This window comes from Odontesthes bonariensis, chromosome 8, assembly GCF_027942865.1.
Source record: "Odontesthes bonariensis isolate fOdoBon6 chromosome 8, fOdoBon6.hap1, whole genome shotgun sequence".
NCBI lineage: Eukaryota > Metazoa > Chordata > Actinopteri > Atheriniformes > Atherinopsidae > Odontesthes > Odontesthes bonariensis.
In genome coordinates, this window is record NC_134513.1 from 18,770,671 (window position 1) to 18,873,400 (window position 102,730).

The window sequence follows — 102,730 nt, forward strand, 5'->3', positions numbered from 1 at the left end:
TAGAGAGAGGGGGAACAACACGCAGCACAGGGCCATCCGATGCAGAACTCGAAGTAGTATTTATTTTATTATTGTAAAAGTCTGTTGCTCACAGGCTTTTATTTTGTAAAAGTCTGTTGCTGTCTGCTGCGGAACCGGAAAAGAAAGTAATCAGCTGATCCACCAAACATGGAGAAGGGTATGGAACTTTTACTCGGCCCTTTTCATTTTAAAGTTCTTCCAGACGGCGGAGTCGACAGAACCAAAGTCATCTGTAAACTCTGCCAAGTTGAATTGTCTTCTCACCGTAGTAGCTCCAGTCTAAAATATCACTTAAAGGCAAAACACACAACTGATAGCAGCAAGTCATTCAAGAAACAGATAGTGGAGCGAGGCTTCTACATAAAAACTACAGAAAGATGCTGATGTTAAAAGTGTGTTTGCACAACAAATGTTATGGCACTTTCATTCATATGGCAGCACATTTAAAATAAAGCTAAATGCTAAAAGCTATACACTACTTTTGAATTCATTTTTTTTGGATTTTGTGTACAAATGCGATTAATCGTGATTAATCAGGGAAATCATGTGATTAATTAGATTAAAAATTTGAATCATTGCCCAGCCCTAATACATACATATATATATATATATACATATATATATATATATATATATATATGTGTGTGTGTGTGTGTGTGTGTGTGTGTGTGTGTAAATATATATATTTACACATATTTACACATACACACATTTTTGTGTGACACTGTTGTGTCCGTCCGGCAGCTGAGTGTTCCCACATCCTTCTCAGATTCTTAAATTCTTTCCTCAAGTGTTTATGCTCATCCGTGCTCTTTTTCAAGGCCAACTTATGAGTTCTGTTCAGTTTCTAAGAACACTTTATCACAAAACTTCTTCTATCTTGAAGTCAGTTCCTTTTACTGTCATCGAAGATTAGCCTAAAAGCAACCTGCTTCACTCAGCAGAAAGTCAAATTAAAAGTGAAAGCATCAACCCCCGCTTGTTCCCCAACACTTCCATGTGTCTATTAAATCAGTAGCTCTGCCAGCAGGCTCATCGACTGGGAACCTCTGAGGCACCTTTAGCCTCCCGTAATGTCTAATTTAGCTCTCCCCATGATGCGGGGCTCTCGAGAGGTAATCCAATCCCAGGCCTCTCCGTTCTATTTCTCCTTGGACAGGACTGTGAATGTCTTGATCAGGACTTGAAAGGACTTTTCCTCACAGAACAACGACAGATGGTGCAAGATGAGGCTTCATCCACCAACCCCCGTGCCTCTCCATGTAATCCTCTCCGTTCTCACATCCTACTCTCAACAGCCATCACTGGCCTTCTCCCTTCGCTTTTCTCTTTCTTCTCATCTTCTGTCTCAAAACATTTTTCAGCGTGACGTCCGCTTTTGCCGTTTGATGCAGTAAATTTCCATCTCGAGGAGTTATCCCTCGTGACAAACCGAGAGATAGATGAGCTGCTACCAGACCAGGAAGTCACATATTGTGCCCTGTCACGACGTAAAAAAAAGCAATCTTGCATATGCCAACGGTTTGGATTATCAACATGAGCTGCATGATGAACAATTAGAGGCTGGTACAGTACTGACCTACTTAAAGCAGAGGATGACCTCAAAGTGCCCAGACATAAAGGGTTGTCAGATCTTAAATGCAAAGTCTATGTCCTGGATTATCATTCCTATTTCCCCCTTACACATGCATTCGTTTCATCACCCGTCTTGTTCACTTTCTTCCCCTACATATGCATGACAGTCACATTTACATTTAGAGTGAGGAACAACATTCATGGTTCAGTGTAAGAAACCTGGGTCTATATATATTATGTTTCAAATCAATTTAAACGTATTCAAATGGTAAGGTGCAAGTAGAGCAGGTACGGCTTTATAAAGAAGTGTAAATGTGTGTTAAGGATGTTAGAAGTGTTAGTTGTTCTTGGAAGAGATAAGTCCTCGTAAGACTCTTGAAGGTAGAGAGGAGTGAGCTTACTTGGATAGCTTTTTTGCTAGCTCATTCCACCACGAACGAGGACAGTCTGGACTGAGGCTGTGTTCGAAACCGCACACTACATACTTGCATACCGCATACTTCCATTCTGCATACGGCATACTGATCTATCAGACAGTATGCAGAGCGTTTACCCACAATGCATTTCGCTCCTACCCGAGCCAAAATCAGCCGGAAGTGAACCTACCCTCGTTGCAGCTAGCTTGAAACTGCCGTTTTGACAGGAAATGACGATCGGCGATGTCACGTTACGTTGCATCTTAGGTAGTTTGAGTATGAGTAGCAACCTCATGATGCATACCCAACATTTCGGTGAATCTAGTATGCATTCGGGGAAAAAGTCAGTAGGAGTAGTAGGAGAAGTATGCAGTTTCGAACACTGGCTTATATGACAAAATTTAGACTGCTGCTGAGTGCCAACATTGTGCGCAGTCAGCGCAAACTGAATGTGCAGCCAGTGTGGACAGCATTCGTGATTTGAATATGGTTTTGGCAGCCATGTGTAGCCAGTGCAGGTCAATGAGTAATATTTCCACATTGTAAAAAAGCAATCCTTAACAGAGGGTTTAGAATTCATAGTCTACATCTTGTCATACATCATACATCATACTGTGTTTGATCACCACTAGCCACAACAATCCATCAAACTCTGCAACCTCCCCATCTCCAGTGCTGCAAAGGAATTTCCAAATATTGTTCTTCTTAATAGTGGCCTGATGCACAAAGGCGTCTTCTTTAGTGTCGCCTCAGGCACGCTCAGGACGGGAGATTGGACCGAAAACAAAGTTTTAGTGCAATCTGTTGGTTTCCTTAGCTAGGAAATTGTTTTTGAATTGGCTCTATATGAAAAAATTGGATTATTTTATGAATAATTATGATTACAATTAATTGAATTCCAATTGGCTTGAATTGGACTTTATTATCCAAGTGCCTTGAAATGACATTTGTTGTATTTGGCACTATATAAATAAAAAAAATTGAATTGAATTAAATTGAATTCCTGTTCAAGAAATCATAGCCGTTTTTCATGATTATGATGATAAAGTATTAATGAACTATTTAGCTGTTTATATGTTTGATTCTATAGTATCATATTGTCCAGGAGGGCTTATTATAAAATTATCTTAAAGGTCTGTGCTGAATCCTAAGCAGCAAATCTGTCTCTGAATGATAATGAAAATATTACAGGTCCACAGTGTGTAAAACTTGATAACTAGTGCTGGAAATTTCATCCGGAAATTTCCGGGTAAACACATTTTTATGTTCTATTCATTTAGAATTGATTCACAAAAGCCCTAACCCATATATATTGCAACACTATTAATTAATGAAGTAAATTAGTTGTTTGTTCTGCAAAACTGATGTTGTGCATCTCTTTGAGCACTTGTACTAATAACGTTTCAATGTTGCTGGTGAAACACTGGGATACGAGTAAGCTGCTGCTGAACTTGGCCAGAGACTGTTCAGAAACTGTTTACTTTTAGTCTTTGTGATTCCAAAGTCTAAAAGTAAACAGTTTAATTTATGAAGTGGCGGGAAATGCAACCAGTACTTTCTTCAGCCGAGGAAGGCAATTGGCCACACTTTGGATTCTACAATGTTCCAATAATAAGGAGCTGAGAGTAACTCGGTTAATATGTAAGGCTGCAAACTGACAAATGCCTCAGCTCACATCAACTGCCAACACCCAGAGTCAAACAAAGTTAAAAACAAAGCTTCTGGAAACAGAAAGCTGTACAAAGTGCAAAGGAAACCTTGGCTTAAATATTTAACTTTCAGTGCTAACAAAGAACAGCTGGACATTCATGCACAGAAAAAAAGTGACTTTTTGGTGAAGTAAACTCCATTAGAGTAACTGTCATCATTTCTACCTTTTAAGATTCAGTAAGAACTAGAGCTTCTTAAGTAAAAATAAACATTTTATTAACGTAATACATGAATTATGGGGGAAGAGTAAGTTTTACTTAGGTTTACTCATACAATTTAAATGTTTAATAGTTGTATGTACATAAACCTAGAAATACTTCATAAACTTTACTCTGAAAGTGTATCGTTAAAATCTACTAAGTTACTTCATAACAGCAAATACTACAGATATACTACAGATATTTCCTGCCTATGAAAAACAAGTAGACTTTACTTCATTTGTTTAAATAAATATGACTTAAAACTTAGATGTAATTAAGTAAGTGTTACTTAATATCTTCAAAACTGTTATGTTTTATGGTAAGTAAAATTTACTGGATACTGGCAAGTGAGTGTTACCCGATATTGCAGCATTAAATATAACTTAAATCATTTGAGTGCAAATACTTACAAAGGGTTTTTTAAGTAAATCTTATGGGTTTTTTTCAGTGTGGAAGAGTTATAGTCGCAATTCCATATTTTACATATATTTCTAAGAAGTACAGTTTATGTGTATGCTTAGCTTACAATTACTTTTTCTTGTATAAAAGAAAAAACAGTTTCCCTCAGTATTTAGTCTTTATTCCAGAGTAAAGGAGTCTAATCAATAATCATGAATGTAACTTTTTCTTAAGAGAGAGGAGTGTAGCAGCTGGTATCTTAATAGATATTCAACACAGTAATTCTCATTTACTTTCACATGGGACTTTACAACATTTATTATTGAAGAACCAGTATTGCCAGGACTGGATGGGTTGAGTCTATTCATTCTAACTTAAATGTCAGCTCTTATATTGTAATTATCTACCCTTTTCAAATATTATAAGTCTAGAATTATATATATAATATCTACTTTTATGCTAAACTCTGCTTTTTGGACTTGAATAGACTCTAAAATTACTCTTTTGTACCAAAACAAGATTTACCTGAACCAATAGTCAAATTGGAATCTAATTGTGTGAACAATAAAGCCTTACCCATCGCCCGCCCCCAAACTATGGAAGTCATGAAAAACTCCAACTGCATAGCCTCAAAGGGTAAAAAAAGAAAATCATTCGTCATCCTCTGATAATCCATCCCAAAGCAATGCCTGCTTCTCTCCCACCGTCTCACCTGCTTCCATAAATCTGCATAATGATACAGCCTGTGATGATGGAGCATCTTGGAAAATTGGGGAGACAATTAAACGCTGCTGATCTGACCTAAAACTAACAACTCAAGTATAAACCAGACAGACGGATGAGCCCCTAAAGAATAGCCAAAGAATGACAAAAAGTTTTCAATAATCATGAGAATAGATCTATGTGAATTTTAGAAAAGCTCTCTGTGCAGCAGTTTTGAGTCATTTGAAGTTATCATTCACATCTATCGTTTGTGTATAGAACCCTTAAAGAGCATGTGGACAAAAGATTTTGCGGTTCTTTTGCTGTACGATCCCCCTAAACCCCTGAAACTCAAAATCTTTGTAAAGCACACACAGTCCACGGAACTCATTTGCTGACTGGTGCTCTGCACGGAAAGAGGCTATAAGTCTGTTTAATGGCAGTCTCACACTGCGCAGGATTTTTTTTTCTTTGTGAATAGCAAATAGCAGGGCTGCAGATAGGATTGAATTTTCTCAGTTCAAGATCGGTGTACATGCTCCACCTTAACAGAAAATTCTGACCAGATACATAATGAGGGTCTGTACTAATTAGTACTTCAGCAGTAGTAGCAGAAGAAGTCACAGCAAAGAGAAGAGTACTAGCAGCAGAAGGTAAGCAGACCCATCAGGAAGGTCCCATCTCAGGACATACCTAAAAACAGCTGATCCTCGAATCACAAAGATTGACATAAAAGACAAAAACTTAAACAAAAATCTGAAAATGGATAAATGGAAGCAATACAACAAGTGGCTAGAAGAACAAAAGAGCAGCAGCAGCAGTGTGGCTGTAGTCGTAGTGGTGGCAGTAGTAATAAAAAAAAATAAAAAAGCCTAATCAGCCTCGGGGGCAGTAAAAAGTAGTAGCTGTTGCAGCCGATGCAGCAATTTCCGTAGTATCAGGATTTGCAGATATGGTCGTAGATGCGGCAGCAACACGAGCGATAATGTCAATATTAGCCAGCAGGTGAATAGCAGTAAAAGTAGGTGAACCAGAAGAAGTAATTACAGCTTTCTGCCAAGGTGTAAAGAAAAACAAAGATCATGTAGCAGAACCAGCGGTGTCGGGTGGAGTGTTAAAGGCAAAGGCATTATCAGCTTTAGGAAGAACAGTCACGGTTGAAATAAAAGTATTATTAACAGTAATGGCAGTGTTAATGGCTGCAGTAGCGATGGTAGCAGCGTGAACATACCATTACCAAGACTCAGAATGAGCAGCACTATATAAGTAATAGGAACGGTAGCAGCATCAATAATATTAACTGCTGTAGTAGCAGAAAGTGCAAGCTGTAAAAGATGCCGGAGTCATTTCGGTTATGGTACTATGAGGTGGTTGTTGGTGGATGTTGCTGCGGGCTACGGGATATCACTGCATCACTGTGCACTAGCTGAAAATGAGCTGTAAGTGCTGTTGGAGAATGTCACTTATGTCCACCAAGAGCGTGCCGAGATCAAAGAAAAAAACGTCCATCTCCGCTGCTCGGTTTTTATTGATCCGTCAATGTTAAGTTACTGTCAGACGCTATATGATGAGAAAGCACGGTGTACTTTTCCGTGCTGATGAAGCTGAGAGATGGGGGGGGCACGTCGGAACCCTCTATGGAAGCATTCATCTGATCACTGAGCACACTGACTACAGGCTGCCCATTACTGCAGATGGTAAGCTATCAAGGCCATTGAGGCATCCTCAAAGGAAGGCACAGCTGCAGCTCGCTCAAAAACACACACACACACACACATATATACACACTCATACACGCATGCATGCACTTGATCTCTCTCGCTTCTTTTTTCTCTCTCTCTTCTTCTGGCTTGGACTGAGGCCAGCAACATCCATCAGAAACCTCATCCTCGCTGTCACACGGCCTTGCGTGTGTAGCACCGTCGACCACTTGAACAAAACCTGCCTGATCACAAACATCTGACACGTATGAGGGTCTAATTAATACTTCCTGTGAACATTTTCACGAGGCGGCGGTAGCAGAAGAAGAAGAAGTCTTGCCAGACAGAGGAATTCTAGCAGCAGAAGCTGACCTTACACTCAGAAATAGGGGTACAGTACGAGTCCTTTTTTGTCTCCCGAGGTACAATCTATACTAATATACCCCCTAGGGTTAATTATTGGACCTATATGTACCTTTTTGAGGGTCCAAAAGGTACATATATGTACCTTTTTTTTACATGCTGGGGTACAATAGACAGTCTGTGTTAGGCTACTTCAGTATAAGGGTACAAAATTGCCGCCAGAGGTACAAGATTGGTCTCTGTAAGGTACAAACCACAAGGGGACAAAACTATACCTTCTGAGGGTACTGCCCCAGTGACAAGCCATCGTACCCCTAAAGGTACAATTCTGTACTTTATTTTCTGAGCGTGTAGGAAGGCAGGATTGGAAGTGTAGAGCAAGTCAAGTCAAAGCGGCCATGAATCATGGTGGTTGTTTCAGTCAGTGTTGAAACTACCACCCCAGAATTGATGTATGACCCCGTTCAAAAATGGCTCAAACCTCTGTTTAACTCCTTCTCGAACCAACTAAAACTTTTATTATGTGCGAATTTTGTTTGATTAGGTGAATAACCAAAGGTTCCTAAACTGAAAAAGGGAGAACCAAAAAGATTTAAGGAATGCCAACAGTGAGATTCTTAGTTCTGCATGTTGAGAACGAGCCCAAACATCTAGCAAGAGTCACAATAAACCGTCTTCAGCCACCAGAGGAAAAACTGCGGCCGATGGAATGGCTTCTACGGCGCCATGATGTAGACTATAATTCTGGCATTATTTGAAAACACAAAATATACAGAGAGAAAAATGTGGGAAAGACACTGAACTTTCTACCTGCCCAGTGGACTGCTGTGGAAAAACTGTCTGCAAATCAAAGCGCTGGTGCTGTCTTAAAGGCAAACACTGACCCGATCTGATCCATGGAGTTAACTGATGAGTAAAAACTAGTCATGATTTTATTTTTCAAGTATACATGTCTGCTTTTAGTAGCTGATACAGTGCACATATGTTGCTTTGTCTTTGTTTCACATTTTTTTGTCCCTTCTGCTAAAAAAAAAAGCAAGATAGATTTAATAATACTGAACAAAACAAAACAAAAAAAAGAAGTCAGAGTGAGAAGGTGAGAAAAGGGAAGTGATAAACAGCTGGCATGACTAAAGGACGAGTGTCAGATGTAGTTTTAAGACCGTGATGCTGTGGTCACAGTGTGCACAAATCCAACTCAATCCCCATAGAACCATAGACGGCCTATCATTCCAACAAAGCCTTCTGCGCCCAACTCATACACACCCAATGAGGAGTGGTGGAGTTGGCATTTGGTGGCATCCTGGATGATTATGTCATTACTGTCAGAGGCAGGTTTGGGCCAACGTCACATCAAGTACAAGGGAGAGCTCGCGCACGCTGCTTTTCACCATTAACATATGCCCCCCCCCCCCCCCCCCCTTCTTCTGCAAAACAGCATGACAAGACGCAGTCTGCTGCCACGGCCAGGTCATCACACGCCGTCTGTGGTTGATGCTCATTCACAGTCAGACACAATGACGTACGGAGAAAAAAAAAAAAAGGCTCGATGCCCTTGCTCGCCCTTTGGTCAAGTGGCCAATCACCACAGAAAAATTCATTTTCGATGACACACATCCCAGATGCGCTGGCGTCTGAATCACTCATCTGTTCTCCCAGCAACTTTTTTTTTCCCGGCCTATATTTCATTCTTACCTTTCCGAATGAGGTCTTCAATTTCCTGATCGAAGCCCAGCCGATGGCATTTCCTCCACAGCCCCATGTTGGTTGAGTTATACTGCCTGCTGCATTCGTCGGCGGCGCTCATGGCGAACAACTGCCGTCGGTTCCGGGCCAGCTGCGGCTTCTCCTCCCACCGAGGCGCGCCGCTCCGGCTGGCCCGCAGCGGCAGGCTGTTGTTGGGGATGTAGATGAAGCCCGGGTCCTTGCGGCGGCTGGAGAAGCTTCGGCACCGCTCCTTGTACCTCCTGGCGTCAGTCTCGTACCAGTGGTCGGAGCACATCGCCACGGCCAGCATGCCCAAGGCGCAAAGAGACAAAGAGAGCCCGGCGTAGAGCAATAACTTCCCGGCGGCCATACTCTCTCCTGTCACAGCCGCATCAGCACCTCAACGGACGGACAGCTCCTCTGCAGCTTCCCCGCTCCTTCAGCTCACATCATCTCTGGAGAGCTGCGTTTGGACCATTATATTCGAGGAGTGATTTAATGCAAGGGCGAGCCTTTCCGGCACACTACCAACCTAGGTTCAAAAATAATAATTCAAATTCCTGTAGTCAGGTGTTTTCTGGCAGCGAAGTGCCCACGTCTCTCCTGCGTGTGCAGTGCTGCAGCAGCCCGGTGGAGACAGAGAGGACGCTATCTCATCTCATCCGCGGTCCACAGCATCCATCTGTCTGAGCAGGGCGACACCGACACGCACAAAACACATCAGCATTCCACCGAGGTCTGAAGTCAGTCACATACCACAGACAGAGAGACTATTTTACATGAGAACAAAACATTCGGATAGCACTAGATATCACACCCCTCCAAAAGAAATGAATAAAAGAGACGACAATCGAGATTCAGATGGAGTCTCTGTGTTTAGCCGAAGCCTAAATTACAGATGTAACATCTAATAAACCAAGGCCATTGTGAGACTCAACTAACATGTCTCACATTTAGGGACTGTAAATGCTGGTTACCTGACGTTTCCAACTCAGAGTCCATGCAAACCGCAGCCCATCTGTAGACCTCCCAGCAGGGTCAGCAGCCCCAGCACGTCTGATGAGATGACGGCAGCTGCTGTGGAGCAGGCCTGAACATGGACCAATCAGGGTGGAGTAGCGCCGTAGCTCACAAGTTTCAGGTTATCAAGAACAAATAGCCACAAACTGGACTTAAATTAGTCTGAAAATCAACATGGAAATGAAACAGCAACTCTAATAACCGATAATACGACAGAGTTATGCGAAGTCACTGGAAAGAAAACAATGAATTGGTGTTGAATTTTTCGTTTGGTCAGCAAATAGGGTTCATAAACTGGTTTAAAACCAGTCAGATGTTCCATCTCTTGTTGGACCTGATTTGGAGTCGGACCGATTGTAATATTGGATCCCACAAGTACTTTAAGTGAAGTGAAGTGAAATTTATTTATATAGCACTTTTCAGCAACAAGGCGATCCAAAGTGCTTTACAACACAGGGCACAACAATCAGGTAAATAAAAACATCAAAAAATCAAACACAGAAATACAGATACAGAACAATCAGGTCATTTTAGCTGACAGTAAGATTGGTATAACTATAACAGAGCAAAAGTAAATTGAGCTAATAGTAGGATTGGTATAACTATAACAGGTAATTTGATTAAACTAACAAAAGCTAACAAACATGGATAAACTTTCCTCTAAGAGGAGGAATTTAAAAATATAGCTTATAACAGAACGGTTGATATAATGAATGATAACAAATCTTTAAAAGACTTTCATCTGAGAGGAAGTATTAAGGTTTATACAGTGATAATAGGTCTTAATAGACCATTTTAATAGACCAATTTAAGTCTACAGGCCAACTACAAGTCCTTCAAATTCATTCAGCTCTTTAATATACCAGCTGTGGATAACTTAAATTTTAACTCAGGTTGAAGAAGAATACAAGGCAGCATACCAGTGCTGATATGTTATTGCTTGCACCCAGATCCTGTCCATTGGATTACCAATGGAAAGAAATGGGTAAAAATCTGAAGCATCATCCAAAACGCAAACAATTTCACTCCCACCACTAACAAAACTATCACAGCTGCAGATTCATTCATCAATATGGTATTCTTTGTGTCTGATCATTTCTGCTGTGTGATGCGCTGAGCACTGCAGCTAGAATAACCTTTAGTCTTAGACACATGTGGTCTCTTCTTGTTGATTCAGAAGACCAAGATTTGCATAATTATGCTGGGAAAAAAAAAATGAAAAATTGTTTTCCGTGAATGGGCTAATAGGTAGTCATCAAGAGTAGAACTGTCTCTTACTGGCGAGTTCGGTTGCGAAGTGTTTGCACAGAAATTAGGTGAAGTGTTAAATGACCCGGAGGGCTGTTCATGCAGCAGCTGCTCCGCTGTAACTCAATGGTTATATCGAACTGATACATTAAAGGGGACATGTTATGAAACTATAACTTTGGGTGTCTGAACTCACTACCAACTGTAAAACACAAATTAAAAACCCAAACAACAGAACTCTGACATTTTATTTTTGGCCCTATATATATATGAAAATGTAACATTCACTCGATTTTCAGGGGAAATATTCTTCATGTTACAAAGTTTTCCAGCCTCCTTCCTCTGTGTCTCCATGTAGCTTCAACTTCAGATCATGCTGCATTGGCTGTACATCAGAAGTAGGAGATTGAAACTCTTTTGTTCCTACTTTTTGCCTTGCTCTTAACATCAGATCTCTTCTCTAGTTCTATAGTCATTAACTGAAAAAATTAATGAGCTAAATAATGTTCTACCACTATTTTGTTTAGTGTTTTATATCCTAACAAGAAAACGTGGTATTATTTGATTTACTTACTACTGGATAGTCCGATAATGGGCATAACTTTCAATCACTAATGTGGTCATGATGTGTGTTCCAGACCAAAAATTGACAAGAGGTTTTTCACTTTTGATGTATTTTCAGTTAATAACATGTCAACACTTCACTGAATCACATTTCTAACTTTATGGTTCTGGTTTAGGCAAGATACATCACGATACAGAAATATATTTAAAAGAATTAGGGCTGGGCAACGATTAAAACTTTTAATCTAATCAATCACTTGATTTCCCTGATTAATCGCGATTAATCGCATTTGTGCGCAAAATCCAAAGATGAATTCAAAAGTAGTGTATAGCTTTTAGCATTTAGTTTTATTTTAAATGTACTGCCATATGGAAGTGCCATAACATTTGTTGTCCAAACACACTTTTAACATCAGCATCTTTATGTAGTTTTTATGTAGAAGCCTCGCTCCACTGTCTGTTTCCTTGAATGACTTGCTGCTATCAGTTGTGCGTTTTGCCTTTAAAGGGATATGCCACCCCCAGGCCAAATTAAGTGTATCCCCGCATTCCCAAGACATAAATAAGTGAGTGGGAGCGTTTTCCTAGCGACCCAGGCATTGTCCGAATCTCACAGCACTGACCACTGCTTGGTTGTGCGTAATACATACATGCTAGCGTCGCCAGCGTCGCTAGCGTCGCCAATCGAAATATTTCGCCCAACGTGAATTAATTTACTTGATTTACCTTCTAATTACTGTGTGAGTGGTGTACTTTCACATCGAGTGCAAATGACTGTGTAAACAACACGCAAGGCTTGGTTTGCTCATGTCGGTTTGGGAACTAGTTTCCGGTGCGGAAAACACAGCCGAAGCACACTCCCCGCTATGTCATTGTGACCCCCCCCCCCTGGCTGCTTCACGCTGGTTTGTTTGAGGAAGTCGGGAGGGGGGGATTCCCAATGACGTAGCGGGAAGTGTGAGTCGGCTGTGTTTTCCGCACCGGAAACTAGTTCACAAACCGACGTGAGCAAACCAAGCCTTGCGTGTTGTTTACACAGTCATTTGCACTCGATGTGAAAGTACACCACTCACACAGTAATTAGAAGGTAAATCAAGTAAATTAATTCACGTTGGGCGAAATATTTCGATTGGCGACGCTGGTGACGCTAGCATGTATGTATTACGCGCAACCAAGCAGTGGTCAGTGCTGTGAGATTCGGACAATGCCTGGGTCGCCAGGAAAACGCTCCCACACACTTATTTATGTCTCGGGAATGCGGGGATACACTTAATTTGGCCTGGGGGTGGCATATCCCTTTAAGTGATATTTTAGACTGGAATTACTACGGTGAGAAGACAATTCAACTTGGCAGTGTTTACAGATGACTTTGGTTCTGTCGACTCCGCCGTCTGGAAGAACTTTAAAATGAAAGCGGCCGAGTAAAAGTTCCGTACCCTTCTCCATGTTTGGTGGATCCGCCAATTACTTTCTTTTCCGGTTCCGCAGCAGACAGCAACAAACTTTTACAAAATAAAAGCCTGTGAGCAACATACTTGTACAATAATAAAATAAATAATAAAACAGGGGTGGTTTGTCGCATAGTGGGTACAGCAGGCGCTCCACTGTACAAGAGGCTATAGTCCTCGCTGCAGCTGGCCCCGGTTCGAGTCCCACATCGGACGGCCTTGTGCTGCATGTCGTTCCCTCTCTCTGCCCCCTGCTTCCTGTCTCTCTGAACTTTCCTATCCATGAAAGGCACAATAATTATATACATGCAACTATATATTACATTGTCAATAGAACATGGGGGTTAAGGTTAAAATACTTTTTACGAGACGTCCTGTCACCCTCATGAATACTATTTTGCTGGTTTCCCTGGATACATGTTAACACAACCTATTACAATGGAACTTTAATACTTTTGTGTTGGGTTAACTTCCCTTATTATGTGTTAGAAAAATGATCCGGTTGTTGTTGGTGGGGCTAATTTTTTTTCTTGCAATGTGACTGTTACCTTCATGGATGAAGCGTGTCTGCCTCCCAAATCCTGATTGGCAGCCGATTCCACAAGAGAGGGGCTTAATAGCTGAAGGCTCCGCCTCCCATTTTACTTCAAGAGACACAAGGAACAATGAGTGAAAGTGGAGTGCTCCTTTGGAAAAATATCCAACTATGAGATCTTTAAGATACGCTGGAGCTTAGTCATAAAGAGTAGATGTGATGTGAGTAGAATTTTAAATCGTACTCTGGATTTCACAAACAGCCAATGAGGAGAAGCAAAAATGTGATAAAAATGCTCCCTCCTAATAATTTTTGTAAACACTGGAGGCTTTTCATAGCTCTTAGGCCATCCCAACTATGGACATGTGGGAATCTTAATAATAAATAGTAATAAATACGTGGATTAGTTTTTCTACATCCCACTGTTCTTAAGGATTTGGCAATATCACGAAGGTGAAAGAAGGCAGTGTGTAAAGGACGCATGCTGGTTAAAAAAAAATAAAAAATTAACCAGAAGGTTCCTCTCTGTAGAACTGAAAGCTGCAAAATGCCATTTAGAGTAGCTACAGTGATAGTGAGTTTCTGCTGTCTTCAGGGGCTAAAACGAATCTAATCTTGTTTGAATTTAAAAGAAAAAAATCCAAATTAATCTCGTACTTTAGGTCTTTAAGACTGTCACAAATTTGCTATGTTTTCTTTGTTGCTGCTGTTCCTGTTCTCCAGCTGGGTTAAAGAGGTGAAAAAAGCAGGCCTGAGTGCTGGGAATAGGAAATGGACCAAACCACAGCTTGTGGCATCTTGGGTGGGAAATGGGGCTTAGTGGTGTTAGATTTAGTTAGTTTTTCTGTGTTTTTCCCCTTTTTGTGTCTACACTGATCAGCCCATGTGCTAATTTGGAAGGTCAGTTGTTTCAGTTAGTGTTTTCAATTTACTTTGATTAGAGTTGTTACTTTGACCTCTTTTAAGTGGCCATTCTGTTTGTGACTTAAGTATGAGTTTGTGCTTTATGTGATAATTTTGGTGTGAATAAACACCCTTTCCCATTTGTAAAAAATCAAATGGGTCATGGATGTTTGTTTTGCACATTCCCAGGCCTGAAACTGCCCATCCTGGATCATCCAAGGGTTGAGAAACTACAGTTTACAACTGATTTTTACCTTGGCACTACGCTGTTTTGTTTGATGTTACCCAATACGCCAACATCTAGATAACAACACACATTCACCATAATGCATTTAAAAGATTTTTTAGCCATTAAAAAATAAAATGGCGTGAGTAAAAAGAGATACATGTACAAGCAAGACACAGGACAAGAATAAATATCCGATGGGACTGCTGAAGTGCAAAACAGGATAACCGACGGATGCAGAGTTGGCTTATTGCGACTGGACTGTTGAGTAATGAATTATCAGTTTTCTTGTTCTGTGTTGTGTCGCATCTGCTCTGCTTGGCTCTGACAATAAAGTTGCCAACGTGCAGGTTTATAACCATAGTTTCTGGTCTTTTCTGCAAAGGCTGTGAATAAGTGGGGTTTGTATCTGTGGTTGATAAGTATAATAAAAAAGAATTAAGTCTGTTTATCTATGCCTGGCATTTACTTTAGTGCTCTGTATCATTGATAAAGGGAGTGTCTTTGTCCATCACATGTATCATGGTAAATACAGTAAGGCAAGGCAAGGCAAGGCAAGGCAAGGAAAGGAAAGGAAAGTTTATTTGTAGAGCACAATTTGTACACAAAGTGCTTTACAGCTATATAAAATCACAAGAAGGCAAATAAAATCATTCCATAAAAAATAATCATTAATTAATTAAATTAAAAGTGAAGAGTGCAGATAAAATACTTTCAGGTGTCATATGCACAGCTAAATAGAACTGTTTTCAGCCTGGATTTAAACATTGTCAGAGTTGAGGCCTGTCTCACATCTTCTGAAAGACTGTTCCAGATTTTAGGAGCATAAAACAGAAATGCAGCCTCACCTTGTTTAGTCCTGACTCTGGGCACCAGCAGGAGACCCCTCCCTGAGGTTCTCAGAGCCCGAGTTGGTTCATATGGCTCTAGCATGTCAGAGATGTACTTTGGCGCTTGACCATGAAGAGACTTGTACACAAGCAGAGCTGTTTTAAAGTCTATTCTCTGAGCGACAGGAAGCCAGTGCAGAGACCTGAGCACTGGACTAATATGGTCATATTTCCTGGTTCTAGTCAGGACTCGAGCAGCAGCGTTCTGGATGTACTGCAGCTGTCTTACAGCCCGTTTAGAGAGCCCAGTGAGCAGGCTGTTACAGTAGTCTAACCTGCTGGAGACAAACGCATGGATCAGTCTCTCTAAGTCTGGTTTAGACACTATTCCTTTGATTCTGGCAATGTTTTTTAGATGGTGAAAAGCTGCTGATGTTACAGATTTAATGTGGCTGTTAAAGTTCAGGTCTGAGTCCAATATTACTCCAAGATTTCTAACTTGATAGTTAGGTTTTAGAACGAGAGTCTCAAGGTGACTGATAACACTTTCTCTTTGTTTCTGTGGGCCACAGACAATGATTCCAGTTTTGTCTGAGTTTAGCTGGAGAAAATTGTTTCGCATCCACACACTGATCTGCTCCATGTAGTGACACAATGTATCTACAGGCCTGTGTTCTCCTGCCGTCAGTGACACGTAGATCTGAGTGTCATCTGCATAGTTGTGGTAGGACACATTATAGCTGCGTATTAGCTGGCCTAGTGGAAGCATGTACAGATTGAACAATAGGGGTCCCAGGATTGACCCCTGGGGAACCCCACAGGTCATAGCCATTTGGTCTGAGACAGTTACCAATTTCAACGAAATATTTCCTGTCCTCGAGATGTGACTTGAACCAGTTTAAAGCACCACCATAGATTCCCACCCAGTCTTCTAACCTAAGATTGCATGGTCAACTGTGTCAAAGGCAGTATGCAGTTAGTTTCCTGCACCTTTACACAATATTGTCACTTGACATTTTCCAGTGTCTTTGTCAGCTACTCAAAATGACAACAAATTAACGTTTGTGTATGTGAAGAGCAATGAGCTTTTACAACAGCAATATTGACAGATTTTTTAGTGATGCCTGAAGAGAAACTTAGAGTGAGGGATAGGTCAAACATTTTTTACTTTCTTAGACGGAAAATGTATAATTATGACCAGACATTCTCTTTCTTTTTTATTATTTACCCCAATAAGGCCCAGTGTTGGACTGGCGACCTGTCCAGGGTGTACCCTTCCTCTCGCCTAACTGCAGCTTAGATAGGCTCCAGCGTGCCTCCCCCGACCCTGAACTGAACTGAACTGGTATAGAAAATGGATGGATGGATACTCCAATTAAATCCCGATTGAATTGTGTTTCAGATTACAATGAATGCTACATTGCTAATGCTAATGCTAATGTGTGTTTCTCTATTGAGACATAGAAGAATAGAAAAAATAGAAAAATTGTTTATTCATCCCCCAATGGGAGAAATTCAAATTAGTCAAGTAGCTCAAAAAAATTATAAATGTTTACAATGATTGTATATCAACAACAATAATAATAATACTAATAAAAATACTACTAATAATAATGATGATGATAAATGACTAAATAAATACATTTGAGAAGAACATGTCAGCAGTCGCTGTTAAAAAGCCTCATGGCTGTGGGAACAAAGGACCTCCCGAACCTCTCAGAGTCATGTACACACAACTGAAATCACCATAACTTGTTCAATGTCTGACAAGATTTCAAACTTTGTTTGAAAAAACAGACTTCTCGTTGACACATCAACTGTAAAACAGAGGTCTTCTGTATTTGGAAAACAGCACAGTGAACAGAGCTGGGCTCAGACAGTCAGAGGGGCACAGAGTTTCAGACTAAATAGGAGGCCTTTTTTCACATTTAGAAGAAATATAGAAATAGAAATAAAAGCATGCTAGTTCTGTAGTAGATTGTGTGTTTGGTGATTCTCACAGCGCAGATCATCTAAAGTTTGTTAACTTCTTCAGTTCAGTCTGTAATAGAGGTGGAAGAGAAAAAACCTGAGACTTCAAATGACAGCACAGGCGACAAGGGCACGCTGAATGATTATTAACCACCACTAACAGCATTCTTGTCAACATCTGCTCTTGGAAAATGTTCCGGTTTTTGTCCCTTCAAAACTGAAATGAGGAAATCTGCCTTGTGCCTGATGACCTGATGTGTCTCTTCTAGCTTCGTGGATTAGTACAGATGAGTGTCAAATACATGGCAATTGACACTGATGCCGCGTTATCTATTAGCATAAGTACAAACAAAGTATTGTTCCAAGCATGGATCCCCTTGGAACTGCATGACCTACTGCTGTGTTAGGGAGATTCGCCGCTTGCACGAGCAAATTGGAATCTCTCTCAAAGATATGACTCTTACTTGTTGTCCCTTTAGTCCAAATACTACAGTCAGGTCTTTGTAATAAAAATGCTATACACTCTCAGAAAATAAAGTACAGAATTGTACCTTTAGAGGTACGATATCTTGTCACTAAGGCAGTACCCTCGGAAGGTATAGTTTTGTACCCTTGTGGTTTGTACCTTACAGAGACCAATCTTGTACCTCTGTTGGCAATTTTGTACCCTTATACTGAAGTAGCCTAACACAGACTGTCTATTGTACCCCAGCATGTAGAAATAAATGTACATATAGGTACCTTTAGGTCCAATAATTAACCCTAGGGGGTACATTAGTATAGATTGTACCTCAGGGGACAAAAAAGGACTCGTACTGTTCCCCTATTTCTGAGAGTGTAACAGACTGCATCAAATGCAGCACATGAGATCTAACCAGAGATGTAGAGACTGAAAGTCCTTAGTTTGAGGTTGAGAGAATATCTATCCATCCGTCCGTTTTCTATACCCACTCCATCCAACTCAATGACAGCTGGAGCCCATCCCAACATCCCAGCTGTCATTGGGCGCAGGGCCACATAGACATAAACGAGACAAACAACCACGCATACTCACGCTCTCTCCTAGGATCAATTTAGAGTCCTGAGTTGACATGCATGCTTTTTGGTGGACGGAAAAAGCCACGCATACACAGGGAAAACATGCGAGGCACAGAAAGGCTCTAGCCGGGATTCAGACAAGTAACCCTCTTGCTGTGAGGCGACCGTGCTAATCACCACACCGCCGTGCAGCCCTCCAGAGATTATATTGAATACTAATTACTGACTAAAACTCTTCAAATTAATTCTGTCCTGGTAGCTGATTTGTAGAAGCTTCTTCAGGGACTTTAAAAATATAGGGAGGGTTTGATATTGATCTATAATTGAGCAAAAGTCCTTAAAAACTGTTTGATTAGAGCAACTTTAAAAGTGATACTGTGTGTCCATCCATCCATTTTCTATACCTGCTGAATCAAATTCAGGGTCTGAGGAGGACCCCCGGATGAGTCGCCAGTCCATCACAGTTCCACACAAATGAGACAAATGAGACAAACAACTCGCGCACACTCACTCCTAGGGACAATTCAGTCTCAAATTAATCTAACATGCATGTTTTTGGACAGTAGGAGGAAATCAGAGTACCCAGAGAGAACCCAAACATGCATGAGGAAAATATGTCAACTCCACACAGAAAGGCCCCAGCTGGGATTCAAACCAGGAACCCTCTTGCTGTGAGGTGACGAAGCTAACCACCACACCACCGTGCAGGCCCTGATACTGTATGTAGCTGCTAAAGAAATGGATTAGATTGAATATGGAATTGTTAACTGAGGAAAAATACCTGGGTTTTTTTGTGCCGTTCTAGTTGAGTCAGACTCTAAAAGACACGTTGACTATTATTTCATATTGTAAATGTATGCGACTGGCCCATGTCTTTCCTGTATTTCCATTAAGGCAGTGGGATTGGGTTGTAGAGGATGAGCGTCGAAAACATCCAGAAGAATCTGTGGCTGCAGTTTTGTGTTTCTATATATCTGGCACCCTCTTGTGTAAATAAACTGTTACGACGCAGCACGACTGAGAAATACCCTGCTTTTGATAATACAAATACCTGTCATTAACGATTTGCAGTCTATTAAAAGATCCATAAGGCATCCACAGAACTGTTTTAATAAAGTTGTTGGAAGAGCAGTGTAGACTAAATGAAAAAAGTATCTTCAAAGGCTCTTGGGGAGAGCCAAGGACAATATCTTTGATTCACATTCAAACACAATGAGGGCTTCCTTTTGTTCATGTTTCACCTGACCATCAAGTTTCATGACATTTTGTTTAAGACAGATCTGTACAGATTCTGTACTAAACTGACAGAAACACTGTCAGTTTAGTAAAGGGATCTGAAACACTATAGCATGAAAACAAGTGGGAACCTCAGAGTAGATCAAAGTGAGTGAATTGTCGTATACATTTCATAGTCATAGTGAACTTTATTGTCAATCTTCTATGCAACAGTACATTACACAGTGACTGAAATTGCGTTTCTCCAGACTCCAAATGTGCAGAAAGCTAAAATTGACACATAACTGAGACGACTAAAATTAAAAAAACTAAAATAACTCAAATTTACACTAAAGATAAAAAAATAAAAAAATTTACACAACTAGTAAAAGACAAAGTGCGGATAAAATATCAGTAACACACACAACAATCAACACAGCAAGTAGACAACAGTGAGCATCATTTTCAGACTGTCCAGTGTAAAGAAAAAAGGTCAGTTGAGTATGTTACTAGAGTGCAAATAATATTGAGTTCAGCAGACGGCAAAACATGTGCAATTTGTATGGCAGAGTGCAGAGTAGCAGCATGAACATGAATATAATGTAAACTGTTATTGTGCAAGAATTTCAAGTAGTTTTGTTATTTTTAGTGCAAGTATGTGTGTGGGAAGGGGGGGAGGGTTATGTCCTCGTCTTCAGGAGTGAGTTTAGCAGTCTGATGGCCTGTGGAAAGAAGCTGTTGCTGAGTCTTGTGGTCCTGCAGCGCATACTGGAGTAGTATTTGAAGTGAAAAATTGAACCCCACAAGACATGACAAACCCCATCATTTATCATTCATCAATGATGTTTTGTTTCCCAAGTTCAATCAAATGCAGCAGAATGCTTTGTGCCAATGATTGGGCATTAACAGCGAAAAGAGGGTACAAAATAGTTTGCGCATTAATGGGAAAATACAAGAGACAACTGAAAAGCTGGGCATTTAGAGATTTCACAGAAAAATACAACTACAGTCGTTTTAAGCAGGGTAAAAATGTTGGACAGGTGACGGTTTTTACATTCTTTGGAATTTTCTTTGACTTAAAGCTAACCTGCGCTGAATATATAAAGAGAAAAGTTTGAAAATTACATACAATATGATAGATAGAAGTTGTCTAAATTGGGTAAACTGTCAGCCAGGCTACTGCCTGGCTGACGCGTCCACAATCTCGATGAGATGGTGGTCTGGGAACTAGGTGTGCATTTTCTCGTATTTGAGGCGTGGTTTACGAATGCCTAGAGCCGTTTATTGGGCGCTACGAATGTCTATCAAATGGCGTCTGGTTCTTCCCATGCTGCTTTGCGCGCGATTCATAGCCAATTGTATCACTTATACCAGATGACGACAGAAATTCGACGAGGAAGAAGAAGAAAAAAAAGTAAAATAAAAGTAAACTTGCGCTCTAAGCTACTTAAAGTGGTGTTCGGAGTAGATTCACCCTAGGGTCATTTGAACCGTGACATCCAGCCAAGTTTTTCCGATCTTCCGACAACAAAGTATATGCTATATTCTACATGAATTTTTATGTTGTAGAGTTGTGAATTTATTTTATCAATGGAGAAATTGAGCAGCCTTGCTTTGTTGTCTACAGTAGTAGATCAACCCTCATCTTACTTTGAAGCTCCCAGCTCCCAGAAGTGACGTCGACGCAGCTTTAGCAGCAGAGAAGCTATCAGGCTTGTGTTGATAATAATAAACTCCTGGACTATGTCCAAACTTCCAAATGCATCGTTTGGTGAGTACAGACCATATTTGTACTACTGTAAAAGTTTGGTGTCATGACGTGATTTTAGTGTGGTAATTTTGGAGATACTGCCAGGGTCCGTTAGCGCTTGTACTAAGCTATTCGGGATAACTCTGTAACTCAGCTGATGTTCAGCCAATATCGGAAAAACTGCGGGTGGGCTACTTGGCTGGATGTCACGGTTCAAATGACCCCAGGGTGAATCTACTCCGAAACACTTTCTAAGGCTGCATCGAACGGTAACGTTGTGTCCGCTGCCATGTTGGATTAACACTCTACAAGCTTCGGTGTAGCGCATAGACGTCGTCATCGTCTTGCTGCCCCCTCGTTCTGTGATTGGTTACCAAACTCAGGCAAAAGTAAGGGCGGTGGTTTCCAGGCTGACTCTGCAGTGAGAATGAAATTGAGCGCATAGCAGCATGGGAATTCCCAGGCTATAAATTGGGTGTAATCCAGGACAAATTCCTCTTTGTTGAAAACTCTTTATTTGTTCAAATCTATCTGCTCGATTTTAGCTATGGCATGAGTCGGCCTCAAAAATGCACATTGGAAAAAGTTGGTCAAATTCAAACTAAAAGTTCTGAGACAGTGTTTTGTAACAGCAAAGTCAACTCTTCATGTTCTGGATGGAGAGATAGCAATTATATTCGAAAGGAGACAGGAATCATTTATTCAATAATAATAATAATAATAAATTATTATTAATATTATTATTGTTGTTGTTGTTATTGTTGTTGTTCTAATATACAATCATTGTAAAAAAAAAAAATTAAATTGAGCTATTTGACTAATTTTACTTTCCCCTACTGCGGGATGAATACTATTTTTCTATTTAATTATATTCTATTCTATCCCACATAATAAGTGGTAACATATCATAAGTGTTAACAGTAATTTTGGACATACATGCTTCAGATGGACGAACAAAACAGGGGTCCGTTTCACGTAGCAGGTTCAACCAACTCTGAGTCTATTCCTGATCTCTGAGTTGATCTACTCTGAGATAGAAAACCCTGAGTTTTCGGTTCCAGAAACGCTGATTTGAGTGAGGTTAATCAACTCTGAGTAAGTTCACCTTGAGTTTAGCGCGTGCACCACAACTTTAAAAAGCCAGCATCAATGGAGCCCCGATTCGACGAGTCACCTTGGCAACGGGGAAGAGGAGGGGCTACGTTTTTCACCAACCTCGAATTGGAAATCTTAATGTGCTCATACGGCGAGTTTCAATACGTTTTTAGAAATAACTGCAACACCGCTGCAGCAGCAAAAGTGTAAGTTTAAATGTAGTCCTTTGCAATCACAATAATATTACAGGGGAAACTGCTTGAATGGTAGCCCATTCATTTATTTCATTTAGGTGCAATCCCGCAGGGGAGAAGCGCACTAGGCAGCAGTTTAAGATGAAATATAAAAACATTGTTCAAACAGGTGAGACCTCGGCATGGAGGTACCTCATTTTGATCATGTTTTACACTGTAAAATAAATATTAAGTGGCTATTTGACTGTGCAGTTATTTTATTCCCAACATAATGCTGTTTTCACACACATAAACTATGTCTTCTCATCTATACCATCCATCCATCCATTATCTATACACCGCTGAATCCGTCAGTCGGGTCGCGGGGGGGCTGGAGCCTATCCCAGCGGTCAATGGGCAAGAGGCGGGGTACACCCTGGACAGGCCGCCAGTCCATCACAGGGCCACATAGAGACAAACAAGACAAACAACCATACACTCACACTCACTCCTAAGGACAATTTAGAGTCATCATCTATATCATGTTCTGTTAAATAATTAAGCCTATTTAAACAAACACAGACTTCTACTGAGCCAACAGAAAGAAGGCAGATGCCCGTAAAACCGGTGCTGCCCAGCACCGCCACCTCTAACGGAAGGGAAGTGGCTGAGGGAATCCCCGGAGGGAATCCACCCCCAAGACACGAGTGCCTTTATAAAATATAATAGGCCTATATATGTCTTTTTTAAGCATATTCATACAAATATTTATTTGTCTTTTTTTCTTTTGTCCCAACACATTCTGATGGTGCCGCTCAAAAAGATAATTGTCTGTAAATGCAAAAATCTATGCGCGGTCTGATAACCATCTCCGACGAATATTTATTTCTCTGCGCAATAATGCTGCACCTTCATCCACGGGATCGTTGTCAAAAGGACATGTTCGTGAAAAAAGTTGCCTCCTACTGTGCCTAATGGACTTATAGAAGTAGAAGAACTCGCTCTGCTGACTGAATGAATGAGGAAATCAAATGGCGTGTGTGGCTGAAAGAGGGCAGAGACAGAAAGAAACTCGAGGTTTCTTGAATAAAACCTGGTCCCGACCAGGTTAGGTTCAGAGAGTCTGTTACTCCGGTAACTGACCGTGAGGTTAAGTTACCTCTCTTTGTGAAACAGGCTAGAGTTACCACTCTTTCTCTGGGTTGAGTTACCTCCCTTTGTGAAACGGAAAACTCAGGGTTTCCCTCATTTCAGGGTTAACCTACTAGAGTTTTCACTAAACCTGCTACGTGAAACGGACCTCAGATGTATACGGGACATAACATTTACATGAAGGTACAACGCTGTATGTCAATAGAAATGGATTCTACCATATAACATACTTTACAAAGACATAACATAAGCTGAAGCAAATCAGTGGAAGGAAGTGGGCTCAGCACCACCGTTTTCTTCGGGTTTATTAGACAGACTGTGTGTGAGCGCTGGTTTACGCTCCGGAGCAGAAGGTGGCGGTAATGCTCCTAATACGGTGATACTCGCAGGCCGTAGAAGAAGAAAGGGAACGTAGAAGAAGAATTGTGTCATGCGCGAAAGGGGCTTGTGAAAGGAGTTGTATATGTGAAGGTTAATGTCAGCTCAACTGAAGTGAATTGAAGCGTCAGTAGCATTTCGGCAGAGATTAGCCGGTTGTGCCAGCGGTCGCCGTTAAACAGCAGGCGGTCCCACATCACAGACTGCAGGCTCGGGTAAGTAACGCCGCCATAACTGTTCAGCTGTGAACACATGAAGAGGGGTCAGTTACGGAGGCCGTGAGCTGACATAGAGAGGAGAAGATATGACAACAGAGATGACAAACAGAGGACGAAATACAGTTTATCTGCGCGGGCTTTTTGACGTTTTTATTGCACGTTATAGTTGCACGTTTGCGCACGAGGGGTACGTATGTACACCGAGTCAATATCAGAGACTATGAAGTTCTGTTCAGCTCCAAACGAGGCTTCGTTTATCGCGCTGCAGGCCCACAACAACAGAACCTGATTGGTCAGGCTCTGACCAATCAGGCTGAGTAAGAAACCCCAGGGCAGTTTAGTTTTAAAGAGCTTCAGAAAACCTGGAGAACTATTGTTCAAGACCACTTTAAAAGTTGACAAGAATGTCTGGCAGCTTGGAAACAACAAATAAATCCCCCCACCCCCCAAAAAAACCATCATGGTTTGCTTGAAGTTTCAAAGAGTTTAGGGGACTCTGGCTCCTCTGGTGATATGTTATCCATCCCATCACACAGTCTGACTATGCAGCCATGTTTAACAGTCCTCTTACTCTGATAATTGTAGAATTGATTGTGTAGCCGCAGGATGCAGAGAGTCCTCTTTCCATGCTCATTGTCCCACTCCTGTGACGGAGAACTTGTACTCTACTCGTCTCCTCTGCTCCACAGTCATGGCAGGTTTGTCTAGCTATGCAGTGCGCATGGCTAGACTCAGCTCGCGCATCTTTGGAGACGTTGTGCGTCCGACAGATTCCAGATCGATGAAGGTGGTCCAGCTGTTCAAGGAGCCTCCCATGGCCAAGAGGAAGGAGGTGTATGACTGGTACCCACAGCACAAGATTTACTACGCCATGACCCAGAAGCTCAGGTTCATGGGTCTGTTCAGGTGCTGTAGATTCGACCCTGTAATGTTGACACTGGTTGACTTTTGGCTTAAGGTTGATCTGTGATGTTATTTTTCTAGTTAGAAATTAGTTAAAATGTGCCTAATTAATCTTCCACTCAACACTCCCAACAACCAAACTGAGTTGTATTGGTACCTTTATACATCATCCCAGGTCTGAAAGTTCATGGCTGTTCATTTCGAGAAGAAATGTCATTGTTCAGTTGTATTCTTGCTTTACAACAAACTCAAAATATATGATGTTGGATTTATTTATTTGTTTTTTCTGAATATATATTTTTATTCTCTAATATTACAGTGCAGTCCAGTTTTATTCAAATTTTATGGTCAAATTGAAGTTGTTGGATTGGCAAACATCGTGTTAGCTAAACATGCATCATGATGTCATGAGCAGAGGTGGGTAGAGTAGCCAAAAATTGTACTCAAGTAAAAGTACTGTTACTTCAGAATAATATGACTCAAGTAAAAGTAAAAAGTAGTAACAAATAATTACTTGAGTAAGAGTAAAAAAGTGCTTGGTGAAAAAACTACTCAAGTACTGAGTAAATGTTGAGTAACGTTGGATTCATTTGTTAACACAAGCATTCAATCAGACAGACAAAAATACAAAATAATCATCTTTAGGCAAATTAGAGTTCATCCAATTGATAAAATAAATTGAAATTAATTAATTAATTACAAAATAGCTTACATTAAAATAATCCAGGTAAATTCAAGAACTTCAGTAAAAAATAAAAGAGATTTAGGAAATGTTTAAAACATAAACACAAAAATAATGAGGCGTAGGATACTTTTTTTTTTTTTTTCAAAAACTTACTCGAGTAAATGTAACGGAGTAAATGTAACTCGTTACTACCCACCTCTGGTCATGAGTCAGTAAAAAGGCTTTAAAGCGGCACATTCATAATAATATATGATAACAATAGATTAACCAAAACGTAATGAGATAATGATTGACATATTACTTTAGATTGTGCAACATCTAAACAGTTTGTTAAGATCCAATCCTTTGTTTCCTTCTAGAGATGAGCATGAAGACTTCAAGGAAGAGATGCGGCGCCTGAGGAAACTGAGAGGAAAAGGGACACCCAAGAAAGGAGAGGGGAAGAGGGCTGGCAAGAAGAAATAAAGTGCAATATTCCCATACCTCCACTGTCACTCAGGACTTAAGTTTCGTCTGTCTGTGGAGGCGGACTGGGTTGGACTACAAACTGTCCCTGTGGCAGTTTGCTCTCGCTGAAAGTGCTCAGTTGGCCTGATCATGTCTGTCAGTTTATTCTGTCCCATTCAGCTGGAATAATGCCAAGCTGGCACATATTGTAGATGCTCATGTCTTGGTCTGTTGTATTGGACATTACTTTCAGGTCAAACAGCAAATGGGATGATGATGTGAAACTTTGAGTTTTATGTACTGCTGGAATATCGGAGAACAGATGCCACTGTTAGAAGAACTCACGCGCTCATGTGTTTTCAGGATTTATGCAGTAAGAGGAAAATGCTGGTCCTTTGCATCTACACTATGTTGCATGACGAAATGAAACATTCACTGCGTACAAAATGGCTGAGAACTATGTATAGAAGTTTTCTAAATAAAGCCAGTGAGGGATGTGTAATGTTGCAAAGCTGCTCCATATTGTTGTTCAAAAGTAAGACCACAACACTGCACAAATAATTAGAGATGTCATGTTCCACATAATAGCCCTCGACTTTTTGTTTGTTTAATTGCTATAAAATGTTTCACATACAGTGCGCCACTTCATTTACGCATTCTTGTAAAAATGATGGAATCACCACACTTGAAAGATACTCTTGGCTTTTTAAAAAAAAAAAATGTTTTAAATCTTGTAAAGCAACAAACAAAATGCAGATATGACACCTAACAGTTCTGTTTAATAGCCGAGCATTCTGACTTTGTAAAACATATCAAACAATTTTAATACAACTGCCATTTTCTCCAGGTAAAATAGTGTAAAAAAAAAAAATGATCAGAATCAGAAAAGATTTTATTGCCATGTAATTTTCACATCACAAGGAATTTGGCCTGGTCTGTTTGGTGCAATAAAACAAAAAATATAATAATAATAATATAAAATAATAAAAAAATATAAAGTATTAGTAAAATTATGAATAATTATTATGAAAATTCTCTTGTAATTTTCACAAATATGGTGATCCCGTCACTTTTGCCATGGGTTGCATAAAAGCCTTCATGCCTGATCATACTTTAAATCTGGATTTTTCTGCTAAAGTAAGATTGCAAAGACCTCAATCAACTTTCTGGCTGTGTACACACAGGTTCGTACCTGAAAACATCTTTTATTTTACTCAAACTTTTGTCATGAAAACTATCAGCATGGCTGAGAAGATGGTTTAGAATCCATTTTGCAGTCCATGTTCTGTGTGAGCACAGTCGTGAGAAAGTCAAAGTGTTTTTTAAGTTACACTTTTTGCCACTTTATCATGGTTTTCAATAAGCTTTTTCCCTTCACTCCGTCAATTTCTCAAACTGGCAAAATATTTCATACATAAACCATGGGATCAGGATAACAAAGGCAGATTCTAAGCGTTGTTTGACCATTCATCAAAACTTCAATAATAAGCTTAATGTGAGTTTATTTGGAGCACATTAAATGTGAAGTCATTTTCTGTGCAAATTCCATGCCAGGAAGAGACCTTTTGTTCATCCAAGGCTGTCGACCATCCAGCCCTCATCCAAAATTCAGACCTAAGGAACTGCTGTCACACATGGTTTTTCACATTGCAGTTACTTGGACTAAATACAGGAGATGCTGAATAGTTTTTTGACTTCTGCAGTTGCCCATAACATTGTACAAACACTATAATGTACAAATATATGACAATCACTTCTTGTACCACTTCATTTTTCTACCATCACCCTCTCTGATATAATCGGTGGGACAGTGGAGATCTGAATACAAATTGGCTGCATTTGATATTTTACTCAGGATTTCCATTTAGGCTCTCAAGACATTAACCAAAATTCGTTCCCAGTCAATTTTTTTTTTTTATCTATCTTTTTATTGAGGACAAGGTACAGAAAGACAGTTATATAAGAAGATAATTTTTAATAAAAATAATTTTTTTCATAGAACATACAAATACAAATTCCCGCCACCCACCCTACAACATCCAGTGTATCCCAATCCCAAATGAGATTAAGTAAATAAATAAATAAAAGTTATGATATTGACAGGTAAAGATATCATTCAACAGGTATGAATAATTAAACAAAGATAAAAAGAAAAAGAAAGTGGAAGGTAGCTCATTTGAAAGTAAAGCTTGAGAATAAATGAATAAATGAGGCCGTGATTACTGCAACATCCTGCATCATCCCTCAAGATCTAGTATGTGTGGATTCCTGAGTTATCAGGGAGGGTTTTAAGTTTGTTAATGAAAGACATTATTGGGTTCCAGGTGGAGTAAAAGAGGTCTTTCGACCCTCTAAGTGTGTATTTGATCTTTTCGAGACTCAAATGGAGCATAAGGTCACTCACCCATAAGGAGGGTGGTTTTGGGGGCTTTCCAGTGCAACAAAATCCTTCGTTTGTCACCTTGATCAGAGCTGTCTCAGTGCTGTGGTGGGGCCTAAAGCCTGATTGAAAAGTATCAAAAGCATTGTTAGACAGGAGAAGGTCAGTAAGCTGTTGGTATACAACTTTTTCTAGGATTTTGCCTAAGAATGGCAGGTTTGATATGGGCCGGTAGTTGTTCAGTACTGTGGCATCAAGATTGCTCTTCTTTAGAAGAGGCTTAATGACAGCGGTTTTTAAGGCCTTTGGAAATGTTCCAGTCTGGAGTGAGAAGTTGACCAAATGAGCGAGTTGGGATAACAAACTGCTCAGCACAGACTTTAGGAATCTAGTGGGCAACTCATCAAGGCAGCACGTTGATGAACTCAGACTGCAGATGATCTCTTCGACTGTTTGGTCAGTAACAGGTGTGAAATGTGTCAGCTCTAGGTGTCTAGCTGGCTGCAGAGTAGTTATTTGTGTTGTGGAAATTATTGCATTTTTAATGCCTTGAACTTTGTCATTAAAGAATATTGCAAACTCATTACACTTAGATGTAGAAATGAGTTCTAAAGGCAGTGAAACTGGAGGGTTTGTTAATCTGTTTACTGTAGCAAACAGGACACGAGAGTTGTTACTGCAGTTTTTGATGATTTCAGAAAAATAACTCTCCCTTGTTCTACGCAAAGTCTGGTTGAACACACATAGCTTTTCTTTTTAAGTCTCATAATGAACCTGGAGCTTTGACTTGCGCCATTTCCGTTCGGCTCTCCGGCACTCCCTTTTTCTGTGCCCTGACCGACTCTTCTTTCCTCCATGGCGCCCTTTGCCTACTTTTAACCATTCTAACCTTGACAGGAGCAATGGTATCCAAAACATTTAAGAGACTTGATGTGTAAGAGTTCAACAGATCATCAACATCAGAACACGGGGTGTTCTCAAACCTAATCATTTCCATAAAATGTGTCCCTGTTCTGTCATTTATGAGTCTTCCCTGAACAACTGCAGACCCAGCTGGTGTTGGGTGGGTTTAACAGACAGGTCCAAGAAAACACAAAAATGAAGAGATAAAGCAACATCAACGACATTCACGTTTGAAATAACAACACCCCTTGAAATGAGCACATCTAGAGTGTGCCCCCTGCTGTGGGTGGGCTCAGTCACATGCTGAGTTAGACCAAACATTTCAAGGACAGCAGTGAGCTCTTTAGCTTGCTTGTTATGGGCTACATCCACATGCACATTCAAGTCCCCTGTTATGACTAAACAGTCAAAAGCAGTGCACACAATTGAAAGTAGTTCAGTAAAATCATCAATAAAACAATTCTGTGGTGGTTTGTAAATGGTGATATAAAGTATGGAAGATTGTTTTATCTCCATTTTGAATGACACATACTCAAATGATGAATTGATGATGGGGGCTTTAGTCGGTGGCGTAGTCTCGGTCGGGGGTGGGGCTCGATGCTTCTTTGAGTATAGAATTCTTGATCTTGCCATGTTTGGCGTGAAAGGAACCGTTTTAATCCCTGATTGCACCAAGCTTTCAAGATGATCAGGAAATCTCATGGGTGACAGTGGAGAAGAGAACGATGGTGAAACATCTCTGGAGGGTGTCGATGCAGCAGGTGGGTCCCAGGCCTGTGGTGAGGGCCGTGGTGAAGGCGATGGTGGAGCTGCTGAATCCTGTGTTTGGGATGCTGGAGGTGCTGCTGTGGCTACAGTGATTGAATCCTTTGCTGGGTCCTTGGGTGGCGAGGCAGGAGCTCTTCTCTGGCTCCTCTTCTCTCTCAGCAGCAGCACAGGACCCGGTCCTGGCCCTGGCCTTCTTTGCCAGAAAAGATTAAAGTTCTCAATGAAATGCAGCCCTATGGACTCACAGACCTTGGACAGCCATGTGTTCAATGAGGAAGCCGGCTGAATTTGTTTATCCTCCTGTCAATGTTTGGGAGAGGTCCACTAATGAACATTGGTATCGCCACTTTATCAAGACTCTCAAATAGTTTCTCAAAGTCTTTTTTTCAGATTTCAGACTGATTCTCTCAAGAGACCAAACAACAAACAAGAAAAATAAAGAGTGGCAGCATATCTGGTCGAAGCTTACTTATTTCAATAAAGTACTGATATCATAAAAATGGTTGTTTTACCTCGACTGATAGAGATGTTTATGGCATTGTCAGTTAAGATATCAATGAATAAGGTGTGTGAATGGGACAAAAAGATCTCATGATTCATCTGGCAAACACAACTCGTTAGTAAGGAAGAAGGGGGCATGACACTCCCCCAATTTTAGATTATATTACCTCACTGCCCAATTGAAAGCTATTATTATTTGGTGTAACAGCGTATGTAGGGTAAATTCGAAAGACATTGCAAGATGATACAATGATGTCCTTGTTCAAGGAATGATCAGTGAAAACACACTAATGACAATAGCTCAGGATCATCTGAGCCCCCTTGCTTTAATTACATCACACACCTGATTCTATGACATACAACATTTGACTTGAGTTTATACCAACTGCAATGTACTCAAGATTTAAGTACTGAACCATTTAGGCAATTTAATGACAATACAATGGACTCTTACAAGTCAGACAGTATCTTCTAAAGAAAATTAAACAACTATGGAACATAATTAAATAACACAGTTAAATAGTGTGGCTCTACTCACACCCCTAAATAGGTGATTTCAAAAGTCATTAGGGTATTGCAAAAGATAAAAGAACAACCACTACATACATTAAAGAGAGATGGGAGAATTAATGAAATAACAGGAGCTCTACTTTCTTTTATCTAGTAGCTGAAGTTTTCTTGGAAGAACCTTATCTGTTCCTTTGTCACCTCTAATATGACAACATAGGCTACATCAACTCTCGGCACATGTTGGAAAAATTGTGGGGGAGAAGATTCTAATCACTACCACATTTTTTAGGAGCTGCCCAAAAAGTATTTTAGGAAAATATTTGAAGAGTCACACAGCGTGTGCTCAGTATGCAGAATCCAGTGACCTGGAAAAAAAAAAAACAATCACCCTCAAATAGTGCATAAATAGATAGTGATTATCAAGAAGATTTATTGAATGGAAACATTGGGCCTCATGCAAGAACATTTTCGTATTTTTTTATTTTAAATTTCTCTTACTTTTTTCGTACGAAGGTCTCGTACGAACACGCCACGTCAGATTCAACAAACGCTCTTAACTTCGGAAAAAGTGTGTAAACGACCTGCGTAAATGATGAATCCCACCTGTGCGTATCTAAGTTCACGTGCACGAGGATAGTAGATTTGCATACTCCACGCCCAAAATTTTACCATATAAGGCTGTGCTTCCTCGCTCCTGTGCCAGGAAGTGTTGAGTGTTGAGTCATGAGAATGCCATCAAGGTGCAAAAAGAACAACTTTAAGGGCTCTGAGACTGAAGTTCTGCTTTCAGAGATCCAGAAAGGAAAATCTGTCATTTTTAGAAGTGTCAGCAGTGTCTCCACACGCTCTCTTCCAAGAGCCTGACACACTAAGGTATCCAAAAGTAGCAAGACAGGTAGGGTATTTCTATGTGGAGTTTGCTGGTACTTTGGCTTCCCATTACAGTCCAAAACGATTAATTGAGTGTAGTGCTTGGTTGTCTCATTTGTGATGGCCTGGTGACCTGTCCAGGGTGTATCGTCTTGCCTGATGGTCATGGGACAGGTTCCAGCCCAGTCATGACCCTGAACAGGATAAAGCAGCTGTGGGAAAACTAATGAAAAACTGCTTCTTCTACAAGCTCTGGTCATTTAGAAGAAAATCCAACTATTCTTATATTTTGAACAACAAGTTACACCATTTTTGAAACAAACCACATAAGTCACACACATTAACTTGGTCGTAATTGGGGAAGTCCTTATGTCTTAAGAAAAACGTCTAAAGCCTAACACCTCATCCTGACTGAAAGCGAGCGAGCGAAACTAAAGGCTCTAGCATGGTTGCCGCGTCTGCTAGCGCAAGCGGTGTTGATGACGTCACGATTTCGTGCCGGCTGTATATAGTGGCGCAAGTCGATGCGCCAGTAGTTGCAATCTTCTCCGTCACAGAGGTGTCGCTGCTACGCGAAGGTTACCGCTACTCTACAACCACGAAAGTCGAGAAGAAAACAATGCCACTGTCAAGAGCAGGAATACTGTCATTAATGATACTGCTGCAGTATTCGGATCATTTTAATGATTAAAGGTACAAACGCACCTCCTGACTGAGCCTGGTCTCACATCGGTCCATCCGGTTCGTCGTTCTCGGCACAGCCAAGTTACAAAAATGGACTGGTGCACGACAACGCGCTGCGCCGTCTTTTCAAGGCAAGCGCCAGGCCTGAAACGTCATTTTGACGTCACGGACCGCCACCGCCGTGAGCGACGCGTCAACTGTAATTCCGGCTTAACATGATACGACGACGAAATTTCGCGAGGGTGTCCTGATATGCAGCGCGACGATTTTGTCGGGATTGATTCAATTGGTTCAGAAAGTACTCCCTTGAAACACTGAGTTCTCTGGCTCCCTTCGGTTCAGATCTTTGTGGTACGGGTGTTTGGGGTCATAAGCCATTGGGTGCTGTTCCACAGTAAAGATCAGCTTCTCCTCGTCCATTATTCCCTGAGTGATGCTGACCTGTTGCTAACTACTGCCGCGAAATGTCGTCCAAATAGAGACAGCGCGGGCGATTTTTTAAGGGTCGGCGTGATCGCTGGATGGAGCGACATCGCTCGTGGCATATCAGGACAGGCTGATTGAAAAGTACGCATTCTAATCACTTTTTATCAATCGCTCGCTCGCGTTCAGTCAGGTTGAGGTGTAATCATTAACCCAAATAAATGATCAATTTCATTAGATTTTGGTTACTTTTTTAGAGGAGATGAAGAGCTGGACATGTGAAGAGGAGGGCATCGTAACGACGCTGAAGTTGGCATCCGATTCGCGAATTAAAGGGGTGGGCATAAAGGAAAAGTTCACTGCATTTTTTGCATTTTGATCGACCAAAACAAGGTCCTGTATGGAAACTAAAATAGTTAGACTGCTCAAATCTGGATAGAATTATTCTAAAGAGGTTGTAGATTCATTAAAACTTTGTTTGGGATTTGTGAAACCTTTTTCTGATTTGTGAAAATGCAGAACAGGGCCATTTCACTGCATTTTTGGTATTCTGATCACTATAAACTGGGTCCTGTATGGAAACTACATTAGTTAGACTGCTCAAATCTGGATACAATTATTCTGAAGACACTATAAGCCGCTTTCGGACTGTAGGAACCATTGGCAGTTCTAATAACCTTTTAATCCGCAGGGCCGTTTTCTCCCGTGTTTGGACATACAGGAACTCGGGGCTATCTCCCTTAGTTCCTATAACTATTTAGCTCCTTCTCCGAGGTCGGGTCTTTTCATAGTTCTATAGAACGCATCTGACGGAGGTGTGTAGTGGTCGGTAGCTACGTCCCATGTCATGCTATCACGGCTGAAATGTTTCATCATACCACACAGACAGAACCGGCTGATGTTTAATAAGTTAAACTTACACGTTGTCTCCTTTGTCTGCAGCGCTCTGCTCTCCTTTCTTCCTTCATGAAAGTATCGCCTGCGCTCGATCCTTCGTCTCCTGACTCTCTCTGTGTGCTCTTCCAGCCTCGATGTTAGACGCCTGATGTGATCGTCCATGATTAATATCACCATCATGCAGACCATGAACACGGTGGCCTCCCCGCTCTCCATATTAGCTTCTTTGTGGTGTTTTTTCTTCTCTCCTTACTTTTACCGGGTTTTGTTTTGTTTTGTTTTGTTGTTGAATGTGGTGCTAAACGGCTAACGTAACACGTCACTGACGCAGACGGCTGCGCGCGGCGCATCAGTCCCGACCTGGTCCCGACTCATGTGCGAATGCAGACTGAAACAGTTCCGCTGGGGAAGGACAGTTATCAGAACGAAATTCGAGTAGGACCGTTCTCATAACTGCGTTCTTAGAACGGCTCTGTCCGAAAGCGGCTCATGACTCATTAAAACCTTGTTTGGGATTTGTGAAACCTTTTTCTGGTTTGTGAAAATGCAGAACAGGGCCATTTCACTGCATTTTTGGTATTCTGATCACCATAAACTGGGTCCTGTATGGAAACTACATTAGTTAGACTGCTCAAATCTGGATAGAATTATTCTAAAGACGCTATAGATTACGGTAATTAAAACCTTGTTATGGATTTTGGGACTAGTTCCACTAGTGAAAAAGTCTTGAAAACATCTTGTTTTGAGTCATATTTCACATGAAACAAGTTTTTTTTCTTCATTTGAAGAGGTTTTTAAAGGGGATAGAGAATCAAAATCATCTTTTTCATGTTTTTGGTGTTAGTTCTGAGTCTCCCCGCCGTGGGGAGTACACACGAAGTGCCAGCAAGTGTCAGAACCTCTGTTTCAAGTACTCCCCTTTTTTGAATATCCCCCAGAAAAAGTGCCAATCCGTTTTTGTGAAAAAGTCACTTTTTCAGCAATCGCCCCCCCCACACCCAAATCCACTGCCACCCCGTTTCAGACACGCCCCTTCGGCGAGAAACAGGACCTGGTGTGCCCTCCAAGGCTGTGAAAGCGGACTATGATCGTTACATATTCTTCCCCCAGAAAGCATTGTTCGCGATCAATGGCTTTTATTTATTTTTAACAGCATCCCCAGTACATACAACCGCCGACTTTTTCTTTGCTCTGCGCATTTCACAGAGTACAGTTTCACAAAGCTTGCACGATTCCGAGAAGGCTTCAGTCGGAATTTTGCTCAGTAGATGGTCAGTTCCGACAGGGACAGACAGACTGCAGCGAGGTGTGCGCTCCGCTGAGAAGGTGATCGGCTGTAGCCTCTCATCTATCCATGACCTGCACGTCTCCAGGACTATGGGGCGAGCAGGTCGGATCACAGCTGACCCTTCTCTATTTACACCACTCCCCTCGGGCAGGAGGCTTCGGTCCATTCGGACCAGAACCTCCCGTCACAAAAACAGTTTTTCCCCCTTGCAGTCGGACTTATGAACACTTCATAATCACCTCATAACCTGCCCCAGTCACTTTACCATCATTAAAATTGCACTAATGAAGCTGCACTGTTGTTGCTCTGTATATTGGATACTGTGTTTTGTTGTACACACCTTGTACATTTTATATTCATGTATTTTTATTCTTTATTTTTTATTATTGTATCCTATGTTACATGTTTACGCCGCAGCAAATACCTAGTTGGTGAACACTGTTCACTAACAATGGCAATAAAACAAATTCTGATTCTGATGAGCTTTCTTTCCAGTCAGTGTATTACTCTATAGCTCTGTTTTCAGTGAGAGCAAGGGCAGCCAATCAAGCAACGGCAACCGAATAGCGCCAACACCTACCTGCATTTCATAATGAGGTTGCCAGATAAGCTCTGAAACGACGCCAATAAGGGCAAACGACGCATTCTAAACCCAGCATAGTAACAGCTGTTTCAGAGAGCCTTTTAGGGAGGTTCTGAGCCATTACAGACCCAACCAATTTTTTTGGGGCTACATATCACATCACAGAACAAGGATTAATGCCCCATTCAACCATTCTCTATCACCTTTAAGCTAATTTCAAGCTCACTTTTAACTCAAAAGTCCTAAATATCACATTTTATTTCAAGAAGTCTTGACAAGCCGATTTTCACTAGTTCCATTGGCTGATTTTTTTTGCTTATTTCAAGCAAAAACGTCACGTATTTGTTGTTTTTTTTTTACTTATTTTTGGAGGGCCATTTTTTCCAGTGTGTTTAGTCATTATATATTACAAACTTATATAGTGGAACTTATTATCGACCCGGTGACCCGGTGTAGTTCCACTAGTGGAACTAGTCTTTGCCACAGTTCAAAAGAAACCATTGTGACAGAACAGAAGCAGAAATTTTGAGTCAAGAATTTGTCAAAAAAACCATCAGTTATGAAAGGATCCAAATACCTAAAAAAAAAACTACCACCACTACTACTAATATTAATAATCAGAATTTTGTCTCTGATGAACAGCAGTTTTGCGACACCGGGTCGACAAGTTTGGGAGCTCCACCGTGCTCATCCTGCGTCTCTGTCTCCCCCTCCTGTCCTCAGCACCAGCTTCCCCCACCCCCCCACCCCCCCTCTATTATTTTCCACTCAGTTTCTCGCAGTTTAAAATGGCGGCGTTGAGCAGCGCCGAGTCCCCACCGCCCGTCTTCAACGGAGACACCGCGGAGCGGGAGCCGGGCAGCGAGCGCGGCCTGGAGGAGCTGGGCGCGGGGCTGGACTCTTCCTGCTCGGCGGGCATTCCCGGAGGCCCGCAGGATGAGGAGGTAAGCGCCACGGCGGCTCGGTGTCGGGACTTTAGCTGGGGCAGAGGGGGTGGGGGGTGGGGGGAGACGCTGTGCTCCGAGCGGAGGTAATTGGATGTAAATGTTCAGGAAACACCGGCTGCAATATGGATCATGGTGTGGGGGGGCATACAGTGCAAGGGTGCAAAGACGATGCACTTAATGCGGACGAGTCACTCGGGGCCGCCGGCCACCCTCGACTCCCCCTTTTTTTTTTTTTTTGACCAGAAAAATGCGACAGACGAATGCGAACTGGGGGAGAAGCGCGTTTTACACGGCGGAGCCTGTGTTTATTTCGGGCCTGCTTTATTCCACTCGCTCCTGGCTTCGTTTTTCCAGGCTCACTGCAGCTGCAGCCTGGTGCGCCAGTAGCATACGCACATACCCGCTGTTGACACAACAAAGACACGCAACCGCTGCGCTTTTTAATGCACTATTAGTGGCTGTCAGCCATTTATCAGCCATTCAACTCGGGCTCTTCCACCTCAGAGGTGATGAGGATGGTGGTGATGGTGATGATGATGATGAGGGTGATGGAGATGGGGAGACTTGCTGAAAGTCGTGCTTGTGATGCTTGTGGGTTTGATCTAGCCTGCCTCGTGCTACTGGTGGAAGCATTGCAAGCTTTTACAACAAATCCTGACCCCTCCATCATAGCTGAAGCAAACACACTGAGATACAGCAGGAAGCATCAGCAGGCGGTGTCCTCATCAGTTAATGCAGTGACCGTGTAGCCTAGCTGTCTGTCTGCAGGTCAGAGGCCTCACTGCTGGACCATGACAGCAGCCTGCACAGCACAGCAGAATCTAAACAGGGGGGAAAAAAGTTTGTAATATATAAAGACTTAACACAGTGGGAAAAAAATGAAATTAGCTTAAAAACCTCTTCAAATGAAAAAAAAAAGCTTGTTTCATGTGAAATATGACTCAAAACAATTTGTTTTCAAGACTTTTTCACTTATCAAGATATTCAAGATTGTATTGTATTAAAACAAGTCCCTGTATCTGGCTGAAATGGTACTTGTTAGGCAGTTGTGTCTTATATCAAGTGTAATGAGATACTCAATGAGACAAATATACTTGGTAAGATTTAGATTTTTTTTCCAGTGCAGATGTTAAAACAGAGGACCACATTCTCTGTATTCCAGAAACTGTTCCTCTAAGACTTCCATTTTAATGGCCAAACCTTAAATCCTCCACCGTAAAGAGTCTCCTCATTATACCACTCTGACCGCAGCGTAGTTGTATTATGTATTTCCAGTTGTATGAGAGAACTCCAGAGAGCTGATGCACTTTAAACTGGTAAATCTCCTTTTCCTCTTTTCCTTTTTTTTTTTTTTGGTATGGTACTACCCTGGAGTCTGGGAGATCACATGAGACTAAATATGATTATTTATTTTTTATTTTTTGACATTTTCTTCATGATATTCAAACTCTAGATCCTCCCTTTATAACACCTGCTTATGTTAAAATGTGTGTAACATTCAACTTTCAGAACCCTCATGACATTACTGTATGTCAGTCATCATCAGGGTTATGTTGTCAGACTTGCCTCAGATGTGTTCACACAGTGCATAGGGGCACTGTGATACACTTTCTTTCTTTTCTTTTTCTTTTTTTTGTGTGTGTGGTGGTGGTGGTGGTGGGGGGGTTGGTTGATAAGCTGACAGATCAGTGTCAGTGCCGCTAATAACAGCTCACATGCTTCCTTATTTCTGTAAGTTCCCTTTACTTGAGCATTTCATTATTTATTTCCAAGCCATACAATGCCACCCTCCGAATTTATTGAAGGGCAGGTCCACCTTTCCAGTGCGATAAGTTCTTTTGAGTTTTATTGCCATTTCATCCTCTTCTGCTGACTTATTAATAGACTCCTGTCCTCAACAGTCTGCTGCCAGTCTGTGCATCGTGCTGCCGTTTCAGGTTACAAGTCCTTCATGATTTAGAAGTTTGTCAGTTCGGTCAGAAAACTCGTCTGCTCTTCATTCTTTGTCATTCATACACCAGTTTCATGGCAAAAAATGTGAAATGGTCATGAACCTTAAAGATAAATAAATCTGTATCTGTTGTTGTTGTTTTTTGAGTTTTTTTTTTTTTTTTTTTCATGCCATCCAGCATGACTGTCAAAGAAATGTATCTCAGTTGGACATCTGGTTAGTGTGTCCAACATAGTTTGTGTGTTAAGCCGAGGATGCGAGACTCTGCATCCAGTACTCCAGCTACATGATATTGTGATCATTATTGCAGTTTCTCTTTGAATGCAAACCATGGTGTTTTCCTAACCTTACCTACCTCGTTTTACATACCCAACCTTAACTCACTGGCTGCCAGCCATTTTCAGTGCAGAGAGACCCATACTGCCAAGTGTTTTACAGTATTTTGACTGATTTTCCAAGACCCACAGAAAAGTGTGTCTTATGACTATGTACACACCGAAATGACCAAACGAAAGAGTAGACTCTCTTCTTTCATCAGGAAAAAAAAGTTTGTTTCTACCATTTTCAGTCCTTTAGTAATAGACAGTAGAACATAGGTTGGTTTCACCAAAAACAGCAGTTTGACCAAAAAAACTGAGAAAACAAGCTTTTTTTTTTGTGCAAAGTGGCACTGCTGCCACCTAGCGGGTAATTTTGCCAGTACATTCTCTGTTTAGTGTTTACAAGCCTAAGATTTAGTGACAAACTCCGCTAGATTGTCCCCCAGCCCGCTCCGTTAAAAAACGCAATTGACGTCTATAGACGTCTTTGGCAGTCAACGTTTTTTTTTAAATTGACGTCTATAGACGTCAATGGCACCGAAAGAGTTAAATGTCTCATTTTTAAGACCTGACCTCAACCATGTGCTTTTGAACACTGGATGTTAACCATGCAAGTTTTAAATATACCTAATGTCTAAGAAGTTTGTATTGTGTCGTGTAGAGCGATGACAAAACGAACCCCCCCAGTCTTCGTAAGATATGATGGTCATATTTAAAAAGCAAAACAAAAGGGAAAAAAACATTGTGTCTCATTTAGAGTCACAAATGTCGTCTAATGGTTGCCATCGTGTCTGACCTAGCTTTGGTATGCTAGCAAGAGTACTTAGTACATGGAAACAGGCATGCTGTGGATGCAACCCAATCCAAATTTCTGACAGCCGATGACTTTTAAAGATGACCAGCTTATTTGGCAATTCTCTGTTTGGGGTGACCAAACCCCATCCTGAAGACTATCCCACTTACAACCGTGCATCCGTCACTGCTGCTTTGTTCTACCTAAATGTTCCATTGTGAAACTTGCCAAAGTGGAGGACATGGCCCTTGCCTCCCATTGCCTCAATTATACTTTATTAATTCCCAAAGGAAAAATGATTTTGCAGCATAAAGAGCCTACATACAGTCATTAGTCACTGTTGAATCATTGTGCAGAGTTATTACTGTGGCTAGGATTGACCTCCTGTAATGTTCTTTGCAGAGCTGAAGAAGGCTCTGACTGAACACTCTTTGTTGTTTGATGACTATGTTATGTAGAGGGTGGGCAGGATTGTCCATTATGTTAATCAACTTTCGCGGCATTCTTCGTTGCACGGTCCTCAACGGGGGCTCCAGAGCAGTCCGCAGCACAGTGCATGGTTTCTTCCAGCCTCCTTTATGCTTGCATAATAAACTGGCATTGCGGAACTTTCCACTCTTAATCGACAGTGCTATTGTCACTCAGCTGATTGAGCTAACTTTGACTTTAATGTTATTATAAAGATTGTAATTATTACATTTTCTAAACATTTTGATTTTGATTTATGTTTGAATTATATTCAAACTGTTATACTCTAGTGTATTGTAGAAAAGTCCCTAAGTCTATAGTCACTCTGTAATGTTAAAAGGATAGTTTTTCGAAGTGGGGTTGTGTGACGCACGTATGAGTATTCGGTTGTTAACTGAGGTGGCAAATCTTCACAAGGTTACGAAGCAAAAATCTTAATCCGAAAGTCGAAAACGTGTACCGACTTAACTGTAGAATATCTCCATAGAAGTATATTTTCAGCCCACAATATGCTAAAGTGGCCTAACACCTTTTCATTTGGCGCTCAAATTAATTTCCGCCTTGGCTGAGTTAGTAGTTGCGCAATAATTTAAGTTTTTTTGATAGTTTGTATGATTAACATTACAGGCACTTGCAAAAACAACATGAAGTTGTCTGTATAATGACTAATCAGAATACTTGTAGTTTTTGTTTCTATTGTAAAGACTTGATTTATTTATTTATTTTATTTTTTTTCTCATCCACAACCCATTAGAAACCTAATTATCAAGGTTTTCATCACATCCAGGACTCTGGTCCTCTGTGTGCAGTTATGATTTCTGTCCATCTCAGGAGGTAACATGCAGGTGCCAGATTCCTTACCCCAATTTTCTGAAAGCAGGACCAGGAACCAAATTCTTGAAGGCAATGCTTTATCACAAAGCACGTTGAGCTTGTCTGGCGTCGTCTTTAAAGTCCAGTGTCAAAAAGGTAGCTATCAGCCACCTCTTTCTGGGATTACCTACCCAACTGCATAAGTGAGTAGAAGTAGGTGTCGCATGCACATCAAAAAGGGATTTAGTTCCTGATTTCAAGTGATGTTGAACCATGAATTATTTTAGCCCACGATGTACATGAAAATGAACATAAATGTGGCTGATATTAGCTATGGCAACTACAAAACGTGCAGAAATGTAAATATGTATGATTCAAATAGTATTACAGAACAAGATGATATTTAGAAATGCTTCAAAGTGTTGAAGTAAGGCTAAATATATAAAAGGGTGCAGGTTATTGCAAGTATTTAGATATATTTAGGAAAATATATCTTGCTTTTGACAGACAGTTAACAGACTTGTGACTGTGCAATACACTTAAAGAAAAAGACAATGTCTGTTATTGTTGCTAAAGTTGAAGGAAGCATAGAAGAAAAGGAGTTAATGTCTGACCTAAATGTTCCATATTCAGTGATAGCAGTTTGTGAATTCTTGTTCAAATAACACGGATGACTGATTTATTGGTTATGATTGGGATTGTTTTTTTCTGAGCTGCTATGCAAGCGTCCGGTCAGCTCGAGGGACCGAGGTTATTCTTGTCAAACATGGATTTAATGTCGGAGGCTACAAACTTTTTAACTTTCTTTGGAGGGGGACTTTAAGTCTGCGGTGTGCAAAGAAAGAAGAAGTAACCTTGAAGCAAGATGTACGTGTGGTTCATAGTTACACTTTGATTGAAAAGATATTTAAAGAAAAAAAGCTAAAATAGGTACCGGATTACAACACAAATACAGTTACATAAATTAAGTAGAGTTTGGCTTGTGAGTTGTGTGAAACTTGTAAAATCCCATGTGTCAATGAGAAATCCAGTGTTGAATATACATGTAAATATCAAATCTCAATCAATTATTGATGAACAAGGCTTTAACACGTCAGGACATGTTCCTGAAGTACCTAATGCTAAGGAGCGCTAATTTTTAGCTTCAACTGACAACTCGGGGCTTCCTCAACTAAATTAGAATGTGTTTAGAACAGTTTGGAGACCCGCGGCAAGTCAACAATGCCTGACAGAAGAAAAATGCTGAGGACACAGCTGGCTTGTATGAAAAACCTTTAATTAGAATTGACCCTTGAGGCTTGGTGCTAATGTCCACCATGACTTCCCCATGGTGGGCAGTTTCTGGCTGCACTGGACAGCGATTGCATATTTGACTGCGAGTTAACACACTGTTTGAATGCCTTTAAATATAACCCTGAAAGCGTGCCCAACATGGATGTATAGAAGATACCTGGTGTTCTCCCACAAAGTGTCGGACAGACGCAGCATTCTCTTAGGCTGTGTTCGAAACTGCCTACTACATACTACATACTTGCAAACGGCATATTCATCGATCAGCCGGCCTGAAGCTGATTTTGCTTAAGCTATAAACTCTGTAAATATATAACTTTAGCAACATTTGAAACATTTTCAGGTGAGAAAGTAGTCGTTTAGATCGCCAACGTGTTGAAAATCTGACAAAATACCGGCTATTTACAATTTTGTTCCGACGAATTCGGCGCTACTAAAGCTAGCCGCAATGAGCAACGCACTTCCGGTTATTTTCTCAAACAAAATACCCATTGCCTTTTGTCATAGGGAAAGCCATTACGATACAATTGGTGCTTTTGTTTTGAAAACAGGAAGTGAACCTACCCTCGTTGTAGCTAGCTTGTAACTGCCGTTTTGACAGGAAATGACAATCGGCGACGTCACGTTACGTTGCATCTTGGGTAGTTTAAGTATGAGTAGTAACCTCATGATGCATACCCAACAATTCGGCGAATCTAGTATGCATCCGGGAACTTAAAAAAAGTTAAAGTTAATAGGAGTAGTAGGAGAAGTATGCAGTTTCGAACACAGCCTTAGTCCTGCAGGAGGATGATTTTTAGCATCGATTACTAAATCTCTGATACGCTCTAAATTTCTGATCCCAGAAAAAGACGCAAAACAAATCATTTCTATCGCTGCTAGCTAGAGCTAGAGCTGAAGTACCTGTTGGTACTGCAGAGTCACTTCACCCGAAAATGAGTGCTCTTTCCGTCCAAGAAGGTGGTTTAAAAAAGAAACATATCAGTGGATTTTTAATCTAAATTGAAAGGGGCTAAAGCTGAGTGGCAGCTCGGGGAGTGCTTGATAATAAAATCTAGTTTTTCTATCATTTCAGGCACATAAATTGTGAGTTGATCTCACACAATGATTAAAAGGTTGTTCGCTCTTTACTTTTATAAGTTTGTAGCGAGCCAAATGGATTACTGTAATGGGGTTTTTGTCAACAATTCATATCCCCTATGTTAGATTTGTTAGGGAAAGTAATTGTTGTAGACTAGAACATTATCGACAAACCCAGATGGGCTGTTTTGCATCTCCCATCTGTGTTTGTGCAGTGTTTTGCATTTTATGGAAATAACATCAGTAGCAGCGCTGCTTTTGGTCTCCACTATGGACGAGGGTTAGATGTCCGGTTGACATGACTAACAGTAACATTAACGGCTGCATTTATGAAAACGAGATTCATACAGAAAGTGACTCAACATTAAGAGTTTGCTCCTGATGTTGTAGCTGAAGTATATCGTCTTCGTTTTGATGGGCGGTTAAATCGAGCTCCTCACCTGCCTTTTTAATACTTATCATCGAGTTTACAAGTCAAATGTTCTACGTCGTGGGGCTAAACTGGAAAAGGATGTTTAGATATAGGGGGCGGTCCTGCCCATATACAACCACAATGTTGATTGGGGTCTTCATCTCCATAATTTTGTGGACAATTCCCACTGTGAAGTACTAGTCTTTGCTTTGACTTTTCCCAGTGTATATAGGTATATATAGGTAGACCTGATTTTACTGTTTTATGTCAAGTGCACTTGACTGTCAGAACTTGTACGTGCAGCCATGTGGCTTCAAGGTTATAAAGAAGCTTCTTTTCTTTATCAGTTTAGATAAGTTTATTGCCCAGCCTTTGATGTGTTCCGTTGTCCTGGACCGTCTACTGGTATTTTGAGAATTATGGTTGCATATCGGCATCGATGTACTGATCTGATGATTGTTTATCAGATAAACATTTTGAAGCAACCAGTTGGTCTTGTTTGGTGAGTATGGGAAGTTTCACAGGCAGGGAGTAAGTGAATGACCACCAGGCAGGTTAATAGAACAACTATAATAAAGGCCCGAAAGGCACAAACGTCTATAGTTTCGCTTTAAGGGTCAGATCCCAAAGAATTTTTTTTTTTATTTTTTTTTTTAATCAAAAGGTTAATTTTCTATTATGATTTGATTGACTACGGAATCCAAAACTCTTTCGAGACCTTGAAAAGTGTCTAAATGGCCAAATTTTAAGCACTGGGTAAATATGATGGTTAGGAGTGCAGTGTGGAAGCTTAGTCAGTGGAAAGGCAACGTGGAAGAAGGGTGAACTGCCCCCCCTTTTTTTTTTTGGAGCTTTCTTTTGGACTCGCGTAAAGATGGATGGAGACTGACTTCAACATAAGTGTAGCTTGGAGGGCTGCACAATATTAAAAGAAAATGCAATATGCGGTATTCTTGTTGAATACTGCAATGATGATAGGACTTGCAATACTAATACTTCACTATACGGTGTTGGGCTCAGATGTATTATTGAGGGCTGCATTCCACCTCTGCATGCTGGTTAGTTGCAGATGCGTGCACAAAAGCGTAGCCTCCTCTAAGTGGAATGCAGCCCTCATTAATACACCTGTGTTTGTCCTGCTATTTCAAGTTTGAATGGCTCCCATTAAAACGGCCTCAAACCTACGATTTATTTAGGTCTAAGCAGTCTTTTGCGATATTTATAACGAGCATGTTGACACGATGAATTTCACGCATTTCCGTATTTCGTTTGCATGTTACATTCCACTTTTGTTTTGTACACCCTACTTTCGAGGGTGTAAATAACTGTTACATAAATGTAACGATGTAACATTTTTTTCCAGTACAAAGAAGATTAAGTTTGATGTTTTTTGTCTTAAATCGTCGTCGGGCAGTTTTTTGAAACTTTGAAAAAAAAAAAAGGAGTTCCTCGTGAATTGCCTGGTTGAGTAAATAAAAAATGGAATAAAATAGGCAAGTTCTTTTTCTTTACTTTTAGCACTTATGCTCGCTTTTTTTTCAGCTGAAGTTCAGCTACTCGTGCAGCTCATGAATCTCTCTTTGGACCAACCTAAACTGATCGTACCCATTTCTTTGTGGAATTCTTTTTTCTTTTTTTTTTTTTTTTTTTTAACAAAAAAACTTGTTCAGTGGAGAAAAAGCTCAAAACCTGCTTGTTGTTTATTAATATATTAAATATTTTGAATTGGAACTCTTGGTTAGTGTTGGGTGGAAAATAGGGTCTTGTTTGTTTTAACTAGTTCTTTCAAGGATTAATGGTGCAAAAACAATCCAGATTTTGTACACTTGGTACTCTCGAGTCTCATGTATTGTGTGTGATACGTTTTACACTTTTCACGCAGTCTGTAATTTTTCTCACGTCATTTTTTTTGCCACCCTCAGTGTCTTTTTAATGGCAGGGAGCAGTTTCTTGGACAAACTTGGTAGGGCTGTCGCATTTGAGGAATCAGGGCGGCTCAATATCGCGCACCGCGATATTATTGCACCATTTTTTTTTTTTTTATCTATCTAGTAAATTTGTTTGTTAATTACTAAATTATTAAACTCATTGCAATGTTTCCTCTGAAACATGGCATTTACACATTTTGAAAAAGGTTATTTAAAAAAAAAAAAAAAATTATGGGAATTTTACAACACTTTTTTATTGAATGCAGAACAAAGGGCAGGAACATCTTGCACAGATGTGAGATGCAAGTTGTTCCCCCTAATGATTGAACTTAAAAACAAAATTCAGGAGAAGGCTGAACTTTTTAAAAAATATATTTTTTGGGGCTTTTTATGCCTTTAATGGACAGGACAGTTGGAGAGAGACAGGAAGCAGGGGGCAGAGAGAGGGAGAAGACATGCAGCAAAGGGCCGTCCGGTGCGGGACTCGACCCGGGGCCAGCTGCTGCGAGGACTGTAGCCTCTGTACATGGGGCGCCTGCTTAACCCACTACGCCACCGACCGCCCAGAAGGCTGAACTTTTAAATGCAAATTTGACTTGCAGCATCTTGCTGAAATAAAAAAACAAGTGCCCGTTTTTTTTTTTTTTTTTTTTTTTTTTAATTAAGTATACAAAATGAGATGGACCAGGCACTACAACTTCACATTCACACAAAAAGGACGATGATTTATAGCTCGGCAATGTCCTTGTTACGTGCAAGGAAAACCAGCATGTTAACCTTGAGCGGTTTGAGAGAGGATCTGAGAGGGGTGATAACATTTCCAGCGACACTGAAAACCCTCTCAGATGGTGCGCTCGTTGAGCAAATACACATGTACTTGCGTGCGACCGTGAAGAGCAAGGGGAAATCTCTCCTGGTTGTTGTGCCACCATGCCAGGGGGTTTTCATTAGAGTCGATGGGTTCCAGGTCGGCTCTGGCGCTCTTCGGAACGGTTGCCGATGTGCTTGCCCGTGACTTCAGCAGGTCAACCAGATACCGTGTAACTGCGCCTGTTAGGCGTTTATGTCCGTCATTCAATGGGGTTACATGGCACGTTGTCAGACACGTTAATCTGACAAGAAATTGGATCGGTTCGGGTTACTCTCGATGGGATTAAGACCCCGAGATAACTCGGTTGAAAGTCGAATTAAACCTGCTTGCAGACGGGTGAAGCACGCGGTGAATTAGACTTTGTGTTCTGCGCATGCTCGAGATTTTTTTCCCGGGGTCGTGAACCAGAAGTCGGAAGAGACGATATTACTATTGTGGTCGCCGTCGGAAAGAAACAAATAAAGCGATGGAGAATGCGCCGTTGTGCATCCCGTTTGTGCAATAAGCAGCTCATCACAAACAAGATGTAGAGGGACGTAGCTTCATCTTGCTCTTCTTTCGCCATTTTTTCGAATGCCTGAGTTTATTGTTGGTGTTGAAGGGGTCAACCGGAAGTGGCTCTATTAGCAATAGTCGAAATGGGTACAGCGCCACCTATCGTATCAGGGTATGACATGCTTTGTGCCTCTGATTCGATTCATTCACCACCATATATCCAAGGATAATTACCCTTGCTCAACTCATTCTTATTGTAATTAAGCCAATTATCTGATCCTTTCAGTGCCATGTATCCACACTGTACTTGACGACTCAAGCAAATTCTTCGCCGACTCCAAGCTGTCGGCTAGCCCCGACATTAGCTGCTCCACGACTCTGTATGGCAGCAGGCGGCGGCAACCACGCCTCAATAGCTGGATGATAGCTTGCTAGGTGAGCCCTTAAATTAGTTGTGTTCCCTCGTTTTACTTGAACCGTTTTGCGGCAGATTTGACAGATTGCCTCATTTAAATTGGCCGAAAGCCGAAATGCTCCCAAAGGGGCGAATTAACATTTAGTTTGGATACCAGTACAACTGCCATTGTCTCCGTTTCAACGTGTGTTGTGGTGAGATCAGGTGACGTGCGGTGATGGCGGTGGCCCATCATAAAGCGCGGCGGGCTTCTTCATATCGCGATATTTCATTTTTGCGGTTACCGCAACAGCCCTTAAACATGGGCTGTCTTCGAAACCGCATACTTCTCCTACTACTCATACTAACTTTTTGAGTTAGTTTGAGAAGTTCCCGGATGCATACTACATTCGCCGAAATGTTAGTTATGCATCATGAGGTTACTACTCATACTCAAACTACCCAATATGTAACGTAACGTGACGTCGCCGATCGTCATTTCCTGTCAAAACGGCAGCTTCAAGCTAGCTACAACGAGGGTAGGTTCACTTCCTGTTCTCAAAACAAAAGCACCAATTGTATCGTAATGGCTTTCCCTATGATAAAAGGCAACGGGTATTTTATTTTGTGAAAATAACCGGAAGTGCGTTGCTCACTACGGCTAGCTTTAGTAGCGCCGAATTCGTGGGAACAAAATTGTAAATAGCCGGTATTTTGGCAGGTTTTCAACACGTTGTGGATCTAAACGACTACTTTCTCGCCTGAAAATGTTTCAAATGTTGTTTAGTTTAGAGCTTAAGCGAAATATGCTTCAGGCCGGCTGATTTCGGCTCGGGCAGGAGCGAAATGCATTGTGGATAAACGCTCTGCATACCGTCTGATCGATCAGTATTTAGTATGGAAGTAGCTAGTGTGTAGTATGCGGTTTCGAACACAGCCATGGTCAATATTTCCTCCTGAGAGCAAGGTCTCGTCCCCACTGGAGGAACACCTCTCTCTGCCTCTGCTCCATCCGAACATCCATCCCTTAATCCATTTTCTTCAGCTTATTCGAGGTAAGGTTGCAGAAGCAGCAGCTCCAGGAGTGAAACCTGGATATATTGACTGTGGGTGATGTAGCGCGGTCCTAAATGGTTCGCTTTTCAATCACTATTTCAGACTCATTTCACTGTCTGACAACAAAAACAGAAAAGTGTGTGAATGAGAGCTGCTTTATTGAAAATGTGGCCGTATGACTGTGCAGTACATGTGAGCTCAGAGCGTAGGGAATAAGCCAACAGATGCGAAGTGCGGCTGGCACAGAGCAGAATAATAATGCTACACACCGACTACTCCCCACCTGCAGGACTTACTCCCACACCAAGCTGGAGTCGAAACTTCTGTCCTTTTTATACTCCCAACTCTAAAATGAATTCCCTCATCCTCAGCTTTTGTTACAGAACTAAGCCCGAAGCGCTGATTGAATTTCTGTCTTTAGTATTTTGAGGGCCGAAATCTTCTGACTGGTTTGTGAAGAGTGATTTCGTAGAACTTTATGTACTGAATGATATCACTATGTTAACACAACACTGGTGCATCTTTCTGCAGATCTGGAACATCAAACAGATGATAAAGCTGACACAGGAACACTTGGAGGCTCTACTGGACAAGTTTGGAGGAGAACACAACCCTCCCTCCATATATTTGGAGGTAAGGTTTGACTTAATTGAATAGATTTACAGAAAATTTACAGAAAGCCTCTGTTACCAGAGGTTTTTTGGTGTTTAGTCAGTTTTGTTTGTTGTATGATCCCTGCTAGGCCTATGAGGAGTACACCAGTAAACTGGACGCCCTGCAGCAGAGGGAGCAGCAGCTGCTGGAGGCCATGGATAATGGTGCCGACTTCTCCTGCACCCCTTCTCCCATGCCAGCCCTCCTGGAAGTCAAGATGGGGGGTTGTGGAGTCGGAGGTGGAGCTCAGGCCTTTCCTTCAGCCCCCAACACTTTAACTGTCCTGCAAACTCCTATTGATGCCGGTCGAGCCAACCCTCGCTCCCCACAGAAGCCCATTGTCAGGGTCTTCTTGCCCAACAAGCAGAGAACAGTGGTATGTCTGATGTTCTGTCAGTGGAAAATGGATGTTGAGAACATCGGTTTAAAGCAATGAAATTAGATTTGCTGAGACGATAATGAAATAAAAGATGGTCTCTTTTGGTTTAACATTGAGATGAATGAAAAACTCAAAAGGGTCTGAGTGCTGAGCACCTTTACAACAACAGTGGCTCTTTTAAAAGGTTTTTTAAAGGATAAGACCGGTTTTTTGACATTGGGCCCTTGATTTCACATTATAACATGATGTTCTACTCACCCCTGTTTGTTGTTGAACATTTGGAGCTGTTCCAAAGATATTCGCGAGGCGTCTGGCTGCTCTCTTGAGATATTCGGCCATGAAACGGTTTCCTATGGGCAAGCTTATACAGGCACAAACTATGCTGTTTATAATTTATTAATTACTGTACATTAGCACTGATAACGTGGAGGTGCGTCGCTTACTTAAAAAAATCCGGGTTACTGTAATTTTGATTTTTTTTTTTGTCGTAAAGTGGGTGTTACTGACGTCCTCGTCGTGCTACTGCCACAGACAGCCCACAGACCTGCTGCCTATTTATTCATTCGGCTAAAATTCAAAATTAGTAACCCGGAAGTGGCGCCGGTTAGCTCCGTGAGCTTCACACCTAGACCGAGGAGCACCTGTAACGGTGATGTTACCTGCTAGTTATTTTTATTTTATTACTCCATGCTCCGTGGTTTTTGCTGTAACTGTGTGACTGTGATGCATTCAACAGACCTTTACAATAATAAAACCTGCGTTAATGCGTGATAAAGTATTGATCGGCGTTAAATAATTAACAAGTTAACGCGATAATAACGAGTTAACTCTCCCAGCCCTAGTTTTTTTTTTTAAACCCCAGCCAACTAGCCAGACTACTTACGTCGACGCCAAAACGAGGCGGGTATTCACTGTATTCAAGATGGCATTCACTGATGTCGACTGCTGGTTCCAGTGATATTGGGCATATAGGGTGTTGGCTGCAGCTCAGGTTGGATGCCGTTCACCAGTTGGGTTGTGAAGAAAAGACCAGAGTAGTCGAACTCGTCTGGGCAGCCTCTTGGGGGAATTTATTATCAGGTATGCATATACACGGCAGCTTACAAGGAATTCCCAAAAACGGTAGATTGTGGTATTTTCTTATCCTTTTGATAAAGTTCTGGCTACACCCTGAGCCTAAACAATATGTGGTGCGATCAGTGGTAAGGCATAGTTGACGCTGACCAGGAGCAGCTTTCCCCAACGTGTTGAAAATCTGCCAAAATACCGGCTATTTACAATTTTGTTCCGACGAATTCGGCGCTACTAAAGCTAGCCGCAGTGAGCAACGCACTTCCGGTTATTTTCACAAAATAAAATACCCGTTGCCTTTTATCATAGGGAAAGCCATTACGATACAATTGGTGCTTTTGTTTTGAAAACAGGAAGTGAACCTACCCTCGTTGTAGCTAGCTTGAAACTGCCATTTTGACAGGAAATGGCGATCGGCGACGTTACGTTGCATCTTGGGTAGTTTGAGTATGAGTAGTAACCTCATGATGCATACCCAACATTTTGGCGAATCTAGTGTGCATCCGGGAACTTAAAAAAAGTTAGTATGAGTAGTAGGAGAAGTAGGCGGTTTCGAACACAGCCATATACAAACTCATACTTCCTTCCTGACAGATTAACAACATGTGGATCCGACTAAAAGAAAACATCCACAGGTCTGCATCAACTTGACTGATATAAAGGCTTTGTCAGAGTTTTCTGGCTCTCTGCAGGTTGAGAATCAGTAACGCTAAGGGAAACATGAAATGTAGGTGACCCCCATGCAATCAGATGAGCTCCTCATTTACAAGCTCCAGATAAAAGCTGTTTCTGCCAGCAAACCATGTTAGCCAGGTCTAATGGTTCCAACAATGACTATCACTCTAATCTGCAGTAACGCGGTGTGGTTGTGTCAGCTCATTTCCTCCCAGTTGTTGGCCGTGTGAGTTCAGCGAGTGGTGTTGTGCTGTGTTCAGGTCCCAGCCCGCTGTGGGATGACTGCGAGGGACTCGCTGAAGAAAGCTCTGATGATGCGAGGACTCATTCCAGAGTGCTGCGCAGTCTACAGGATACAGGACGGGTAAGTGTCTTGTTAAAATGCGATCTCAGACAGAGGAGACTCGGGGAAAAAGATTTCACTGTATGAGCTTCAAGACAAATTGAGTAATTGACTTTCCTCCACTTTAGAGCAACCTAAAGTAATTACAAATGATCACATGTATTCCTATCGAAGGATTAGCAGCAATAGATTAGAAAACCCCCATGTTTCAAAAGAAAATTCACAGTTAATGTTCTCTTAAAATTAGGGCTGGGCAACGATTCAAATTTTTATGATTTCCCTGATTAATCACGATTAATCGCATTTGTACGCAAAATCCAATAATGAATTCAAAAGTATAGCTTTTAGCATTTAGTTTTATTTTAAATGTGCTGCCATATGAATGAAAGTGCCATAACATTTGTTGTGCAAACACACTTTTAACATCAGCATTTTTATGTAGAAGCCTCGCTCCACTGTCTGTTTCCTTGAATGACTTGCTGGTATCAGTTGTGTCTTTTGCCTTTAAGTGATATTTTAGACTGGAACTACTACGCTGAGAAGACAATTCAACTTGGCAGTGTTTACAGATGACTTTGGTTCTGTCGACTCCGCCGTCTGGAAGAACTTTAAAATGAAAATGGCCGAGTAAAAGTTCCGTACCCTTCTCCAGGTTTGGTGGATCCGCCAATTACTTTCTTTTCCGGTTCCGCAGCAGACAGCAACAGACTTTTACAAAATAAAAGCCTGTGAGCAACAGACTTTTACAATAATAAAATAAATAATAAAAGAGGAGTGCTGCGTGTTGTTCCCCCTCTCTCTGCCCCCTGCTTCTTGTCTCTCTGAACTTTTCTATCCATTAAAGGCACAAAAGCCCCCCAAAAAAATCAAATAAAAAAAAATTAAAAAAATTAAAAACTGCGTTAATGCGCGATAAACTATTTATCGGCATTAAATAATTAACGAGTTAACTCGTTATTATCGCGTTAACTCGCCCAGCCCTACTTAAAATTCATCGCAATGATTGGATCCGTAAGTATTCAGGACGGATACAAAGATTTTACACATATCTAATGTTTAGATTTATAGCAGAGTAAAAATATCAGGTTGGTATTTGCCTCAGTTTCTGGTCACAGCAAGATAATAATTTAAACTTTATCCTCCAAAAAGAATCTTGTATCAATCATCACTAAGTGACTTTTTTTTTTTTGTTTTGATTGTTTTGTTTTCCTTTTTATTTTAACAATAGGTTAACAGGAAGTCATTTATGGTGTTGCTGCAAGTGACTGCGGTGCCTTGTGACAGTATCGCCACCCCCCCTTTTTTTGGCATATTCACTTTCCGTTTCCTCCAAACCTGGAATTGAATTGAATTTTTGTGGGGTACGTCTCATTTGATCATCACAACATGCTGACCACTTTGAATATTGGTTTCAAATGTGGGGGGAAAAAAAAAAAAAAAAAACAAGAAGTAAGACAAAAAATTTGAGCATGCATAAGTAATCAAAGCAATTGCTTTGTCGTGCTTCCTTCTGCAACAACTACACCTGCTTTGAGTGTTTCTCTGAGTTTGGCACGTACATCCAATCAAAGTTTTGCCCGTTCGTTGCTCCGGTTCCTTTTGAGCCGAATGGCTTCTGCTGGTGATCAAGAGCTCCTTGATCTTGCAGACTCTCGGGCCTTTCACAACTGACGTACATGCGCTGAAATCATGTGACACCTAGATTGCACTAATGTGGACTTAAATGAAGCAGATACGTGACCTCTTGAGGGTAACGGAGTGCACCGGATCTTTTATTAAGGGCTTCGGAGCAAATGCAGACGATTACTGCTGTGTTTTTAATTTTTATTTTATTTTATTTATTTATTTATTTTTCCCTTTTATTATCTCTTCATCATCTTTGAATGTTTTTCGTTCATCCATTACATAACCCCACCCTAACAAACATATTACAATTACAGGTTGTTGTGCAACAAATAATAAAAAATGTCAAAGGGGAGGGGGATGGTGAATACTTTTCAAAGCTCCTAGGCTCACAACATGGACGTTTTTTTTTTTTTTCCTCTGCTTTATCTTTGTCCAAATCCTAGCTTTTTTGTTACATCACAACAAAGTCTATGCTGTATACAGTAAGGATAAAAATTAAATTCATGTACTAATCAGTCTTTGATAATTATGAGTATTAAAAATCTATTGGATAGCATTTTACATGGCATTTGTTGGACCATACATTGGAAATAACTAGGGCTGGGCGAGTGAACTCGTCATTATCGCGTTAACTCGTTAATTATTTAACGCCGATAAATATTTTATTGCGCATTAACGCAGGTTTTATTTTACTTTATTTATTTGAAAAAAAATATATATATTTTTATTATTTTTTTGGGGGGGTGCTTTTGTGCCTTTTTAATGGATAGGAAAGTTCAGAGAGACAGGAAGCAGAGGGCAGAGAGAGGGGGAACGACACACAGCAAAGGGCCGTCCGATGCAGGACTCAAACCGGGGCCAGCTGCAGCGAGGACTATAGCCTCTGTACATGGGGCGCCTGCTCAACCCACTACACCACGGACCACCCCTGTTTTATTATCTATTTTATGGCTTTTATTTTGTAAAAGTCTGTTGCTGTCTGCTGCGGAACTGGAAAAGAAAGTAATCGGCGGATCCACCAAACATGGAGAAGGGTACGGAACTTTTACTCTGCCATTTTCATTTTAAAGTTCTTCCAGACGGCGGAGTCGACAGAACCATGCTGATGTTAAAAGTGTGTTTGCACAACAAATGTTATGGCACTTTCATTCGAATGGCAGTACATTTAAAATTAAAATAAATGCTAAAAGCTATACGCTACTTTTGAATTAATTTTTGGATTTTGCGTACAAATGCGATTTAATCGTGATTAATCAGGGAAATCATATGATTAATCAGATTAAAATTTTAATCGTTGCCCAGCCCTAGGAAAAACCTAATCTCTTTACCTAAAATGACATTAGACTTGAGTTTTGTAACATGGATCAACTCTCATCAAGTTCCAGATTAAACACTCTGATTATACTTTTAGATTTACAACTTGTTACTGTCAGGTGTCGGCATTCAAAGGCAGTCTTGCAATCTACTGTGTATTACATAATCTGTTGACTGCATATTGCATTACATGTGTGAGCTGTAAAGGACCGATGAAACAATGGGAGCAGGATGTGCTGGTTTTCAGCTGGGAACCATCTTGGTCAGCTCTGCGGGGCTTTTCTGTGTGGTGGTTAAACCAACAGCAGCGTGAGGTGTTGACAGAACTCTCCACTTCCTCTTCCACAACACTCTCCACTTCCCGTTTCAGAGAAAAGAAGCCTATTGGCTGGGACACGGACATCTCCTGGCTGACAGGAGAGGAGCTGCATGTGGAGGTGTTGGAGAATGTGCCGCTCACCACCCACAACTTTGTAAGTACGATTTCACAAAATCTAGTTTTCAGCCAACTCGAACCAGGCGTTGATCCTCGTGCCAGACCAGAACTGGTTCAGATGGAGACGTTGTCACGCCTGTTCCAACAGCAGTTTGTGTGGTTTGAACCAAGGACTGCAGGGTTGGTCTTGTTTTCCCAGCAGTGCCATTCGGCTTCATTTCTCTGGTCTGCCTTCACAAACAGTTGGCATTTGTGAATGTCCATTGGAATGCTTAACTTGTGTTTTTTTTTTTCTTTTCTATTTATTTATGAGCAACAGTACTGGCAGACAGCAATTAGATAGACGGTGATTAGATCCACACAAAAACAGGACAGCAAGAAAAAACAACAAAACAAAAAAAAGTGATCTAACAGAAACAGGAAATTACACATTACAAACAACTGCGTTTAAGGGATGAAGATATCTTTCTTGTGTCTGTTTATTAGTCATTTCTTTATATTTTCAGACTCTCCTGTAATCTTTTAAAGTGGTCTTGAGCAATAGTTCTCCAGGCTTTCTGAAAGTTTTTCTTTGGACATTTGGGCAGCTGTAGCTCAGGAAGAAGAATGATCTGACCTGATCAAATGTCACTGTATTGACAAATGCATACGAGTGTGTGTTTGAATGGGTGAATTCAATTCATTTTTATTTATATAGCGCCAAATACAACAAATGTCATCTCAAGGCACTTGGATAATAAAGTCCAATTCAAGCCAATTGGAATTCAATTCATTGTAATCATAATTATTCGTAAAATAATCCAATTCGTTCATATAGAGCCAATTCAAAAACAATTGCCGAGCTAAGGAAACCAACAGATTGCACTGAAACTTGTTTTCGGTCCAATCTCCCGTCCTGAGCGTGCCTGAGGCGACTGTGGCTTGCCTGAATGCAGCTTGTAGTATAAAGGCACTTTGAGTTGGCAACCAGACTAGAAAATTGCTATGGAAGTACAGTCCAATTACCATTTATTGGTTACTTTTTTTACTTTTCATTTTCAGTCCAGTCTTTGTATCTGACCATTTTGTTGTTTGTTTATTTAGTTTACGCAGTTCACTTAAGACTGACCTATGAAGCATTCAAGCATAAAAACAGCACCTAGCTTTGGGGATGAACCAGTCAGTGGGGTTACATGGCACTGAAAGGATCGGATAATTGGCTAAATTACAATAAGAATGCGTTGAGCAAGGGTAATTATCCTTGAATATATGGCGGCGAATGAATCGGATCAGAGGCACAAAGCATGTCACACTCCGGTACGATAGGTGGCGCTGTACCCATTTCAACTATTGCTAATAGAGCCACTTCCTGTTGACCCCTTCACCACCAAACTCAGGCATTCGAGAAAATGGCGAATGAAGAGCAAGATGACGCTACGTCCCTCTATATTTGGTTTGTGATGAGCTGCTTGTTGCACAAACGCGATGCACAACGGCGCATTCTCCATCGCGTTGTTTTTCTTTCCGACGGCGACTACAACAATAATATCGTCTCCGACTTCCGGTTCACGACCCCGGGACAAAATCTCGAGCATTCGCAGAACGCAAAGTCTAATTCACCACGTGCTTCACCCGTCTGCAAACACGTTTATTTTGACTTTCAACCAAGTTATCTCGGGGTCTTAATCCGATCGCGAGTAACTCGATTCAACCCAATTTCTTGTCAGACTAAGGTCTACATGCACTTAATAACTCAGTCTTATTGTAATTTAGCCAATTATCCGATCCTTTCACTGAGATGTAACCCCACTGAGTGTTGTGTCTACACATAGCAGACAACTTAGAAAGAACCTTATTTAAATTGTATCTTTAGGCATTTTTTTTTTTTTACCCAAGCAGCCTGTCACAACAATATATCTTTTGTTCCCATTTCTTTTGTTGCATCTATGAAAAGTTCAAACATAACAGTTCGGCAGACAGAAACCGTATTTTGGCACCAACAAGGTGATTCCCAAACAGCTGTTGGGTGAAAACTTGGCATTTATCAGCATGGGTGTGCAGTGTGTCCTTTTAAACGTATGAGGAAACTGGACAAGTGGAGGATAAAAGTAACAATATCTGAAAGTGATATCCTTAAGAACTAGGGGGAGAAAAATCGAGCAAAGACCTGGCATAGGACCAGAGAGATGCATGGGGACCTTCTGCTGGTTCATCTACTGTTGGCCAAAGCCTCATCAGAAATGGTCTCCATGGAAGGGTGGCTGTCAAGGAAGGGAAAGTGTGAGAAAAGGTTGAGGTATGCCAAGTGACACAAGAACTAGACTTCAAATCATAGGCAACAGGTCTTATGGTGTGAGGAATCCTCCCCAGAGCCCAGACTTCAACATTTTTGAAGCGTTGTGGGTATCATCTTGTCAGAGAATGGAACAAAAGGCAGCAAACATCCAAAAAAGAGGTTTGAAACGTGCAAACAGGGTTTAAATGACTGCCGGTGAAATGAAAAGCTAGAGGGACATTAATAGATTTGATGCGTACACGTTCATGTTAAGGAAAATAAACATGGAGGTTTAGTCAGTTTGTAACTGTTACCTTCAGGATTAGGTCACAAAGTTTTTCTTGGCAGCTTGACAAAAGCTGCTTGGAAGCCGTCGCCTTGGTTTAATCGCTGACGACCGGTTTCAAACCGAACATTGGTTCTAAACCTTTACTGGAACTAACTCGCCATCTTTTGAAAAGGAGGAACAGTTCGGACCGTTTTCTATGACTCGGGCAGAATTGGCTTGATTGTGTCTTTGTGTGTGTGTCCAACAGGTGCGGAAGACCTTCTTCACACTGGCCTTCTGTGACTTCTGCAGAAAGCTGCTGTTCCAGGGTTTCCGCTGTCAGACCTGTGGCTACAAGTTCCACCAGCGCTGCAGCACTGAGGTTCCTCTCATGTGTGTCAACTACGACCAGTTAGAGTAAGTCCCAAACATGTGGAGCCATACGCTGGGACTGAACTTACCCCACTGTATAATGTTGTTGTGGTGCATGCTCTGATAGATGTGTCGGTGTCTTACCAGTGGTCAGAGCTCTCTTAGTTTGAAGAGTTGGAAGCTTTCCTGGTGGAGGAGCTACAGCTAAAAGCTACTCAGAACTGGAAAAAATCAAAGTCTTACCAAGTATATATGTCTCATTTCTAGTCAAAATATCTCATTACACTTAATATAAGACACAACTGCCTAACAAGTACTATTTCAGCCAGATATAGGGACTTGTTTGAAGACAATACATCTGGAATATCTTGTTAAATGAAAAGGTCTTGAAAACAAATTGTTTTGAGTCACATAACATATGAAACAAGCTTTTTTTGACATTTGAAGAGGTTTTAAAGCTATTTCAAGATCACTTTTATCTCAAAAGTCCCTAAATATCACATCTTATTTCAAGAAATCTTGACAAGCCGATTTTCACTAGTTCCATTGGCAGATTTTTTTTTTTTGCTTATTTCAAGCAAATACGTCTTGTATTTGTTGTTTTTTAACTTATTTTTGGAGGGGGGATGGGGCATTTTTTCCAGTGCAGAACTGGGCCACCAGAGTCTGAAACAGCTCGCGCCCAAAATATTTGCGAGGGGTTTGAGTGAACACTATATTGTGAATATTTACACCACTTCTCTTCTGCATTAAGCTACACAGACACCATCCATCCATCCATCCATCACACAGTGTTGCAACTTGGACTGTTTTAGAACACCCTGCAGAACATTTCACTACACAGACACTCAGTGTCAGTCCTGGAGGAAATTCAAACTTCTTTCTGATAAGGAAGTGATACCATGTAAAACAATATTCACAATATAGTTCTCTCTAAAACCACTATGACTCTTATTATTGTTTTCTTTTAGTTTTTTTTTTTAGGTTTAATTTGTTTTAGATTGTGAAAAATTTGCATATAATGAAAAATATGCAATTTGCTTTTAGCTTTAGCTTGCCCATCACAAAAGCTTCTGATTCTCCAAACTGAGATCACTCTGACTGATGTCTACTGCAGATGAGACCCAGCTTGAAAAATCCCCACATTTTCTTTAACATAAACACAGTCTGCTGTAAGTATTCTTGGAGTAAAACCTTCTAAATCCAGAGCAGTGGGCTCGCTAACCGGTCACACAGTTACTTTAGTTGCTGTGTTGCTGAGCACAGTTGGGTAGTTTAGTTTAAGTGAGGCAGGAGTTTTTTTTAATTTATTTTTTAACTCTGGATTCTAGGCAAGAGGCAGTGGAGAAGGTTTTGGATACATATTGACAATTGTGTCATCTGGGTCTTTTTCCTGCTCCAGTCCTACTTATATAAGATCTGCTCTATAAAGAGAGAAAAACTTAAGTTATATCAGTTAGGGATGCACCGATCTGCTTTTTTTTCACCTCCGATACCGATATCTGAGGTTTAGTATTGACCGATACAGGAAAAACGGCGTGGAATTATGGTAACAAACGGTAGGTTTCTTTGTGTGGAAAAGACTGGGATCATTCTTTTGTGCAAGGCAACATCAGACTTGACTTTAACTTCTCTTTCCCATTTTTTAAAAACAAAAAAAACGATATAAATGCAATGAATTATTTATTTATTTAATAATTGTGCACCAGTAAAACAATCTTAACCATAAAAATATAACAAGTGTAACTGGTTCAGTCGGTGCAATTAGGGATTCAAAATCCAATGTAAAGCAAAATATTAAATAATAAAGGAGCTGAAATAAAAAAAAAAAAAAAATAGGTTCACCAGCTTGGTTGGTAGACTTTCAAAATAAATAGCAATCGGCTCTTTATATAGTTTAGTGCAAATGGAAATTAAACATCCATTACAAAAGCATCTGAACAAAACAATGGCTTCTCTCGCTGGGTAAAAACTAAAAAAAAAAACTAAAAAGAAGGTAATCGCAACTTAACAAGTTTTTTTTCACCACTAGAGGGGGCAGAAGGCCCTTGGATGAATGCCAATACTGGACAGGACAAGGGGGGGGGGAATAAAACAATAATTTTTAAATAAAAATAAAAAAATAGATGAATCAGCCGATATGGATCGGCCCAATGTCACCGATCTCGAATTATCTCCGATATCGGCATCGATATCCGATCCAAATATCAGATCAGTGCATCCCTAATCTCAGGTGCAGTTTCAACACCAGAGCTGTTGACATTACATAAAAATGCTGTACTGAAACAAATCTATAACCAGCAGCAGCTCCGTTTGAATGATAAATGAAATGAGTTAGTGGCATAACTAACTGTATGTTAAACCATGTTAGTTGAGTTGGAATTTTGCGTTTCCCAAAGGTAATGATAGACATTATCTGGTTAAGGCCACGCTTCCAACTTTGAGTTCAGTTGTGTTAAGAATCCTAAAACAATCATCTGTGAGTAATAATCGGCCTCCCGTATGTGTGTTGTCAGCTTGTTGCTAGTGTCAAAGTTCTTTGAGCATCACCCGTTGAGCCAGGAGGAGATCTCCTCAGAGGGAACCACACCTGTGTCTGAGGTCTGTCCGTCCCTCCCGCCATCCGACTCCACTGGGTGAGTCCACCTTCTCCGCCTCCTCAGTGGAAGAAGACAACGAGTCTCCTTCAGTCTTTGTCACTGATACAAAATGAAGGATTAGAAGTCGGAAGCTGACATTTGGATGTGCACGTTGTGTGCAAGAAATATCTGTAATTATTTTTGTAACGGCTCTTATTTTTCATTCTTCACCTTCATCTCTACAGGTCTATATGCCACGCCACTGTGTCCCCGTCCAAGTCCATCCCCATCCCGCCTAGTTTCCGCCCCAATGAGGAGGACCACCGAAACCAGTTCGGCCAGAGGGACCGCTCATCCTCCGCCCCCAATGTTCATATCAACACCATCGAGCCTGTCAACATCGATGTGAGTCTGCTCTTCCTCCACTGTACAGGCTCAGAATTAGGGCTGAGCAATTTTATCGATACTGTGATATATATCGATATTTCGTTTCCCGATAAAGTACCGATTTTTCAGCCGCGAGTATCTGTTTTTTTTTTTTATTTATTTATTTATTTTTTTATTAATTTATTTTATCTTTTTTTTTTTTTTTTTTAAGCAAATTTTATTGAAAAGTCAGACGTTACAATTAGGGAAAACACAGAACATTAAGGTAATACAATACAATGCCAGGGGGTCACATTATACAAAACTGTGATAAATTAGTTCATAAAAATGTTGTAAGTGTATCGAATCGTATCGTTGGCTGAATATCGTGTATCGTATCTTGAGATTAGTGTATCACTACAGCCCTACTCAGAATATAGGATGAAGCCTGAATGTTTCATTATGGACAATTGCAGAAACTGGAACTGAGTGAATGTTTCCTTTAGTTTTAACTTGCTGAACTGAGAGCTGGTGTTGATGGGGAATGTGCTTGCAGCTCCTGTGGCACAATAGTGTGGTTACATTATAGCCTTGTGCATCCACCAAACTGCTCCAAGAGAGGCCCTCACACCTTTGGGTATTTCTTCTTTCTTTTTTCTTTTTACAACACTCAGTTTAAAGGGAAAAACCTGCGCAGTGATTCTGATCAGCCTCCATGTAATCCCAACACCTGCCGAGCTGCCAGCAGCTCTTGTACGGCAAGTGCAGTGTCCATCAAAAACAATGCTAAAGGCAGCTAGATATTGCCTGTTTGTATTGACAATTAGTTTTTATTTATTTTGTGAATTCAACATAAATACTAGTCCAAACAGCACAGAGTTACATATTTTCTGGTGGGATATCGCACAATATTTACGGGTGGGATTTCAACATGCACCACTGTAGACCTAGGAGCAACATTTAATTCCCATTTCCTGAGACTGAACTAATGAAATTACAGAAATGGCAGCATCACCAGAAGCGATGGCAGCCGAAAGTTCTGCGTACTTTTCTTCTTCCTCTCAGATGGTTTCCAGTCTGCGTGCCTCGATAACATCGGCTCGCTTTTGCACGATTCAGTAGCGTCTCCGGTTGTAACTGGTCCTGTTCTGGACCGTTTTGGAGCTGCAGGAGATGCACTGCAGACTGGGATTCTGCTGGGCACAGAGCTGGAGGTTCTGGTTCTGGTGTGTGAATGAAAGAATTCACACACACCATGCTAAATGCTGGGTGGTGCTCCCAGTTAATTACATTCGATTCACTCAGAAACATAATGAGAAAACTAGAAATCCCTTTTAAAATTTCCTTTGTTAAAGCTGCAGACAAAGCTTTTGCATTGGTTGCTCTGGTGTACCAAACCCTTTTTCTTTGAAGTGCACCACTACACCGCAAATTCAGTTTTTTTTTTTAATAACATGGTCTTGATTTCTTGAACTATGTTGGACACCTTGATGACCCATATTCAGTAATGGTTCGTGGTGTTTTATTGTAGGCATTTGAACTTGCTTAATAACGGCTTTCATTTTTAAAGGTGAGGCCGTGTGATGCCTCTGTAAAACGAATCCGCTTCATATCGACATATCCGTCTACAGAATCGCATAGAGTGAAGATTTGTGTGTCGTATTCAGTTGAACCAAAAAGCAGGGAGTTGCTCCTTCTTGTTTTGATTCAAAGACGATGTCGGGAGACTCGAAGCAGCAGCAAATCTCCTGTCAGTTTTTGTCTGATCCACATTTCTGTTTCTCTCCTCCTTTATTTCAGGACCTTATTCGAGATCAGGGCTTGCAGAGGTCCGATGGAGGTAAGGATCAAAGTGCAAGACTTCAGTGTCATCAGTAGCTTTTCCCACCATCCCGCATCTATGTGCTCTCGGTCTTTTTTATTTGTGGGTGTGTGCGTGTGTGACAGAGAGAGAGCTCAGGCCTGAGAAGTCAAGTAACTTATGTTGTAGTCTTGCACCCTAACAGTCACTGAGACCACTAACTGATGATGTCTGGGTCAGGGTTTCTGGGAAAAAAAAAAAAAGCTCTTAAACTGGAGCAGTTTATTTTGGCTCTCTGTGCTTTCAGACCAAACCACCTCCATCTAGGAAGCAGAGCATGGCATTTCTTCATCCGAGTGAATTAGGGGCCTAGAAATAAATGTAGGGTTTTGTTGTATTAATTGGTTTTGGTTCATTGCCTTGGATTAGAGCGGTTCAGAATCTGGGTTTAACTCTGTCAGTGGGGTTACATGGCACAGATAATTGGCTAAATTACAATAAGACTGAGTTATTAAGTTCATGTAGACACCTTAGTCTGACAAGAAATTGAATCGAATCGAGTTACTCACGATTGGATTAAAACCCCGAGATAACTCGGTTGAAAATCAAAATAAACGTGCTTGTAGACGGGTGAAGCACATGGTGAATTAGACTTTGGTTGTGTTCGAAACCGCATACTACTCCTACTACTCATACTGACTTCTTTTCTCGGATGCATACTAGATTCGCCGAAATGTTGGGTATGCATCATGAGGTTACTACTCATACTTAAACTACCCAAGATGCAACGTAACTTGACGTTGCCGATCGTCATTTCCTGTCAAAACGGCAGTTTCAGGCTAGCTACAACGAGGGTAGGTTCACTTCCTGTTTTCAAAACAAAAGCACCAATTGTATCATAATGGCTTTCCCTATGATAAAAGGCAACGGGTATTTTATTTTGTGAAAATAACAGGAAGTGCGTTACTCACTGCGTCTAGCTTTAGTAGCGCCGAATTCGTTGGAACAAAATTGTAAATAGCCGGTATTTTGTCAGATTTTCAACACGTTGGGGATCTAAACGACTACTTTCTCGCATGAAAATGTTTCAAATGTTGCTAAAGTTTACAGAGTTTAGAGCTTAAGCGAAATCAGCTTCAGGCCGGCTGATTTCGGCTCAGGCAGGAGCGAAATGCATTGTGGGTAAATGCTCTGCATACTGTCTGATCGATGAGTATGCCGTATTTAGTATGTAGTATGCGGTTTCGAACACAGCCTTTGTGTTCTGCGCATTCTCGAGATTTTTTCCCGGGGTCCTGAATCGGAAGTTGGAAGAGACGATATTACTGTTGTTGTCGCCGTGTGAACGCGATGGAGAATGTGCCGTTGTGCATCCCGTTTGTGCAATAAGCAGCTCATCACAAACGAAATATATAGGGACGTAGCTTCATCTTGCTGTTCATTCGCCATTTTCTCAAATGCCTGAGTTTGTTGTTGTTGTTGTTGTTGTTGAAGGGGTCAACCGGAAGTGGCTCTATTAGCAATAGTTGAAATGGGTACAGCGCCACCTATCGTATCAGGGTATGACATGCTTTGTGCCTCTGATCCGATTCATTCACCGCCATATATCCAAGGATAATTACCCTAGCTCAACTCATTCTTATTGTATTTAGCCAATTATCCGATCTTTTCAGTGCCATGTAACCCCACTGTGTATTTGTTTCAGAAAGTCTTGGAAAAACAAAAAGACTGCAATCCTCTGAAAATATTTAATGTAATCACATATTTAGGCTTGTTTTCATCTGACTTTCTCTTTACACTGAAGTACTCCGAAGTAAATGTTTGCAAAGAAATGCTTTACGTTACATCACATGCTTAAAGTTAAGTGAAATACTTGATGAAATAAGAAGCAGCTTTTTGTGTAATTTTCTGTTATACTGAGCCCAGTTTAAAACAAAGAAAAAAAAACAAGTCAAATTAGTTTTGGGTGTAAACACCCCTTTCAAAGTCATTTGTGTTTTCTAAAATAGTGAGTTGTTTTGACCAGGGCTCTATATGTCAGAGCTGCTAAATGAGGTGACAGGGCTGAGCTGTAGCTATGCTTAGTGTAGTTAGAGAGAGGGGCGGGGTGAGTAGCAGTGATGGCCTGTCTGTCTCTCTTTGCCCTGCAGCCCCCCCGACCCACCTCGCCCGCTCCTTGAGGAAGCACCGAACACGGACCTCAAGCCCCCTTCTTTACTCCTGCCCCAATGACATAGTGTTTGATTTTGAGCCTGAGCCCATTTTCCGAGGTAGCTAGGCCTCTGTGTGTTCCTGTGTCCTTCACCCACCTCATATATATATACACACACACACACACACACACACACCAGCCAGTGTCCCATCCACTGTGTCCTCCCACTCTCTCACTCTTTGTCTTTATTTCCTCACATGGTCTCCCACCCACTCACTGTCCACAGGTTACAGATCTCATCGCTGCTCTGATGTGACGGTGTTTATGCCAGCCTGTGCGGGGAATTTGACAAATGAAAATGCTCCTTTGATCGGTCTATTTGTGACGGTGCTAACGTAAAAATTCAATCAGCATTTCTCCTGACTTGAGCTAAATGTTTAATTTTCCCCCATTGGGGGATGAATAAAGTATTTTTCTATTCTAAATGCCTAAGTTAAAACCACCTGCATCATGTTGAGGAGGTCCTGCTGTACTTTCTGCCTAAACACTTATTTAGATGGTATGTTAGGGACGTAATCACGTAGTATTCAAGAAGAACAACAGTTAGGATTATTGGTGCTAGATCTTAAAACAAAACTAGACCGACTATCACCGTGTTTTTTATGATTACATGTTACTAGAGCTGAACCAGCCCTTTTTGTTACAAATTCAAGTCAATGTTATTTATTATTTCAGTTTTGAAACGCAGTTCACAGAAAAAGTTAAGTACAGAATATAGCTGCAAGCAGCGATGAGGGGTCCTAGCAGCATGGCACAATAGGCGAGACTACGGCTGCTGAGGAAGGCGTCTTGAGTACATGCACCAAGTTTGGCATCGATACATCAATGCATCGCAGAGATATGGCCTAACGTCCTGTTTGCGCGTCGGCGTAGACTTTGATTGGCTGCTACTGGAAAACGGAAGCGAAATGAAAAATTACACATGATAACCTTTCTGCGGCTTGGTCTGAAGATTCTGTGTCAAGTCCCGTGCGAATTGGGCAATCTGCGTAGCCTGAAATGCTTTTTGAAGGTTTTTGATCAAATTCAAAATGGCGGAAAATCTAAGATGGCGCAGATGACGTAATGGGTTGCAACAACCTCGTCTGCATCCAGGGATTCCATTGGTACCTCATTTGTGAAATTTGGACCAACGGGTCCAAAGAAATGAGCAAAATTACCTTTTTGCTATATATAGCGCCCCCTATAGACTAAACATCACCAACCTTCGTGGGCCAAGATGTGGTCATGAGCCTGCATTAGAAGTTTGACGTCATAACATCAAATGGTTGCCAAGATATGGCCTCACTTCCGGTTTGGTGGCGTCATCACTGAGTTTGATTGGCTTCTATGGAAAAACGAAATCCTAATTAAAAATTCCACACGATAACTTTTGTGCGGCTTGGTCTGAAGAGTCTATGTGCCAAGTCTCGTGAAAATCAGACAATCTCTGGGACCTGAAATGCTTTTTGAAGGTTTTTGATGAAATTCAAAATGGTGGAAAATTTAGTCAGACGCAAAATGACGTCATAGGACTCATTGGACTCGTCATGATCCAAGGATTCCAACGATACCTCATTTGTGAAATTTGGACCATGGAGTCCAAAGTTATTAAGCTGAATGCACTTCGAACTTTGACTTCGAACACTTCGTTTACTTTGGCACGGTGCTGAATGTGTGTGCAAAATTTCACAACTTTCTCCCATTGCGTTCATGGGGCTGCTATAGACTTCAATTGCAGCCGGAAGTAGAAGAATAATAGGAAAAGCTACTAACACAATGGGTTCCTAAAGCTTTGCTGCTAGGACCCCAATTACGATGCGATAGTGAGAATCTAGGGCTTCAAGTGTCGACCTATGTTTTTGGATTCTGACATGCAAGGGTGATACACTGGGAAGTTAACTTTTGCTAAACCACTAACTTCGTTCCAACCAAGCACTCCCTCATCTTTCCTTTGCATGTGACCAAACACACTCAACCTCACTCCACTCAACAAGTAGAAATGCCTCAGTGGCTATCCTCGCCCAAACCTTTGTTTCTCTCCTCCTATCCTCTCACCTCTTCTTTAATCTGACTCCTTTTTTTCGCCTCGCCTCACCACGCTCCGTTTCTCTTCCCATCCAGGCTCAACCGCTGGGTTGTCGGCCACGCCTCCCGCTTCTCTGCCCGGTTCACTGACCAATGTCAAAGTCCCGCAGAAGTCCCCCTGCCAGCAGAGGGAGCGCAAGTCGTCCTCTTCGTCCGAGGACCGCAATAAGATGGTGAGACCGCTGTCAATGATGCGAGTGTTTGAGCTGCTGCTGCTTACGGTGTGCTTGTGCTGACTCGGTGTCCTGTGGAACAGAAAACTCTCGGCAGAAGGGACTCCAGTGATGACTGGGAAATTCCTGAGGGTCAGATAACTCTGGGTCAGAGGATAGGCTCTGGATCCTTTGGAACGGTCTACAAGGGAAAATGGCACGGTAAGATCCCACTCCACTTTGTTTCCCAACCTCTGGCAGTCGGTAAGAAAGTGGTCATCGACTCGCAGTGAATACAAAAGGCAGCGGATTCCGTGGCTGGAGTTCTTCTCTAGATATACCACACTTTGGTATTACATTGCCATGATCACAAACTGTTTTTTTTTTTTTTTTGCCCCAACCCCATATATAGTCTTTTCATGCCATAAACTCATCACAAGCACAGAATTACTGACGAATCGGCTGAAAATTGTCCCCCAATAAATCAAATCAAATCAAATTTATTTGTATATCATATTTCAGCATATTTATTTAAAATAAAAGCATTGCAGCAGGGAGTGGAAGAAGCATTAAAAATACATAAAAGAATATAAATGCAACAAATTTTAGTGAGGCTTGTTAAAAAAAAAAAACGAAACTGGTTTGTTTGTGTTTAAGGAAGAATCAGCACGGTGGAGCATGGGCATCAATTGGGTATGGCAGCTGCCACACCTTGGCTCGTTTTTCTTTTTTTAAATTTATGGAATTACTCTGTGTCAATTTGTACTGATTATTCTATTACAGGTGCTGGCCAGTAAATTAGAATATCATCAAAAAGTTGAATTATTTCAGTAATTGCATAAAAAAAGTGAAACTTGTACATTATATTCATGCATTGCACACAGACGGATGTATCTGAAATGTTTATTTCTTTTAATTTTGATATTTATAAGTGACAACTAATGAAAACTACAAATTCTGTATCTCAAAAAATTAGAATATTACTTAAGGCCAATGAAAAAAAAGTATTTTTAGAAATGTTGGCCTACTGAAAAGTATGAACATGAAAAGTATGAGCATGTACAGCACTCAATACTCGGTCGGGGCTCCTTTTGCCTCAATTACTGCATTAATGCGGCGTGGCATGGAGTCGATCAGTGTGTGGCACTGCTCAGGTGTTATGAGAGCCCAGGTTGCTCTGATAGTCGCCTTCAGATCCTCTGCATTGTTGGGTCTAGCGTATTGCATCTTCCTCTTCACAATACCCCCCATAGAAAATCTATGGGGTTAAGGTCAGGTGAGTTTGCTGGCCAATCAAGGACAGGGATACCATGGTCCTTAAACCAGGTACTGGTGGTTTTGGCACTGTGTGGAGGTGCCAAGTCCTTTTGGAAAGTGAAATCTGAATCTCCATAAAGTTGGTCAGCTGCAGGAAGCATGAAGTGCTCTAAAACTTCCTGGTAGATGGCTGCATTGACCTTGGACCTCAGAAAACAGAGTGGGCCAACACCGGCAGATGACATGGCACCCCACACCATCACTGACGGTGGAAACTTTACACTGGACTTCATGCAACGTGGATTCTGTGCTTCTCCGCTCTTCCTCCAGACTCTGGGACCTTGATTTCCAAAGGAAATGCAAAATTTACTCTCATCAGAGAACATAACTTTGGACCACTCAGCAGCAGTCCAGTCCTTTTTGTCCTTAGCCCAGGCGAGACGCTTCTTACGCTGTCTGTTGTTCAAGAGTGGCTTGACACAAGGGATGCGACAGCTGAAACCCATGTCTTTCATGCTTCTCTTCGTGGTGGTTCTTGAAGCGCTGACTCCAGCTGCAGTCCACTCCTTGTGAATCTCCCCCACAATCTTGAATGGGTTTTGTTTCACAATTCTCTCCAGGGTGCGGTTATCCCCATTGCTTGTGCACTTTTTTCTACCACATTTCTTCCGTCCCTTCACCTGTGTATGAATGTGCTTGGACACAGAGCTCTGCGAACAACCAGCCTTTTTAGCAATCACCTTTTGTGTCTTGCCCTCCTTGTGCAAGTTGTCAATGGTCGTCTTTTGGACAACTGTCAAGTCAGAAGTCTTCCCCATGATTGTGTAGCCTTCAGAACAAGACTGGGAGACCATTTAAAGGGCTTTGCAGGTGTTTTGAGTTAATCAGCTGATTAGTGTGGCACCAGGTGTCTTCTATATTGAACCTTTTCAAAATATTCTAATTTTTTGAGATGCTGAATTTGGTGTTTTCATTAGCTTTCAGTAATAATAATCAAAACTAAAATGAATAAACACTTGAAATATATCAGTCTTTGTGGAAGGAAAGTATACAGTATACAAGTTTCACGTTTTGAGTGGAATTACTGAAATAATTCAACTATTTGATGATATTCTAATTTACTGGCCAGCACCTGTATAAATTAACTACAAATGAAATTCTGAACAACACAATCAATTTATCTAAGTATCATCTTCCCCAACACTTGTATCTCCTTTTGAAATGTGGTATCTCCCAGAAATGGAAGACACTTTAATGTCAGTGTTTATCAGGCATATGACTGGGTTGAATATTCTATGCAAGAAGATAGATTGATGGATAGATAGATACTTTATTGATCCCGAAGGAAATTCAAGCATCTAGTAGCAAGACATAATAAAGCAATACAAATGTTTATACAATTATAAACACTTTAAAAACAATCTAAGAATAAAAAAATTTAAAAGTTTATATTTTTAAACTGTTTTTTAAATTTTTAAACTAACCAGTGAAGTAAGACGAAAAGTGAAATATAAAGTGACATTCAGAAGTTCTGTGAAATTTAGAAGTGCCATCACTGAGAGCTGTTGTACAGCCTGATGGCCAGAGGAACAAAAGAGTTTTTGAGTCTGTTGGTGGAAGACGCAGTCCATTGCTTTGCATGTCGTCATTTTGGAGGAGCCTCAACTGTAACCGGGGTGTGAGTGAGACTGCATTTGCACTCAGATAAGCTACATAGCAGACTTTTGTGGTGATTATTTGCTGGGCATGTATATGTATTGATTGATGCTGTAGTCATGTGACTATAGTGACCTTGCCATACCTTAGCTTTAGCTGAATTGACGCCACTGGCAGGGAAATGAGCTTTTATCTCAGTCCTGCAAAACAGGTCTTTCCTCCAGCGAGGGAGAAAAAACATTTTTGGAACTGTTTGCAGATGCGATTTGTCATCATTCAGACTTAAATAAGATACAAGTATGTGACAAGAGTTTTGAATTTGAGCAAGTAAAATGAAGGCAGGTGTGGCGAGGCTGCATTTCTTGGATTAAAAATCCCGTTTCTGAAGTAAATCAAATTTATTTGTATAGCACATTTCATGTACAAAACAATTCAAAGTGCTTCACATAAAATAAAAGCATTGCAGCAGGGAGTGGAAGAAGCATTAAAATACATAAAAGAATATAAAGAGAAACAAATGAAATAATTTCATTTCATTTAAAAACAAGCAACAGTTTAGATAATTTAAAAGATATCGTGCAGATTTCATGCATAGACACATGAGAACAGAAATGTTTTTAACCTGGATTTAAAAATGTCTACATTTGGTGAAAGTTTAATCTCCACTGGCAGTTTGTTCCACTTGTTTTCAGCATAACAGCTAAATGCTGCTTCTCCATGTTTAGTCTGGACTCTGGACTGGACCAGCTGACCTGAGTCCTTGGATCTAAGAGCTCTGCTGGGTTTATATTCTCTGAACACATCACAGATGTATTTTGGGCCTAAACCGTTCTGGGATTTGTAAACCATCAGCAGGCTTTTAAAATCTATTCTGTGACTGACTGGAAGCCTGTGTAAAGATTTTAAAACTGGTGTGATGTGTTTAGATCTCTTAGTCCGGGTTAAAACTCTAGCAGCAGCGTTCTGGATGAGCTGCAGATGTTTAATGCTCTTTTTGGGAAGTCCAGTTAAAAGAGCGTTACAGTAATGGAGTCTACTGGAGATGAATGCATGGATGAGTTTCTCCTGGTCTTTTTGGGTCCATTTGATTGACTTCCTTTGGTAAAAATGCATTGAAATGAGTGAAGTATGATCAAATATACAGGGTTATTTGGCTGACCTGTCGGGCCTCTACTTCCAGGTGATGTGGCAGTGAAGATGCTGAACGTCACTGCCCCCACGCCACAGCAGCTTCAGGCCTTCAAGAATGAAGTAGGAGTCCTCAGGTATCTTCTGCCTTCCTTTCTTTCTTTCTTTTTTTTTTTTTTTAACTTGGAACCTGTGTCTCCCTCTATGCGTTATTACATAACTCTACCCTCACTGCCATCATTCCACCGACGTGCCCTGTTCTGGAGTCTAATCGTGTGTGTTTTTCGCACCAGGAAAACGCGCCATGTGAACATCTTGCTGTTCATGGGCTACACAACCAAGCCCCAGCTGGCCATTGTGACCCAGTGGTGTGAAGGCTCCAGTCTGTACCACCACCTGCACATCATCGAGACCAAGTTTGAGATGATTAAGCTGATAGACATTGCCCGGCAGACCGCTCAGGGCATGGAGTGAGTTCCCCCAAAAAAGGGAAGCACCATTTCAGCAGGTGTGTAGTCGATCTAACTTGTTTTTTTTTTTTGTTTTTTTTATTGTCCTCAGTTACCTGCACGCCAAGTCAATCATCCACAGAGATCTGAAGAGCAACAGTATCCTTAAAACATGTTGGTTTTTAGACCTCAAGTTCGTCATCTATTGTTTATGATGGGATTTATCTTGACAAGCAGGGGAGAAGTTAACCCTCCTGTTAACCCCTCTGCACTTATTTACGGTTAAGAACTTTGCAGCAGCGTGTTTCCTTCACCCCACCTGCTCCCAGATATTTTCCTCCATGAGGATCTGACGGTGAAGATCGGGGACTTTGGTCTGGCTACAGTGAAGTCCCGCTGGAGTGGCTCCCACCAGTTTGAACAACTGTCTGGCTCAATACTTTGGATGGTCAGTGTTCATCTTGTGCACAAGACCCTCAAATCTTCATCTAACCGGTTTTACATCTATCACTATTCTTTGCCATTTGCTTTGTCTGAATCGCACTTTTTTCGTTATTTCTTCCATGTTGTTCTAGCATTAAGTTAAACAAACTTGGAATGACTTAAAGGGATAGTTCGCCTCTTTTGACATGAAGCTGTATGACATCCCATATTAGCAATATCATTTATGAACATTGACTTACCCCCCGCTGCGTCCTGTGAGCCGAGTTCCAGCCTTGTTTTGGCGTTGATGAAGGTAGTCCGGCTAGTTGGCTGGGGCTTAAAAAATAAAGCGTTTTGATTCTCAAAACAATATGCGTTCAAAAGAGTAATACATTTGCATCACAAAATCGTCCCTCCAGAAAAAGTCAGACCTCACAGTCGCTTGGCGCTATTTTCTCTCTCTCCCTTCGTATCACTACGGGCTGTGTAGACCGAAATTGAGAAGCAAAAAAAAAAAAAAAAGCTTTTTTTTTTTTTTAAGCCCCAACCAAGTAACTGGACATCCTTCGTCAATGCCAAAACGAGGCCGGAACTCGGCTCACAGGACGCTGCAGGGGGTAAGTCAATGTTCATAAATGATATTGCTAATATGGGATGTTATACAGCTTCATGTCAAAAGAGGCGAACTATCCCTTTAACACAACTTGAATAGGGAAAATAAACCTTAGTCTAACAGCTGCACTCAGGCTGAGAAAAGTTTGCTTTCATCTGGTTCAGTGTGTGTGTGTGCACTTGTTTTTGTTACCGTGGAGGGTCCTAGGACAGGGAGCCCACCAACAAAGTGGGGCCCTGTGTCTTCGTGGGGCCCAAAGTCCTGGACCCCACATGGGAAACCACTCTAAAGCAGCTTGGGATGCTCTCCTAACATGCCTCATGCATCGTGTGTGTGTGTGTTTCAGGCTCCAGAGGTGATCCGGTTGCAGGACAAGAATCCCTACAGCTTCCAGTCCGATGTCTATGCCTTCGGCATTGTGCTTTATGAGCTAATGTCGGGAGCTCTGCCCTACTCCAACATTAACAACAGAGACCAGGTAAGAGTTCTTAATGATCACACCAGCGCAGTATGTCTGTTTATGTCCCCTATATGGATTATGATGTGGAACATAATGTTCCGCTGCCACATTCTTGTGAAGACGATAAAACCAGGAATGATGCACACAGCAAAACAACCTGCTTGGATCACAAGGACTCCATATGGAGCAGGTCAGGTGATCTCCTACTAAACTGAGTTGGTTGTCCAGCTGAGGTGAAATCATTCTTTTCTTCTTCTTTTTTTGTTCGGCTTCAGCAGCACCAGCGAACAGTTAGCGATATGTGGTGAAGCCTCGTTTGTGATCACATCCATGCTCCCGATGGGAAGTAGGAAGGCAGAGTTAGCCGTGAGCAAGCGATGCTCACCCACATATCCACGCCACGGCTTTCTTTTTTGAAGTCCCACACACGGCGGCTTTGTGACGCACATTAATTCTACCGGAAAGCAGCACTGTTGCCACGTTCCCTGCGGTCACGTCTCAGCCGCTGTTTAGTGTCCCACTGAGGTCGGCTTTATCCATTACACGGAGCCCTGTACAGTGAACGCGTGTTCACGCAATCCTTCGTTGTTATACTGCAGCCAGTTTATCATAAAGTAAATCACGTTCGCAGATTTATATTGATGAAATGAACAAAAATCCTTGTAAATGATGAGGAGGGAGGGGGGGCTTCCGTCTGAGATCAACTATATTGGCATTTAAATTGAGTGACAACTCAACGAAACAAGAACATTCACACAGTAAAAGTCTTCCACTGAGCAGCCAACGCTGATTAAATGCCCGTTTATCAGAGTAAACAGATGTTGGAAGTCACTCGCACCTTCTTTTTCCCTCAGATTATATTCATGGTGGGTCGAGGTTACCTGTCACCCGACCTCAGCAAGGTGCGCAGCAACTGTCCGAAGGCCATGAAGAGACTGATGGCCGACTGCCTGAAGAAGAAACGAGAGGAGAGACCTCTGTTCCCACAGGTGAGAAATGAATGCGGATGTTTTTGATGTCACTCGACAGGCGCACGGGGTCTGCTGCATTAAATCAAATCGAATCAAACTTTATTTATATAGCACTTTTCATACTAAAAAGCAGCACAAAGTGCTTTACATAATAAAATCAATAATCAAATCAATTCATGCATAAACTCACACACAACATCACACCGACAACCCCACTGCACACACACCACCCCCCAACAGATCCCCATGAGGAAAAACACTGGATAAATAAGTGTATAATAAGTATATAATAAAATAATTCAAAATAAAAAATTCTTTTAAATAATGAAGGCTGTTCCACAAATGAGGTCCATAATAGTGGAACGACGTCTCACCACAAGTTTTTGTTCGAACTTTAGGAACAACTAAAAGGCCGGTACCAGAGGACTTCGGGGTCCGCGAGGGCTCATGATTTAAAAGCAGATCAGATGTAGAAGAAGGCCCAAGATCATTAAGACATTTATAAACAACTAAAAGAACCTCAAAATCAATCCTGAAATGCACGGGGAGCCAATGCAGCGATTTTTAAAACTGGTGTAAAGTGTTCCCGCCCTCTGGTCTTTGTCAGCACACGTGCAGCTGAATTCTGTATTAATTGTAGGTAATAAATACTTTTTTTGGGAAGACCAGAGAGCAGGGCATTATAATAATCTATTCTATTAAAGACGGGGTGACACCACGGCTGAATGACTGCCGTGTTCTATTTCTCAATCCCACAACTAGAAACGTACTATCTTACTGTAGCTGTCAGGTGGCGACAGGCCTGTACTGCTTACATGCCACGTTCAGTTTCATCATTTCCTCCACTTGTGCCTCCTTCTCCTCACAGATTCAGTGAGTTGTTGATTTTCACAACTTTGAATACAGGAATACTATCTTGCTAATGACCTTGTGATGCTCCATTTTTTTTGTATCGGCGTCTGTCCATGAAACTTACCGCCGCCTGCGCAGAGGTTTTTAAAAATGACTTTTTGGACTTTTTTTTAATCTTACAAATCTTCACCAGTGTAAATTTGCCGGCTTTGCCACCAGATGGCCTCAGAGTTTAACAAGTTGAGTTGAGCAGCAGAGCCAAAACCAGTGACTTGTTAACTTGCTACTCAGATCCTCATGGATTCTTTATTCTTTTTTCGTTTTTGGAGGGGGGCTTTTTATGCCTTTTAATGGAGAGGATAGTTGGAGAGAGACAGGAAACAGGGGGCAGAGAGAGGGGGAAGACATGCAGCAAAGGGCCGTCCGGTGCGGGACTCGAACCGGGGCCCGCTGCAGCGAGGACTATAGCTGTACATGAGGCGCCTGCTGTACCCACTACGCCACCGACCGCCCCATCCTCATGTATTCTTGAGACTGTGCTCCATTGTATATGATGCTCACACAGATTCTGACTCTAGTGGCTGTGCTGTGTTCTCCCTCAGATCTTGGCGTCTATTGAGCTGCTGGCTCGTTCATTACCCAAAATCCACCGCAGCGCCTCGGAGCCGTCACTAAACCGAGCCGGCTTTCAGACGGAAGACTTCAGCTTGTACGCCTGCGCCTCACCTAAAACCCCCATCCAGGCCGGCGGCTACGGTGAGCTCTGTCTTTTGGTGTCAGTAACAGTAACTAACGAGACCCGACTGTATACTGGTCCTCTGAAGGCCGACAAATGTTTTGACTCTAATGTTATAGGACTGTGTTTCAATGGGTAACATTAAGGGCTATCTGGTTATCTGAAAAAAATTAACTTGATATTTGGAACCCTATTTCTATTTGTGCAGAGTTGCCTTTAGTAGTTCGGCGGCCATTGGGGTCACTGGTAGTTCTCCATTTCCATCTCCACTTGGCTGCATGGTTTATGTGTAGATTTCATCATCCTCACAAGTCTGCAGCTGACTGCATGCAGCCCAAATACATGCAACCAGTCACTCTGCACTAGGGCTGTAGCGATACCAATCTCACGATACATGATATTTAGCCAACGATACAATTTGATACACGATATTCAGCCAACGATACGATTCGATACACGATATTCAGCCAACGATACGATTCGATACATGATATTCAGCCAACGATACAATTTGATACACGATATTCAGCCAACGATACGATTCGATACATGATATTCAGCCAACGATACAATTTGATACACGATATTCAGCCAACGATACAATTCGATACACGATGTTCAGCCAACGATACGATTCGATACACTTACATCATTTTCTGGGGGGGAAAAGGGACAGTGTGATTTGACATGAATCGTCGCTGATTGGACTGGTGGTCCAACCTTTGAACCGGAAGGACAACACAACCAGACTAACAGAAACAAACGAACATGTCACAAACGTGAGAGCTGTACACTTTATACAACATTTTTATGAACTAATTTATCACTGTTTTGTATAATGTGACCCCCTGGCAGTGTATTGTATTACCTTAATGTTCTGTGTTTTCACTAAGTGTAACGTCAGACTTTTCAATAAAGTTTGCTTTAAAAAAATAATAATAATAATAATAACAAATAAATAAAGCTATACAATCGATACTTTATCGGGAAACAAAATATTGATATATATCGCAGTATCAATAAAATATTTCTCAGCCCTACTCTGCAATTGGGCTGGGTTCACTCTAGATTCAGGGAAACGGCATACCAGACTGAGAAGATGGGAAGCAGAAGAACAACCTAGAAACACGACACCTGTATGGCGGTCATTTCGGAATTTCAAAACGGACGCCATAAAATACAAAATTTCAGCTACCTTGGCCTCTAAACAACCTAGAAACTCAATTTAACATGCCAATCCTATGTTTTCTTGGTCAAGGAATCCAATGGTGACTTCAAAATGATGCTCAGAATCGTTGTAATAGTTAAATAATATATTGTAATAGAATAGTTGTACAATCGTACAGATGCCTCTCGCTTACAGTTGCTCCTCGGTTTGTTGAAGTTGGTATATATCATGCTATTTATTCTGGGTCCGAATGTTTTGCATGCCTGGGTTTGAATATTATGGTTTCTTCTCGTAATGAAGTCTTTTTTTTTTTTTTTTTCATTTGAGTAATTGAAGACTCATCCTCTTGTTACTTTTTACTCACTTTCTCTGTACAAACTAATAATTCTGCATGACATGAAGTTGTACTGGTCAAATGAGCTTTTACAAGCTGACATATTTGTCCTGGTTTTACATTTTTCAAATGAAATCTCAGCTTGTCACACTCATTTTCTCTCTATCTTTCTCAATTTTCAGGGGAATTTTCTGCATTTAAGTAATGGCAGCTTCACACCACTCCTTCCCTCGTCACTTCTCAAATGTCTTGTGTCCCTGCGGTGGATTCATTCATTACTGGAAAAAAAAAAAAAAAAAAAAACTGGAACAATAGTCTCAAAGAATGTGCAGTTTTTCTTCCTCCATCACCCTGAAGAAGGCACCCTCACTGGAGTCGTTCCAGCAAGCTGTCCAGCACGCAAACAGCCACAACAACAAGATTTGGGAAGAGGACGGGGAAACCGAAAAAAAAAAAAAAAGCTAATTACACAAAGTTCTAAAAAGCAAAACATGACAATATTCCTAACAGAAGGGTTTTGAGGAGGAAACTGAATCGACTTGTCTGCTTGAAGGAAATGATGAAGGTAAAATGAAGAGGCCGGGGGCATCGGCCGGGCCACTGAGCTGCACTTTGAGCAACGGCTGAACAGGGCCTGCAGAAGAGGCCTCCCGTCCGTTGGTTGGTGCAATGCCGGGCATCAGTCCCCGAGATGAGCTGGAGCTGGAAGAGCTGGAGCGGGGGATGATAATGAAGGAAGATGACTTGAAAGATAGATCTTTCTTTTTTCTTTTTTTCACACTTGTTTTCGAATTGTTCAGATTTTTAGCTAGCAGTTGCTAGGACGCAGAGTTCCTTTGTCCTCTTTTTGAAGAAACGGTAGCCATTTTAGAGGACGGCGTTCCCTCGCGGTCACACTGCACAAGCCTTTTCGTTTTGTCTATTTGGGCTCTCTGTTGGCCAAAATTCTGTAAAATACTCTATCTTGCCTTCTTTTTTTTTTTTTTCGCCCTCCAACAATTTGACATTTTTTTCAATGAAGGAACCACAGCTCCCCAGCACGTCGACACGCATTCTGGTCTACGAAGAATTCGAATCTTCCGACGGGGGAAAAAAAACCGGAGTAGGAGATTTCTGGTAGAAAATCGACGGCTTCTACTTTTCGCGGGGAAGCGAAAGTTTGCCGTTTCACTGAAAGGATTATCATTCAAAGAGCTTTTACTGTCCACCTTTTTTTTTTTTTGAAAGAGCTTGAAGTTTATGTCACTGCCCCCGAAATCCACTCTTTCCATAGATCTCTATCGAGAAACGTTGAGCCTGTTTGTGTTCTCCCAACCGAAGGAACTGTTCATTTGGATGACAGATGATGCGATCGATGTTGGGAGCTTCATGCGACGGAGAGGTTTCTGATCCCTTCGAAGCTGCTGTCCAGCATCTCCTTACTGCTCAGAGTGTGTACAGTGCTCGTGGCTTCTATTAGCTTCCAGGTTGTTACACAGCAACAAAGCTTTTCTTGTTTGTTCCCCAGGTTGTTATTATTATTATTATGATTATTATTATTATTATTATTACATTATGATTAGTATTATTCTATCTTTTTCTTTCATGGAATTTGTGGCTTTATATTGCACTCACCTTAAATCGGGGACCTTACTTGTTGCAGCTGATAGGCTGCAGCGTTACCTGCTGAATGGACCGCTGATCTGTTGGTCTTGAAAAGGTCTGGAATTTTTCTTTCGGTCCCACCTTTTTACTTTCTTCATACACATGTACATTTTTTTGTTTGTTTGTTTTGTTTTCATTCCACTGTGTGTGTTAAAGGTGTTATTAATGGTTCCTTTAGGTTTCTTATCATTGTCGTTTGCCTTTTTCTGTACAGGCAGGCCTGCAGATATTATTTATGTGAATTTTTTTTTTTTTTTTCTTCCAAAAAATGCTCTATTTGAAAACTATCAAGTCTTTCCTTTGATGCTTGTTTAAGTCTTTGTGACTCGTGTACTTGCACTTTGTAGAGAAGGATCAAAGTGAATGAGCGGCTTGCCTTTCCTTTCTTTTTTTTTTTCTTTGAAGTGAAGAATGATTTGTGCAGATGACCGAGGAGACGATTGTCTGCGGGAGCTGGACTGTGAATATTCTGCTGTGAAGGCTCAGCTTTCTGAGGACTGTGTTAGCTGGTGTGATGACAGTGATGGCCTCGTGGTTTTTGTTGTTTTTTGGGGGTTTTTTTTGTTTGTTTTTTTTTTTGACGAGGAGCACAGTTTGACTCGTCCCCTCCAAACGCTTACAGAGTGGTTCTTCATATTCATGAACGACCATGTGTTTCTATCATGAACTTTGGACAGAATGAGTGCTGAATGAAGCAAGTGAAGCCTAACTCAGCACAAGGACTGAAGGCACGTGAAACACGCTGACCTTGAGCTGGGACTGTCTTATCGCGGCCCGTTTCTTGCATTCCCTTTTTCTGTTCCTTTGAAATCTATGAAGACACCCCCAGCCCACATTCAGTTTTCAGTTTTTTTTTTGTTTTTTTTGTGTTTTTTTTTTAAAGCCGTAGAGTTGATCTATTTGTAACTATTCAAGCTGAGCTGAAAGATCTCCGTCAAATGGCTCCAGAACTCCAGACTGAGTGCACGTAACTTTTACTTTGGCCACATATGTCACATATGTTTTTTTTCTAAGCAACTGGTGGTGAAAAAGAACCGAAAGGATGTGAAAATGAATGTGAATGTTGCTAAATAGTTGTGTTCTAACCCCCTGACCTCACTGTTTATGTTCCTAACATGCTGTTGTGCTTTATTAGTTTGTCGGTGAGCTCCTCTGACCCAAAGCTACACTTTATGATTTTTATTTAATCTAACCCCTCCCCATGTGGTCACATTAGCTGTTACACAGTAGCATTGGCATTCATACAAAGTCATGATTTCTAAATCCTTATCCTATTCAGTTATATAACATGTCAGTGGCTGAGTTTACATGGAAAACAATATTCCAATTATGGTTATTTGCTTAAGTTGTATATAAGGCATTTCACTCATATCCCTGTTTATGTGTCACTAATTAACACTGCGCCCCTTAAATTCTTCTTTTCATCCATGGCGCTCAAAACACTCGCAGGTTTTTCTCTTCATTCCAAAAGTGTATCTTTTTCTTCTCTTTTTTTTCCACCAGTCATGCTGTTCTGCACCGACTCTGCTGAAGCTTACGACACCGTATCATAAAGCAGCGAGCATGTCTTGCAACAAACTTCCAGCGGAATGCTATTGTCCAATGTGACAAATATTCCACACGAGACTGGAATCCTCCACATTACTAATTCCATTAGAGCTCACTCAAGATGTATGATTTCATTGGGTCGCAGTGATTAGAAGGAAGTTGTTTACAGGCAGTGTCTTATTCAGAATAAAGTCTTAAGGTCTTTGCACATAAAGTCTGAATTTATTGTATGCTTTTTCCAAGGTGTTTTTGTTAGATTATCTTTTGCAGTACAAGGCAATAGAAACCGTCAAGCAGTTACTGTGAATTCATGGCTTTCTTACTTCCTGGAAGGGGGAAAAAAATACTGGGTTCAATGGGGATGTTTGCATGCTCTTCAGAGGCTTTTTTTTTTTTTTTTGTGGAAAAAAAACATTCTTACCTGTTCCACAAACCTCAGTGATTGACATCAGGCAGATTTATTTTCGAGCGTGCTTTAATATCAGATGCCAAATACAGACTTTATGTGCAAAGGCCTTTTTATCGAATTATTGCTCGGTATGTAAACGTAGCCAGTGTCCATGTGCAGCACATGCAGTTTGTTCCGATATCTGCTTTTCTGCACCCGCACAAGCAACTGGCATCAGTAGAGCAGCCAACAACAGCGGGTCGCTTCAAGACCACCTGCTGATTAAGGCAAATTGGACTTGCTTCGTTAGTACTTTAGGGGCCTTTTAATCAATAGAACATATCGTTCCGCCATGAAGTCGGTTCTGTAGCTGTGTGTAGCTTCAGAAAACCTCTCACAACTGCCAGGGGACTTCTTGGTCATAAATGTCTAAAAAAAACAAAATATGATGAAAGTGTAGATGATTTGTCATCAGTTCAAATCCAATCCCCGTTATACTGGTACCTACCGAGGACATAGTTGAAGAGTCGTGGCTGAAACTCTTGACGGTAGCAGCTTAAAGTGTGAGCGTGGCTCCGGCTTTATTTCAGTTTTATTTATTTTTCATAAAGGCACTAAAAGGCCTGGGAGAAAAGAGGCTCACGGAAGACATTTCCATTAGGAAATCTCACGTGTGGTTGCATTTGCATAATCCTAAACCTCCTCGGAGCCCCTAAACTCAGAATTCTCTTTGCTGCCACAGTCTTAAAAATATATTTATTTCTTTTGGAGATCGGACAATAATTAGATTCCAGCTTAGACCAACTCCTCTCGTCCTGTTTATGTGTGCTCAGCAGCTTCGTCTTGACAGTCGTCGGCCGAACGCAGTCATGCTAAAACAGCGGTCCTTTTCTTTTTTCTTTTTTTTTTTTTTTTTTTTACTGCACATTCCACTTCAGCGGTGATGGATGGATGGAATTGAGCTTGTGCTGCTCACTGAATTGTCACTAGTTACCGTTGGCCGTCTGCACATTTCACAGTCACGTGTATAATTCCCAATGAGAGAATGGTATTTGTATAAGTCCGTTGATCAAGAATGAAGGCTGGGGACACGCTTGAGATGAAGGGTGTTCAATACTTTGAGCAACGAAACTCCTTTGACCTCTGTTGCATTGGGGGGTAAATGGGAAAATAGACATCAGCAGACGGGTAACCAAACCATCTGCACAGAGAAATGCTGTGAGTATCACATGGTCTTCCTCACCACCTCGCAAATTTGGGCTTACGTTTCTTCAAAAACCTTTCATCCTTTAAGAACTCCAAGAACTTATTGACTGATTTTTATTTTATTTTATTTTATTTTTTTAATGTGGACTTCAGCTTGGAGTGACGCTCTGTGCAACTCAGACACGCTCACGTGACGTCAGGTTTCCACACCAAGACGGCGTCTGCTGATGAACACCATGTGATACAGTTCTGAATGAGTAAGCTGACTTAAAACTGTGAGCTATTATTTGGCAGGTCAGCTTCGAGGCCGGGCTGTCGCCCGCAGGCGGCGGCGGCGGCATCATCCTTCACAGTTGCTTTTATTTGCTGGTGGCAGTTGTTTGCTTATAACTTGCCATTAGCGTTTTTTTTCCCCCTCACGGTGGAAGCAAACGGTAATGTCTTTCAGAGTGCTGTATTTATTTTCCCTTGACATTTTTTCTCTTTTTTTTTTTTTTCTATGAGAATATTATCACAGATGTATATTTGCGAACGTTTAATAGAATCTACCGGAGCAACACTCCGCAAAATCACTGACGCTTTGCTGTCCCTCATCCACTTGTGATCTCTCCACACTTCCTCTGCTCCTCCTCGCCCAAGGCTTTCTGTTCAGCCTGCCCTCTACTTTCACGTTCCTTTTTTTTCCTCCTCGACATTCCCTCCCCTCCCCTCTCCTCCTTGCCTGCACCTTAAACCCAACGATTCCTTTCAACTGAGAACTATCGTGTAAAACTTTTATTTTTTTTTTTTTTTCACTTGTAAATAGGTGTACAAAGGAAATACTGTCAGTTTGCTAGGAGGCATGGAGACTACACATGTAACAAATTACAAAATGCTCAAAAATAAAGGAGAGTACAAAGCATTTTGATGAGAGAAACGGTTTAGTGTAAAAATATTTAAGGCTGTATCATAAGGAGAAAGCTTAATGTATTTGTTGTGAATATGAAAAACTGATATATTAAAGAAGTGCATGAAAACCTGATTAGTTAATGTGTCATTTGTATGATGATGATGATGATGATGTGTTCTGTCGTATTCCACATGGAGGCAGCATGGAGCACTGTTAACGTGCTCAAAACTAACTACAGCTCCATTCACGGTTAAACGGTGCCGTCAAATTACAATGACCCATCTTATAATACATACCATTGTCCTATTAAAGTCGGACTAAATGAACCCAGAATCTTTTTTTACCCTTATAATTTTGTACAGAGAGCAGATTACTGTCATTGTAGGAAGGAGGTGTTGGCTATGGCAAATTTAACTTTAAAAAAATAAATAAATAAATCCTGGTCACTCAATGCAATAACATAGACATACTTGACCCTTTCAGCAAGTGTTGAGGCAAGCACGAAACACAGTCGTGACTGGTTAAATATAATGAAAAAAGGATGAGTGAATATAAAACTTTAATGCAAATATGCAAACAAATAATACACTAGAGCTCATACAAAAAAAGTAAGGTGTGTGTGGTAATGTGTGGAAGCGGGCCTCTGAGCTTGAAAGGTGACAGTGCTCTCTTGTTCGTGTTTTAGGGTCACGGCAGGATAAAAAGATAGTTGAGATCTCTGCTCTCCTCTTGTCTCTTACACACTGCAGCTTATTTAGTCTTTGTTGCTCCGCTTTATCATTGCCATTGCATGATTAGATTTTGCAAATTGTTACTTTGATCATACTCACTGTTGTCTGTTCTTAGTTCAGACCTACCATGCAGGATTAGTGTTTGAAAGGGGCCAGCCCAGCACTTTTTGGCTTTAAAGGTACTGGTGATGTCGTAGATCAGTGGTCTCAAACTGATCCTTTAAAGGGCCGGCGCGGCTGCAGGTTTTTGTTCCAACCGTGCAGCAGCACAGCTGACTTGTTTCATTCAATCAACTGAACTGGTTAAGACCTTGGCTGTGTTCGAAACCGCATACTACATATTGCATACTTCCATACTGCATACTTCATACTCATCGATCAGACAGTATGCAGAGCGTTTACACACAATGCATTTCGCTCCTGCCCGAGCCGAAATCAGCGGGCCTGAAGCTGTTTTCACTTAAGCTAAACTTTGTAAACTTTAGCAACATTTGAAACATTTTCAGGTGAGAAAGTAGTCGTTTAGATCCCCAACGTGTTGAAAATCTGACAAAATACCGGCTAATTACAATTTTGTTCCGACGAATTTGGCGCTACTAAAGCTAGCCGCAGTGAGCAACGCACTTCCGGTTATTTTCACAAAATAAAATACCCGTTGCCTTTTATCATAGGGAAAGCCATTATGATACAATTGGTGCTTTTGTTTTGAAAACAGGAAGTGAACCTACCCTCGTTGTAGCTAGCTTGAAACTGCCGTTTTGACAGAAAATGACGATCGGCGACCTCACGTTACGTTGCATCTTGGGTAGTTTGAGTATGAGTAGTAACCTCATGATGCATACCCAACATTTCGGAGAATCTAGTATGCATCCGGGAACTTCTCGCTGACTCAAACAGTTACTCAAACAGTACTCAAAAAAGTTAGCATGAGTAGTAGGAGAAGTATGCGGCTTCGAACACAGCCCTTCAGTGCAGACAGTTCAGTTGATTGAATGAAACAAGTCAGCTGTGCTGCTGCACGGTTGGAACAAAAACCTGCAGCCACACCGGCCCTTTAAAGGATCAGATTGAGACCACTGTCGTAGATTGTATCACTTGGTAAAACCAAGTGTCAGAGTTTTTGTTTTTTGTTTTTTTTAAAGCCATTTAATTGTTTACATGATTTTTTTTAAATTATTTTTATTAATGTACCAATGTCATTTGATTCACAAAGCCTCCTGTGTAGGTTGACATTTTTCATTTCTGGTAGAGGCAAAAGAAGAACAGGAGTGCATTAAGCCCTGTCTATACTATTCAAGATCTGATTCGGGCTGCAGGGTCATAAGAGATGCAGCTGGTGGAACATGACCTTTTTTTTGTTGCTTTGTTTCATAAGTTTCATAAGCTAGTTTTATGGTTTGGACCTTGTTTTTTTTGCTGCATCTGGACCAGAGCAACTTCACTGATGAAACAATGACACCTGTCAGCAGAGATAGCACAAGACAGCGACCCCAAGCATACAAGTTTTAACGGAATAAAATAATAAAAGAAGAATAAGATGATGTTTTGCAATGGCAAAAGTTTTTCTGGATCTGGGATAGGAAAAACAAAATACAGTTACAATAAAGATAATTATCATTAAAATTTTAACACAACCCTGCAAGAAGAGGGACATAAAATTGCTCTATTACTAAAGAAGGAATGATTCAATCTGATAATTAGTCCCGTTTCATAGGTACTTCAATGATAACTTCCAATCCAGGACTATATAAATGATAATAAGACTTTTCTAAACAACTAACTGGGGGATGCTATATTAGTGAATTTCTAAAATCTTTATTAGTTACACAGACTTCATTGTATTTGTATTAATTCTCTTAACAATAAATCAGAAGTTAAATGACTCTAAGTTAATAAAAATTTTCAGACCACATATACATTGATATTCACATTCAACTCATTTGGTGTAACAGAGCTGCACAAACTCTTGAAGAAAAAGAAATACTGAGATCATACAAGCTTGAATTAACTGTAGAAAGAATGTAAAAAGTGAACATTACCTTATCGGAGTGCATCAAAATATTAATCTTAAAATCAAGCAAAAAGTAGTTTAAAAATCAGGTAGTTTACTTAAAGGGAAGTATTTATTAGAATAGAAAAATACTCATTCCCCAGTGGGGGAAATTCTAAATTAATTAACATTACAGTAACAATTAGGTTTGCACTACAGTCTTTGCTAAAACATTTTTTTTTTTTTAATCCTAAGGAATATGTTAAAGTGCACACACAAAATAAATTATAGAAATCAAAATCAGTATGGGAGTGTGGGAATGCAGGCTACAGTTGATGAGGAGATAAAGCGTGATAAAGCGTTAAGCAATTGTTCATCAGAACTGGAATGTAAAGAAAGTGTTCGGTTCTTCTTTGAATATAGGAATACACTTCTAAATCATATAAATTGTGAGATTTTACATATTTAACAACAAAAGCTGTCAGATGACAGTTGAGTTGACATTGCAAAAGTTCGCCACGTTAAAACCTATTTGATCAAATTCACAACCAGGCCTATTATCCATATCTCTCAGAAACCTACCAGCTTGTCTTGAGAAGATATCTGTCAATTTGGCACATTTGGCTGCCACCTGTCTTTTTTTTGAGCTTAGCCCTCTCTGTTCCACCTGGCCTCTTTGCTCTGTTTCGCGCCATTGTTATTTAAAAGACGAGCCACATGGGCCAAACCATCTGAAACATTTGGGAGGAGAGAATTCCCTTACATGGAAGAACCTATTTAATCTGCTGTGATGCAGCAGGCGGCTGCGCTGCAATGGTGAATTTATGCAGACTACAGTTGAATTGATATTAATGCAAGAATAAGATAAGTGACAAAAATTAGTTACAACTATTTTCCCCATGGGCCAAGCGGCCTAGGTCGATGGTTTGGGCCGGGATGGGTCCCGGATAATACCATTGCCAAACCGGCATTGGCAGTGATCCATAAAGTATGCAGTCAGGAGTCAAGTAAAATCAAAAAAGGCTCTCGGATAGAAAAATGCTATAATATATTCCCCCTTTTGGGGGGCTTTGATGTTCGGTCACCTTTTAGTTGCCAACAATACCTTTTGGAACACAAAAAAATGTTTTGCCTTTGACTCTTGGTCTAAAACAGGCTCCTGTGGTAATAAAAGGTCAGTTAAATAAGAGTGTAAGAGGTAATGGATAGTCTTAGAACAGTAAGATTGTAACATCAATTCTAAAACAAACAGGGAGCTGGTGCAAGGAGGTTTAAATAGCTGTGATGTGCTCACTTCTTAGCTCTTGTTTAGTCTGGCATCTGAATTCAATACAAACAGAAGACAATAAATGGATTTTTAGTTGAAATGAAGAGTCACGGCTAGAAGCCCAGCTGGCAAACAAACAGGGACTCAAGTGCAGACACGGAACTCAAGAGGAATCAGAGTAATTAGTATTTATTTGTAAGAGGAGTTTGTGGAGAATCGAGAGCTGAACTCTGTGGGAGGAGGGAGAGGGTTAGAGGGATTTCCAGGTTGGTGTAAAGAAGTCCAAAAAGGGGGTTGGTTTGTCCTTACTTATTTCTAGAGGGAATCCAAGGTGGAGGGGAGGGTGCTGGCTGTGGTGCAAGGTTCCTGAGTCAGCGGCGGGGCGGGCAGGCAGGGAAGTGGAACAGGCTGATGAGAGGAATCCAACCATGGACGTAGAAAACGGCAGGAGAAAACCAGAGCACGGAGAGTGGACGAGGGAAACGAGCACTAGGAGACAAAGGCAAGGTAGATACTTGGGAAAAACTCGCAAAGACAAAAAGAAAAAACCCACTGGCGTCAGCCTAATTACCACTATGATAGTTCAGACAATCTGGCGAAGACTGGTTGCTCCTGCAGCTCCTAAAAAGGTGTCCTGATGAGCAATCCAGACTCCACCCCGGGGTCCTGGGAAACCTGCCCAGCCCCACCTAAGACCCAGGAACCAAAGCAACAACACAGCCAGGCATGATCGTGAGAGAGCCCGCAATATGGTGTGAGAAAAGGAGAGAATTTGAAAGGATCTCTACATCTTGAAAAAGATAGAATGCTAATTGTATTTCTGAAGCGACGTGCTGCTCAAAACTCAGTTTTCTCTCAGGAAGCCAGCAGATGACAGGATTTGCTTTGTTATTTGCAGGGAAACCAATCACAGTTATCTCAGTTGAGCTATAATTGAGTTGTAACAAAATTTTGAGACATCCATTTTGTCACATTTTGAAGGCAGTTAGTGAACTCAACGTACCAGAACCAGGGAATTCTTTAACATAGCACCAAGCTGCCAACTTGCTTGAACCATAATTTACGGTTCTCTTTTTTTTTAAATTCCTTCTGGTCCATGTGTTTTTGTTACTATCTACTAGCTTTAATTTGTGCTCGGTGTTGCCTTTATCCAGGAATTGTATTAACTGTTGTACACTTGTTCAGCAGCCTGCTATACACAGGCCCAACTGAAATGTTATGTACACACAAGTAACCCACAGGGAGCTCTCAGACTCATCTCTTCCTCTCAGAAATCGATACAGGCATTTGTTTTCAGATGTCTTCATTGTGACATGTCTCTGCATGCTTAATGAACTTTCCCTGTTCAGTGTTCAAGGTTGTATTGATTCTCAAAATGGCTGCTATTCGGTAAGGATCCCCATTCTGTTGGGGGCAGGAAGCTCCATTGATCAAGAAGAGTGACAGAGTGCATTATGCTTCTTTTTTGGAACTGAACTGCGCTGGTCACTTTTGCGCTGCTAGCTATTTATCTACTGTCTGCTGCTGATAGCTGGTTAAGAGAGGTGAAAGGAGGAAGTGCAGTGAATCTTAATCTCATTAAAGGCGGAGAGCCAGCGAGAAAGTCTCTATCAGCGGTGGACTTGCTCTTCGGCTTACTTCCTCTGCTGATACTGTTGAAAGCAGAGCCACGTATAAATATACTCTTTTCATCACTTTCACCTTTTTCCGCACACTATTTTTCTTCAACAGGACACCGTCAGGATAACAATAGAAACATACAGTGCTTTAGTGAGTTACAGTGAAATCTTGTTATTCAGTATGCTGTTGCTGTATGTGATTAGAACAGGATCCAGGTTTCTGATCATCTGGGTTCATGGCTGTATCTGTCATGTTTGTGGGGTTTTGTCATGTTTTTAGTTCTTGTTTAGTTTTTAGTTTTGTCATGTTTTAAAGGTGGGGTCTGAGATCTTGGAAAAACGGTTCCTGCAAGCTATATTTTTGAAAATACACAACCTTGCCTCTCCCTTCAGCCCACCCCTCGAAACCACGCCTTCAAAACATATGAACGAGTCACGAGTCTGTGAACGCGCAGGGGGGAGGGGGGAGGGGGGAGGGGGGCTGACGGTTGATTGGCGTGTCAGAATCCAATAGAAGTAACTCTCATCATTACTTCTATTGGTCAGACATTTCCTCTTGCTACACCCTCTACAATGGACTAAAAGATATAGTTTTATTTCCAAACATTCTATTTTAGTGGGTGCAATGGGGTCGTGAGGAGGTTTTCAGACAATATGATAAAAAAATGCTCCAGAAATCATCACAGACCCCACCTTTAAGTTTATCTCGTGCTTTGGTTATTTAGTTCCTGTTTAGTTTTTAGTTTTGCCATGTTTTAGTTTTCACTCATGTCTTAGTTTTGTTAGTTTTCATGTTCACGTCTTGTATTTAGTTTTGCCATGTTTCCCCATAGTTTCTGTTGCTCTGCCATCACCTTCATTCACGCCACCTGTGTTTTTCCCCCTCAGCTGCACTCACGCACCAATCACTCCCTCAGTACTTAGTTTCCAGGTTTCCTCATTCACTTTGCCAGATCCTCACCCATGGGCTGTGTTTGAAACAGCCGCGGCCGCTGTATTTGGGCAGGATGGGCAGAGCCCCGCCTTCCACACTCCAACATTTCTTTTATAGATAAAATATAGATAATTATAAATTATAGATAAAATATTTATTTCAACTTCAATCACAGTGGGAATCGTATTACACCATATTGTGGCTTGTGACGGACTTTGCGAGTGGAATCTGTTTTTATTTTCGCTGAAATAGAGCCTACCTCCAGTGTGGCTGCTTAACGTTAGATCTATGGCCACTGGCCAGGCCAGATGCCTGGTCTGCTCTCAGCTAAGCCCGGCCCCGCCGAACTCTTGAGCACATTCTACCAATCAGAATCACTGTAGGCCCCTACGTAGCATAATATCATGTAACATTTAGCAACCCTGTATAGATGCTATTGTGGCAGGTGTATGATCTGCCCTGGACATGGAAAGGACTCAAAGGGTTTAAGAAATATTACTCTGCCCATCTAGCCAGTGGGAACTTCAGTGCCGCCAAATTCCCTAACAAACTTGTTGGATAAAACGGATAACTATGTCGGATTTGATGAAGGATATTGGCTGTTTAACAGTAGGTTACTTGTCTGCTAGCTTAGGTTGGAGCACTGTCGGTGTGTGTGACATGAAGCATTTTTCGGAAAAGGCAAAAAAACACGAGTCCAGCAAGGCGCATCTGAATTGTGCCATGAAATTAGCCATGCAATACTTTGCGACAAGTTTCCCTCTAATTGAAACGTAGGCAGTATTAATTCCTTTCACAAACTTTCTCTTCGCTAATTTTCTCGTGGCATTTGTGTTTGTTGTATGGCAGACTTTTATGCGAGTGCGCACCCCCCCTGCGTATGGTTGCATAGATTGGCCTATTGCGTATGCTCCATAAAAGCTTGCATTTTGATAACGCAGATCATCTGCCCCGCCTATTTTCCAGACCACGAGCCGCTACTGGTTTGAAACCGCATATGGCATACTCATCGATCAGACAGTATGCAGAGCGTTTACCCACAATGCATTTCGCTCCTACCCGAGCCGAAATCAGCCAACCTGAAGCTGATTTCACTTAAGCTCTAAACTCTGTAAACTTGTTTTTTTTTCAGGTGAGAAAGTAGTCGTTTAGATCCCCAACGTGTTGAAAACCTGCAAAAATACCGGCTATTTACAATTTTGTTCCGACTAATTCGGCGCTACTTAAGCTAGCCGCAGTGAGCAACACACTTCCGGTTATTTTCACAAAATAAAAATACCCGTTGCCTTTTATCATAGGGAAAGCCATTACGATACAATTGGTGCTTTTGTTTTGAAAACAGGAAGTGAACCTACCCTCGTTGTAGCTAGCTTGAAACTGCCGTTTTGACAGGAAATGACGATCGGCGACGTCACGTTACGTTGCATCTTGGGTAGTTTGAGTATGAGTCAAGCCAAGCCAAGTCCTTTGTTTTCCTTGATCATAGTCATGTTTTGTCTACTTTTGTTATCTGGCTCAGCCACGCTTTGTGTTAACTGTTTTTGTTCTTTTTGAAAATAAATCAAGTTTGTTTTTTGGAAATCTGCATCCGCGTCCTCTTCCACGCCACGCACCACCACCCACCGTGACGGTATCTGTTTTTTCTTACCATCTCAGTCACTATAGTCTGCACCAATAATCTACATCTATAAAAAATACCTTTGATATTCACTCGCCACACATTCAAATACTTATCAAAACAGGCTACTGAACCTAAGTTCCCCCATTCGTTAATGCTATTTAAAGTTATCTTAGATATTACAATAGGTAATAAAAACGTCACGGTGCGTATGTCACCGCTGGGACCAGAAGTATTGGGACGTTTTTAGTAACTTTACTCACAGAAGTACTGAATCAGTTAGTAGGGGGTAAAATCCAGAAGTCCGACTGGTTGGTTCGATAGGCAAGCAGGTGAGAGTAAATGATAGATCCTCATGTACACGCATAATCCGGGGAGGTAACAACAAGGCTTAAAGTAAGGAAAGCAGACCTCTACTGACCTCTACTGATTATGATAAAAATGGCTACCTTCAACAGCTTGCCCTAAAGTTCTGCATGAGCCTGTTAATGACCAATAAACTACAATCAGGTTTGTTGAGGTGGTGACACATCTTAAATATTTGAATATATATATATATATGTGTGTGTGTGTGCGTGTGTGTATACAGCTCAGTGCCAAGCTGATAAAAATGAAAAATCCACGTAAACAGTGAGAAACTCTCTGATGAGACACATTTCATCATATGGAGTTGCAGAGGCTGGTAAAGCCAGTTGCACTTGTTGACCTAAGATTAGTAATTATTCTATGAATGCATTAACTTCATGGAAAATAAATTTGTACATTTACAAGTAAGCCCTCGTAATGGTTTAAATGATTTAATGTACCCTTTTTAATAGGTCCCAGGGGTTTTTAGCAATGCTGGGGTTACAGCGGAAAGAGTGAGGCAAAAATTGGCTACTATGCTGTGAGAAAATACACACACAGAAGATAATGAAGCAGGACCTTTGCCTTCTGTAACTACGAAATGATGCTTTTACAGTGAGAAATACACGTGGTCATGTGATTCTACAGCAATGAAAACAGTGATGTAAATCATCTTGCATGTTGACCTTTAGATGTTACACATTTGAAGGCGCAGTGATTTGTAAATATAGATTTTTAAGACACCAAATTCCTCATTCTATCACGTCAATGAACACCTTTTCTTGGTTTACACATTCTTTTCTTCCTTTTAAGCTTCCATTAGTTGTCGCTCATCGGGGGGAAAACAGTACGGGGCAGTACACTGTCCTCTTACTTAGTATTATTTTTTCACACGAGACACAAACACATAGACAATTAACTTTACATTAATAACATTCAGTGTTACATTAGATTACCAATTTCTTGCACTGTCATTGGCAGCAGTACAGAACTGTAACGGCATGTGAACCAACTTTTTCTCTGACTGACACATGTATTTGGCCCAAGTCAAAGGAAAGGCGAGTTTTGTTGAACCATAAAAAAAACATATTCTTTAACAGTCTTATTGGGAAGTCAACTGCATTGAAAGATAATTTATAAGATGAATAGAGAGCTGGAGACAAATGGATGTTAAGGGATGACTTAGCGGGAAGTAGGCAGAAACACCATTATTATGATATACAGTCTTTTGAAAAGAAGTCCACTCTCTTCCAGTTATACGGTTTCATGTATCGGGATGGAAAGAACAAGGCATCACGCTGGCTTGAATGAGCAGAGAAAAAAGATGCCATTCATTTTCAAACATCCACAAAAATGACAAAATAGTGCTGAGAAAGACATGTTCTGTACATGAATCCTTACAATATAGAGCTGAGCTTCCTCCAAACGGGCCAACCCTATTGTTTCTATTGGCAGTACATATATATATATATATATATATTAGTGGTGGGCATAGATTAATTTTTTTAATCTAGATTAATCTCACTGAAATCTTGAAATTAATCTAGATTAATCTAGATTAAAATGGCTCATTCAGGGGTCCGGCAATCCTTGGGGTTCGCGGAAACAGACGTGTAAACTTTAGTTCCTATCCAAACAATAGTCGTTTAATCCTGAGACTGTTGCAATTGCCGTGTCGAGTGCTTCAATACAATAGTGTAGTAACCCCACGCATACCTTTCTCACTGCAATTAAGTTTTATTTCGGATTTAGTTTCTTTTTCACAGCTGCCTCTGCTATTCCTGCTCTTCTCAGGTGTACCTATTGTAGTTTTACATCATTTGTAACGTGATGTATATCTTGTATAAAAAATTGTAAATAACAACATGTTTATTCGTGTTCCTGCCCTCACTTTCCTCATGTTTTTTTCCGCGGGGGTGCTGCACAGCAGCGGGGCCTTTAAGAATTGAACATTCTAAATGTGACGTCACGAGATACCAAAGCTACCAAAGCAAATTCTCAAGCGAAGCTTCTCCAGCGAGGTCGCTCTTGGTGTACACGCAGCATTAGGGCAGACCAGCTTATTCACATGCATGGCTCCAGCAGTTTCTCTAGCTTCGCCAACTTCTCATATTCAGCACTTGTTGGGAGGGCCAGGTGGTGCTGCTGTTGAGATAGCGTTGTGTGTAGTGCGTATCTGTTGCGCCTCACGCGCAGTATCCTCCCTGCGGCCACCATATTAGGAGCGCTATCTGCTCCTACAGAGCAGATTTTGTCAACTATCCCCCACAGATTAGTGACCTCCATAAACTGCCTAGCACAGGCTTCTGCAAAGTAGCGTTCTTCTGTTTTAATCACACCTAACGGCAGACAAAGTACATCAGCCCACACCCGAGCTAAAATATCAAGGTAAAATTCATCACAGTTTGCTTAGGCTACCTATTTTGACCCAGTTCCCAACCCAACTTTGAGAATAGATTAACGGCGATATTTTTTATATCGCCCGATAAGACTCTCAAATTATCGCAGCACGTTAACGCCGATAACGGCCCACCACTAATATATATACATACACACACACACACACACACACACACACACACACACACACATGGGACACTGAGTTCCTTCTGTGTTCAAACTGGCCAATCAGGTTAACCCTTGAGACAAATGAATTGACTACATTATTGGCAAATACATTGCATTGATACATTTCACAATTGAAACTCTCAAATTCTCAGCATTTGTTTTACATCTTCATTTAATTGCACTCATTATCCAGCTGAAGCTGAGAACACACACGCTGACTTCCTATAGCTGCTGTTGAGACGCGCTTCAAACAGAAGCCCAAGATGGCATCCTCAAGGAACACTCTGAAAGGTGAGGTATTACAAAAAGGTTGTTAAAGAGGAAGCAAGTGCTTCCTAACACAGGATAATAGATGAAATAATTTGGGTTTAACCAGATTGTAAGATTAGGTGAAGACAAACCAGTTCAAACCAGCAAATTGAATCACCAGGAGCTACTTTTAATGCAACATTAATGATGAGACAGTGATGCATCTGCATGGCAGCTTTAACTGCATGTTAAAGATTGGTCAGACGAGTTGAAGGTTATGTCTGGTGAAAAATCTGAAAACAGGTTTCGAGTACAAACAGAAAAAGAGAGGACATCCTCTTTCATTTCTAAGGTTTCACGGGACATGATGAAAAGATCTTCCGGTTCTTAACAGCCTTTAGGATTAGGGAAATACAGGCTGCTATGGACAACAACTCATAGGACATAAAACACCACACCATATTTTCTTTCCCACAAAAAGGAAGCCAAATTAATGAAGCAATGTGATTTGCTTCCCATTTGATAACAACACTGTACACCAGTTAAAAATAGATGCAAAGTTGCAAAATTAATCAACTCTTATTTGCAGATGCATTATTAAATGTCTTATTATTCTCTAACATAAATCTCCACCTTACCATGGTAGAGGGGTTTGAGTGCCCCAGGGATCCCACATGCTCACAAATTTCCTTTGGAATCAATGAAGTACCAACCTACCTACAGTTTTTACGTATGTTTGTTTGTTGTTAGGGGCAGATTGCAACTTAGGATCTAATTCAAATTGGTTCTGGGTGAGGGGCCAGACAAAGTGCAATTTAAATACCCTCTCACCCTATGTCGCAAATCGATGATTGATTTTGTCATAATATCATCAGACCTGTGATTATATGTCTTTGACACTCAAGAGAAGAGCTGAAACATCAGCTTATCACCACCCGGTGGTGAGTTAAACAAGGTGGTGGGGGAGGATGCCAAACGGACTTGGTGTACCCAAGCATTTAGTGAGGGTATGTTGAGAACGTTTAGCCAAGGCCCGAGTCCAAGAGAGATCTTCAACTCCCCTCTGTGGCACAGCTTCTCACACATTCTGATTTGAGGCAGGGACATCGAGGCTGAATGGGCCCTGTTCCATGCCTCTGTTGCTGAGTTGGCTGCGCAGGGCTGCGGGCGTAAAATGGTTGGTGCTTGTCATGGTGGCAACCCCTGAAACCAATGGTGTACATCTGAGGTGAAGAGAGCCAAAGAGTCCTACAGAGCTTGGTTAGCTTGTGTTGGTGTGAAAAAAAGGGCAGTTGGACTCGTCTTTGACAGCCTCTTATGGGGAATTTATTTATCGGAACAAGACAGAAACATGTACATGGCAGCATACACAGAAATTCCCTACAACAACAGTTTGTGAGATCCTCTTATACTTCCGGATATTATTCTGTGCGTACATGGCCATGACCCAATCTGAATTTTTTAAATAAAATAAAATAATTCATTGAAACAAATTGATTAAAACAAATTAATTATCTAATTAAATAATTTATAAACAAAAATTCAATTAAAACAAATTAATGTTTGATTTAAAATATATATGTATATATATAACAGAATCAACAACGAATCAAAGAAATCACAAAAATAACAACAAAATGAAGACAGAAAATTATTACTACAACATGAAAACTGATAATCTCAATGATTGAAGCAGTATCAAGCTAAAACTGCAAAACATATAGAATGTGAACTTAAACCCTGAACCAAAAATTTAAATGCAATCAAAACTCAGTACATATAATACTTTAACTCAAAAATTGTTGTGCAAAACCGTGTACATTTCCATTAGGATCTTCCACTGTTCACAGCGTATAGGAGCGAAAAACCCGCTGGCTGCTACTTTCGTAACTCATGTTCTTATCCACGGGAAAATTCTCCTATGGTCCCATCCCCACTTGGCGACCGACCACTTAATTACCGTTTCAGTGCTTAAGGTCACGCTCCAAACAGTTGATTCACACGAATGGCAATGGACATATGTATGATTAGCTATGATTGGCAATGAACATAAAATGAAAAAGCAAAAATATCAAATTAATGACCCACAGTTTCGTACCACGTACAATACAGAAAATCAGGAAGAATCAGACAATAATAATAATAATAATCATGCGATGTGATGCAGCTCATCCAGTCCAGTCACGTCACCAGCACGCTGCACTGGTCTGCTTCTGGCCAAACATCAGTTTGGTTGGGTCCGGATCCACTAAGCTACCTTGGAAGGAGAGGTTACAAGCACTTCACTTCCATGAAAGAGGTCTTTACCACCTCTTCTCCCTATCTAGGCTCTATTTGGTTTCACATATAGGGAAATTGCTGAGAGTCCTCCCATGCATTGGTCCACAGGCCAGGCCACGCAGGGTCAGCTGCAGTCCAGCTGCTTCCACCTTCTGTCTGAACACCAGCCCCAGAAACCACCTTCTCAGAATGGGTATAATGCAACATACAAATAGGGAGATCATTATCAGTACTTTCAATAAAGTTATTCCTACCTTAATTGCCATAGCTCCTTATTTCCCCAAAATCCCATCCAATCCACCCCACGACCAATCACTCCTGCCAGCATTATTCTTCAGCTCACCCATGAGGTCTTTGATTTTATTTATAGCAGTTGTAAAAGTCCATTTAGGTACAGTGTTACCAGGTGTAAATGTGCAACACCTTTCCCCAATCATACAGCACCTTTCTCAGCTAATCTAAAGCTTGCCTGTCCTGCCATGCCGCCCTACCTGTCTCATGTAGTTGTTCTCCAAAGACTGCAAGCCCTTCACTTGTGTAGTTAAGAATTCTCTTCTGGTTGAAGTATATGCAATTAATCCATTCCACATTTTTGTTAATTGTGATCCAGGGCAAAATAGACTCAAACCCTGCCCCAATCTCACTGCGTGCTTTGAACTCAAAAGGGATCCCTCCCTCGACTGCCCTGTTGCATCCAAGTAAACGTGCTTATCAATTATAGAATTACCACTAGATCTTCTATGAGATGAGATTCAACTTTATTGTCATTACACATATACAAGTATAGGATAATGAAAAGTAGTTTATGAATAGTAGTCCAGTAGTTCCAGTAAAAGTAGTTTCTATGTATTCTATGTCTTCCTTTATCAATATCCAACTCTGGTATCTTGTGGACTCTGTTATATAATAACACTACTGATAGTTTTTGCTTCTGTTTGCTTTGCTGCTTGAATTGTTTGTTTTGCCATCACAACATGTGGTTTTCCAATTGCTGATACGCTGCACAGGATTACGATCATTGTTGCATCTTGCGATTGAAAGATTAACGGATTCTCTGTTTGTTCCCACATTACCCCTGAAGCAGTTTTCATCATGGGACGCAGATCCTTTGCTTTGAAATTCTCATTCACTACCAAAGTAACATGTGGAGCAGATTCTGGCACATTGTAACATTGAGAAATAAATGCATTTAGTTCCACATTCAACTCTCCACTTTTGGAAATATCATCGTACATTGTGCAATAATAGCCGAGTATCGTTTTTGTAGCTTTTGGACACAGGGCTCGAATGTATTTTTCCCATTTGTTAAGTGCGACTATCACTGGCTCAGCAATGTCCCCCAACCAATAGAGTCTAACATTGGAAACTCCAGGCCTTCTTTATTCATGACTACACCTTGCGGTGTACACCAAATCTTAATTTTTAGTTTACACAGGACATCTCTCCCCAGCAAGTTAATTGGATTCTGGTGAGATACCAAGATTGTTTTTCTAATTTCACTTCCCTCTGTAGCCAGATGCAGTTACTTGGATTAGCTGCTTAATTCCCGAATATCCTATTGTCACAACAAATTTGTTAGACATGGGGAGGTGTTTGCATGTTTTTGACTTACACAAGTGTACGCGTCTCCAGTGTCTACCAACATCGGAGTTTGCTTATCCTTGATTACAACCTGCAGCTTCATCAGCTCCTAAAATTACGATCGGGAACCGACCCTCCACTCTGGGATTCTCTAGGCATCCCTAATAATCAGAATCTGGACTCACCAATGGATATGCCGGGCCTCTCGCTCCACGCTGCAGGGACTGGCCACGGTCATGCTGATTATTCCAGTTTCCTCGTGCTCTCAGGCAATTGTCTGCAACATGGCCAGGCTCGCCACAAGTCCAATATGCTCCGTTGGACTTTCGTCCTCCAGGTGCACCTCTTCTAAACCCTTGACAGGGTTGATAATGGACTTGCCCCTGTGAACGTTGTGTGTGTGATGGCTGTAGGTAGACAATAACAACTGGTGATTATTGTATTGGCAGCGGTGTTTGCAGTGAATATGGTGGTTGTGTCACAACAGCTTTTGTGGAATTCACTGCAGCTGAGGGTGGAATTACCTGTTCAGTGGCCCCCGCTGTCATGGCCCCATTTTGCACTTTTTGCTTCCCTTGCAGTTCTTTCAACTGCAACTGTACAAGTTTCCTTTGAATATTCTTATCCTGCTCCTTCAGTTTTAGTTCATCTTTTCTGTATTTTTCTACTGCATGCACCACGTAGTCTCGGAATTGCCCATGTGACATTGATTTCAAACCTACCACATCCTCCAGCCTCCGCTGAGCTGGGGCAGGCAGAGCCTCTATAATGGAATCTCTGAACAATGTCACCCAAACTGGGATTTTTTCAATTTCTTCCTCAGTCTCTTGTCTCCATTTCTTCAATTGTCGTGCAATATACACAGTTGGACTCTCTGTTTCTGACAGTGGCTCCCCCTTTAATGCTCCTGGGTCCACTCTTACAGGATACTCAGCTCGTAACGCTCTCCAGAGTGCAGCTCGATATGCATTAAACTCAAGTCCATCTGCTTGGTGGTTCAACATCCAACCATTATCACTGTACCTCAAAATGTTCTCCATGGTGCCAGCTCCAAAACACTGAGCCCACACTGCCTTAACGATTCCCAATGCTAACAATTTGCCCGCAGTCTCTTCTTCAAAAGCTCTTATCCATTTACTTGCACCTTCATGAACATCAGGCAATCTAGCACCCAGCCCAACCCAGTCAAGTGTCTGCCATTGCACATGTTCATGTCTGCTTGATGAAGCTGCTAGTGCCTCAGGATGTTCATGTAGTGTCTTGTGATCTGTTATTTCAAAATCTCCTTGAAGCCCTGCAGAGTCATGCTGATTGATTTTATCCACTTCTACCTGTTGCCTCCTCAGTTCTGCTACACCCTCATTTAAATTTCTTCTGTGGAAAAGACCTTCACTTTTAAACAAGTTTAAAAGTTTTAATTCAAGCTCTCTCTTTTTCTGTCTCTTTTTGCTTTTATCTCTTGGTTTATAATCTCTTATTTCCTGTTCCATACATTCACAGGCATCCACATCAAAGGTGCCTTCTTTTGGCCATGGTGAGGGCAGTCTTTTTGTTCGTTTTCCCCATTTTTGAGATATTTTTTGAATATGTTTGAAATGTTCTGGGTGCTTAGCACTGATGATTATTATTGGTGTTACATTCATTGCTTCACCGAGTTTATTCCTCCTTTTTTTTTTTTAATCGGTTAGCCCTAGAAATTAGTAATTTAGTTCTAAATCAGTTGCACTTGATTGTTCCAAACTGAGAAGATTGAAGCAAGGTTGCTTAAAAAAAAGGAAACCCTTGGATGCCTATGCTTTGGCGAGCTAACTCTCACGCTAATGCTAGCTCGATAGTAGGGTAGGCTAACTTGCTGCCAAGATGCTGCCAATTATGCTTATGGCTAGGCTAGGCTACTGCTGGTGATAATGTTGATCCAATCCAATCCAATTATTTATTTATAAAGCACTTTAATACAACCTCAGTTGACCAAAGTGCTGTACAGAAAAATAAAAACAAAAAAATTAAAAGAAATAAAATAAAATAAAAGTTTATGTTAAACTATGTCAGCTTAGGAGGCCTATGCTCCAGGCTAGGCTGAAGCCAATTCTAATTTAATGCTAGGCTAATTTAGATTGTTGCTATTGTTATTGCTAGTTGGGAGCTAGGTTAATATTAGCTTTGTTGCTAATGCTAATAATTGCAAGCTTATTGCTAGTTGAGAGCGAGGATAATATTAGCTTCGTTGATAATGCTAATAACTGCTAGTTTATTGCTAATGTTCATTGCTAATTGAGAGCTAGGTTAATGCTCAAGTGATTTTAATGTGACTCAAGCTAAATGCGTTCCCCTAACTTTTGCCCCACCCATATGCTTCCAGTGGGATCTATGTGCAGCAACCTTTCACCAATCTACATGAGACAACCATCCACGTCACAGCTCTATAAATTCTGACCAATTGAACATGGACACACCACTAAGCCTGCCTCACAGGGTTTTATTGACAGCTCCCAATCCGTAATCTGGTAGGCAGAAGACAACAACTGAACCACACCCTATTCTTCAACTCCAAATGGCATTTTTAACACTCTCGTAACAAATTAAGGAAGGGCCAAAATACAATCTCACAGGCTGGAGACAGAGAGAAATAAAGTTAAATAAAAGCTTCATTATTATATTCTAGAAACATAAGACACTACGACAATATGATTACAAATATGATTATAACAATGACATTTGCAATCGCAGAGTAGAAAAGTATTTAAGCATTCAAGGGCTCCAATGCAACATAACTCAAACCAGCTCCATAAACCAGGCTGTTACAGATCACACAGCAACCCAGAAAAATCTCGGTACAGCTTAACAGATGTTCAAAGAAATCAGGAAAACCAAAATAGCGTCAAAAACTCACAGACCATCACTGTAACAACACCTTATTCCATCATTTTAGCAACACAGCTCTGTAATACGAGCAAAATTCTGTCACTTCAGACCCACTCACCAGACTGAAAGAAACAACATACACTTAGCTTGATATTATTTACACAGACCTTCTTTTAAATCTATTCAGAACCCATTTTTCACCTTCTTTTAACTTCTGCACTCAGTCTGTGAAGAACTCCTTTCTCTCCCCTCGCACACAAACCCCAAACACACGTTCGCCCAAACAAGCTCTAACTCTGACCTTCATTCAATTGAAACATCGGCTTTCTTTTTCTAACATTCGCTCTCTTTTCATCCAGTTCAAGACTATACAAAGGTTGTGTGTAAATCTTTATGTTAATATGTTGATCTCGTGTGTGTGTGTGTGTGTGTGTGTGTGTGTGTGTGTGTGTGTGTGTGTGTGTGTAGGGGTGTATGTGACTAATAGAAATCACAGGCAAAACAGAGGAAAAACAGCAAAGCTTTACAGTTTTCACAGAAATCTATTCAGCCAAATACAACCCAAAAGCACACAGACCATCATTATGACCGCACTATTTCAAATTTTAGCTTCACAGCTCTGTTAGACCATTATCTACTTGCAAAATCAACTCTGAAAAAGCGCTTCCACTATCTTTCATTTAGATGAACTTACATAAACCCTCTTTAATAACATTGGCTCTCTTTTCATTTAGTTCAATACTATGTATTTTTAGGCTGTATGTACTAAATCTATGTGTGTGTTTTAATCATATGATGAGCAGCAAAGAGGGAATGAAGAGAGACAAGGGATGAAGTGAGTTAGAACCTGGATTTTTCACACAAAATACCTTTTTCAGATCCACACACAACAGCAGGGTTTCATACACAGAAGCACAAATTAACACAATCAAACAGGTTTAAAAACACATCAAGTTAGAAGTCAGTCAGTCATTATTCAATTCTTCTATTTTAAATTGTTTGGTTAAATGTATTTATTCATTTACTTTTCAGGAGATATTGTCATAGACAATATATGAATTTTAGAATATTTATTCCTCTAAACCTTGTGGTTTTATTCAGGGAATCGGAGGAAGCTGACGTGTACTTTATCAGCCTCACCTGTGACCTCTTGTAATATCTCCTGTGGCCAATTAATG

At 41.0% G+C, this 102,730-nt stretch overlaps 3 protein-coding genes across 5 annotated transcripts in view; 2 read left to right on the forward strand and 1 right to left on the reverse strand.

The window, feature by feature from the left end:
- The window catches only part of tmem178bb (transmembrane protein 178Bb), a 138,701-nt gene extending 128,858 nt beyond the window's left edge, over positions 1-9,843 (reverse strand). Inside the window, exons 1-2 of one of the 2 annotated variants that reach the window (XM_075472000.1) lie at positions 9,771-9,843; positions 8,782-9,479 (exon numbers count right to left, since the gene is read on the reverse strand). In XM_075472000.1, coding sequence (XP_075328115.1) covers positions 8,782-9,163 — 382 coding nt within the window. In that variant the 5' untranslated portion in view covers positions 9,164-9,479; positions 9,771-9,843. The remainder of the gene's footprint in view (positions 1-8,781; positions 9,480-9,770) is intronic. The other variant, XM_075471999.1, reaches the window with a different exon arrangement.
- Positions 9,844-24,367: 14,524 nt separating this feature from the next.
- On the forward strand, positions 24,368-27,103 carry mrps33 (mitochondrial ribosomal protein S33). The gene is made up of 3 exons (XM_075472549.1): positions 24,368-24,554; positions 25,247-25,463; positions 26,505-27,103. The coding sequence occupies exons 2-3, from the start codon at positions 25,249-25,251 to the stop codon at positions 26,608-26,610; spliced, it is 321 nt and encodes a 106-aa protein (XP_075328664.1). The 5' UTR covers positions 24,368-24,554; positions 25,247-25,248; the 3' UTR covers positions 26,611-27,103.
- A 10,080-nt stretch (positions 27,104-37,183) lies between these two features.
- On the forward strand, positions 37,184-80,053 carry braf (B-Raf proto-oncogene, serine/threonine kinase). Of its 2 annotated transcripts, XM_075472001.1 has the most exons (20): positions 37,184-37,343; positions 49,749-49,850; positions 49,960-50,247; positions 52,257-52,360; positions 55,650-55,752; positions 58,506-58,654; positions 61,126-61,245; positions 61,434-61,593; positions 63,355-63,394; positions 65,506-65,625; positions 67,671-67,807; positions 67,891-68,008; positions 71,880-71,964; positions 72,121-72,297; positions 72,389-72,435; positions 72,606-72,724; positions 73,659-73,790; positions 74,627-74,761; positions 76,198-76,351; positions 78,016-80,053. In XM_075472001.1, exons 1-20 carry the CDS (start codon positions 37,188-37,190, stop codon positions 78,036-78,038), a joined length of 2,469 nt encoding a protein of 822 aa, XP_075328116.1. In that variant the 5' UTR covers positions 37,184-37,187; the 3' UTR covers positions 78,039-80,053. The 2 variants fall into 2 exon arrangements, with proteins under 2 accessions (XP_075328116.1, XP_075328117.1); XM_075472002.1 differs by lacking the exon at positions 65,506-65,625.
- The last annotated feature ends 22,677 nt before the right edge of the window (positions 80,054-102,730 follow it).

Coding starts and splice junctions, on each gene's coding strand:
- braf (XM_075472001.1), top strand. CDS start 37,188: ATGGCGGCGTTGAGCAGCGCCGAGTCCCCACCGCCCGTCTTCAACGGA. Junction 52,361..55,649: donor GTCTACAGGATACAGGACGG/GTAAGTGTCTTG, acceptor TTCCCGTTTCAG/AGAAAAGAAGCCTATTGGCT. Junction 63,395..65,505: donor CTTGCAGAGGTCCGATGGAG/GTAAGGATCAAA, acceptor TTTGCCCTGCAG/CCCCCCCGACCCACCTCGCC.
- mrps33 (XM_075472549.1), top strand. CDS start 25,249: ATGGCAGGTTTGTCTAGCTATGCAGTGCGCATGGCTAGACTCAGCTCG. Junction 25,464..26,504: donor AGGTTCATGGGTCTGTTCAG/GTGCTGTAGATT, acceptor GTTTCCTTCTAG/AGATGAGCATGAAGACTTCA.